The 144,179-nt window shown below is 31.5% G+C and overlaps 12 protein-coding genes and 1 long non-coding RNA gene across 20 annotated transcripts; 8 read left to right on the forward strand and 5 right to left on the reverse strand.

Moving 5' to 3' along the window:
- Positions 1–5,429: 5,429 nt before the first annotated feature.
- LOC103832693 lies at positions 5,430–7,942 on the reverse strand. The gene has a single exon (XM_009108753.3). The coding sequence runs from the start codon at positions 7,690–7,692 to the stop codon at positions 6,595–6,597; it is 1,098 nt and encodes a 365-aa protein (XP_009107001.1). The 5' UTR covers positions 7,693–7,942; the 3' UTR covers positions 5,430–6,594.
- Positions 7,943–9,945: 2,003 nt separating this feature from the next.
- LOC103832694 lies at positions 9,946–18,874 on the forward strand. Its single transcript, XM_033276513.1, has 2 exons — positions 9,946–10,564; positions 17,982–18,874. Exons 1-2 carry the CDS (start codon positions 10,188–10,190, stop codon positions 18,742–18,744), a joined length of 1,140 nt encoding a protein of 379 aa, XP_033132404.1. The 5' UTR covers positions 9,946–10,187; the 3' UTR covers positions 18,745–18,874.
- Positions 18,875–20,862: 1,988 nt separating this feature from the next.
- LOC103832695 lies at positions 20,863–34,291 on the forward strand. Its single transcript, XM_033276521.1, has one exon. It carries the CDS (start codon positions 22,861–22,863, stop codon positions 23,965–23,967), a length of 1,107 nt encoding a protein of 368 aa, XP_033132412.1. The 5' UTR covers positions 20,863–22,860; the 3' UTR covers positions 23,968–34,291.
- A 1,415-nt stretch (positions 34,292–35,706) lies between these two features.
- On the forward strand, positions 35,707–38,518 carry LOC103840990. The gene is made up of 4 exons (XM_033276492.1): positions 35,707–36,885; positions 36,956–37,499; positions 37,575–37,674; positions 37,741–38,518. Exons 1-4 carry the CDS (start codon positions 35,841–35,843, stop codon positions 38,419–38,421), a joined length of 2,370 nt encoding a protein of 789 aa, XP_033132383.1. The 5' UTR covers positions 35,707–35,840; the 3' UTR covers positions 38,422–38,518.
- Positions 38,519–42,381: 3,863 nt separating this feature from the next.
- On the forward strand, positions 42,382–53,576 carry LOC103832697 (beta-glucuronosyltransferase GlcAT14A-like). Of its 2 annotated transcripts, XM_009108759.3 has the most exons (5): positions 42,382–43,402; positions 43,477–43,552; positions 43,651–43,766; positions 52,943–53,024; positions 53,142–53,576. In XM_009108759.3, the coding sequence occupies exons 1-5, from the start codon at positions 42,856–42,858 to the stop codon at positions 53,476–53,478; spliced, it is 1,158 nt and encodes a 385-aa protein (XP_009107007.1). In that variant the 5' UTR covers positions 42,382–42,855; the 3' UTR covers positions 53,479–53,576. The 2 variants fall into 2 exon arrangements, with proteins under 2 accessions (XP_009107007.1, XP_009107006.1); XM_009108758.3 differs by having other exon boundaries at positions 42,384–43,402; positions 52,943–53,576.
- Positions 53,577–55,643: 2,067 nt separating this feature from the next.
- Positions 55,644–58,993, reverse strand: LOC103832698 (probable serine/threonine-protein kinase At1g54610). Its single transcript, XM_009108760.3, has 6 exons — positions 58,191–58,993; positions 57,507–58,109; positions 56,893–57,120; positions 56,720–56,820; positions 56,173–56,644; positions 55,644–56,103 (listed from the first exon to the last, which is right to left on the reverse strand). Exons 1-6 carry the CDS (start codon positions 58,545–58,547, stop codon positions 55,885–55,887), a joined length of 1,980 nt encoding a protein of 659 aa, XP_009107008.2. The 5' UTR covers positions 58,548–58,993; the 3' UTR covers positions 55,644–55,884.
- An 11,532-nt stretch (positions 58,994–70,525) lies between these two features.
- LOC103832699 lies at positions 70,526–73,471 on the forward strand. 3 transcript variants are annotated; one of them, XM_033276501.1, is made up of 11 exons: positions 70,526–70,715; positions 70,794–70,839; positions 70,890–71,149; positions 71,218–71,457; positions 71,533–71,752; positions 71,827–71,936; positions 72,008–72,210; positions 72,430–72,533; positions 72,607–72,794; positions 72,873–73,072; positions 73,148–73,471. In XM_033276501.1, the coding sequence occupies exons 3-11, from the start codon at positions 71,005–71,007 to the stop codon at positions 73,337–73,339; spliced, it is 1,602 nt and encodes a 533-aa protein (XP_033132392.1). In that variant the 5' UTR covers positions 70,526–70,715; positions 70,794–70,839; positions 70,890–71,004; the 3' UTR covers positions 73,340–73,471. The 3 variants fall into 3 exon arrangements, with proteins under 3 accessions (XP_033132392.1, XP_009107009.1, XP_033132393.1); XM_033276502.1 differs by having other exon boundaries at positions 70,589–70,715; positions 70,794–70,832; positions 70,884–71,149; XM_009108761.3 differs by lacking the exon at positions 70,794–70,839 and having other exon boundaries at positions 70,545–70,715.
- A 7,187-nt stretch (positions 73,472–80,658) lies between these two features.
- Positions 80,659–82,094, forward strand: LOC103832700 (carbonyl reductase [NADPH] 2). 2 transcript variants are annotated; one of them, XR_004449930.1, is made up of 4 exons: positions 80,659–80,911; positions 80,981–81,410; positions 81,664–82,023; positions 82,067–82,094. XR_004449930.1 is itself a non-coding variant. In XM_009108763.3 (3 exons), exons 1-3 carry the CDS (start codon positions 80,829–80,831, stop codon positions 81,940–81,942), a joined length of 792 nt encoding a protein of 263 aa, XP_009107011.1. In that variant the 5' UTR covers positions 80,659–80,828; the 3' UTR covers positions 81,943–82,031. The 2 variants fall into 2 exon arrangements, 1 of the variants encoding a protein (XP_009107011.1); XM_009108763.3 differs by lacking the exon at positions 82,067–82,094 and having other exon boundaries at positions 81,664–82,031.
- Positions 82,095–87,951: 5,857 nt separating this feature from the next.
- Positions 87,952–95,438, forward strand: LOC103832701 (putative ubiquitin-conjugating enzyme E2 38). Its single transcript, XM_009108764.3, has 7 exons — positions 87,952–92,443; positions 92,939–93,445; positions 93,534–93,597; positions 93,676–93,815; positions 93,888–94,199; positions 94,415–94,722; positions 95,158–95,438. The coding sequence occupies exons 1-7, from the start codon at positions 92,366–92,368 to the stop codon at positions 95,201–95,203; spliced, it is 1,455 nt and encodes a 484-aa protein (XP_009107012.1). The 5' UTR covers positions 87,952–92,365; the 3' UTR covers positions 95,204–95,438.
- A 3,669-nt stretch (positions 95,439–99,107) lies between these two features.
- Positions 99,108–100,555, reverse strand: LOC117127132. The gene is made up of 3 exons (XM_033276511.1): positions 100,088–100,555; positions 99,913–100,012; positions 99,108–99,846 (listed from the first exon to the last, which is right to left on the reverse strand). The coding sequence occupies exons 1-3, from the start codon at positions 100,498–100,500 to the stop codon at positions 99,166–99,168; spliced, it is 1,194 nt and encodes a 397-aa protein (XP_033132402.1). The 5' UTR covers positions 100,501–100,555; the 3' UTR covers positions 99,108–99,165.
- Positions 100,556–106,230: 5,675 nt separating this feature from the next.
- LOC103832703 (3-deoxy-manno-octulosonate cytidylyltransferase, mitochondrial) lies at positions 106,231–113,972 on the forward strand. The gene is made up of 8 exons (XM_009108766.3): positions 106,231–106,503; positions 106,572–106,617; positions 107,430–107,516; positions 107,599–107,723; positions 107,801–107,940; positions 108,016–108,067; positions 108,162–108,272; positions 108,338–113,972. Exons 1-8 carry the CDS (start codon positions 106,288–106,290, stop codon positions 108,428–108,430), a joined length of 870 nt encoding a protein of 289 aa, XP_009107014.1. The 5' UTR covers positions 106,231–106,287; the 3' UTR covers positions 108,431–113,972.
- An 11,586-nt stretch (positions 113,973–125,558) lies between these two features.
- Positions 125,559–128,924, reverse strand: LOC103832705. Its single transcript, XM_009108769.3, has 3 exons — positions 126,515–128,924; positions 126,062–126,267; positions 125,559–125,914 (listed from the first exon to the last, which is right to left on the reverse strand). The coding sequence occupies exons 1-3, from the start codon at positions 126,602–126,604 to the stop codon at positions 125,683–125,685; spliced, it is 528 nt and encodes a 175-aa protein (XP_009107017.1). The 5' UTR covers positions 126,605–128,924; the 3' UTR covers positions 125,559–125,682.
- A 4,945-nt stretch (positions 128,925–133,869) lies between these two features.
- On the reverse strand, positions 133,870–136,088 carry LOC103832706. Of its 4 annotated transcripts, none has more exons than XR_004449935.1 (6): positions 135,882–136,087; positions 135,070–135,705; positions 134,810–134,991; positions 134,452–134,733; positions 134,279–134,370; positions 133,870–134,186 (listed from the first exon to the last, which is right to left on the reverse strand). It is a non-coding gene; the product is annotated as an uncharacterized LOC103832706 (long non-coding RNA). The 4 variants fall into 4 exon arrangements; XR_004449934.1 differs by having other exon boundaries at positions 134,810–134,996; XR_004449936.1 differs by having other exon boundaries at positions 134,452–134,729; positions 134,810–135,705; positions 135,882–136,088.
- Between the last annotated feature and the right edge of the window lie 8,091 nt (positions 136,089–144,179).

The following is a 144,179-nucleotide window of genomic DNA, read 5'->3' on the forward strand; positions in this document are numbered from 1 at the left end:
TTGAGACTCAATGTTAGAGATGTATACTGCTGGTAGACTAAGACAGAGCTGGAATCAGACATACTCGTTGTTTGAACAGCAAGACAGGGACCAAGGCAGAGCATACAGATTTGCTTTTAATAAGAAAATAGGGAGAAAGAGTTTCCAATAGCCCAGAGCTTTGATCACGAAATATATAACATAACTAAATATATATTTTTAATTTAAAATAAAATTATAAGTATCTGAAAATAGTTGAGGATAACTAAATTATTATAAAGTATCTGAACTACCCGAAAGTATCCGAAATTATCCAGTTATTTTTATCCGAAATATCCATAGTAATCCAAAATATCCAAAATTTTATCTAAATCATCCTAATTATTTGATATTTTTCTAAATAATCGATATTTTATCCAAATTACCCGAACTATCCGAACCCGAACCATATCCAAATGAGAACCGGATTTTTTCTGGGTATTTTCGGGTTCGTACATTTACTATCCAAACCAAACCGAACCCAAACTATCCAAACCGAACCGAACTGAAAATAGGTCAAGTAGTAAATGGATCCTCTAGCCCTGTAATAACCCTCACGAGCCAATAAATTTTTGGTAGAGAAAAATCCCGCTCAACCAGTTTTTAGTTGGTTCGACCATGATTAATAAAAATAAAAATCGACCCGGTAGATTAATTTCTCGACGGGACTGTCTTGTGGTCGAAAGACCTTCACTTGATAGTTTGGCCGAGTCTTAAATATTTTGGTCGGATTTTTATTAAGCTGGACGAGACTTTCTGGGAACAAGACGAGAGACAAAGACAAGGAATATTTGGTTGAAAAATTATTTAAATGATCGACCAGCTGCCTAATTAATTTTGGACCAGACTCATGTCTTCCACCAGCTTGTTTGCTCAGTATTTAATCACATGACTTGCACCTGTCTGCTTACCTAGCTTCTTCAGTATCTGGCACATGACAATCACAAGCTGCCTGTGTGCTTGTTTCCTTACTCTTTGATTAATTTTGATTGGCTGGAGACTGCTTCATGGGAAGGAAAGGACAGTGTGCTGCAGATGATGAAGCAGGTTGCCAACTGTCTTCTCTTAGCCATGCTTTGTTATGAGCTAAACCCTCAGGTGAAGCAACCACAGCTTGTATTTAACCCTCCTCCAGCTGCTTCCCACGTTCTGAAACCTACAGAAAAACCTAGAGAATTTCAGAGAGAAAGAGAGAAAGAAGAACAGAAAAATCAGTAAGAAAATTAGGAAAATAAATCAAGAAACAATTCTTGGTGATCTAATCTTCAACCCTAGACCAGTCTGTTGCTTTGAGAAAGATCAGAAGGTGAGATTTTTAAATAAAAACCTAGACCTAGTTCAGTTCAGATCATGATCAGGCCTTGATCTTTCTCTTTGATCAGTTCAGCTGCAAGCTTACCATGGAGAAGAGGATCAGCTGAGGCCATCTAGTCCTTTAGTTCGTCTTGGTAAGCTTTGGTCTCCTAGCCTCAGTCAGTATCTGATCAGAACAGTTCATGGCTACCTTAGATCTTGGTCGGATCAGTTGTATAAGTTATGATACAGTTCAGTTCTTGTTTAGTTTCGGTTTGAATCCATCTCCTAAAACAGTTTGCTAAGCTGTTATGGATTGATTGGAGAAACGAAACTAAACTCAGTCTGATCTTATCTTGAACTGTTGTTAACTGAATAGAACTGAACTGATCTGATCTGGTATGAAAGGAACCGAGCTTGAACTGATTTGATTTAAGTTGTTTAGCTTGAACCGAACTGTCGGATTGTTGATGTTCTGAACCCAACCTTACCCTGTTTTGATCAGCTAAGGTGTGGAGCTTTGCTAGTCCCATCCTATCCATTCAGTCTCTTGGTAAGCCACAATCAAGTGAGTCAGATGAGTTGTTGAGTTAACCATAGTAACCGATCAGAACCTTGTCCATTCTCAGGTCCATTCAGCTTTGTTCAAGAGGAACTCAAGTATTGTCCAAGCCAGTTTCAAGACTGTTCTTTAGGTGAGTCTAGACAGATGTTGAGATAGATCATGAATGAGTCCTTGATTAAGTTAGTAAAGTGTCTGAATATTTAAGAATGGTGTTGTGTTTACTCATGGTAAACACTTACACTTAATGGATAATTTTAAAGTGAGGTTAATCCTAATTTTAGTACTTGTTCTCAAGTACTAATCTTAACTATGAAATAATCATGGTTTTGATTAAGGACTAATCTTAGTTTAACTAAGGATTAATCTTGGTTTAATTAAGGACTAATCTTGGTTTTGATTATGGATTAATCTTGGTTTAATTAAGAATTAATCTGAAATTAATTAAAGAGTAATCATGATTAATTAAGTACTAATCTTGGATTAATTAAAGATTAATATGAGATTAATTAAGGATTAATATAGGATTAATTAAAAGTTAATTATGATTAATTAAGGATTAATTTTGGAATAATTATGGAAGTAAAAGCATGTGAAATCTTGTTATATTCACTATCCCTAAAGCCCCCGCATTACCGTGACTTGGTCCTGCGAACGGAACAAGGTCATGAAGACACGATGATGGGGTAGCTCCCTGGAGACCGTGTACTGCATGACGATGCAGTGTCGGATTGTTCATACCGGACATTCGACAATGATGGTGATGCTAACTCACTAGTCTCGGTTAGCCTTAGTGGTTTCTCGGGTCTAGTATATATATTGTATTATATGAGTATGGTAACGGGCGGGTGTTGTGGAAGTGATGTTTAAAATAAGAATTCACAATGATGATCGATATTAAAGTATAGTACTAGTACTTGCATGATCATGTATATCCATTTGATAATTGTTTGGTTTATTATTGATTGTGTTTTGATTCTAGATTCACTGAGTAAACTAGTTGCTCATGACTCATTCGTGTGTGCAGGTAACCCTTAGGCGGGAGACACTTTACTCTTTTGGACGGAAGGAGCGGCCAACCAGCGGTAGTATTTTGTTGTCCTTGCAACGTACCTTTTGATGTATATTTATTTAAAACGTTGTTGGGCGATAGGCCGTAGGGTAAACTATAACACTTTGTAAGATGTTTAAAGTAAATAAATAATGTATAAAAGATGTTTATAAATCACGAGTTCTCATATGATATTAGTCCTTGTCCGGGACGAACTAACTATCGAATATTGCTTTATCGGGTTGAAAAGCCTAGAGTAATATCCGATAGGAGTGTCTCTGTTCTTTGGTTGTTGGTCTAAGGTGATCGGATTTATTTAAAGAACCTCGGGTCGATCATCAGGGAACATTGACCGTGTCATTTCCGGTTATCTACGATCGGGGGTGTCACAAGCCCCCTATCCGAACTACCTGAAACCTGAAATATCCGAACCGAACCAAACTGATACCCGAAATGCCCATGCCTACTGGCGATTGCGCTGGGACTTCCAAAAATAGGAAAAAAAATAGTATTGATTGTATGTTTAACTCATTGTATGTTTCTAAACAAAAATAATAATTCATCTACATTAAAATTGTAATAGTATTGATTATTGCAAAACTTAGAATTTGAAATGCATAACATAAATACAATGTGTTTAGTTTATATAAAAAATCAAATATTTTATTCTTTTATTTACTACTATAATGTATATGAGAAGTTTAATTCATTTTTAAAAAGTATTATAAGATTTTCTGGGTTTTTTCCGGATGAGACGGTGTTGGTTCACAGGTTAATAACGGGGTTTTGGGTCTTATTGGATTTTTAATTAATAGGTTTTCAGTAATCCAAAATTTTATGGAAACATATTAGTTGGTAGAATCTCTCATAGAATACTACATGAAGAGAATAAGTCAGTTGTAATTATATACGACAACTAGGTTTTGCGGTTTGATTGCTAGTCCGGATTGAATATAAAAATATTGCTGATATCTTATCTCATTTATAAACCGTATATGTACATTATACTAAAAGGAGTTAAATAATTTGTAAAAATAAAATGCCTTCTTTGCACCATTTAAATGTATATACCTTATTATTACTCATCATTCCATTTCAGTTTGGTATTTTAGTTTTTGTTCAATTTTGGTTCGGTATTTTGGTTCTAGAAATTTAGAAACTGTTCAATTATTTACAAAATTTGGTTTGGTTTCAGTTGGGTTATTTTGGTTTGATTCAGTAGCAAAGTTGAGAACTGGAAAATATGCAAAAAAAAAAAAGGTTGGTTAAATTTAGTTTCAGTGGTTAGATTCTGGTTTTTCCGGTAATTACAGATTTATAGATAAAATATCAGATAATTTAGGTCTTTCAGTTTAAATATCGGATAATTCAGATTTTTGGATAAAAATATAAAAATAACTCAAATATTTTTTAATATTTTGAATAAAAGTATACTCAGTAATTTGTTTTTAGGTAATTAGGTTTTTAAATAGTATTTTCGGATATTCAGTTATTTGGAAATTGAATATGTTTAATATTTGTAATTATATAATTTATATTTTCAAATTCAGTTATCCATTAGCCTCTCAGTTTGGTATCAATATTTCTTTTCCAGAGATATATAACATGTTTGGTTATTTATCAAATTCTTTTCCATTTAGATTTTTTTTTTTTTTACGGTTTGGTAGTTCAATTTTGATTTAGGTCTTTCAGTTTAAATATCAGATATTTCAGACTTTTTGGATAAAAATATAAGATAGTTCAAATATTTTTTTAATATTTTGAATAAAAATATACTCAGTAATTTTTTTAGGTAATTAGGTTTTTCAAATAGTATTTTTAGGATATTCAGTTATTGAAAAATTGAATATGTTTAATATTTGTAATTGTATAATTTATATTTTCAAATTCAGGTATCCATTAGGCTCTCAGTTTGGTTCCAATATTTTGGTTCGAGAGATATATAATATGTTCGGTTATTTATGAAATTATTTTCAATTACTCATCATTCCATTTCAGTTTGGTATTTTGGTTTTTGTTCAGTTTTGGTTCGGTATTTTGGTTTTGGTGTTTTGGTTCTAGAAATTTAGAAACTGTTCAACTGTTTACAAAATTTGGTTTGGTTTCAGTTGGGTTATTTTGGTTTGATTCAGTAGCAAAGTTGAGAACTGGAAAATATGCAAAAAAAAAGGTTGGTCAAATTTAGTTTCGGTGGTTAGATTCTTGTTTTTCCGGTAATTACAGATTTATAGATAAAATATCAGATAATTTAGGTCTTTCAGTTTAAATATCGGATAATTCAGATTTTTGGACAAAAATATAAAAATAATTAAAATTTTATTTAATATTTTGAATAAAAATATACCCAGTAATTTGTTTTTAAGTAATTAGGTTTTTAAATAGTATTTTCGGATTTCAGTTATTTGGAAATTGAATATGTTTAATATTTGTAATTATATAATTTATATTTCCAAATTCAGGTATCCATTAGCCTCTCAGTTTGGTATCAATATTTCTTTTCCAGAGATATATAACATGTTCGGTTATTTATGAAATTCTTTTCCATTTTGATTTTTTTTTTACAGTTTGGTAGTTCAATTTTGATTTAGATCTTTCAGTTTAAATATCGGATATTTCAGAATTTTTGGATAAAAATATAAGATAGTTCAAATATTTTTTTAATATTTTGAATAAAAATATACTCAGTAATTGTTTTTAGGTAATTAGGTTTTCAAATAGTATTTTTAGGATATTCAGTTATTGAGAAATTGAATATGTTTAATATTTGTAATTGTATAATTTATATTTTCAAATTCAGGTATCCATTAGACTCTCAGTTTGATTCCAATATTTTAGTTCGAGAGATATATAATATGTTCAGAAATTCTTTTCAATTACTCATCATTCCATTTCAGTTTGGTATTTTGGTTTTTGTTCAGTTTTGGTTCAGTATTTTAAAATTTCAAACCTTTGTTTGGAAGATAAAGGCAACATTGAAACTAAGAAAATAAAGTATATGAATATAAGTTACATATATTTTTTTATAAAAATTAAGTAACCAAAAATTATACTATTATAAGACATTATTTACCAACATGAAAGTTTCAAATAATAAATGATTATTTTGTAATATTGATTTTAATTTTAACAAGTGAATAATAAAAAAATAAAAAAATAGTAATTTATAAATAGTTTAAAATTTTACTTTTGCCCGTGACCCAGAAAACCACCTAATAGAAAAATATAAACTTAAACTCCTACCATTCAGTACAGAAGCTTGACATGTTTGAGTTGCATCAGTTTTCTCTTGTCCGAGAAAAAAAAGACTGATCAAAGATCAAACTGGACTCTCCTCAAATTACCGCAAACTCATCGCTGCCAAACATTCAAACATTTTCTATAAATCAAGATCATCATCACCCAATTCTCCTGCAGCAGGTAATAACAGAGGGTTGTAACTTGTTATTGTTGCAAAAACTTTAAGAAACCCCACAACCTTATGATGATGATCATCATCATCATCTTCTTCTTCTTCTTCTTCTAGAGTTTTATTTCAAGAATCTACTCACACAAGCGTACGTTGTAAGTTATTGAGATAGTAATTAATTTTGTCTTAACATAGAGTAAACTAAAACAGATTATATTTTGATGGCTGAAAGCTTTTAAAGAGAAGACAGACTCAAGACTCAACTCAATCCCAAACTTGATATTCTATATTTTGAGGTGGAATAAAGTAAGGGGCCACGACTCTTTTCGTATGACCTGAGATGTCAGAATCAGCAAGCCTGAAAAATGCAATCTCGGTGTCCTCCAAGATATAGACTTCGTTAGGTCTCACATCAGGAAAAGAGCTTGCACGGACACAGAATGCTTCAGACTTTGAGATGAAAATGGTGAGATCTCCAATGTCTTGAGTGTACAATGCATTTCCCAAGGGAAGTACCCTGAACACCATTACAGCTTTTGTTTCCCAACTGGTACCACCGTTCACGCTCTGTCTGAAACACTTGACCAAAAAGGTTTCACCTGTGGATTGTGATTCCACCAAGTGTTCGGTGGTGAAACAGGTATCCATAACCTCACGTTCTGCTTCGCTCAGCTCGGGAAGGTAACGATATCGCAACACCAGAATCTTGGGCGTGTGCTGGTCTTTGCAGAGATCCCATGACCCAATGATTTGGCCTCCAGCTCCAGGTATGCGAAACATGTTAAGTTTCTCGGAAAACATGACACGGGAGGAGAAGAAGCTAGGGTTTGCGATCCTGATGTTGAACCACTTGGACTTGCTGCCTAGAGCAGAGGAGGGTCTGCAGTAGCTGAGTTGGGGTCCCAAGAACTTGACAGCCACGACACAATCTTCGTCCTCTGGAGATGGTGAGGACAAGGACACGTTGGTGACGATTTGGGTTTGGCAATGAGGCACAGTTACAAGAGGAGGCAGCAAGATGCGTTTTGGATTTGCATCAGATGCAACCGGGTTCAGATCATCATGGAGACGCAGAGTGCCAACGCCATGCATCAAAGAGGCTACCCAGCCATGAGAGGACCCGATTGTTGTTACCTCTGCATCGTTATACACTAGCTGCTCAGGCGCCTTTTTTCTCAATCTAGGATGATTTTTCATAGAATATGCATATTCGAGTAATACATGATCTGCCCCACAAGGATCCGCGCCAAGGATGAAACAAGGAGGGGTTTGCACCAGGGAAGATGAGCCGCCACCAGAGGCTCTTACCAACACAGGTTTCCGAATGAAGAGCTTCGGGGAGTAGCCAAGAAGGAGAGACATGAATTTTAAACAATAATAAAATGAAACAAAACAAAGAAGAAGAAGAAGAAAGAACCGTAACTCGAGAGATGTTCACATTATCCCCACCTAAATCGTTCTATAAATACAGAGCAAGGAACTTGGCCACCAAGTTTTCCATTAAAAATAATAAATAAATAAAATTTCTATTTAGAGTTTAGACAGAATCTCAATTGGATGTCGCTTTAATGATTGTCAGACTCTCCATTAATTTAGGAAAATTAGACTTTTATATAAGTAAATTAACATCAATTTTGGGTATTTAAAATTACCCGCACACACACATCATATTAACATCATATAGTTTTCGAACTAAGAATCATCTTTAATAATAACTGACTAGGTGATTTTCCCGTGCTCATGCACGAATATAAATATTTAAAAATGAATTTATTATAAAAATTTATTAATATTTTATTGTTGCATTTTAAATAATTTTAAATTATATTGTAGTTGATATGTATGATTTATTTTAAATAATATGATGTTATTTAATTATATATGTGATTTATTTAAAATGATATTATGTTCTTTAAATATACGTATGATTTTTAGTATATAATAAATCATTTATTTGGTTATTATTCGAATGTATAACATCTACTTCTCTAATTCTATTGTAGTATTTTTGTTCTACATTTTACAATTTTGATTATTTTGTTATTTAATTTATTTAATTCTTTTTTAGATTTGTAGATATATTTATTAAGATTATCAATAATTTAATACATGTTATTTTGAAAATAAAATAGTAAAAATTAACGATTAATTGATTATGTAAATAAATATAGCAACAATAGTCTTTTCAAACATCATGCATATATATAAAGTATACAAAAACTTAATTGAAATAATTGGTTAATATATGTATAATATTATTAAGAATTTCACATTGATTTATCTATGTTCAGTCATTCTATAATTTATATGTATAAAAATAAAATAGAAATATTACTATAAATAATAATATCTTATTTTTTGTTAAATTTTGATTTTATATTTTTTTAAAAAAAAAATTGGATTGGTCAATTAATTATTTTTGTTGATATATTGTGTTACATATATTTTTCAAATTAAAGTACAACTATTTTAATTGAATTTAACCAAATCGAACTAATTGTATTCATTGTATTAGTGTGAGTATTCATCTTAAATGTGTAAGTACACTTTTTATTTTAAAAACAATTTGGTATATGTTAATTTGCAAAACTAAAATTAGAAAAAAAAGATGATCGGTACAATGAAGTCTTTTGGCACAACCCGCCTAAATTTTAATAGAATTTAGGGTTTCTGTCTAAAAATTTTAGAATAATTTAGGTTTCTTGCCTAAATTAAAGTCTTCCAAAAGTCTTCGAGAGGAAGTCATGGATTAGATCTTAAAAGTAATTAATAATTTTGTAAAAAATATTTTCAAAGGGAAAAAAAATTGAAATCATGTATCAATAAACATTTATAAAAGATGGAAATAGTTTTACTGAAATTGAATTATTGTTAACATAGGTGGGTGAATGTAGATTGAGTCATGATAATCTTTGGTTTAGGGTATGATAACATATGTTGTAGTATTGTTGGTATCTTTAGGGTTAGATTTTGAAATCTTATTTTTTAATTTTTTTTAATCTGACCTATATATTTTTTTTAGTGACTATCTAATAACTTGATTTAAACACTTTTGAAGTTCTTTCTTTCTAAGTTTAAGAAAGTGTTTTTTTTTTTTGCATTATTTGATTTTAGGGTCTATAAGACTTACAAAGACTTAAAAAGAAGTTCTCTGGTACATCCCGCCTAAATTTTAATAGAATTTAGGGTTCCTGCCTAAAAAGTTTAAAAGAATTTAGATTTTCCGCCTAAATTAGTCTTTCAAAAGTCTTCCACGAGAAGTCTTCTCATGTATTAGATTTTAAAATTAATTTATAAGATTTATAAAATATATTTTGGTAGGCAAAAATCCAAATCATGTAAATATCAACATTTCTAAATGATGTAAATTTACTAAAATTAAATTATTTTTAACATAGATGAGTGAATGTAGATTGAATCATGATAGTCATTGGTTTTTATGATTCGGTAACATATGTTATAGTATTGTTGGTATTTTAGGGCTAGATTTTTAAATATTAACTTAGAAAAAACAATTAAATTTGATATTTACTTGTTCAGTTTTGTGTATATTAAACACTTTAAAAGTTTATTTTAGATTTAATGAAGTTTTTTTTTCTTATTTAGTTAGTTATTTAATTTTAGGGTGTAGAAGATTTCTTGGGAAACGAATTTTACCATAATTAAAATCGACATCCAATTAAGATGCTGTCTAAATGGAAAGTTTTTATTTTTATTTTTAATGGAAAACTTGGTGGCCAAGTTTCTTGCTCTGTAGTTATAGAAGGATTTAGGTGGGGATAATGTGAACATCTCTCGAGTTACGGTTCTCTCTTCTTCGTCTTTGTTTTGTTTCATTTTATTGTTTAAAATTGACCATGTCTCTCATTCTCAGCCACTCTCCGAAGATCTTCATTCGGAAACCGGTGTTGATAAGAGCCTCTGCTGGCGGCTCATCTTCCCCGCTGCAGACCCCTCCTTGTTACATCAATGGCGCAAAATATGCACCGGATAATGTAGAGCTCCGTTTTGCATATCCTTCTACAGATTATCCTAAACTGAAAAAAAAGGCGCCTGTCGAGTTGGTGTATAACGATATTAATGATCCGATCACCCCATGGCTGGCTGAGAAATTTGAAGAAGGCAATAAGGTTAGTGATGCAGCAGTAGCAATCGGGTCCTCTCATGGCTGGGTAGCCTCTTTGTTGCATGGCGTTGGCATTTTGCGTCTCCATGATGATCTAAACCCGGCTGCATCTTGTAACATCCCGGGCCCGGCCCAAAAGGGGACTCAAATGCAGGAGGCCCAAGAAGAAGAAACCCTAGACATAACCCCTCCCACTGCTTATAAAAGGAGAAGTTCCCCTAGGGTTCAGCCACAAGAGAGACAGCAAGCGAAGCCCTGCCCGAGCAGAACCTCGCCGCCGCCTCCGCCTCAAGCCGCCGCCGCCCCACCACCGGCGAAGCCAGCCGCCAGCCGCCCGCGAAGCCCTAGCCGCCGCGACCGAGCCCCTAGCCGTCGCCTCCTTGATTCAGTTTCGTGCAAGCAACTGAGATCTGAACCCTAAAGATCTCGAGAAGTGACTGTTTCCCAAACCTAGATCTAGACCTACTTCTGCAAAAAGCTAAGGTGAGGACTTGCTGTGAACTTGTCTCATGTTGAGTAATCAATGGGACTTAGTCCTTTGTTAATCAGATCTAGATCTTGTGTGTATGTGTGAAATGTTATGTGATTGATCTTGTTTAGACGGTAGTACATGTTGAAGTGATAAGAACATAGGCATGTTAGGGTGGTCAAGAAATGATGATAAGATGATGAGACGTGTTGTGAATGATAAGTGAAAGATGTAAGAATAAGTACGAATAAGGGATCATATAGAGAGTCTAAGGTTTGTAGGTGGGGTAAGTAGTCCACGCTAGGTATCCATAGGAGATGTGGCGAATCCACATGAATATGGAAGCACCCATAGGAGATGTGGCGAATCCACATGAATATGGGGTAGAAGCCTAGTGGGGGGCTACCCACTGAGGAAAAGAGGAAAAGAGGAAAAGAGGAAAAGAGGAAAAGAGGAAAAGATGAAAAGGATATGCATTGTAGGGTCTTTAGTTCATGTCGGGTAGTATGGGATTCTGTGTGATAGATCTTATTAGCTCATGACTTGTGATTGTTTGCTCTTCCTGAGCTGAGTTCGTGGGTTCCTAGAACCTGCCCTCACTGAGTATTGTGTACTCACCCCTCTTTTTACAGGTATGGCCGAGAGGGAGCGGGAGTAGATGTCCGTATGGTGCAAGTGTTTTCTCGAGTCTTTCATTTGGATTCTTTTCTTTCCGCCATTTCTTCCTAAGTTTTATTCGACATTCAGTTTTTAGTTGAGTTCGGTTTTTATGTAAGACAGTTTGGGTTTTAATAAGAGCTTTTTGAACGAAAAGGTTTGAGTTAAAGTATTTGATAGGGTTCATCGGGCCAAGGCCTTTACAATTGGTATCAGAGGCAGGTTAAACCCACCCGGTGCTGTCCCGGGTGGGTAGGGAAGGGTCGGGTAGAAGTAGGAAAACCCGGGTTTCAAAGGAACTTCTTCCGAACGTCTTTCTAAGTATTTCAAAAAGGGTTTCAAAAAAAAAAAAAAAAAAAAATGCACCACTCGGACGGAACTCCTAGCTCACTCGGTGGACAATAGAATTTGAGTAGAACCGTGGCTAATACTCCTTCACTTGTCAACAGGATGCCTCCCAAGAATGCCAGAGTTGCAAGGCCAGCTGCGGCCAACCTGAGAGCGACGCGACGGGTCACCAGGTCCGCGTCTCAAGCCTCCAGCGAGGCAGAAAGCCGAAGAGGGGGCGCACCTGAGAATGAGAACCCAGTGGAAATGCCGAACGTGGCGAATGCAGCGCTCCTGGCAGAACTGCAAAGATACCGCGACGCCTATGGGGGTCATCTGCCCAATGGTGAAGCCGCCGCAGATGCGGGGGACAACCCCATACCACCCGGGGCGGCCCAGAATCCGCCACCGCCGCCTCCACCCCCGGCAGCGCCTGCGGTGGTGCACGCCCCCGGACCCAACTACTGGGACATGCTGAGACACATGAAGAGTATGCAGACGGAGTTTTTCAATGGAAAGGCCGACGCGATTGTCGCGGATAATTGGAGACGTCAACTCGAGAGGAACTTCGCTTCTGCAAGGTGCCCACCGGAGTTCCGTAGGGACCTGGCTGCTCACTACCTTAAAGACGACGCACTAGTGTGGTGGGACAAGTGGTCGAAAGGTCACACGGGATACGACTGACCTGGGATGATTTCCTGGAGGCATTCAATGGGAAGTACTTTCCCTTAGAAGCCATGGACGCGATGGAAAGCAAGTTTCAGGACATCCGTCAAGGGTCGAGGAATGTACGAGACTACGGGGACGAGTTCAACCGACTTCGGAGATTTGCGGGTCACTACCTGAGTGATCACGACTTAATCCGCCGTTTCCTCAAAGGTATGAGAGTGGAACTGAGGAATAGCTGCAACGTGAGGGACTATCGTGATGTCCATGAGCTGATTGAGAAAGCCGCAGAACAAGAATCAGGGCTCGAGGAAGAGCGAAAACAGAACCAGAACTCCCAGAACCGGGGTACCAAACGGCCCCGGGATGCACAACCCGCGGCTGAGCCTGCTCCGTTAAGGCCCGCATGTGAGAGGTGTGGACGATTCCATGCAGGGGAGTGCAGGATGGGAGCATGCTTCACCTGCGGCGAGCGCGGACATATAGCGAGGGATTGCCCGAAGGAGAGACAAGGCCAACGCAGGCGCTGTTACCGCTGCGGCCAGGAGGGACATCTGGCGTGGGAGTGCCCAACACTCCAAAGAGGAAACGCGGAAGGGGCACAACCCCAACAGCAGAGGGGGCAAGCCGCAGGGGCAAGAGCGTACGCCGTCGAGGGTCGCGAAGGAGCCGAACCGATCGCGGGTACGTTTGATTTAACAATACGATTATGTTATATGAAAAGAACTGTAGTAGTCGTGTAGCTTAGCGTTAGTGTTGTGTAGGGTCTGTCGCGGTCGGAGGAGTGACAGCGTTCACTCTCTTCGACACCGGGGCAACTCACAGTTTTGTAAGCCCTAGACTTACGCGTGAGTGGGACTTTAAGGGGAACTTCAACACCATGGTGACGGGAGTCGAGACGGCAGGAACAGAGAAAATGGCCACGAGGGGTAGATATGAAGAAGTACCGGTGATCCTCGCAGGTGTGAACTTACCCGGAGACCTGCTGGAGTTAGAACTGGGGCGTTACGAGGTGATCTTGGGAATGGATTGGCTAGCACAACACAGAGCCGTGGTTGAGTGTGCCAAGGCATGCGTTAGGATCCCGCTTGATGGGAGGCAAATCGTGTACAGAGGAATGAGAACTAGGACCGGAATAACTGTGGTGTCGATGGCCCATGCTGAAGAAGCAATCCGGAAAGGAGGAGAAGCCTTTTTAGCCACTATTGAAATGGTGGGTGAGACCGAAGCGCCAGATCTGGAGAGTATCCCTGTAGCAGCAGAGTATGCCGATGTGTTCAAACCACTACGCGGACCCCCACCTCAACGAAATAACGCTTTTACGATTGAGCTAGAACCCGGAACCGCACCGGTTTCCAGGGCCCCCTACCGTTTGGCGCCTGCAGAGATGGCTGAACTGAAGAAACAACTGGAAGAACTAGTGGAAAAGGGATTCATACGTCCGAGTAGCTCGCCTTGGGGGGCGCCGGTACTCTTTGTAAAGAAGAAGGATGGGAGCCTCCGACTGTGCATCGACTACCGGGGATTGAACAAAGTTACCGTTAAAAATAAGTATCCCCTACCCCGTATAGACGAACTTATGGACCAGCTGGAGGGAGCCACTTGGTTCTCGAAGATAGACCTCGCTTCAGGTTATCACCAAATCCCTATTCACGAAGAAGATGTTAGGAAGACAGCTTTTCGTACCCGGTACGGACACTACGAATTCGTAGTAATGCCCTTTGGACTGACGAACGCGCCGGCAGCTTTCATGGGGCTAATGAATGATATTTTCAGAGATTATCTGGACCAGTGTGTGATTGTCTTCATCGACGATATCTTAATTTACTCCAAGAGCCGGGAGGACCACAGACGCCATTTGGGTATCGTACTGGACAAGTTAAGGGAGCATGGGTTATATGCTAAGCTTAGCAAGTGTAGTTTCTGGCAACGTAAGATTGGGTTTCTGGGTCATGTGATCTCCGAAGCAGGGATAGCGGTGGACCCCGAGAAGATCACCGCGATCACGAAATGGCCAACACCAAGTAACGCAACAGAAGTACGAAGTTTCCTCGGGTTGGCGGGATACTACCGCAAGTATGTTTTAGGGTTCGCCACAATAGCCAGGCCACTCACCCGCCTTACAGGCAAGGAGGTTAGGTTCGAATGGACAGAGGCGTGCGAGGAGGGATTCAAACAACTAAAGGACATGCTGACTAGAGCCCCAGTACTGGTCCTACCTAGACCAGGGGTGCCATTTGTGGTCTACACCGACGCCTCCGGGGTCGGAGTGGGGTGCGTACTCATGCAGGAAGGAAAAGTGATCGCCTACGCGTCCAGACAACTGCGGAAACATGAGTCTAATTACCCGACACATGATTTAGAGCTAGCGGCAGTGGTATTTGCATTAAAAATCTGGAGATCGTACTTATATGGGGAGAAGGTACAAATTTTCACGGACCACCAGAGTTTGAAATATGTGTTCACTCAAGGAGATCTGAACCTACGGCAGCGCAGGTGGATGGAACTACTAGCAGATTACGATCTGGTCATCGATTATCACCCCGGGAAGGCAAACCTGGTGGCAGATGCCTTAAGCCGAAGGAAATCAGACATCTCCGGAGCAAGGGAAACTCAGGAACTTGCCACAGCCTTATCAAAACTGCACCTCTGTGCGACGACCGTGAACGAAGAGGGCGCCGGGTTAGAGGTTGTGGAACAAGCCGACCTGCTGAGTCGAATCAGTAAGGCCCAGGAAACGGACTCCACACTCCAAAAGATGGTCGACAAGGAGGTGAGCGGGTACCGTACGGCTGGGAATGGTACCATCCTGTTTAAAGGCCGAGTGTGCGTACCACAGGGAGGGAACTTGAGGGACGAACTACTGGCACAAGCTCATCAATCACGATTCGCAATTCACCCGGGACGGACAAAAATGTACCAAGATCTGAAGCGGTACTACCACTGGGAAGGAATGAAGAGAGATGTCGCTTTGTGGATAGCCCGGTGTCAGACCTGTCAGCTGGTTAAGGCGGAGCGCGGAGTTCCAGGCGGACTGTTGCAGGAGTTACCCTTACCACAATGGAAATGGGATATGGTGACAATGGATTTCGTCACAGGGCTACCACGGACCACGAAAAACAAGGACGCTATATGGGTGATAGTAGACCGCCTGACAAAGACGGCTCATTTTCTACCTATACGAACCACCGATAAGACGGAGGACTTAGCACGCGAGTATCTGAACGTCATAGTGAAGTTACATGGGGTACCGGTGAGCATAGTATCTGACCGGGATCCGAAGTTTACTTCAACTTTCTGGCAGGCATTTCAAAGAGCATTGGGAACCAAGGTTCGCCTTAGCACCGCGTATCATCCACAGACGGATGGACAGTCCGAGAGGACCATCCAGACACTCGAGGATATGTTGAGGGCGAGTGTTTTGGAATGGGGGGGTAAATGGAGCGAATATCTACCGTTGGTGGAGTTCTCTTATAACAACAGCTACCATGCGAGCATCGAAATGTCCCCGTACGAAGCATTGTATGGGCGACCCTGTAGGACCCCCTTATGTTGGACCGAAGTGGGGGAGAAACGAGATATGACCCCCGAACTAGTTGGAGAAACGATCAAGCAAGTAGAACTCCTCAGAGACAGATTGAAAACGGCTCACGACCGCCAGAAGAGTTACGCCGACAAACACCGGAAGAGACTAGAGTTTGCGGTAGGGGATGAGGTGTACTTGAAAATGAGAACTTTTCGAGGGAATGACCCAAACCGAAAGTTGAAAAAGCTGAGACCCAGGTACATGGGTCCATACGTGATAAAGGAGAGGATCGGTGCAGTCGCGTATCGTCTGGTACTACCGCCGGAACTATCAGATTTCCATGACGTGTTTCACATCTCCGTGCTACGGAAGGTCATAAGAGAGCCTGAGCTGATCTTGCCGCACCCGCCTAAGGATGCGCAACGTAACTTGACCTTGGTTAGCAAACCCATAAAGATTATGGAGGAAAAGGAAGTAAATAACCAGGGACGAAAGGAAAAGATGGTTCTCGTACGATGGGAGAGGGATGGAATCCACGAGGATGTGTGGGAACATGAGTCGCACTTGAGGGCTAACTACCCCGAGATCCTTGGAAACGCGGAGCGGGACCAGGAGGAGGTCCAGAATTCGGGGACGAATCCTTTTCTAGTGGGGGAGAATTGTAACATCCCGGGCCCGGCCCAAAAGGGGACTCAAATGCAGGAGGCCCAAGAAGAAGAAACCCTAGACATAACCCCTCCCACTGCTTATAAAAGGAGAAGTTCCCCTAGGGTTCAGCCACAAGAGAGACAGCAAGCGAAGCCCTGCCCGAGCAGAACCCCGCCGCCGCCTCCGCCTCAAGCCGCCGCCGCCCCACCACCGGCGAAGCCAGCCGCCAGCCGCCCGCGAAGCCCTAGCCGCCGCGACCGAGCCCCTAGCCGTCGCCTCCTTGATTCAGTTTCGTGCAAGCAACTGAGATCTGAACCCTAAAGATCTCGAGAAGTGACTGTTTCCCAAACCTAGATCTAGACCTACTTCTGCAAAAAGCTAAGGTGAGGACTTGCTGTGAACTTGTCTCATGTTGAGTAATCAATGGGACTTAGTCCTTTGTTAATCAGATCTAGATCTTGTGTGTATGTGTGATATGTTATGTGATTGATCTTGTTTAGACGGTAGTACATGTTGAAGTGATAAGAACATAGGCATGTTAGGGTGGTCAAGAAATGATGATAAGATGATGAGACGTGTTGTGAATGATAAGTGAAAGATGTAAGAATAAGTACGAATAAGGGATCATATAGAGAGTCTAAGGTTTGTAGGTGGGGTAAGTAGTCCACGCTAGGTATCCATAGGAGATGTGGCGAATCCACATGAATATGGAAGCACCCATAGGAGATGTGGCGAATCCACATGAATATGGGGTAGAAGCCTAGTGGGGGGCTACCCACTGAGGAAAAGAGGAAAAGAGGAAAAGAGGAAAAGAGGAAAAGAGGAAAAGATGAAAAGGATATGCATTGTAGGGTCTTTAGTTCATGTCGGGTAGTATGGGATTCTGTGTGATAGATCTTATTAGCTCATGACTTGTGATTGTTTGCTCTTCCTGAGCTGAGTTCGTGGGTTCCTAGAACCTGCCCTCACTGAGTATTGTGTACTCACCCCTCTTTTTACAGGTATGGCCGAGAGGGAGCGGGAGTAGATGTCCGTATGGTGCAAGTGTTTTCTCGAGTCTTTCATTTGGATTCTTTTCTTTCCGCCATTTCTTCCTAAGTTTTATTCGACATTCAGTTTTTAGTTGAGTTCGGTTTTTATGTAAGACAGTTTGGGTTTTAATAAGAGCTTTTTGAACGAAAAGGTTTGAGTTAAAGTATTTGATAGGGTTCATCGGGCCAAGGCCTTTACACATCTGATGCAAATCCAAAACGCATCTCCCTGCCTCCTCTTGTAACTTTGCCTCATTGCCAAACCCAAATCATCACCAACGTGTCCTTGTCCTCACTATCTCCCGAAGAAGAAGATTGTGTCGTGGCTGTTAAGTTCATGGGACCCCAACTCAGCTTCTGCCGACCCTCTGCTCAAGGCGACTCCAAGTGGTTCAACATCAGGATCGCAAACCCTAGCTTCTACTCCTCGCGTGTCATGTTTTCCAAGAAACATAACATGTTTCGCATACCTGGATCTGGAGGCCAACTCATTGCATCATGGGATCTCTGCAAAGACATCAAGCACACACCCAAGTTTCAGGAGTTGCGATATCATTTCCTTCCAGAGCCGACCGAAGCAGAACGTGAGGTTATGGATACATGTCTCACGACCGAACACTTGGTGGAATCACAATCCACAGGTGAAACCTTTTTGGTCAGGTGTTTCAGACAGACTGTGTACGGTAAAGCCCTATTGGAAACAAAAGGTGTAATGGTGTTCAGAGTATCCCCCAAGGGAAATGCAGTGTACACTCAAGACATTGGAGATCTCACCATTTTCATCTCAAAGGCTGAACCATTCTGTGTCCGTGCTAGCTCTTTTCCTGGCGTGAGACCTAACCATGTCTATATGTTGGATGTCATGGAGATTGCATTTTTCAAGCTTGCTGATTCTTTCATCACAACTCTTACTGAAAGAATGATGGCCCCTTACTTTTTTCCACCTCAAAATATAGAATATTAAGTTTGGGATTGAGTTGAGTCTAGAGTCTTGTCTTTTCTTTAAAAGCTTTCTACCATCAAAATAAAGTATGTTTTAGTTTATGCTCTGTGAGAATAATAGAGTTCCAGTTAAAACAAAATTAATTCGTATCTCAATAACTTACAACACTTGTGTTCTGTTCTTCAAGAAACTCTTTACAAGAGAGTTTCAAAAAAAATAAAAATCTTTACAAGAACTCAAAACCGAACACTCAATTCTCAAATCCATGCATCTGTTCACATGTTCTACTATTCTCAAAACTGATTCTTTCTCCAAACCGGTACATGTCCTTGGACCACCTAGCCAATGAGAAGAAGATCATCAGGTTTTGGTGGTTTCTGAAAAATGTTGCCACACTGTGGCTCTGTTATTACCACAAAGTTTGAATGTTTGCGGCTTCTTTTCTCATGTGATGATGAGTCTTATTTTGTATGTAATTTGAGGAGAGTCCGGATTGGTCTTGGATCAGTTTTTTTCTTCCTCAGATAATAGAAAACTGATGCAACTCAAACATGTTCAAGCTTCGGTAATGATTAAGAGCTTGAGTTTATATTATTCTATAGGTCAATATTTGTAGCTTCAGTTCCAAACTCATGGAAAAATGTAATGAAAATTTTCTACAATCAATGGATGCATTTTATACCTTTCACTGTCGTGTTTTGAGACTAATATGTTTTTAGTAAAGTTTTGAGACTAGTATTTTATTGTATATAGAAAAAAAATCTCATAGTCCACTCCAGTTACAAACTGTTTCTCATCTTTTATGATCTCTCCCGCATCTTTAGTTACAAGAAACTCGAACTTGTTGACCAGTTCAAACATAGGCCAACAAGTTCAGTTGTTCATTTGATGATATACTAGATCTTGATCTGTGCGTCTGCATGAGTATTTACTTTAATATGTAAGAACATTATAAATATGTCAATTTTCAAAATAAATAAAGAAACTGATAATACTAAACCTAATCTTCTTATTAACACTATTCTCTCTATTAAAAGAGAAGTACAATTTTTATCTACTACAAAATAGTTATACTAGAAGTATATGTACATATATTCAAATAATTTTTTTATTGTTTACATTAGTTTATTTAATGTATAACATTTCTAAATAATTATAAGGATATTAATAACAAATCCATTTTAACTATAAATTTAAATTTCACTTTTAGGAATAACAAAATCTGTTGAGAAAAAATCTAACAAAATCTTTTTCAAAATTTAAATATACTTTTTTTTAATTTCCCAATTAGTAGTATAATATTATTATAAATTAATTTTAATTAAATTTTTATTATAAACAAAAAAAAATGAATTTTTCGCTAATTTTATAAATTTTATTTGTATATTATACATTATATTAACTAACTAAACACTTCATAAAATCAAATTAAATTTCAAAAGTGTTTACTATACACAAAAATAAACATGTATAGGTAAAAAATTAATTTTTCAAAAGAACATTCAAGCTTTCCAAAATCTAACCCTAAGAATACATACAATACTACAACATATGTTGCAAACCCTAGACCAAAGAATACCATGATTCACTACCTACACTCATCTATATTGAAAACAATTCAATTTTTTTATCTTTTAATTTATATCACTTAAAACTGTTTATAATTACATGATTTTATTTTTCGCTTATCAAAATATTTTTTTAAAAATTTATAGATTATTTTTAAGATCAGCTATACCAGAAGACTTATTTTGAAGTCGTCCAGACGACTTCCAACATCTCAGATGACTCAGACGACTTACTAGGGCTATATTCGTAAAAATAGCTTCTGTTTTTTGTTTGATCACAAGGGGCTGGGATGTAATTTTACAAAACTTTTAGGTTAGTTTTGCATTTTATGCAAGTTTGGGTATAGGTTTGGGGTTAAAATCAAGTTTTGGCTTAGTTTTGGCAAATTCCCCTTATATTAAAATAGAAGTAATTAAAGAATTAAATATTAAAATTATGTTTTTTTTTTGCAAACATATTAAAATTATGTTGAATTGGTAAACCAACATATTTTGAAATAATACTTTCATTAAGATAAATAAATAAAATATCATTCACTGTTTTAAGTGACTAAAATATCATTCACCTTTTAAAATGATTAATATTCATAAATTATGTAATAAATTTTACAAAAAATAAAATTGTTAACATATGATAAATTTTAATATTTAGAACTATATATCATCTATTTAGTTATTTTTAAAATGACAGTAATATATTATCATAAATTATTATATACAAAATAATATAAAATTTTATATTTATAAATGAAATGTTACCCGCACGGGTGTGCTCAGGACGCTCAAAGACCACCACTTCATCATCACCGCTTCTTCCAACGGAGATCATCAATCGATCGAGATCTCATCCTTAACACAAACGAAGCCACCACACTCAGAACCATCTTCCGTCCACCGGAGAGCATCATCAAACGAATCGAGATCTCATCCGACCATTAACACACAGAAAAAATAAATAAAACCAGAAGCCCTAGAAACACTGCCTCCTTCTCATGGGACATCCCGAGCCGAATACAACGACTCCCGCAGAGCCAAAACCACCAAACGCCTTCATAGACAAAGACCACGGATGCCGACGATACAGAGCTAAGAGAGCCTCCGCCCCCCGGGAACAAGAGCCGGCGACAGCGGAGCTAAATAAGCTTCCACCACCCGGAAACCAAGTTAAAAGGAAAAAACGCTTTCTACCTCTCCAAAATAGGCACATCAAATCGAGAAAAGGATCCAAAAACAGACAGGGGAACTCAACGCCGGACCGATGGTGGCTGTGGAAGCCCCTCCATCGGCCGGAAACCAGATCTCACTTTGTATATATGAAAAATGTATAACAAAACATGCTATTTTCTAATTTGTTGGATAATTTTTGTAATTAATTGGAAAAGTTAGGGGCATAATCCTAAGAATAATTCTGCTTTAATAGTATAGACTATTGAAAGATGATATTAAATATATTTCGGCAACTTCATATAAAAAAATTTTAAATAAGACATAGGCATTATAATGAACTCCAATATATTTGGTATAGTTTTTTTGGTAACAGGTTTTTGATGGTGTTAATAGGGTTTGAATTGAGTTAGAGTTTGAATAGAGTTTTAGGGTATAGGGTTAGAACACTAAAAAATTTCAATCGGTTAGTAAACATACGCGAAATGGGCTTAAATTTTTGATGGATACATTATTTAAATTATTGATGGATAAATTATTTAAATTATTGTGCTGTTTTGTTTAGTTGGACAAAAACATACTATTTTCTAATTTGTTGAGCAATTTTTGAAAAACTTAGGGGCATAATCCTAAGAATGATTATGTTTTAATAGTATAGATTTCGGCAACTTCGTATAAGAAAATTTTAAATAAAACATAGACATTATAATGAACTCCAATATATTTGGTATAGTTTTTTGGACAACAGGTTTTTGATGGTGTTAATATGGTTTAAATTGAGTTAGGGTTTGGATAGAGTTTTAGGGTATAGGGTTAGAACACAAATGAATTTCGATGGGTTAGTAAACATACACGAAATGGGCTTAAATTTTTTGTGGATAAATTATTTAAATTTCTGGGCTATTTTGTTTAGATGGACAAAAACATGCTACCCCTATCGACTCTCATGGTGGGAAACTATTAAGGCTCCGAATGGTGACTGCGGTTTGAGCGGTGCGGAATAAGCGGTTCAACTGCGGTGCAGTTTTAACAGTTATAAAAATGTATAGATATATAGTATATGTAGAAATTTTTGTTACTGTTAACTGCGGGGCGGAGCGAGACGATGGCCACCATTCGAAGCCTAAGTATAGAAGTTTAGCACAAAAAGACTATTAAAAATGGAAAGCAATTTAATGGAGAGTTTGACCATCGTTAAAAGCGACATCCAATTAAGATTCTGTCTAAATGGAAGTTTTTATTTATTCTTATTTTAATTGGAAAACTTGGTGGCCAAGTTCCTTGCTCTGTATGTCTAGGGGATTTAGGTGGAGATAATGTGAACATCTCGAGTTACGGTTCTTTCTTCTTCTTTGTTTTCTTTGTTTAGTTAAAATTTATTGCTTATCTTTAGCTAAGAACATTCATGTCTCTCCTTCTCAGCCACTCTCCGAAGATCTTCATTCGAAAACCGGTGTTGGTAAGAGCCTCTGCTGGCCGCTCATCTTCCCCGCTGCAAACCCCTCCTTGTTTCGTCCGTGGCGAGGATCCTTGTGGGCCGGATCATGTAGAACTCCGTATTGCATATGCTACTAGATTTTTTCCTAAACTGACAAAAAAGGCGCCTGTCGAGTTGGTGTATAACGATGCTAGTGATGCAGCGGTAACAACAATCGGGTCCTCTCACGGCTGGGTAGCCTCTTTGATGCATGACGTAGGCACTCTGCGTCTCCATGATGATCTAAACCCCGTTGCTTCGAACTCAGATCCAAAACGCATCTCCCTGCCTCCTCTTGTAACTTTGCCTCATTGCCAAACCCAAATCATCACCAACGTTTCCTTGTCCTCACTATCTCCAGAGGAAGAAGATTGTGTCGTGGCTGTCAAGTTCTTGGGACACCAACTCAGCTTTTGCAGACCCGCTTCTCAAAGCAACTCCAAGTGGTTCAACATCAAAATCGACAACCCATGTTTCTTCTCCTCCCGTGTCATGTTCTCCAAGAGACATAACATGTTTCGCTTACCTGGAGCGGGAGGCCAACTCATTGGATCATGGGATCTCTGCGAAGACAAGCACACACCCAAGTTTCAGGAGTTGCGATATCACAACCTTCCCGAGCTGAGCAAAGCTGAACGTGAGACTATGCACTCCTGTTTCACGAGCGAACACTTGGTGGAATCTCGATCCACTGGTGAAACTTTTTTGGTCAAGTTGTTCAGACAGACCGTGGACGGTACCAGTTTGAAAGTAAAAGGTACCAAATTGAAAACAAAAGGTGTAATGGTGTTCAAGGTAGACGACCATGGAAATGCAGTGTACACTCAAGACATTGGAGATCTCGCCATCTTCCTCTCAAAGTCTGAACCTTTTTGTGTCGGTGCTAGCTCTATTCCTGGAGTGCTTCCTAACTATGTCAATATCTTGGATGTCAGGGAGCTGGCATATTTCAAGCTTACTGATTCTTCCCTAATAAGTTATACTCACAGATTCAAGGCCCCTTACTTTTGTCCACCTCAAAATATAGAATATTAAGTTTGGGATTTGAGTCGAGTCTGGTAGAGTCTCTGTGTTTTCTTTAAAATTTTCAACCATCAAAATAAAATATGTCTTAGTATATTCTCTGTGAGAATAGAGTTCCAATTAAACAAAATTAATTAATATCTCAATAACTTACAACACGTGTTTTGTTCTTCAAGAAACTCTTTAGTACAAGAACTCAAAAACGAAGAAAAAAATCTCATTGCCACGCATCTGTTCACATGTTCCACTATCCTCAAAACTGATTCTTTCTCCACACCGGCACGTACATGGCCTTTGACCACCATGCTATTGAAAATGCTCGTACCTCGATGTAGTAATGAGGTTATATGTTATCTTAGGTCTTCTGCTCTCAAGATTGGTTCTTTCCCCTGGCAAGAACAGAGTTGGTACTTCTGATAGATGTGCTTTCATCTGAAAATATGAAAAAACTCATGGAAGCATCTTTTCTGGTATTCTCTTATCATTCATACAACACTACCAATAGGAGCTGATCCACTATGTTTTGAGACTGAGTGTTGATATTAATTGAAAACAAGCAGAATCTTTGTGGAATAAACATTATCCTGTTCTAGGCTTCCAGCCTTGTTCTAGGAAATCTGAGTGGCATTCATTTTCTCTCTTTTCGAATTAAGAACTGACTAGAAAAGTGTGTCTTGCTTATTCTTATGTTGAGCTGATGCCTCTGCTTATCAGGTTTGAGACGGACCTTAGCAAAGAAGCCTGTACATGCCATTAAAGTTATTGATCTGGAAGAACCGTAAGTATTTTGTGTTTCTATATGTTTTTCAATATGTAGTCATCACTTCGCTTTTGGATATTATTATGTTTTGCTATCTAATAAATTTGAATATTTGTGTCAACAATCTTGTATAAGCTACTTTTTGCGATTCTCAAAGGTATTAATTTGTCTGTAAACCACAATGATCAACTAGACCTTTTACTTCATATGACAGAGAAGACGAGATTGAAGATATACAGAAGCTATTTCTTGGATTAAGGTAATTGTTTTGGTAATTATTAGCAAATATTGTCAATTATTAGCTATGATTGTGGTGTTCACTTTGTCTTATTAACCCCACGAAGTTTCTGCGACATTTCCCATACATTACTGAATACTATGGTTCTTACCTCCATCAGACCAAGCTATGGATCGTCATGGCTGGTGGCTCAGTTGCTGACATTCCATTTCTTCCCTGAGTTTAGAAATATAATTGTTTATACGGTGCAGCCCCGTCTTAAACTATTTGATAGCCTTGGTCGAAACTCCGAAAATGGACCCTTTTATAAAAGTTTCTTCAAGTTTTCTTCATTCCATTGCCTTGACCGTGATCAATTCTTCGACGAGTATTGTGTCCACTCTTTTTTCATGACCTGAAACAATTAGAAAAAGAGGTATCAATTCTTTAAAAACAAAAAGACAATCACATAAAACTTTTTTTCTAGCTTCAGTTGATGCAAAATCATTAATAATCGATTCAAAATTCATACTCTCTAAGACTTATTTTTCTATGCATAAAATTACTAAACCATTCAGTCTTTCTTGAGATATTGATGATCTCAAATAATTATTCAACAATTTTAGCTTAGAAATATTTATTTCAGCTGATGCAACTGTCACATGTGTGGTTAGTAAAATTCATAGTTTTTACCAACTCAAGAACCTGAATAGATGTTATTGATTCATCGGACAAACTCACCTGCAACATTAAAAAATCATCTGACTAATCGTCATGAGGGAATGTTTTATAAAAATTGGTGCAATCTTCTCTTAATTCAACAACATCATTTCGTCAAAAAAAAAATTCAACAACATCAAGTGATTTTAGCTTCATTGAATTATATAAAAAACCAAAAACATTTCAAATGTTCTCATTTGTTCAAATCTATCATTCAACGAAATAATTACCATATCCACAAAAATAAGAAAATAATTGTTTTTAAAATCATCTTCGACTGTTTGAATTACTTCATTATAATTAGTTTCATCAAATTTTTTTTTTCTTTCTAAAACAGACGCTTTTGGGAAATATAGCATCAATATCCATATTTCATGAGCAAGATCTTAGCCATGTTCATACTAGACCTAAATCCATCATTTCTATATTTCTCATCATGAGATTCCACATTTGTTTTTGCTCTAGAACTCTCAGTATTTATATTTTTTCGTAACAAACTTATCAAAAGCTCCCCTCTGAAGTTCTACAAATTGTTCATGAAGTTTTTTTTCTTTTTCTCTTATCATTTCCACACAACACCATATATTTTAAATTTAAAAGAACAATATCACCTGGAATTGATATGTCCATAATAGGCCTAGTCCAAAATACTCAACAGACCCAACAAAAATTATGTAACTGCAACAAAAGTATCAGAAAGAGTTATAATATAAAAATCTGAAACAATAAACTAAAAAAATAAAAGATATTGATATAATCAATTAAACAAACCTCTACTTTGAAAAAGGATCTCACTAACTGATCAGTGAATAGAATATACATTTTGGTTTATGATTTGTGTTTTTCGCTGGATTCAAGACTCAAGAGCTTCTCTTTTACAGTCATCAGTAAGAGCATGAACATCAATGAACCCCCATTTAGGGTTCAAGTTTTCAATTTTTTATTACTAAAAACTTTTTTTCTGTTTGATTTAAAAAAAAAAAAGAATCAGACCAATTATGGGCCACCACGTGTCGTGGGGCCCACAAAACAGTGATGAACTTACCACAGAAAAGTTCACCGCAGAGAGTTCAGGAGGACCAGGTTCATGAGAGAGGGGTTATTTTAATATATTTTTTTCCTGGCAAACGTGTGAACTTACCCCATGAACCCCTCATGTACCTTTGATGTACATGCTCTAAAATTAGAAAAAAGAAAGCATATAGATCTTTTTCTAGTTTATTATTTTTGTAGATTAATTAGGTTTAGGTGAGTATGGGCTTTTTATTATAGGTTTACTAAACTATTTGATCTTTTAATAAATTGATGTGATCCTTTTACAATTAGTAAAGTTAAGCTAAAAACTTTTTTTTAACCCAAGAGCCCAGGGCCATTGCCCCACTTGCCATACTCCAAAGCCGGGACTGATATGGTGATGCACACATCTGTGGAGTTCTTATTAAGACATATATATATTAGCTAATAATAAGTCACTAGGTAGTAACCCGCGCCCTGCGCGGAGTGATGGACTAAAAGAGATTATAACTTTAAAAATATATAAATTAATTTATTGGTGTATTTTAATTATATTTTTTAGAAATACATATAAAAGAGTTAGTAAAGACTTATATAAATTTATTATGAAATTAAGATATAACAAAAAAGCAAGAGCATTATTATTTTTTTGAACACAAAGCATTATTGTTTTCATAATATAAATTATGAATATAAAATAAAACGAAACATATGCAACAGAATAATAAAATACGAAAGAAACAAATAAAAAATTGATAAACCACAACTACTATTAGAAGTGTCTTCAAAACTCTTGGTATGCAATTCTATAGAAAGCATAACAAAGTATCAACTTACCAAACTAAACACATATATTTACCAAATTCAGTAAACGAAATGATATACCTCTTTCTGAAAACATTGATTTCTAGAATATCATTAGGTTCAAAAATAATTTTTGAAACCCATCAATGTTAATCACATTCTTCAATCGACCTTATCATGATAAAGAAACAATGTAAGCAAAATCAGAGACGAAATTAATGATTTTTGTTTATGTAGAAAAATAGTAGGTTTTGATGTGGATGAATTTCAGTCTAATGTTATATATAGGGATCATTTATAGGGTTTTGCTTATGAAAGATTATAGAGAAAAGAGTATTAACTCGCCTAAATCAAATCGAATTAATCCCTAACTTTTAGCTGCCAATTTTAAAATTATGGAAAGTAATATAATTAAGAAATCAACATATAGGAAACAAAATTAACTTTGTAAATTAACTTGATCGAATATAACCAGATTGACATGTTGTGATGGGTTGAGTCCTTAATTTTAGAATCTTGGTGCTTAATCTAATTTCCATAAGAATACTAGTCTGAGTCAAAAATTTCCTATAATAATTTTTCGAATACTAATTTGTGCATATATAACGGAAAGTAATGCCATATATATTGTTATACATTCAATTATTTGGAATATTGGGCAAATATTATTAAATTGCATTGAAAAATTTCTATATATATAGTCACTAAAGTTGTTTGGGCACCACCTAGTCGTGGGGATGAAGATACATAAAGTTTCAATTTTAATTTTAATAGTTGATATCTTACAATTATATAAAACTCAAGTATTGTATATTATATATAATATTTAAACTATACGCATACATAGTACATACAAGATTAAAAAAGGATTAGATTATGCATTATATTATATATTATATTTAAATTATACGCTTACATAGTACATATACCATTAAAAAAGAAGTTAGATTATACATTATTATGTAGTAAACTATAGTTTATTAGAAATATAGCAATTTTCTACAACGTTGATCAATATATGGTCCTATTTTTTTCAAACTACGAAATGTATTATCACTCCATATAAAAACTCATATTATTCCATATAAAACTCATACACCAATACTATATTTGTAGAATGTTAATCATCCAATAAGAAATAAAAACTTGTTTACAATGCGATATTGATTACAATACAGTTGACTATTATTGTTAGGTTGCAAAAAAAAAATACAGCCAAGAAAGAATGAGAAAATATAAGCATAAAAGCAATAAATACATTTTTAAAATTCGTATAAAAATAAGAGATATATGTATAATCTATCAAAACCAATTATATTATTCATAAATATGAAACTTAAATGTCCAATGGCACTATATGTAATTAGTCTATGCAAGCAAGGGTTATTCACTAAATGCTATGAAAAGAGATCTCATGATGACACATAAGTAATAGCAATCTTGATAATAACACATGAGGCAAAGATTTATTATTTAGAATGCTCTTCAAATAATAGTAAAGGGATAACTGACAATTAATATATTTTTAAATGTCATGGTGAATATTTCAACAGTTAGACTACTATAGTTTACTTTCTTGTAATTCAATTACAACAGTCAATTTTTTTACTAAAATACAATTCAAACATAATATCTACATAATATGATACACCAATGTGTAAAATATATTCAGATGGATTACTCACAGGATATAATCAATTTATTTCATAATTTTATTATAGTAACAATATTTATGTTGTATTCAATAGTATTCATTATTCATTAAATATCAAATATAAAATAGACAATTTTACAAGTACAAATCAGAATTAACATAACCTTACCATCATAACCGCAAATATCATAATCATAAAGTAATCATTTTGGTCATAGTGATATCATTATCATCATAGTATTTTCAGCATTGCCAACATTCTTATATGATCATCATAACCATCATCATCCTACCATGTTCAACACATCTATACTATTAAAGCAGAATTATTCTTATGATTATGCCCCTGACTTTTTCAATTAATTACAAAACTTTCCATTAACTTTTTCAATTGTTTTTAATGGTTTTCGAAAATTAAAAGCCCAACAAATTAGAAAATAGCATGTTTATGTCCAACTAAACAAAATAGCCCAAAAATTTAAACAATATATCCATCATTTTTTAAGCCCATTTAGTGTATGTTTACTAACCCATCCATATTCATTTGTGTTCTAACCCTATACCTTAAAACTCCATTCAAACCCTAACTCTATTCAAACCCTATTAACATCATCAAAAACCCATTGTCCAAAAAACTATACCAAATATATTGGAGTTTATTATAATGCCTATGTCTTATTTAAAATTTTCTTATATGAAGTTCCCGAAATATATTAAATATTATCTTTCAGTAATATTAATTATACTATTATAGTATAGGGTTAGCATATTTCGAAATCATTGGTTTTCAATGTTATTGACCTTTGAAACAGCCAATAATATGTAAATATTTATATTTACCAAATTTGGTATACAAATATAAATATAAAACGTAATAAACAGAAACTCATTGATTTTCGGATTCAAATAAAATAAATTCCAAGAATATTCTCTATAACATCCATTTTCGTAATTGCTACATACAATGAATTCAAAAGATAATATATATAAACAAGATTTTCCGATTTAACTAAATTAACTTGATGAACACGGAGAGAATATATTCTGTTTGACATGAAAACTGAATTTTCCGAATACTAATCTTAAAAGATAGAGATATTCGATAATAAAGAGAAGATCCCCCAACTTTCTCTTCAAGTTTCTCCTAAAACCTAAGCATTCTGTTTTGTCGGTTTTAGGATACTTAAACATGTTTTGGGTTGGGTTATAGAAAACAAATTTTGGTCGTTGATTTGTAAGCCCAATTTACCAGTAACCCTTCATGTAATTTTTGATCCTATAGGCTTTATAAGCGCAGTTTTAGGAAGGAAACGTCTTTTGTAGTTCACATGGATCAATATCTCCCAATGTGGTTCACAGAGTCAATATGAGTCTGTAAAATTGATGACAAAAAAAAAATATTCGTTAACATAAACATGGATAACTTTGATTTTATTAAAAATGGTTATTTTTATGAATTAATTTTAAAATGGTTCTTATCTTGTATTATAAATGTTAATTTTAAAATAAAAAATGTTGATAGTTTTCGGGAAGTTATTATATATTGTAAGAGTTTTAAATATAATTTATTTTTATTATTAAAATCAACTTAAATATAAATAGATTTATAAAAGATAAGAAAGATTACTATGTAAGATACGGATTTCTCAATACAATGAAATCACAAGAATATTATATGTTAAATATTTAAATTTACACGATTTTTTTCTAAAAATACAAAAAATGTGATTTTTAACCGTATTATCCAAAAACAGGTACCAAACCAGTACCAAATTAAACTCCAAAATATCGAGTTTTTAATATTTTTATCCCAATCAAACTAAGAGCTAAACTAATTAATCCGAAACCAAACCTAAATTCACAAATAATCGAACGGTCCCTATATTTTTTAATTCGAAAAAAACAAAATCACAACCAAAACCGAAAACCAAAAAAAAATACAAATTACAGTCAAACTGAAAATTGAACGCACATGCCTAAACATATTAGTGAACAAATAGATGGATTAATAAATTTCAACAAAAAATATCCCGCGCTTTCAAAACGCGGGTCAAAATCTAGTTTTTCTTCATAACATGATTTTATTGATGCTTATTATGAATAACTAGCGAATGTAGAACGAACTATGTCAACTAAACATTCAACATGAACCAATCAGATAATGTCTATTCAAATACACCAATCAAAACACTTGTGATCATATCAAACTATCAATAACTATTATGCAAACTATATTTTAATGCATTTTGCAAATGTAAAAACATGATTCGATAAATTTTACAAATCAGAAGTTAGATTAATCGTCGGTAAGATCTCTTGATAGATTAGTTGAATTTTGGTCTAGACATCTTGGGTTAACAAATAAAAAAATCATCGTAATTTCACATTTATCCATTATAAATAAATTATACATTGTCCTGCAAAAAAATGTGACACTGTTGTTTTCTACCGAAAAAATTATCTCAGTTCTCGGGAAAATAAGAATATAATATTGTTCATAAAGATACATGTCCACAGCGATAATTCATTAATTTCATGAAACTATTTCCAAAACATGTATGTATATACATACGCATTTCGAATATGAGAACAACAGTGCACTAAACTCGACCAAAATTTCAAGACAAAGATCTCGCTAGGCATTAGCTAGAGACCACGAAATCTTATCATTGAAAACTCATGCGGGATAATCGTTTATACTTCTCTTTAGTTTATAGTCTTTGTTTAGCATTTGATGAAGCTCATATGAATTAAAAACTCGGCAATTAGGAGAAAATAACGTTGTGTATTTTATATTTAAGCTAAATTTAAAATTAAAAAAGAGTTGTAAAATAAAATTTTGAAATCATTTTCATTGTTTTATTTTATTTTGAATGAGATATGCCCATCATAGTAATAGGATTTTGATTGAATCTGTGAAATGTGTTCGATTTAAATAGTTTGTGCATTTAGTTGACCAATTATATATATTAGGGGTGGGCAAAGAAGCCGAACTGAACCAAACCAACCGAACCGAAACCGATTCGAACCAAACCAAAGTCCATTTTAAATCATTCGGTTGAAGATTTTCCCAACCAGAACAGTTCGGTTCGGTTTTAAACCGAACCAATAAACCGAAGTGTTTTATAATTATTTAAATTAAAAATATTAAAAATATCAAGATATTAAAATCCTAATATTAAGCCGACGTAATTTCTTTTTTTCAATAGCATATAATTTTAAACCCTAAAGGCTAAAACTAAAACCTAAACCAAGTCTAATTAAAAACAGACTTATTATTGGGTTCACCCCTAGGGTGAACCTCTAAGTGAACCTCTAAGTTCACCAACTAATAGGATTATGTTATTTCATATTAGATATCTTTTATATAAAGAAACAAAATATTATCAAGTTATATTATGTTTTTAAAATAAAAAGGTAAAAAGAAATAAATAAAAAATTGTAGTAATTACAAAAAAAAAATTAACCAGAAAAAAAACTAAACCCTAAATCCTAATTTTTAAACCATAAATCCAAAATCATATACCCTTGGGTAAACTTTAAACCCTTGAAATATCCTAAACAAATCAAAAAATACTAAACACTAATTAAAACACTCAAGGGGTTAGGGTTTTAGTGTTGAGTGTTTTTGATTTCGAATTTATGATTTATCCAAGAGTTTAGAGTTTAGAGTTTACCCAAGGATTTAGGGTTTATGATTTAGGGATTAGGATATAGGGTTTAGTGTTTTGCTGACGACATTAAAAATATATATTTTTAATTCTTTTTTCTGTAACTACTATTTTTTTATTTTTTTTTTATTTTTTTATTTTAAAAACATAATATAACTTGATAATATTCTGTTTTTTTTTCTAAAAGATATTAAATTTGAAATAATAAAATTTTATTGGTTGTTGAATCTAAAGGTTGAGGTGAACCCAAGAATAACTCTTAAAAACAAACTTCTTCACAGCGTCTCTTTTCTGCGTCTCCTACTCTCCTTCCTGCATATTTTCCTTTTGTTGGTGTCAATTCTACTAACTTCAGGTGAGATTTTTAATATCAAGTTCTAAGAATTTGTTACATATATTTATACAACTGAAAAGTGAAAACATCAAATTATTCTTTTAGCTTACTAACGATTTTTCATATGTCTGTAGATGGATAAAGGAAAAACGATCAACAAGAAAAGAAAAGAGTCTGATTCTCCGACACAGTCTATAAAGTTTAAAAGAAAACTGCCTACAAGATCGCTTGCATGGAATGTTTTTACTATGCTTGAAGATGATGACTCGAGGTGTTCCTGCAACTACTGTGGTAAAACATATTCATGCAATCCTGCTACAAGTAGAACTACTAACTTGAATGTACACAAAAATAAACTAAGAGAAATCCGATTAAACCGAACCGAAACGCAAATCGAATCGAATACAAACCAAACCGAATATAAACTGAACCAAAAATAAACCGAACCGAATATAACCGAACCGAAACCGATCCAAACCAAACTAACTATGGTTTACTTCAGTTGTAAAAATTCTAGAACCGAACTAACCAAACCGAACCAAACTCGAATCGAACCGATAAAATAACCAAAGTGCCCACCCCTAATCACTACAAGAAAACGTAGCAGTAACAACGGTATTTTACGAGGAAATTATTTCCTCGTAAATTTACATAAGCTTTACAACGCAATTACGACGCGACATGACTTCGTCGTAAACTCGATGGTAATTTACGACGAAATGTATTCGTCGTAAAGTTAATGTAAGTTTACGACGAAAGTACGTGGAATGCAAAATAGTTGTAAACGTTACATCGACATTACAACGAATCATGTTACCGTTACATAAAGGTGAAAACGTGTATTGAAAGTGCTTTAACTTACCTAAGTTCGTTGTAAACGCGTTGTAAATTTTCCATGTAAAATCCATGTAAAACTTACCATATTTCTCTATATATATGTCATTTCCCACAACTCTCTTCCTCACAACACACAACTCTCTTCCTCACAACACACAACTCTCTTCTTCTCGAACCACCAATTACTATTTCGAAGATAACGATAACGAACATGAGTCATTCGTCTGTCTGCCAATTCAGTAGAGCGATAAGGAGAAAATGGAGGGAAGTGAAGTTGGTTTATACTTGAGTGAAACCTCCGACCATCGTCAAAGGTTCCTCTCAAGTACAAACCAGCTGCACTTCCGTCCACTTTCTCCTTGTCGTTCCACTGAATTGGCAGACAGACGAACGACACAGGTTCCTTATCGTTGTTTTAGAAATAGTAATTGGTGGGGTAACAACGCAATTACGACGAAACCAAATTTCGTCGTAAACGCCATGTAATATTACGACGTAAGTACGTCGAAAATGAAATTTTACATCGATATTACAACGAATCATGTTACCGTTATATTTAGGTGAAAAACTTATCGAGTTTCGTTGTAAAGTCGTTGTAAAAAAACTATGTAAAATCCATGTAAACTTTCCCTTGTAAAATCGTTGTTATATTTCAACTACCCAACTCGAAAATTTCTCTATATATATGTCATTTCCCACAACTCTCTTCCTCACAACACACAACTCTCTTCCTCACAAGACACAAACGGAAAAAAAAAAAAATTTTAAAAAAAATAGTAGAAAAAATGGTCGGTGGCGGTAGTATTTACGAGTTACGAAGTTGGATGTATTTGCACAAAGATTCCGACGGGAGAGTGACGAATGCATTTCTGAACGGGCTAGAGACATTCATGCACCAGGCGGGCTGTACACCGATCACGCAGGAAAGCGGTAAGATGTTCTGCCCCTGTTCAAAATGCAAAAATTCGAAATTTGCACGTAGTGAAACTGTATGGAATCATTTAGTAAACAGAGGATTTACACCACAGTATTACATTTGGTATCAACATGGAGAGGGTTATGGGGGAAATGAAGCTAGTAGTAGTAATGCTAATTTTGAGGATGCTCATCATAATGAAGAACCGAATCATGTGCATAATGAATATAATTATCATCAAGAGGAGCAGATGGTAGATCATGATAGGGTTCAAGATATGATTAGTGATGCATTTTTAGAAACAACTACAACAATAGCAGATGGAACTGGAAATGTAGAAGAACCTAATTTGGATGCAAAAAGATTTTATGAAATGCTAGATGCTGCAAATCAACCAATCTACACTGGTTGTAGAGAAGGTCTCTCTAAATTGTCTCTAGCAGCTAGGATGATGAATATTAAAACGGATCATAATTTACCTGAGAATTGCATGGATGCATGGGCGGAGTTGTTTAAAGAGTATTTGCCAGAAGACAACGTGTCTGCTGAATCTTATTATGAGATTCAGAAATTGGTTTATAGTCTTGGGTTACCCTCGGAGATGATTGATGTTTGCATCGACAACTGCATGATCTACTGGAAGGAAGATGACAAGTTAGAAGAGTGTCGATTCTGCAAAAAACCACGATTCAAACCGCAAGGCCGTGGGAGGAATAGGGTACCGTACCAAAGGATGTGGTACCTACCAATTACAGACAGATTGAAAAGATTATATCAATCTGAGAGGACTGCTGCGTCGATGAGGTGGCATGCCGAACATGTCCAGAGAGATGGTGAGGTTGCACATCCATCAGACGCAAGAGCGTGGAAACATTTCAACAAGGTACACGGAGATTTTGCTACAAATATTCGGAATGTCTATCTTGGGTTATGCACCGATGGATTTAGTCCATTTGGAATGTCTGGTAGACAATATTCTTTGTGGCCAGTCATTCTTACGCCGTATAATTTACCGCCGGATATGTGCATGGAACAAGAATTTCTATTTTTGACCATATTAATCCCAGGGCCGAAGCATCCAAAACGGTCTCTTGATGTTTTTCTTCAACCGTTGATAGAAGAGCTAAAGCAATTGTGGTCAGAAGGGGTGAGGACGTACGATTGTTCCTTGAAAACCAATTTTACGATGCGAGCAGTTCTGATGTGGACGATAAGTGATTTCCCTGCTTATGGGATGTTGTCTGGCTGGACAACACATGGAAGATTATCTTGTCCGTATTGTCTTGGATCCACGGATGCTTTTCAACTGAAGAATGGTAGGAAGAGTTGTTGGTTTGATTGTCATCGTCGGTTTCTTCCACTTGCCCATCCGTACAGAAGAAACAAGACATTGTTTCGACACAAAAAAATTGTCAGAGACAGTCCTCCTCCATATCTCACCGGCCAGCAGATCGAAGCGGACATTGATTATTACGGAGCTCAGGAAACAGTTAAGGTTGGAGGAAATTGGCATGTTCCTGGAAATATGCCTGATGGGTATGGTGTATCTCACAATTGGCATAAGAAGAGTATATTTTGGGAGCTACCGTATTGGAAGGATCTTCTCTTACGCCACAATCTGGATGTCATGCATATCGAGAAGAACTTTTTTGAGAACATCATGAATACATTACTTAACGTCCCTGGGAAGACAAAAGATAACAAAAAGTCAAGGATGGACTTACCTGATATTTGCTCAAGAAGTGAGTTACATATCAAGAGCAATGGAAACGTTCCTGTTCCCATCTTCCGGTTGTCATCAGCAGCGAAAACAACCTTGTTTGACTGGGTTGCATCGGAAGTTAAGTTTCCTGATGGTTATGTTTCAAATATGTCAAGATGTATTGAACGAGGTCAAAAGTTCTCCGGAATGAAAAGTCATGATTGTCATGTGTTTATGCAACGACTGCTTCCATTTGCTTTTGCCGAGCTCCTTCCAGCAAATGTCCACGAAGCACTTGCAGGTAATTATAAATTTATATATATACCTATGTTACGAAATGTTATTAATTTGATTCCTTTTAAAATATACAGCCATCGGAGCATTTTTCAGAGATCTTAGCACACGTACGTTCAAAGAAGAAGTCATCGAACAACTTCATCAGAACATTCCGATCATATTGTGCAACCTGGAGAAGATATTTCCTCCTTCATTTTTTGACGTCATGGAGCATCTAGTTGTCCACCTACCGTATGAAGCATTGCTTCGTGGACCTGTTCACAACGGATGGATGTATCCGTATGAGCGACAGATGAAACATTTGAAGGGGAAAGCAAGAAATCTTGCAAAGGTAGAAGGTTCAATAGTTGCAGGGAGTTTGACAGCCGAAACATCTAACTTCACATCATACTACTTTGCTCCAACTGTTCGTACGAGAAAAAGAGTTCCTAGAAGATATGATGATGGTGGAGTACCGACATCATATCCAATTGATGGTGTTCCTGACATTTTCTGCGAAATTGGACGGTTTGGTGGTAAAACGAAAGAAGTATGGTGGTCATGTGAAGAAGATAAACATAGTGCCCACACTTATATTCTGCTCAACTGCGAGGATGCAATGACCCGTTACTTTGAAAGGTAAATTTTTTTGTGAATGTTAATTATATGAATTGAAGTTAATTATGTATGATTTGATTATTGTTCAATTTGCAGGATGTTTGTATCTCAAGTTGAAGAAGCAATACCAGGAATATCTGCAACTGATGTGGATACACGTAAAGATAAGCACTTTGTCAAGTGGTTAAAATCACAGGTAATATATCTCATACTATTATATTAATTAAGTAAGTGTTTAAGAATATATATATGTTTTTTGCAGGTTGATTATGACGATCCTTATTATCCCGTATGGTTTCATGAATTGGTTCAAGGTCCAGTTGCAAAGGTCACCACATCACCTATGTATTTCACACGAGGATTTACCTTTCACACATACGAGTATGGGAGACATCGGGCAACGAGTAACTACGGAATATGTGTGAAAGGTGAAACAGACTTTTACGGGATATTGCAGGAGATTATTGAAGTGGAATTTCCGGGGTTATTGAAGCTAAAATGCGTCCTCTTCAAATGTGAATGGTTCGATCCTGTTGTGAACCGAGGGATTCGGTATAACAAATTTGGTGTTGTGGATGTCAATTTTGGGAGAAGATACAACAAATTTGAGCCTTTCATTTTAGCTTCACAAGCCGAGCAAGTTAGCTTCCTTCCTTATCCTCGGCTTCGAACTTCCGGGATAAACTGGGTAACTGCTATCAAAGTTACACCTCGTGGACGCATTGTCGTTGGAGAAGAACCGCCCTTGCAAGAAGAAGACGCTATCACTGAAGTTGAGGTACCAGAACAACCAACTGATGAAATCCTTTTGATCGACCCGCAAAACTTTCAATATGAAGATATTCCCGAAGATGCGACAGATGAAGCACGTGAAGACGAGTTCGAGAGAAGCGACGATGATGATTGTAATGATAGTGATGAGAACGAAAACGATTTAGAGTGATGTAATATATGTATCAAATGTTGGATTTCTCTATTGTAATATTTTCTAAAAGAAAGAGTAAGAAGTAGTATGATATAAGATATGATGTTAGATGATATGTCACTTTGGGGTTTAGGGATTTCATTCTCGGTGTTTAGGGTTAAGCGTCGTAATTTCGTCGTAAATGGAAAAACGCGGGCCTGGTAATTTCGTCGTAACTCGAAAAACACGGGCCTGGTAATTTCGTCGTAAATTAAAAAACACGGGCCTGGTAAATTCGTCGTAAATGGAAAAACGCGGGCCTGGTAATTTCGTCGTAAATTTACGTCGATTTTACGACGAATCCTAATCTATATAAGGGGACGCCGAGAGCGAGGCTGCCTCGCTCATTCCTCCCAAATTCCTTTGCTCTCTCTAAGGTAAACTCTCTCTTCTCTCTCTCTTTTTTTTTTTTTTTTAGTTTAGGTGATTAGTTAGGTAACGGAATTAGTTTAGGTGATTAGTTAGGTAATTAGTTTAGGTGATTAGTTAGGTAACGGAATAATATTTTTATTATGTCGTAACTGATAAAATTTATTTTAATTTTTTTTAGATGGCTCCTAGAAGAAAATCCAGAGCACCTAGTTATAGAGATTTGTTTGGCGACGATGGTTCCGGTACATCTTCTTCCGGTCCATCGTCTTCTGGTCCATCATCCTCCACCGCAGTTCCAGACTCTCAGCCTTCTCAGAGAGTTGCTTGGAGTCCTCCTCCACCGCAGATGCCTCCACCGCAAATGCCTCCACCGCATATGCCTCCACCTCCTCCTCCAGCGGCTGCACCTGAGCCTGTCCCAGAAGGTGCAGTTCATCCGGATTTGCGTGTGCCTTCATATGCCCCATTCGCGAGATATACGGTAGAGGATTTGCTTGCCCAGCCCGGACGAGAGGGTTTGGATGTTCTAGACCCCGATAGACCCCGAGGAACTTATTGGTAAGTTATTAATTTTTATTACATAAAAATTTAAAATATTTTTATTTTCTAACGGTTAAATTGTTTTCCTTTCAGGTTTGGGGCTAATAACCGTGTTGGCCGGAGCGTTTCGAAAACGATTAAGGGTTACTACGACGGGGCATATCCGAACTGGAGCAAGACTCCAAATCACGTTAAGATCACGTGGTTTAAAATGTTTGCGGTAAGATTTTTAAATTTAATTAAATTTTAACTTTTAAATATGTATATATTTTTTAAATATTATTATTAATTGTAATTTTTTCAAATTTTTTGTGTTTCAGCAAAAGTGGCATTGGTCTTTGGGAATCACCGAGATGGTGAAGGCGGAATTCGTTGCAAAAGCAAAGATCCGCCTCTGCAACACAGTCTCCGATTGGAAGGACAAGTGGGAGCTCGACGGGTATGAGGGAAAGCCCACTGAGCTCACGACGGATGTGTGGGATGGCCTCATCGCCTATTGGAAGCACCCGTCTTCGATCAAAAAGGCCAATTCGTGCTCGGCTTCTCGAAGAACGAAGGATAAAGATGGTAATTTGCCCATGCTTCACAGAACCGGCCAAAAACCACATGCAGGCATCCGTCTAGACGTTGTAAGTTTTGTTTTTAAATATTTATTTTAAAATATTCAATTAATATAACTTTTAATATTTTTTTTTTGTAGTTGGAGAAGACGGGAGTCTTACCATCTCTGTCTGACCTATTCAAGATGACTCACGCCACATCCGACGGAGTTTTTGTGGATCCTGCATCAGAGAAACTCGCTCAAGCAGTGGCTACTCGGATTGAAGAACGGGAGACGCAACTAACTCAGGAGTCTCCCGATGGATTACCCGTCACATTGTCCACCGAAGAAGCCGACCGAATCTTCGAAGAGGTAGTACAACTAAAATTTTTTTTTCATTATTTTTAATAACTATATTAATATATGTTTTAATTTTATAGCTGGCTCCTAGAAAGAAGGGCCGAATAGTCGGTATAGGCTCCGTTAACCAAGTTGCAAGGGCAACTTCGTCATACACTTCGAGACGGGATGAAGAGACTTCTCAGATGAAAGCTCGAATGGATAGCCAGCAGGTTCGTTTAGACTCTCTTGAGGATTTGCTAGACGTGATGGCCGTGGGAAACCCGGTTATGCAGAGAATGTTGAGTCAGAGACGAGCCGCTCTTGGGTTGCCAGTACGAGATCCCCAAGAGTCCGATCCAACCCGTCAACAGCCGAGCAACCCCACCGACTACTTCGATGATATGTAGTTTTTTTAATATTTTCGGTTTGTATTATGAATTTAAATATTATGACTTTTAAATGCTTTTTTATAATGTTTTTTATTTTCATATTTCGTTTTAAAATTAAAATTATTTAAAATTCAGAATTTTAAATAAATTCAAATTTATATATATATATATTTGAGGTTAAAAATAATATTCAAAATATATTATAAAACGAAACGTCGATGTAGGCTCGACGTAAACATTTACAACTGATTACCGTCGAAAATAATTACGAGTCTTTTACATCGAAGATTTTACGTGGTCTTTACATCGAAATGTTACGTGGAGTTTACATCGAAATATTTACGAGGGTGTTACAACGAAAATGTTTACGTGTGCTTTACATCGAATCCATTACGTGGAGTTTACCACGAAATTTTACGTGTCGTTTACGACGAATCTCTGCCCTGCGCTTTACGAGGAATATATTTCGTCGTAAACTTAACAAGTCATTTACGACGAAACGTCGGTTACGACGGGCGTTTTACGACGAAACGTGTTTCGCGGTTCATTCGTCGTAACACCCCGTTTACGACGAAGTTACAACGTATATTGCCCTCGTAAAAAATATGTTTTCTTGTAGTGAATATATATTCAGGTTGTTTTGTGAAAACATAACAATTCAAAGAGATACATATAATTGAGGACTAAAGAATCATCTCTATAATAAATCATAATCTATTTTTAAGTCATGAATAGATGATATCCTAATATCTATATGTATATATAAAGTGGACAATATTTTTCTTTTCTCATAAAGCCACATAAGCAAGTATTGCACTAAAAACTGACACATCATCATTTATTTCAGAATTTTATATAAAAATTCATATTTTTTTAATTTTTTTATTATTTGACCTAATATCATCTCTTAATTGTATCTCTTTTTGTGATAATAAATCATCATCCACAAATAAACCATATCATTTAATATTAAATCATAAATCTAAATCTACATATAAATATTTTAAAAAAAAAAATATGAGATGTCATTTTTCTAATAGTTTAGATATATAAACACAATACTGTTTCTAACTTATTTTACTAAACATTTTAATTTGGTATAATAATATAGTATACATATATAACAAAAAATCATGATGGTTCATAATTTCTAGTAAACATTTATTTTTATACATATGTTATGGATGAAGATGTTTTTACTATACCCCTGACCCTAGTATTTGTGCTAGTAGGTCCTTCAGAGCTAGTTCTATGTTAATCTTGGTTAATCAAAACTAATCGGTCTTAGGAATATTTTTTAGAAAATTATAAGCACGAACAATATTAAATGTTTATCACTCCTTACGTATGATGTTTCAAAAAATTAATGTTTAAGATTTTAGTTAATGAATTTTTAAACTAAAACATAAATTAAAATCTAAAAATATGAGTGGTATAATTTTATTGGAAACTACACAAAAAAAAACAAAAAATTCAATAGATAACAGTGTATTTATTTTTTAATAATACGTGTAAAAAAATTTAAACATCAATTTTTCAAATATAGAAAAATATTACTTTCAGGAATAAACTTGGTCGATAAATACATTCATTACCATTTATGGCTCTATTTTTCTGATCCAGTTATTGCAACTTAACCAAAAGAGCAAATTGTTGTCCAAAAAAAAAAAAAACCAAAAGAGCAAACAAAAATAGTTTTTCTATACGCAATTTATTACAAGTTACAACAAAAGTTCTTTATTTTATTTATTTATCAAATAAGTTAACCGCTAACTTAATTGGTTATGAGAATTGAATGTTAGATTTACAACTCAAATTAAATACGTAATTAATAAAATTTCATATATAGAAAACTTTCTTAGTTAAAGCAAAGTATTAAGTTTTTAAAAAGCGAATGGTATTGGTAACTTGGTAGTGTTTGTAGTTGAAGTGTTGTTATTACATTTGCTTGTGCGTATCAATTGCATTAATCCAATGATTATGCCCTGCATATGTGAATCTCTATACTCACATCTAGACACTAGCTCTTTAATCTATATCATTTTTTGGAGTATACGTTATACTAAATTTTCAACCGTTCTTTATCTTTTTCATTTTCAGCTTTGTGATGCAAGAGAGTGACGGTTATCTTCCCCCAAAAGAAAACAAAATGAGACTAGTATTTAAATGCACCAAGATAGTTTATTCATGTAAAATTTGCTAAAGTAAGTTTTATGATTCAAGCATAACATGGAGAAGTCTATGTCTCATGGTCACAAGTTCTCTTCATCAATGGGGTATGCAAACATGGAGAAGAAATGGGTATTCTCACTACTGATAGCATCTCTTGTTTGCGGTTTCCTCATCGTAACTTACTTCAACATGAGTCTATTATTGTCTTCACTTCGACCACCAATTATTGAAACTTCCTCACATTCCAAAGTTGACAATCTCCCACGTTTCGCTTACCTTGTGTCGGGATCTAAAGGAGATCTTGAAAGCCTTTGGAGAACTCTTAGAGCATTGTACCATCCAAGAAACCAATACATTGTTCACATGGATCTTGAATCACCCTTTGAAGAGAGACTAGAGCTGGCTTCTCGAGTTAGTAACGACTCTATGTATTCAAAGATTGGTAATGTTTATATGATAACTAAAGCTAATCTTGTGAGCTATACCGGACCAACAATGGTGGCGAATACTCTTCATGCTTGTGCCATTCTTCTTAAGAGAAGCCCTGACTGGGACTGGTTTATCAATCTCAGTGCTTCGGATTATCCACTTGTGACTCAAGATGGTAAAAAAGCTTGATCTTTCTTTCCTTATCTTCTTGATCTTGGGTTTCACCTAACAATGTTACATGTTTTGAAGATTTGTTGTATACGTTTTCAACTTTGGACCGTAACCTCAACTTTATCGAGCTCACAGCTGACTTAGGTTGGAAAAAGTGAGCTTCTCTCTCTCTATATATATACATGAGTCTCTCAAATTCTATTTTAGTTTGCATTGGCTGAATCTAATGATTCTTGGTGTCTCATGGTGAAGCAAATACCGAGCAATGCCATTAATCATTGATCCTGCACTCTACATGCTAAACAAATCAAACATTATTTGGGTCAGGCCTGATAGAAGTTTACCAAATGCGTTTAAGTTACATACCGGTCAGTATTGTTCTTCTAGTCCTCAAGTTAAAAAAAATTATTACTATGTTCTTGTTGCAATCCTTACTAATAAAAGGGACCTTTTGAGGCTCCATAGAGCGTCCACATCAGCGAAAAAAAATTCTCCCGAAAGATGACACGTGGCATAAAATATAGTTTTACATTTTAATATTACTAATTTTCAAAAATTATAAATAATATGAAACATACAACATAAAAAATAGAAAAACTACATTGAACATATGTAAAATTACCATTTTTCACTTTAAAAAAAAAGACGGCTTAATTCCATAATGTAATATTACCGTTTTATAAAAAAACAAAAAACATTATATATAATTTCGAAAATAATAAATATATGTAAACATACAACATAAAAAAATAGAAATACTACATTAAATATAGAGTAATTGGCGTAGATACACCCATAAACTCATGTAATTTGCTATATAACCTTGAGGCTCCATAGAGCGTCCACATAAGCAAAAAAACTTCTTCCGAAAGATGACACGTGGCATAAAATATAGTTTTACATTTTAATATTACTAATTTTCGAAAATTATAAATAATATTTAAACATACAGCATAAAAATGAAAAAACTACATTAAACATATGTAAGATTACCATTTTTCACTTGAAAAAAGACGGCTTTTCTCCATAATGTAACATTACAGTTTTATAAAAAAAGTCAAAAAACATTATATATAATTTCGAAAATAATAAATATATGTAAACATACAACATAAAAATGGAAATACTACATTAAACATATGTAAGATTACTATTTTACATTTTTATTTTAAAAAATAATATGTAAACATACAACATAAAAAATGGAAAAACAACATTAAACATATGTAAGATTACCATTTTTCACTAAAAAAAGACGGCTTATCTCCATAATGTAACATTACTATTTTGTAAAAAAAACATTATATATAATTTCGAAAACAATAAATAATATGTAAACATACAACATAAAAAATGGAAATACTACATTAAATATAGAGTAATTGGCGTAGATACACTCATAAACTCATGTAATTTGCTATATAACCTTGAGGCTCCATAGAGCGTCCACATAAGCAAAAAAAACTTCTTCCGAAAGATGACACGTGACATAAAATATAGTTTTACATTTTAATATTACTAATATTCGAAAATTATAAATAATATTTAAACATACAGCATAAAAAATAAAAAAACTACATTAAACATATGTAAGATTACCATTTTTCACTTGAAAAAAAGACGGCTTATCTCCATAATGTAACATTACCGTTTTATAAAAAAAGTCAAAAAACATTATATATAATTTCGAAAATAATAAATATATGTAAACATACAACATAAAAATGGAAAGACTACATTAAACATATGTAAAATTACTATTTTACATTTTTATTTTAAAAAATAATATGTAAACATACAACATAAAAAATGGAAAAACAACATTAAACATATGTAAGATTACCATTTTTCACTAAAAAAAGACGGCTTATCTCCATAATGTAACATTACTATTTTGTAAAAAAAAACATTATATATAATTTCGAAAACAATAAATAATATGTAAACATACAACATAAAAAATGGAAATACTACATTAAATATAGAGTAATTGGCGTAGATACACTCATAAACTCATGTAATTTGCTATATAACCTTGAGGCTCCATAGAGCGTCCACATAAGCAAAAAAAACTTCTTCCGAAAGATGACACGTGGCATAAAATATAGTTTTACATTTTAATATTACTAATTTTCGAAAATTATAAATAATATTTAAACATACAGCATAAAAAATAAAAAAACTACATTAAACATATGTAAGATTACCATTTTTCACTTGAAAAAAAGATGGCTTATCTCCATAATGTAACATTACCGTTTTATAAAAGAAGTCAAAAAACATTATATATAATTTCGAAAATAATAAATATATGTAAACATACAACATAAAAATGGAAATACTACATTAAACATATGTAAGATTACTATTTTACATTTTTATTTTAAAAAATAATATGTAAACATACAACATAAAAAATGGAAAAACAACATTAAACATATGTAAGATTACCATTTTTCACTAAAAAAAAGACAGCTTATCTCCATAATGTAACATTACTATTTTGTAAAAAAAACATTATATATAATTTCGAAAATAATAAATAATATGTAAACATACAACATAAAAAATGGAAATACTACATTAAACATATGTAAGATTACCATTTTACATTTAAAAATAACAATAATATGTAAACATACAACATAAAAAATGGAAAAACTACATTAAACATATGTAAGATTACCATTTTTCACTAAAAAAACGGTTTATCTCCATAATGTAACATTACCATTTTATAAAAAAAGAAAAAAACATAAATATAACTATTTGACTATTTGTCCAGTTCTTCTATTAAACATTGCCGTTTTACATTAAAAATGGAAAAATACATTAAAATTTAAACATATATCTTAAAATATAAAATATAGATATTAACAAAATATAAAGTATAAGAAATAGAAATACAAAATATATAGAAAAATAAATAATAAGTAAATATTATAAATATATAAATATATGAATTATATATACAATAATAAGTAAATGCACAGTTTTCAAAAAAATGGAAAGAGTACATTAAATAAAATGGACATCTATCTTAAAATGGTAGTAAATTATGTAAAAATGAAAATACCACATTAAACAAAAAAAAATATAGTTTTACATCAAGAAAGTCTCTATAAAACTCATTATTCTATCAACATCAACCTCACACTATCAAGAAAAACTTCATAGTACTCGAGCAAAAAAATGGTTCCACCATCAAATCTTGCCGTCCCAAAAACCTTTAATGACCTTGAATGAGATTTTTGATAACAACAAACTTTTTGTTAGGTGGATTCATTGTTGGGAAACCCGCAACTTCCAAAAGCCAAACTTATTCATGGGAATTGAATTGTTTTTCTTAGACTCAAAGATATTCTTACAAATTTAAATTAATCTAATCCATAATTTTATTGTTAATATTCATACTAACTCTTTCATGATCAAACCATTACAGTTAATAACCATTCAAGCGTTTATCCCGAAACACTTCCTTCCTCGCCGAATCAGGTATTGGTTCATGTTGGTTTAGTATTGTTTTTGGTTTATTAACCGGTTTAGGATGGTCCTATTGTAAATATAATTTAAGTTGGTTTAGCATATATTATGCTTAAAATAACTTAAATTAAATAATAGTAATATTATGATTAAAATATAATTTTAGAGAGTTTTTAAATATAATTTACAGAACATTATAGGGGATGAATTTAATTTATTAAATTCATTTATTACTTAAAACTAAGTTTTTTAAAAAACGTACTGAGTTATAAATATCAATTATGGATTGGTGAGTATAACATGAAGACAAAACTATAAATATTTTATTTTCAAGATAAGAAATTCAGCTTTTATTCAGTTACTCAATATATAATATCTTAAATTATTTTTTTAAAAAATATACATAATTTATATATATAGATTAATCTTCCAAACTTAAACTATTATATTATATATGAATGATGTTTTTAAATAAAAATAATTTCTGATTAAAAAAATAAATAAAAACAACAAATGGTTATTTTCAAATAATGGAAGTAATTTACATTATACTATCATTTAACAAGTATTAGATATGTTTTGATATATCATTATTTTCTATATCCAGAAAACAATAAATTGTTAAACATCAATATCATCTAGGTTAAGTATACGAACAACACAAATTCAAACATCAAAAAATATTTACATAAATATTATAATACAATAATTTAATCAAAAAATACAATTCAAAAAAAACAATATTCAAAAGAATAGTTATATACTTAATATTTGAAAATCAAAGATATTTTTGCTAAAATTGTACTTACCTGGCCAAGGAGATCGACCATCTTTTTACGGATGGATCGATTGTTGAGCATGTGGTCGATCCGAAAATACTCTACAGTTTAATTAAATATCTAAAACATTTATTTCAACACTCAAGAGATAGTTTTGCTAAATATGATAACTAGATAGCCAACAAAATTACAAAAAGATATTTAAATAGTAAAAAATATGTTACTTTAACGTGTTAAAATTTAAAAATAAATTTTAATTATGACATGCATCTTAACATTTATATAAATATATATCATACCTTAAATATAAATAATTTAACAACTTAAAGTAGAAAAATAATAAAAATCCCGGGCGTATGTTTAATGTGGTATCTCTACTAATAAAAGGGATCTTTTGAGGCTCCATAGGGCGTCCACATCAGCGGAAAAAATTTCTCCCGAAAGATGACACGTGGCATAAAATATAGTTTTACATTTTAATATTACTTATTTTCGAAAATTGTAAAAAATATGTAAACATACAGCATAAAAAATGGAAAAACTACATAAAACATATGTAAGATTACTATTTTCACATAAAAAAAAAAGACGGCTTATCTCCAAAATGTAACATTACCGTTTTATAAAAAAAAAACAAAAAACATTATATATAATTTCGAAAATAATAAATATATGTAAAACATACAACATAAAAATGGAAATACTACATTGAACATATGTAAGATTACTATTTTACATTTAAAAATAACAATAATATGTAAACATACAACATAAAAAAATGGAAAATTTACATTAAACATATGTAAGATTACCATTGTTCACTAAAAAACGGTTTATCTTCATAATGTAACATTACCACTTTATAAAAAAAAAGAAAAAAAAAACATAAATATAACTATTTGACTATTTGTCCAAGTTCTTCTATTAAACATAGCCGTTTTACATTAAAAATGGAAAAATACGTAAATATTTAAACATCTATCTTAAAATATAAAATATAGACATTAACTAAATATAAAGTATAAGAAAGAGAAATACTCAATATGTAAAAAAATAAATAATAAGTAAATATTATAAATATACGAATTATATATACAATAATAAGTAAATGCACAATTTTTAAGAAAATGGAAAGAGTACATTAAATATTAAAGATTTAAACATCTATCTGAAAATATAAAATATATACATTAACTAAATATAAAGTATAAAAAAAGAGAAATACTCAATATATAAAAAATAAATAATAAGTAAATATTATAAATATATAAATATACGAATTATATATACAATAATAAGTAAATGCACAATTTTTTAAAAATGGAAAGAGTATATTAAATATTAAACATCTATCTTAAAATGTAAAATATAGATATTAAGTAAATAGAAAATATAAGAAAAAGAAATACTCAACTTAAAAACAATGGAAAAAGTATATTAAGATTTAAACATCTATCTTAAAATGTAAAATATATATATTACGCAAATAGAAAGTATAAGAAAAGGAAATACACAATTTAAAAAAATGGAAAAAGTACATTAGTATTTAAACATCTATCTTAAAATGTAAATCAATCTTAAAATATAAAATTATTAGTAAATAGAAAGTATAAGAAATAAAAATACACAATATAAAGAAAAATAAATAATAAGTAAATATATAATATAATCTCGAAAGATGACACATGGCATTAAAATATAGTTTTATATTTTAATATTATTTATTTTCGAAAATTATAAAAAATATGTAAACATACAGGATAAAAAAATGTAAAAACTACATTAAACATATGTAAGATTACTATTTTTCACTTAAAAAAAAGACGGTTTATCTCCATAAGGTAACATTACCGTTTTATAAAAAAAACAAAAAACATTATATATAATTTTGAAAATAATAAATATATGTAAAACATACAACATAAAAATGGAAATACTACATTAAACATATGTAAGATTACCATTTTATATTTTATTTTAAGAAAATAATATGTAAACATACATCATAAAAAATGAAAAACTACATTAAACATATGTAAGATTACCATTTTTCACTAAAAAAAAGACGGCTTATCTCAATAATGTAACATTTCTATTTTGTAAAAACAAATTTATATAATTTCGAAAATAATAAATAATATGTAAACATACAACATAAAAATGGAAATACTACATTAAACATATGTAAAATTACCATTTTACATTTAAAAATAACAATAATATGTAAACATACAACATAAAAAAATGGAAAAACTACATTAAACATATGTAAGATTACCATTGTTCACTAAAAAAACGGGTTATCTTCATAATATAACATTACCATTTTATTAAAAAAAAACATAAATATAACTATTTAACTATTTGTCTAAGTTCTTTTATTAAACATTGTCGTTTTACATTAAAAATAGAAAAATACGTAAAGATTTAAACATCTATCTTAAAATATAAAATATAGACATTAACTAAATATAAAGTATAAGAAAGAGAAATACTCAATCTATAGAAAAATAAATAATAAGTAAATATTATAAATATATAAATATACGAATTATATATACAATAATAAGTAAATGCACAATTTTAAAAAAATGGAAAGAGTACATTAAATATTAAACATCTATCTTAAAATGTAAAATATAGATATTAAGTAAATAGAAAGTATAAGAAAAGGAAATACACAATTTAAAAAAATGGAAAAATACATTAGTATTTAAACATCTATCTTAAAATGTAAATCAATCTTAAAATATAAAATTATTAGTAAATAAAAAGTATAAGAAATAGAAATACACAATATAAAGAAAAATAAATAATAAGTAAATATATAATATAAGTGAATACCAAATTAAAAAAAATGGGAAATTACACTAAGATTTAAAAATATATATTAAAATTTAAAATATAGATATTACGTAAATAGAAAGTATAACAAATGGAAATATACAATTTAAAAAAATGGAAAACATACATTAAGATTTAAACATCTATCTTAAAATGTAAAATAGAGATATTAAGTAAATTAAAAGTACAAGAAATGGAAATACATATACATGAAAATAAATAATAAGTAAATAATGTAAATATATAATATATGAATTATATATGTAATAATAAGTAAATACACAATTTTTTTAAAATGGAAAAAGTTCATCAAGCATTAAAATATATTAATAAATATATAAAAAATAAAAAGTACATTAATATAGATATTACGTAAATAAAAATATAAGAAATGGAAATAAACATTTTAAAACATGGAAAAAGTACATTAAGATTTAAGCATCTATCTTAAAATGTACTTCTATCTTAAAATGGTAGTAAATTATATAAAAATGGAAATACCACATTAAACAAAAAAAAATAAAAAAGTATAGTTTTACATCAAGAAAGTCTCTATAAAACTCATTATTCCATCCACATCAACCTCACACTATTAAGGAAAATTTCAAAACACTCGAGCAAAAAAATGGTTTCACTATCAACTCTTGCCGTCCCAGAAACCTTTAATGACCTTGAATGAAATTTTTATAACAACAAACTTTTGTTAGGTGGATTCATTGTTGGAAAACCCGCAACTTCCAAAAGCCAAACTTATTCGTGGGAATTGAATTGCTTTTCATAGACTCTAAGGTATTCTTACAAATTCAAATTAATCTAATCTATAATTTTATTGTTAATATTCATACTAACTCTTTCATGATCAAACCATTTCAGTTAATAACCATTCAAGATTTCAAGCGTTTATCCCGAAACACTTCCTTCCTCGCCGAATCAGGTATTGGTTCATGTTAGTTTAGTATTGTTTTTGGTTTACTAACCGGTTTAGGATGGTCCTATTGTAAATATAATTTAAGTTGTTTAGAATATATTATGTTTAAAATAACTTAAATTAAATAATAATAATATTATGCTTAAAATATAATTTTAGAGAGTTTTCAAATATAGTTTACAAAACATTATAGGTGATGAATTTAATTTATTAAATTCGTTTATTACTTAAAACTAAGTTTTTAAAAAACATACTGAGTTATAAATATCAATGATGGATTGGTGAGTATAACATGAAGACAAAATATAAATATCTGATTTTCAAGATAAGAAATTCAGCTTTTATTTAGATACTCAATATATAATATCTTAAATTATGTTTTAAAAAATATACATAATTTATATATATAGATTAATTTTCCAAACTTAAACTATTATATTATATATGAATAATATTTTTAAATAAAATAATTTCTGATTTAAAATAAAAATAAAAACAACAAATGTTTATTTTCAAATAATGGATGTAATTTACATTATACTATCATTTAACAAGTATTAGATACGTTTTGATATATCATTATTTTCTATTTCCAGAAAATAATAAATTGTTAAACATCAATATCATCTAGGTTAAGTATACGAACAACAAAAATTCAAACATCACAAAAAATATTTACATAACCATTATAATACAATAATTTAATCAAAAATACAATTAAAAAAATATTAAAAAGAATAGTTATATACTTAATATTTTAAAATAAAAGATATTTTTGCTAAAATTGTACTTACCTGGCTAAGGAGATCGACCATCTTTTTACGCATCGATCGAATGTTGAGCATGTGGTCGATCCAAAAATACTCTGCAGTTTAATAAAATCTCTAAAACATTTATTCCAACACTCAAAAGATAGTTTTGCTAAATATGATAACTAGATAGCCAATAAAATTACAAAAAGATATTTAAATAGTAAAAAATATGTTAATTTAACGTGTTAAAATTTAAAAATAAATGTTAATTATGACATGCAGTTTAACATTTATATAAATATAAATCATAGCCTAAATATAAATAATTTAACAACTTAAATTAGAAAAAAATAAAAATCCCGGGCGTAGCCCGGGTTAATCCCTAGTAATCAATTATAGTTAACTATGTGTTCTTGTCATGTAGTTAAAACCACATATATTACCATTCTTGTTGCAATACGCAATAACTAAGTTCTTGTCATGTGGTTACATATTACAATGTTCTTGTTGCGATAAACAATAACTCTTTTCTTGTCCTGCGCATGTAGTTAAAAACATATATTACTATCTTCTTGATGCAATTAGCAATATCTCATGTAGTTAAAAACATATTACGATGTTCTTGTTGCAATAAGAAGTAACTATGTTCTTGTCATGTAGTTAAAACATATTTACTATGTTCCTGTTGCAATAAACAATAATTATGCTCTTCTTGTAGCTATAGTGAAGTTTAAAACTTCTTGTCGGGTTTCTCGCAGGATCAGCTTGGATGGTTCTCTCGCGCCCATTCGTGGAGTATATCATTTGGGGTTGGGACAACTTACCAAGAACTTTACTCATGTATTACACAAACTTTGTTTCTTCTCCTGAATTTTACTTCCACACAATCATATGTAACGTGCCTGAGTTCTCCAAAACCGCGTTGAACCATGATCTTCACTACATTGCGTGGCACAGACCGCCGAGGCAGCATCCTCGCTTGTTGTCCTTAACAAACATGAGACCGATGATTGCGAGCGGTGCTGCATTTGCTCGAAAATTCAGTAGAAACGACAGTGCTTTGGATAGGATTGATAAGGAACTGCTTATGCGTACGAACCAAGAGGGTTTCACTCCTGGTGGGTGGTGCGGTGGGAAACCTGAGTGCTCGGTTGTGGAAGACGTGGCTAGGATTAATCCTGGATCAGGAGCAGAGAGGCTCAAGGGGCTTGTAGATAGGTTAGTTTCAGAAGCTAAATCTGGAAAAAGTTGTGGGAACGTTAATTTACTACAATGGGACAAAGGATATTTGTAAAAATAATAAGAAAATAAATTTAAATTACCATACTGAAATAAATTGATAAAGATGAATTACAGAGTCGAGATAATAAATCTTTAAATCTTTAAACGTTTTATAGTGTGACGGTTTTATAGTGCACAAATTCTCAGGATACAACTGCAGTGTTTCTATTTTGGTGAACAAAAGATATAATCATTTGTTACCTTTTTATGTGTTGTATTCTCATACACAAAAAAAAACTAGAAAAAAATAATAGCATGTGAAGGATTTAGTATGAGTTGATTACTTGCCTTCTTTCAAATGAAAGGAGGATGGCTCTTTATAACTCATATGGTCAACAAGAACCATAAACTGAAAATTTGAGAATTGACTTACATTAATCATTTTGACAAATATTAAGGCTTATGCTACAAAAAAAAAATCAGAATTGATTTTCGTGTATGCTTAATTGTCCATAATAGTAATATTAATATCATAAATTAAAATAAATATATTTTTTACTTTGTCAACAAAATTCAAAGTAGAATTTGTAAAAAAAAAAATCTTTTGACCCGTAGGCGCATTTACCAAATCGCAAAACCCGAAACTCGTGTCCGCTTCAAATATCTCTTTTCATATTACAATATGGAACCTGAGATATTTCACAAATGTCATTATAAGCTTTACAAGCAATCCATTTTGAATTTTCATTTCTCATTCAAACTAATTCCGGTTTTAACATATGGTTCACTACTTCATTGTGTCCAACATTAGGTTATTCAGATGAACTTTTTCGCCCGAACACTTACCGAAAATAGTATGAAACCATTTTGTCAAAATGAATTCCAACAAATCGGTGTTAATAGAGTCAAGAAATCAAGCTTGGAGAGAATCTTGCAGTTAAGGCTAAATCTACAACACAGATTTTATTCTATTAGCATAAACTGAAGTACAGTGAAACCTCTATAAATTAATAATGTTGTGACTACACCAAAACTATAATTTTTTTATTAATTTATAGAGATATTAATTTATCGATATACTAATTGAACCAAAAATTCAATTTGAGACTATAAAATTATATTATTTTATAGAGATTTTTAGTGTATATTAATTTATAGAGTATTAATTTAATGAAGTTATACTGTACGTCAAGTAACCTAGTGGTTTTATCAAGGCTTGCAAATATTACTATACAAATACAAAGATCACATGTACGTTCTATAATCAATTCTATAGTAGCAACAAAGTTTCCATTTTTGCATGATTGATACTCCATAGCATAGCAGAACCATCATCACTACCACTTGCTAATAATAAAGGATCTGCTGTTGGTATATTGATGGACCATACACACGTTTCTCATGCTCCTTCATCTCTAACCAACTGACTTCTTTCAACATCTCATACCTAACAAACAATAAAAAAATTAAAGGTTTTTCTAAATAATTGTATTAACTAAATTGAGAGTTTGCTCCTTGTATAATGGGCAACTAAGCTGAACTATGCATTAAAAGTTACTTGATGCTACTTTGGCTCTTAATGTAGCTGTTCAACATATAACACTTAGTTTGGACCGGCTAGCTAGTTCCACCACCGGGTAATGAATTTCTCGCCCATCGTTTATCATCAACTCCAGCAGTACTAACTCGTATTGAATGTCATTTGAAGTCAAGAAGTTTAACTAAAGAAAATATGGCACCGGAAGCTAGACATATGGAGAACATATTTTATACTAATGTTGTTGGAAACCTTATGTGCACAATGGTAGATTCCAAACCTGAACTAGGCTATATTGTAGGCCTAATCTGCATATAATATATCAACACTAAAAAGAGATCATTGGTCAGCAATGAAATGGGTATATGAAGACAAGACTAAACATTCATAAAGGATTCAGAGTTTAGCATTAAAATTCACTATTCTGATAATGCAGTACACTTAAGCAATTACTAATTTTGTATTTAAGGTCTTGCGAAATGCATATACAAGCAGTTGTGGCTCTTTGAACAACCGAACCAGAGTATATGTCACTTAGTAAAGTTGTGAAAAAAGCTCTTTAACTAAACGTTTTATGCACATAAAGAAGCAACAACTCATAATGCCAGAGCAGTCAGATGGTGATTATGTGCATTGTTCTTGCTAAGATGTTTAGATTCACAAGTAAAAAGTTCATAATATTTTTAAATAATTCAAATAAATAAGGTAATTTTAATGGATTTTCTGATTTCTAAAATTATAATACATAACCTATCTACACACCTCTTATAATAATGTAATACATGGAACCAAGAGATGTGACAAGATTTGAATATTTGATTCTATGATATATAATCTTGAATAAATAAAAGTACATTATTTTCACTCAAAATAGGACGTGTTAAAAAGTTTTAGGCAGGTAAGTTTTTGGTTTGATCATAAGCTCTCTTGCCTCTGAGATAGTCAACGGCTAGAAACAGACGAAGGATGATTGGTCGATACTTGTTGGCTCGATTCTTCTTCAGCTTGATGTTTCCTAACTCTAGCCTTATCGATTCTTGCTCTTCTCACAGCTTCTTGGATATGCCGGTCATGGTCTTTCAACACCTGATCCATGTTTCCTGATGGAACCACCAAAGGTCCTGAATAATGAATCTTATGCCCTTTTGATCCATAACCCAACTGCAACCACAAGAAAAGTTGGTTTGGTAGTTACTAAAAATAGAAAGGATGACATTTTGGAGGACTTACAAGAATTGGGTCTTTCTTGTTGCTTCTACCATTCTCTTCTTGGTTTGCTTCTTCAGAGACTTCCTTGAAGGAGCCTGGAAGCCTAGTCATTCCTCTGCAAGTCTCTTGTTGTAATGAGACTTTCTGAGGATCTTGGTAAGTCCTTCTACCCTTTGCAGAAGCAGATCTACGCGTCAGAGGACCAGAATGTGAAGCTCTCTTGTGAGGAGGAAGAACAATGTTTCCCTGAGATTCTCTGTTTGGTTCAAACGCTTGTGATGATGGCCGTGGTTGATCGATTGGGAAACCAGATGCAACTTCTTCAGGATGTGGATTAAACTTCTCGCTTCTGCTTCTATTAGTACTAGACTGGCTCTGCCTTTTCTGCATTGATGTAACCAGCTCTGCGTTTGCTTCAGGGGCAGGGATGGCTCGAGATTCCTTAGTTCCTCTCCTTTCTTGGTGTCTTTGCTCCCTGTTTCCTCCACCTTGTCTGAACACACACAGATCAAGAAAGATTCAAGAATGAACTAGCATAATAGCTTGCAGAGTAAAGATGATGACAGACCTTCTACTTTCTTCATCACGCATCCTCGCATCAAGCTCTTTGCTGGGAGGATATTTAGGTAAGCTTGAAGGATCACACGGAAGAGGTCTAGTGGAAAAGAACTGAACAAAAGCATTGACCAGGAGTTATGTAATAGAAGCATAAGAACAAAGAGTTTGAGGGATGCCAATTACCTCACTGTGGAGGGCTGAAGTGGCGGTTCCACGGTCGTCGGGATTGACTGAAAGAAGAGTCTCAAGAAGGGCTAAAGCTGGCTGAGGAAACTCCTTGAATGTTTCATCAACAACGCGTTTATAAGGCTGTGTAGGCTTGAAAATGGTTGCATGAGGCAACCTTGATTTAACCCAATACTCCTCGGAAGGTGAGCCACATAACTTAAAAATCTTGTGCAACTGTTCAACCTGTAAAACACCATAACCATTACCAAGATTCATTTCAAAAAGAATCAAACTAGACTCACCATATAAGAGAAAATTAGAAATCGCTAGGCGGCGGTTAGGCGCTTTATAGAGAACTATTGTTTAGAACTACGTCTTCACTGATTTAAAAAATATATATTTAGAAAAATCATTTCATTTAGACCGATTTCTAGAACACTGGAGATTCAGACAAGAACCGATATTTAGAACCCGACTATTGTTTTAGACCGATTTTTTGAACATCTAGACCGATTTCTTTAAAGAAAAAATCGATATAGAAAAATCATTTTGTTAAATCGGATTTGCTGCCTAAACCAATTTTTTAGAGGAAACACTTAAAAGATTCAGACAAAAAACTGCAAAACTACCTCGGTTCTACCAGGCATGATAGGCTTGCCTGCATACAGCTCAGCAAGAATGCAACCAGTACTCCACAAATCAACAGCTGCTCCATACCGAGTAGCTCCGAGCAAAAGCTCAGGCGGGCGGTACCAAAGAGTCACAACACGGCTAGTCAAAGGCTGTGTCTGCCGAGGATCAAAGAAGCTAGCCAAGCCAAAGTCAGCAATCTTCAAAACTCCACTGTTATCTATCAGAAGGTTCGATCCTTTTATATCCCTGTGAAGCACGCCGCGGCTGTGACAATGGTCTAGTCCACTTAACAGTTGCTGCAGGTAGCATTTCACCTGCGGTTCGGAAAATTTAACTGTGGGATGCGAGGCTAGTCCGGCTAGATCATGTTCCATGTACTCGAAGACTAGGTATAAGCTGCAGGACATTCTTGATGTCACTAAGCCTTCTAGCTTTATGATGTTGGGATGATCAAGACGGCGCAGTATCTGGATCTCTCTTGCCATGAAACGAACACTTTCAGGCTCTAAGTTATCAAACCTTACTTTCTTCAATGCCACAATCTTCTTCTGATTCAGGTCTCTAGCTCTATACACATTACTATAAGTACCCTGACCTATCTGCAAAAGCCAAGTCAAAACCATTACATCAGAGATATGTTTCTATATTTGGAAACATGTCAATAGAAGAAAGAAGATTACTTTGTCCAGCTTCTCGAAGGAATCAGCACGGCGCGGAACCCATCCTTTGATGGCTTCTCCAGCTACAGAAGCCAACCATGGAGGCCAGCCTGCAGCTACATACTCTCCTTCAGCTGCTTTTGCTATTGGAAAGTGTGGAGTTGCAACATTCTCTAACTTCTTCTCTCTTCTACTACTGTTACTCAACACTGGTCTTACTACACTAACAACATCAGACCGTTCCTTTGTCCTAACAGACTCCTCCCTTCTAGAAGAACCAACTGGTCTTGTAACTCTATACTCAGAAGAGGGTTTGCTTGAAAGTCTCTCCTTTGGACTGTCTTCTATAGCAGAAGGCTTACACCAAACACAACCCATCTCTCAATTTTAAATCAAAAATTGAATACTATAACCAAAAGTTGCCTCCTTTAAAGATTCATCACTCCTAAAGGAACCCTAGAACTATAAGAACACTGCAACCCAGAAAGAAAGAAATGATTTTTCTTCCTCAATTTGCAACATGTGCCCAGATCAAGAAGAGGGTTTCAGGCATTTATCATTAGAGTGGAGAACATAGAGCCCAGGAATCTCAAGACCCAAGAACTTGTCTGCATAAAGCAACTACCTTTATCAAGAGATTGTAGAGAGAGAGAGAGAGAAAGGACTCATGTAAAGTTGAAAACTTTATAAACAAGGAGAGAGAGAAATCAAAAGGGTTTAAGCTGGTTGATTGAGAGAGGAATGGATCTAGGGAGGCGGAGAGATTTCTTAGAGACAGCATGTGTGTTGAAGCAGAAGGTGAATTCAGAGAAACTTTTAAAATAAATAAAATTAATAATTCGGTAAAGATTTTCACTTTATATTTATTAGTGGGTGCAGTTAATAGTAAAGTAAAAATATCACTATAAAGTCTACAAGATGCTGAAAACAGTAAATATGAAAATATGTCATAAACTATACAAAAATAGTTTGGAAATCGAAGCTGGACATGCGAAAGACATTCTTGATCCGTCAAAAACACACGCTCTTAGACACTTAAATAATCATAATCAGAAAATTAATCAAATTTTCTTCTGATAATTAAACAAAAATTTACCTTTTTTTCTTACGGAACTGTATATTTAATAGATGAACTAGATTTTGAGCCGCGCTTTAAAACGCTGGTTTTGTTTCTTATTAAAATCTAACTAAAAATATATACAGACTGACAATGCATTAATACTGGTTCGGATCCAAGCGCCAGGTAAAGTACTTATTAAGTATATTTTTAGATATGCAGATCTCTGTTCGAGTCTAGATTTTGCTCGAGACCCAATCGGGTAACCAAAGTACATGAAATGTTTTGTATATTAGATATATTTGGATATTTCGGATATGTTTTTGTACTTCAAATAATTTTTTAAGTTCTGAATTTTGGATTTCACTTATATTTTCAGGCTTCAGGTAAAATTTCAAAATTTAAAATATATTTGGGTATTTATATGAAGTTTTAGGTTTTTCGGGTCAAATTCTAGTCATTTTGAGTATTTAAATATTTTTGGGTATTTTTTTGTGTTTCATATATTTTTAAAAAAATTGGATACTTTGAATCTTTTTCAGATTCTAAATATCTGAATTAATCCGGATCCATTAGATATCCAAAACTTACATGTAGTTTACATGTATCTTAATTATTGATCAAAATCCGAAAGGAACCGACACGGACCCAAACAAAAACAGTTTCAAATACCAACTTAGGTGTAAATGTCTAGGATCTGAAAGACCTATGATCAAAAGAAACCGATTCGCACACCTAACCCGAAAACCGAATGCCTAAACCTACTCTCTCTTCTTATATTTTGTGTGCATTTTATGTTTGGTTAGATTTAAGATTTTTTGACAGTGTTTTGCCTAAATTAATAGTATATATTTATAAGATTTTTAATAGTATCTAAACTTATATTAAATAACAATTTTTAGTATAAATATAAAATAATTAAAATATGTACATACTTGAATTAAATACATATTTCTAAATCTAATTTTTGGGGTAGAAATTTTATGGTTTTATAAAAATTGAGAAACTTAGAATATTTATATATCATTACATATATATTTGATACAGTTTATGAAATCTGATTTCATTATGTAAAAAATGGTAATTATATAAGATTTTGTTGGTCAAATGGTAATTATATAAGATATTTATATAAATTGATAGTCAAAATTTAAATGTATAATTTTAATATCTGTTTATTTTGATATATAAATTAGGGAAAATTGTTTTTTTAGAGCAAAAAAATGGTAACTATGTCCCTTTATACTAATCTATACTACTTTATGTCCCATTAGACTAATTTTTTTTCAAAATGGCAGTAATGCCTTTAAAATTGTAATTTTTTATTCCTTTTTCGTTTTTTTTATTTTTTTGTTCCTTTTTCGTCTTTTTATTTTTTATAAAAAAAATCGATTTGTTTTTTCAAAATATAAAAGTGAATATTCCCAAATATTTTGTTTCCATATTTTTAGGAACTGATTTCTTATCCGTAGAATACAACTAATATGTAGAAATCGGTTTCTACAGTTTTTTAGAATTATAGTAATGTTTAGATTTTGATTTCTACATGTTTTAGATTTATAGTAAATCTGTAGAAGTCGGTTTCTACGTGTTTTAGATTTATATTAATGTGTAGATTTTGATTTTTAAAGATTTTAGAACGATAAGTTAAGCGCGGAATGTGTATTCTAAATATTTTTAGAATACTCCTATTTACGTAGATCATGTATTCTAAACATTGTAGATTCAATGAAAAAAGTGGATTTCGTTTTCTACTTCGTAGAATGTCATTTCTACTTTATTTAGAACATAACATGAAATTTATAATTTTAACTTTTTATAACTGGAAAAAATATCACTAAGTTCATATAGGTATTTTATCAAAAGTTACTATTTTTCCAAATTTTTTTTGTTTGTAAAACTATTTATTAAATTTATTTTCAAAAATATTAAAGGGTGTTATAGGAAAATATGATACAAAATATAGATTAGTCTAAAGGGACACAGTTACCATTTTTTTGCTCTAAAAAAACAGTTTTCCCTATAAATTATTATTTTATTAGAACTGGAAAAATCTAGGATAGTTTACTAAAAATCTAAACAATCAAATATTAGTTTAAAACTTAAAGTTTTTTTATTGGCTAATATTCATATATTTTAAATTACCTAATCAACATTTTAAAGAAGCGAAACAGTGAAAATTAATTAATAGCACAGTTTGAAAATGAGTACTATATTACCACATGGGATAAGTAAATATATATCTAATATACTAATGTGTGATATAAGAAAATATAGTAAAATATTGTGCAATTATATTATTATGGAGTCTAGAAAACTATACGATCTGGACTAATTCATTTGAAAACCACGAAAGTAACCTATATTTTTTTTTTTTTTGGTAACAAAGTAACCTATATATTTGAATGCAATGTTACATATAACAAATATCTAACAGTTAGAAAATTAATACATTACCTAAAAAACTAGAGAAAGATCTTGATAAGATTCCTATGACACTAATTCGTAGGATCTTATCTGGCTATTATAATAAAGGCTATTATAATATTTGGTCATATGTTCTAATATTTATAGGATCTTATTTGGTTGTTATAGTAAAAGCTTTTATAATATTTGATTATATGTTATAGGTTAGACTAAAAATAAAAAGGTGCAATAATTTTTATATAAGTAGATTTTTTAGAACTACTTCTATTTTAGTAGTATAGATGCAAACACACACCATATATTGATTGACACATAAAACTTTAGTAGTTTGTATTTTTCTTAAATGCGTGTTCATATACTTTAGTTGTTAGATCCTCTTTTAACAACATCAACTATTGATTCTCTACCAACCACACTGTTTTAGGAACAATTTCTGTACAAAAGCAAATATAGCAGAACAAACCAAAACTATTAACTTCTAACATCAAAATCAAAGCATTTTAGGAAACTTCAAACAAATAATTAAATTTTACTATATTAAAGAGAACGCTTACATAAAGAGAACCAAACGAAAACTTTGTTATTTAGCGTTTATAAAATCTCCATATATATTAAAAGAAAAGTCACTTTATTGAGGTCTGGTGACGTGTCGCTCATAGGTGAAGTTTCAAAAAAATTATTATAATTTGATTGGTCGATTGTTTTTAATTTTTATTTATTTAAATTAGATCTAAAAATTTAAGGTAAGTCTAAAAACATTTAACATCACTTGCCATATAATCTAAAGAATATTACAAATAACAATTTATGGCAACTAAATCTCAAAATTATAGAAAGATTAATAATGTTATATTTATTACTTTTAATATTTATAAACTACAAAATATAATGAACGGATTTTTATATAAGATAATTATAATAGTTTTATACTTTATTTGAAGAATTGTATTCGAATATAATTATATAATAACTAAATATTACAAAATCCAAACATGTTTATAATATGATTTTAAATTATTTATCGTTGTTTACATAATATATCAGAATTTTAAAATTATTTATATAATGTTATAAATTATTTATAAAAATATAAATCCTACTATATATTGATTGAGAAGTCACATAAGTGATTTTTTATTATGTGTTGATCATAAATGAACTCTTCAAATTGTTATAATTTGATTGACCGATGATTTTTAATTTTATTTATTATAATTATATCTAAAAGGAAAGAATAAGTCAATTACCACTTTCCAAATAATCTACATAATATTAGAAATAATTATTTATAGTAACTAATTGTTGAAACTATGAAATAGTAATAATGCGATCAATTTTTTTATATTTATAAATTACGTAAAATAATAAACAAAAGTGTTTATTTGAATTGATATAATAATTTTATATTCGTATAGAAAGAATTATATTTGTATATAAAGTATCATAATAACTATTAATGTCTAATAATTCAATGCATGCTTTATAAATCAGTTATAAAATTATAAATACTTTTATAAAAATTAGACGTTTTAAATTATTATAAGAGGTTCTAAGTCATTTATAGAAGCTTATACATTAATTTATAAAATGTATTTTGAAAAGTTATCCTACTATTACAATATTTTGAATTTTTTTCATTTTAATGGTAAAATTCCTCAACTATGTTTACTAAGTGTAGAAATCCCTAAACTAAAAATTTACAGGTAGTAATAGTAATTATGACCTATCAGAGTTTAATTCATTAAATAAAGTTAGTTTAGTGATTTTTTCGTTAAATACTTAGTTTGGGGGTTTTTTACCCAAAACAAACTTAGTTGGAGGGTTTTAACGTTAAAATTCCTTATTCTTTCCTTTTATAGTGGAATTTATTTTATCAAAAACCAGTTGTAATCAACTAACGAGATATCTTCTTTCCTAATATCATGCATTTAATATTTAAATATATATATATAGCAAGATTTGAGTTACCAAAATTATGTATATATTATAACCACAAAATCTTAAAAATTTATTAGAAGATATTCTATCTCATAGCTGAATTAAAATTTATTAGAGGATATTCTATCTCATATCTTCTCTTGAAAACTAGGTCATTTAGAAACTTAAACTAATTTGCTATATAAATATCACGCCACCCCCATTAGTTTCACGCATCTATCTTTTAAGTTTTCATATGTTTTTGATCGTTATAATTTAAATTATACTTTTGTGATCTTGCGCAAGTATATGATAATCAATAAGTAACTCATAGACGGAAACACAATTACTGGTAATTTTATGGAGAATTCTTCTTCTCCGTTTATTTTTGTTCTCTTCCTCTCCATGTTGTATCTGTAGCTATATTTTTGCATCATTAATGATTCAACTAACAAAAAGAGACGATTCTGTTTATCCAGGAACTGATCATCCCTTTCGAAAAAGGTAATTCTTTTTTTTTATAAAGTTAAATCACTTATCAAGAATATAATATAAGATATGTATGCTAAGCAAGTGCAATTTATTTATTGTGTGTGATCTTCTTCGGTACGTCTGAGAGCCAAAAGTAATCTCAAAGCTTTTTAAAAACTTTGAAACTTATTGACGTTGTCCTATCAATTATATAATTTGTTATCTTTTGGGGATTGTTTACATTTTTAAATATTTTTGTTAGAATTACCTCTTTTCTGACTCAAGGCTTAGAGAAGGAAACCGTAAATCATCTCTGCTATTACAATGAAACCAATGATAATAAATCTCAGGTAATTCAAATCTCTCTTTTATATTTCATGGCTGATTTTTTTATTGGGATTATGCGTGAAATATTTACTTTTTCTCAATTATATTTTTTTGATGTTTTAAGATTAGTGTTAAATGTGATTGTTTTCTAAACGTTCTAATTTATTCTTTGTTCATATGAACATAGTATAAATATCAATATGTAACATCAAATCTTTAATATTAACCATATACATGTAGCATAAATATTATATAATTATAAATATAACATTAATTTAATATTTGTGCGGACGGACGGTCCACCTAGTATTCACTAAATTGAGTAGCTTTATTGCTTAAAGTAAATATATAGTTTGATATTTACAAGGGAGAATGCTTCACGTGTGAGAGAGTGTTGAAAATTATGTGTCGTCAGGAAGTAAAAGCGGGGTCGTCTTGGGACGAAATACGTTAGTCTTTTTTGTATTCGTCTCCAATATCATTACTAGATTTTGACCCGCGCAGGCGCGCGGATATATATTTTGAAAAATATGTTGATATTTGTTTTTCATGTAAATATTAGAGTTTTACAAAATGAATCCAAGGAACAGAACCGATACCGATCCAAAAATATAGTACCAAACCCGAACATAAATTGATTAAATATTCGAATTATTCAAAAATTTGTTATTTAGAGAACCAAATCTGATCCGAACCGAAGTATTTGAGTACCCGAATTTATCTAAAAAATAGATTTATATACTTATATATATATATAATTATTTTTAGATTTAACGTATATAAAACATTAAAAATGATATTTTTAAATTAGTTTAAAACTTGAAAATATATATATATATATATATATATATATATAGTCAAAAGTAAATATCTGCAATAGTTAAAGTATACTCAAATCACCAAAAATACTTAAAATAATTATTGATTCCGTATCCCAAATTTTAAATCAAGCCAATTGATATGTTAAGCTAAGGTATTCTGACATATGTTATTCAAATTTATAGGTAATATATTATTTTATTTATAGATTTTGAGAAATTTAAAATAGATAATGATTTAAAACTTTAAAAATAATTTAAATGGGTTATCCAAACGCGAACCAAACCCGCAAAGATCCGAATCAAACTCAAACCAAAATTTAGAAACATCCTAACAGGGCTTAAATCTTTGATCCCGAAAACCCGAAACATAAACCGATCAGAACCAAACCCGTATGGGTGCCTGAAATCCCATCCCTATTCATTATTATATATCGTATACTGTTATCATATAATTAATCGTATTTTATACGTACCATCATATAAGTAATCATATAACTAATAGTATTTTATACGTACCATCATATAAATAATTACATATATTATATTTTTAAAACTTAATATGAAATATAAAAACCATAATTTGAGTTGGTATTTCAAATTGGGCTTTGTATTGTATTTTTATTATATATATTGACAACATTTTTTATAATAGTTATTGAAAAATAGTTTAGTAAAAATTCATTTTTGAATATATGTATTATTTTTTAATCAATTTTTGATATAAATCAACTTTAAATTATTATTTTGATTTGAAATATGTGTATAAAGTTTAAATTTTTTTTTATGGTTAATTTAGAAAAGAAAAAGTTTTAGGCAATTAGAGTGACCCGTTTTCGTATATTTTAAATCTGGCCCCAGATAGATAGTTTCTTATAATATGATGGACTTTTAATTTTTCTTAATTACATAAGCCCATTACTTTTTTTTAATACTACTATCGTTGTTTCCAAACAAAATTAATTTTTTTAAAAGACTACAATTCATGTTTCCAAACACTCCAAATTTTTTTAATAATCCTATTCAAGTCTTCAAACACTCCAATTTTGTACTTGAGTTTTAATAAGATAGATATAACCTCTATTGACAAACAATTGAAGGTTTGCCCAAAAAAAAAAAAAACCTCTATTATTTCTTTCTTTTGACCAAAATACCAAACTAATAAAACAAAATTGATATAAAAAAAAAATAAATCTTCTTATTCCCACAATCCATGGACTTAATGAACTTAAGAGACGTTCTTATACAATTGTTTGTCAAGAAGTGATTTCTACCTTTCTATCCTTCTTGACCTTTTAGAAACAGTGTTCTAAATTCTAATATAAACAATAATTGCAATCGATGGTCAACTAATCTTATGTTTACACCATTATGTGCATCAATGTTCCAACTACTCATAATTACAAATTAGTGCTATCACTCTTTTTGTATATCATAGGATTACGAAAATTTTATTTGAAATAAAACTAATGGTATATGACAAAGTGATTAATGAAAAATGTTGAAAAGATTTAGAAACATCAATCATCATCAGCGTCTGTTCGTTTGTCTATAATTGGATTGGAGTTTATCCACACAATACACTTACCACCGTGGTTAATGGGCTTGTCTTCTTCATCTGAGACAATACAACTTATTTGGGCCCATCCTTTCACAGAACGATCACATGTATCAGTTCAGAGAACCGCTAACTGGTAGTTAAATGTACCAGTACCACATCCAATCAATTCATACATCAACCATACAAATGATACAACTGCAATCAAATTATTTTATTTGACAGAATTTGTCATGTTTGTATTTTCTACTAACATCCAGATGTAGAATTGTATGATTGATTGACCCCCTTTTGCATGGGCGGCTGTAGGTAGCTTCCACAACTGATTTTTAGTTAATTTTAAAAAATTATCAAAGAGATCATTTGACCAAAATAAAAAATAAAAGAGATCATTTATAATGCAAACCTTGCTGAACCTCGTTATGATCAGTGTTTTTTATCGACCGACCCGATGGTTGAACTGGATTCGACCATAAACCGATTATATTTTCCATGAAAATTTATGAATTCATAATGAATAGCATTCATAAGTTCTTCCGTTAAATTCATAAATATTGTTAAGTACTTTATATGTTGCATATAATACTAAAAACTAGATTTCGATCCGCGCTTCAAAAGCGCGGGTTATTTTGGATGATACACAAATTTTGAATGAAATAGTATTTAGTGGTGTTGTACATTGTTATGTTAGAAAGTCGTATTATATCGAAGAGAAATTTTAAGATTTGTATAATTTATGAATTAGTTTACAGGTTCCACATTTGTATGGATCCAGGACAAAGTACATATTGGGTAGCTTTTGGACCCGCAAGTTTTTATTGAGTCCAGGTCTTATTCGAAATCCAATCGAGTATCCAAAGTATCCAAAATAGTTTTTATTTATTAGGTATATTTTAATATTTTGAATATATTTTTGAAATTACGGATAATTTTTAATTTTTAAGTTTAGATTTTTGTTATAGTTTCGGGTTTTAGGTAAAATTTTATTTTTAAAAAAAATCGCATTTGGTTAAAAATTTTACATATTTTTTTGGTTTTCGGATCAGATTTTGAGGTAAAATTTTAGGTCTTTTTAGATATTTTAATATTTTGGATATTCGTTTGAGTTTTCGGGTATGTTTTCGTGTCAAGTATCTTTTGGGTTTTCGTGTACTTTTTAGATTTTTTTTGGATATTTCAAATCTTTTCAGGTTTAAAATATTAGAACTGATCGGACCTGTTATGTACCCAAAAGTTTGAGTTATTTACATGTATTTGAATTATGGATTCGGACCTGAAAGAAACCAACCTAAACCCCAAACCAAATGTTTTTAAATACCTAAGTAGGTCCAAATGTCTAGGACTTTAAGGATCTATACCTAAAATGAACCGATCTGTTCCAAATCCGAATATTCGATGCCTATATTTCTTATATTTTATGTGCATTTTATAATAGTTACATTTGTTAAGTTTGTGAGAACCGAGATTAATTAGCAGATTTTTGGCTAATTTAAAAGTATAGATTTATAGGGTTTTAAATAGTTTCTAAACTTATATTAAATAACAAAATTTTATTATAAATATTTTTTGTTTTAGTTAATTTCCATATCTATTCCCCCAAAATTGTTAGATTAATGATTTTACTATTATGATTTTGTTTTCATATCATATTATGTGCTTTGTTATCGTGCTTCTTTCTTTAAACTTTAAGAAATAATGTAATATCATAAGTACATATGTTATAACATAAATCAATTAGTTTCGTGAGCTGCTAGTGTTTGGCCGTAGTGTTTGTTTTAATTCGATTAGTAACAACAATTAACATAATTAACTTAGTGTGTTCCTTATAAATAGGAGTAGAGATATTTTGATTGATTAAGGCACATATTAAATAAAACATATTATTAATGAATGGGTCCAACAATCTTGTATAAGTAGATTTTTAAAAAAATCTTCCCTTTTAATAGTATAGACTAGATTAAACCCGCACAACCGTGCGGGTATATATTTTCACATTTATATATATAGATGTTTGTTTTACATAATTATTACATATTTTTAATGTTACTCACATATTTAAATGTTTGTATAATTATGCTAAATATAATAATTTTATAGTTTTCATGCAGAAAATTAAAATCATCACATATATATATATTGCTTATTATATATTTGTCTTATTGAATTTGCGTTTGATTACTAAACTAAATTTTTTAATGCATGAAAGAACATATATGAAAACAATTTTGTATTTAATTTATTATAATCATGATCCGTAATTCAAATCGCTAGATTATTTTAGTAATTTTTTAATGTTTATTAATTTTATATAATAAATTACTGTATATTAAAATGTTTAAGATAAGTTAATTTTTTATACATGTATTATATAGTTTACTAATATTAACCCGTTCTACCAACATATTATATTTTTAGCATAAATATTTTATATTTATGAAAATAAAATATGTTAACTTATCAATTTAAAATAGTTTTATCATATTTTCTTCAATATAACATTTTTATTTTAAAATGATAGATATTATTGTAAAATTGATGAAATAGGATATAATTTTATTCTTTTAGTAACATTTCATTACTAATTACAAAATTAGTTGAAAATATTTATATTCAATTTATCACAATTAAGATCTTATTATAATATTTTCAAGAGATTTGTTAGAATTTTAATTTTTTTTTAAAAAAAAATTAAAAGATATAAAAGATATTATGATTAAAGTAGTTAAAAATATTATGTATATTAGCATTAGTGAGTAACATTTAATATAAAATTTAAATGAGGGTCCAAATAAAAATATCACTCATCAAAAAATCATTATTTTTATTTTATTAGAAAACAAATTTGAAAAAAATAAAATAAAAATAAATATTTATTTCTAACAAAATCTTTAAAAATTATTAGTAAATGTATTTTTGAAATTGATTAATTTCATTTTATTTAAATTTTCGTTTATAAACCAAAACTATATTCAATTTTAATTTCTAATTATATTTTATGATAATTTAAATTAAAACTAACTAATTTTTGAAAGTAAATTTAAAAAGATTCTAAGAAGATTTTAAAAAGATTTTGTTAGAACATTTTAAATATATTCATTTGTATTTCAAATAAAATGATAAAGATATTAAAAGATATAATAATGAACTTATGTAAAATATGATATTTTTTAGGAATGGTCCAAACTAAAAAAATCACACATGAAAAGAAGTCATGACTTCTGTTTTAATATATAAGATATCTATTATAGAGAGTGACAATAAAAATTTATGATGAATTCAGTCATATAGCCAAGTCTTTGGATTGATGCATTATATACTGATGCTTTTTCAATCTTTTTAAAAAAATTTGAAAATGAAAAACTTTACCAAATCCATTGGAAGTGTCTAGTTTATTGAAAGAGAAACATTATTTTGAATTAACCTTTAGCCACTATGGTATATACTAAAAATATCATTCACTTACTCTATATGTTGAACCAACCAAAAATATGTATAATTTGTAAACACTTACCCATTTTCGAAATTAATGCAATTCCTTTAGGTATGTGACTAGAAACAGACCTACACTACACTCTTTGAAATTAAAATCATATTAAGGATTGGCTACTATTAAACTAAAACAAGCCAAATTATTAAGCTTTTAAAACTATTTTTTTCTTAATAATTTGGTTTGTTAAGTTAAGGAAATCAGTTTATCATTTATCTTCTCTTTTTTTGAACACCCAGTTATTATTTATCTTTTTAATATATATTTGATGAACATTTGTATTGTCAACTACAAATTATATAATTACTCTAAAACAAATAAATATATTATGAAAAACATACTTACACGTTAAAAATATGTTAATTTAATCCCTCAAATAGAAATACACTGAATCCTTGACAAATCCAAATACACACACACACTGAATGATTTTGTGCAGATCGAAGGAAGAGATCAGTGTAGTCTGACATTGATATTGTAAAAGGTAATCTCATCTCTTTCCCTGCGTGTTAAACTTTTGATTGTGATTTAAAAGTTTGTTCCTTTTCGTTTGCAAATGCAGGTCTCTTTGTACGATCTGATTCGAATCAAAATCGATTCTTTCGTTAATGGGTTACCTTCTTTTGGAACTGAATCTTGGTTTTGTCTTATGTTTCAGTTTGTGAGAAAAAAAAGTTTGGATTTTTCGAGATCAATGATTGGAATGTCATGGCTCATTGGACTAACACAAGCCTTGAGCTTTCTTTGAGTCTCTATCTACCTCTGCCTCCACAATGCTCACTTCAAATTCTAAAGACAAGGAGAGATCTCTCTCCTTCTTATGTTGCTGGTACTTAGGTCGGAGACGTGTGGCAATGCTGCTCCTTCTCAGCCTTGCCTTTGTTGTCTTTGTCTTGGGTTCCTACACTATCAACAAAGGTTAGTAAGTTTACATGTCTTTTTATTCTTCAATGGGTTGTGATTAGACATGTGACTTGTGTCTGCAGAGAGTAGTAATAGTCCAAACATTCATCAGAGTATTGAGACTATTGAATTTGGAATCAACCAAACACCACTTAGTAGAGAACTGAGTTCTTTCTATACTGGAGACTCTAATAATGATCAAACTAGAGGAAGTGATGTAGACATCATTCATCCTCCTCCTTCACTCCCTTCCCACCATCCATGTGATAGCTTTTCGTTTCCTCCTCCTCCTCCACCTGGACTTAGAAGGCCTGGACCGCGCCGTAAGCTCTCTATCTCTCTGTTACTCTGTTAAAGGAACTCAGTGTTTACCCTTTTTGGCTTGTGATTGTGTGCAGCGTGTCCTGTATGCTATCTATCTCCGGAGGAGGCCTTAGCTCATATGCCAAAGCATCCATTTGAATCTCCTGTGCTTAAGAATTTGACTTATATACGTGAAGAGAGTCCTTTAAAACGAGAAGAAGAAGGTCAAGGAGGCTCTGAGTTTGGAGGTTATCCTTCTCTTGAAGATAGGACTAACTCCTTTGACATTAAAGAGTCCATGACAGTGCACTGCGGGTAAGTAAGCTTCTCTCAGCTTAACTTAACTCCGTAGTTTCTTCTTTTGTGATTCTTGTTTCTTGTTTCTGCAGCTTTGTCAAAGGAACTAAACCGGGTCATCAAACCGGTTTCGACATTGATGAGGATATCCTTCATGAGATGGACCAGTTCCATGAAGTGATTGTGGCTTCAGCAATATTTGGTAAAAGAAAACATACATTCTTTTATCTAGTCAAGAACAAAGCTTCAATCCTTTGTTTCCTTTTTTCTCAGGAAAGTATGATCTAATTCAAGAACCGGTGAACATCAGTGAAATGGCGAGGAAGAACATCCCTTTCTACATGTTTGTTGATGAAGAAACACATTCATATCTCAAGAACACTTCAAGTTACACAGAGGATAGTAAGAGAGTAGGACTGTGGAGGATCATTGTTGCCCACAATGTCCCTTACACTGATGCAAGGCGTAATGGAAAGGTCAGAAACAGTGTTCTAAAAATCATTCTAGGCGCCCGTTGGCAAATCGAACTTAAGCTAAACAATTTTTGTAGGTGTTCAAAAAATAGATTTATGCGCCGTATAGTCAGTAATCTCGTTTAACTACCGCCTAACGATTTCTTGAACATTAGTTAGAAAATATTTGAGAATAGAGACTTGAATGTTTCCTTATGTAACAAGTATTAGCATTTCTTACAGATTCCGAAGCTTCTATTGCATAGATTGTTCCCAAATGTCAAGTACTCTATATGGGTTGATGCAAAGCTGCAGCTTGTTGTAGATCCATACCAAATACTTGAAAGGTAAATTAGTCTCTCTCGTTTGAAAAGTGTTTTGTGTCAAGCCAAAGCTTCATATGTCTTGTCAAATGTTCAGGTTCTTGTGGAGAACGAACTCTAGTTTAGCAATCTCGAAACATTACAGACGTTTTGATGTGTTTGTGGAGGCTGAAGCGAACAAGGCCGCAAGAAAATACGACAATGCCTCGATTGATTACCAAGTAGAGTTCTACAAGAAGGAAGGGTTAACACCTTACACTGATGCTAAGCTTCCAATAACAAGTGGTAATTGTTTTAATAAAGCATATGATTATTGTGTGTTGTTTTGAGCTTAGTTGAGTGTTTTTTTGAATTGTTTTGTAGATGTTCCTGAAGGTTGTACAATCATAAGAGAACACATACCGATCACAAACCTCTTCACGTGTGTCTGGTTCAACGAAGTAGATCGGTTTACTTCAAGAGATCAATTAAGCTTTGCAGTTGCAAGAGACAGGATAAGAGAGAAAGTGGATTGGAGCATCAATATGTTCTTGGATTGTGAAAGACGAAACTTTGTAAAACAGGTAAAAGCAGAAGAGAAATTTTGGTTTGTTTTGTCTGAAAAAATGTGAGACTTAGCGTGTTCTTGATGATGGCAGGTTTATCATAGAGACGTTTTGATGAACATGAAACCTCCTCGAGCTTCCTCTTCTAAGGTGCTTCCCGAGCCACTGCCATTGCCACGTGGAAAATCAGTCGGTGGTAGAGCCAACACTGGGAAGAAGAGTCCGGGGCAACGTGGAAAGAGGCGTCACCGGAAAGTTTCAGCCGGTGGCAGAAACATGAGATAACAGAGATTTTTCCACTTTTCTTATATTTTTAAAAACCATTAATATTGTTTCTGTGTTAGTATTTGAAGCAATTTTGTTCCCCCTTTGGTTTAAAGAAAGCAATTCAATTCAATTCTATATCGGTTATTGGTATAGTAAGCAGACCGGTTGAACCGAAATTGAAACGGTAAAAAGTTAAACCGAAATTGGAACAGGTGGATATGTTTGGTAAGTCATAGATATTCACGTCCAAGTGGCGACATTGTATTACTGATGCTGTCTTTTCCACATGACATTAAAAACTCGTGGTGAAATATGTTTTTTTTGTGGTGGAGGTCACCCATCTCAGTACTTCTCTCGTCCAAGCACGTTTCACTGTGGAGTTCTGATGGGATTTAGTACATTAATGCTAGTACAATCACACCTGTGAGAATATATGTTTATAGCCAATTCTCTCGAATAGATTATGGGGCTGTTAGTTTTACCATTCAAATAAATCATCTGGATAGAAATGAAAATTTTGTTTGTTTAGAATTTAAATTAGAAGTCATCTAAATGGTTTATCTGTATAAATTTTATAAATTAAGGCTTAATTTTTAAAATCAGCCAGCTAAACCAAACTGAACCATTTGGAATGAAATTTTTTGTCAAAATAGTATAATGTCTCTTATAATCTTGATATAATTAACAGATTACAAACTTAAACCTATATCATTTTGTCACCGCTAAAAATGACAATCAAAAACGCATTTTCCACCAAAACCATAAAAAGTATTTTCCACCAAAATCATAAAAACGCATTTTTCTACTAAAATCGTAAAAAATAATGTTTCCGCAAAAAAAACACATTTTCGCCAAAACACATTTTCTCGTCAAAACCATTTTTCGCCAAAACCGCAAAAATACATTTTCCGCCAAAACCACAAAACCGCAAATTTCATGTTCTCAACAAAACCATAAAATTATTTTTCTTGTTAAAATTGCAAAAAAAAAATTTCGCCAAAATTGTGAATATTTATATTCTGCTAAAACCACAAAATTTTATTTCCTCCCAAAACCATATTTTAAAATATTTATCTTTTAGATAATTAATAAAAATTAATATAATGAAACAAAAATAATTCATATTTTGTTTATCAAATTCATCTGGATGGAAATGAAAAAAAAAATGAACATAAGTCTATTTAGATGATTTGTCTAGATGATTCATCTAGATGATCCATCTAGATGGACAAACAAACAATCTCAATCATATTTGGATGGATCATTTGGATGAATCATGTAAATAGATCATCTCGATGGAGATGACAAATGATGAAACGAATATTTTTAAGTTTTTGTCACAAAAAAGTCTTTAAGAATCAAAATGACAAAAATACTTTATTAAAAAAGCAAAATTTCTTATATCCTAGATTTATAAATACAAATACATAAAAAAAAATTTATAGTTTCAAATTATATATTTTAAAATTCGAACTTTTTGTAAAAACATTTTTCATTTGAAACCTTTTTCTTCAATTTTATTATTCTCTTTTTTTTTCAAATTTTATTTTTGAAATTCGAAAATATTTTTTGAAACTATTTTAACATATTTTATTTTTTATTTTTTTTCAAATTTTATTTTTGAAATTCGGAAATATTTTTTGAAACTATTTTAACATATTTTATTCTTAAAATTTTAAATTGTATTTTTTTGAAAAAAATATTTACACATCACTCCCCAAATTCCACTCCTTAACTCTAAATCATGAGTGTATATTAGTTAACATTAGAAGTATAAGTGTATATTTACCTTTTTAATGAAATATTTTGGTCATTTTGATTCTTAAAAAATATATTTGCGACAAAAAAATATTTTTGGACTATTCGAACGAATTTCTATATTTTTATTTTTGTATATGGATCAATATTTGATTTATATGATAAAACTATTAAATATTGAGGTTATATATTTTTAACTTTAAGTTTTTTTATGTGACAATGTGACATATTCTCCAATATTGGTATAGTTTTCATGAATTTATTTTACACTCATTGTTAAGTATTTGAAAATTAGTTTAACACGAAGTTATAATGCAAACATTTGATTAAATAATAATGTTGAACTCAGTTAGTTGTTAACCCACTTAAGGAATCTTTAAAAAAATGGTATCAAATTATTTTATGATTCTTTTTATTGTTTCAATATATTCAATGATTATAATTAGGAAACTTACACTATCATGAGTTTGGTTCGCTATCAAGAGTTAGGCTATGTTGTATTCTTTAGACCGGTGATCCACACTAGATGTCTAAAGTATGAAAATTGCAATTCAATTGTAAAGATTGTTGACACTTGACGGTATCTAAGTTGACAAATATGGGTTTATATGATATTATTGTTAGGATAACTAGATTTTGATCCGCGCTTCGAAAGCGCGGGTTTTTCTTTGGATTTTAAATAAATATTATGAATTAGTATTTTAAAAGTGTTATGCATTATTATGTTACAAAAGTTATATTATATCGAAGAAGAAATTTATTTAAAATTGTATAATTTATGAATTAGTTTATTTATGATTTTATATATATACTCTTATGTAATTATCTCTATTAGATATGAACATTTTACCAGATCCGTGAAACCAAACTGAAATCGATCTGGAAATATTGGTGCTGTTTTGGGTTTGGATCTAGGGCAAAGTTCATATTCAAATTTTTTTTTGGACCCGCAAGTTTTCTTTGAGTCAATATCCTTACCGAGACCCTACCTAATACCCAAGTACCTGAATTTTTTTGTGTATATTAGGTATATTCGAGTATTATAGATATGTTTTTGGTATTGCGAATACTTTTAAAGTTTTGCGTTCAGCTTTTCAATTTTAGTTTCAGGTTTTGAGTAAAATTGTAATAAAAAATATATAGGGTATTCGGAAAAGTTTTTGGATATTTTTCGGTTCCTTGGATCAGATTTCAGGTAAAATTTTGGGTCTTTTCGGTATTTCAATATTTTGGGTACTTGTTTGTGTTTCAGTATTTGTTTTTTGGGTTTTCAGGTACTTCGAGTTTTTTTTGGTTCCTCGATACCCAAACTAATTCGGACCTGTTACGTACCTAAAAATTACAGGTATTTTACAGGTATTTGAATTATAGATTCGAACCGATCCGGACCTGAAAAGAACCAATCCAAACCTAAACCAAAAAGTTAAATAAATTTTTTTATGATAAATACTTTGTATAAAAAATAATTTAAAGTAAAATATATAATTTCTAACAGATTGTTTACTTTATTAAAATTTGATTTTGTATATTTGGAAATATATAATGTATGATGACATGACATAGTATGATGTATGATATATGTCAATTTTTAAATGAGTTATGAAATATGTTAAAGTTGATAAAGTTACTGAATTTAAATAGCATATCTGCGGTATATTATTTTTTGTTTAAAATATTTTGTAACAATGTTGCTATATCTTGGTTTTTAAAATAGGATAAAAGTATAAGAATATTTAATTTTTGATTTGTTTCAAATTTAAATACTTTTCGAAGTAAGATATATTCTTAGTAAATATATAAATTAGCTTTTTTCATCATTTAAAACAGAAGTATAGAAAGGATGGCTTGTATTGTTACATAGTTGGTGGATCAAACGATTTATATAATTTATTTATATTGGGTGAAATGAATCATTTATTAATTATGAGACTAATGAGACATGTTTAGAAAATAATATAATAAAGTATATGTGGTACATTATTTTTGTGTAGCAAACGGTACAGTCATCTAATAAAGGAAAGTATATATGTTGTATAACTTTGTTCTTGTACAAAATAATGTGGTCTAATAAATAAATGTATTATTAAATATTTGTTAGAGAAATTTTTGGTTACTTATTGTTAATTAAATATTATGGTAAGGTCAAAAATATTGTTAGTTAAGGAAATTGTCCAAACAACTTTTTTAAGTAGATTTAGTAAAACTCCTTCCCTTTTAATAGTATTGATATTGATGTATAAATCTTTGGTGTATTATAGTAAGTTGAGTATTAAATAAGAGCATTGGTTATTTTATAGTTAGAGAAATATAAGGTAATTGATTAGTGTATAGTTAGAGAAATATAGGGTGAGACCAAAAAAAATAGTTAAGTCTAGTGAATAGGTCCAACAACCTTTTATAAGTAGATTTTTCTAGACTCCTTTCCTTTTAATAGTATAGATATTAGGGACAATATTAGGTAGATAAAAACATATATTTAATATATTTTAATAAATAATTTAATTTATAAATCACACATCAAAAGAATTGTGATTATTCTAGTAAAAGGTAGATGAGCATCGGAATTCGAAGAATTATTCTTTCTCTTCTATACATAATTTTATTATACAAAAAGTAATTTTAAAATTTCATGGTAATTCATATTTATTCAAACAATATTAGTGAAATAGATTTAAATCATTACGTATTTCAATTATTTTTAATTTGAATGAAAATGTCAAAATAACACTCTTAAACATAGGGAATATGCTGTACTAGGTGGTTGCGGTGATTTCGCGAGTATATTTTTTATGAAACTTATATATTATGTTTATAATTTTATAATTTTGAATAATAATCATAATTATTAAAAATAATATTTTATTTTAAATAGTTTTAAAATAAAAATCTTGATATTGTATAATCTTAGAAGATTATTGGAGATATAGTGTTAATTCTATAAATTTTATTATAAGTTTCCAAAAGTTTTTTTATGACATAATTTTTATTAATAAAAAAACAAAGATTAATGAACAATAAGTTATTTTATAACACATTCTATTTTTGCATTATTTTTTCTATCACTTTATTTTATTTAGAAGTAAAATAGTTACAAATAATTATTAACAGTTGCACTACTACGTAAAACACATGTATTTCGGTAAACATATAAAACATTAAATACGTAAAAGTATAAAATAACAAAGAATACAACCAAGAATACAAAAAAAAAAAATAAGTTTTATTATTCTTCACTGATGTTTTATATATGTATCTTTTCGTTTTTTCTATTACAAAATAAGCATGTCAATTTTATTATAATCAAAACAATATCAATAGAGTCTTAACTCTAATCTCGTATTAATATATTATTTTTGATTTTCAATTTATATATTATAATAAAACATTTCATTGATTAATATTATTTTAAAGAATTTACCATATAATTTTATTATAATCAAAGCTATAAGAATTATATTAATAGAGTATATTAACTTTAGTCTCTTATTAGTATAATGTTCTAATATTTCAGTTTTATATTATAATAAATATTTTCATTTACTAATATTATTTCAAAATACTTACCATATATTTTCTATTTTTAAATATACAAATACTTTAATCATTTCTTACAGTAATAACTCAATTATACAATCCACATTTGTCATTTAAAAATGATTGAATGTTTTTAAAATTGTATTTGTGACTGTTCTACATTCATTGGAGACATTTTAGAAAAACAATTTATATATAATGAGTATAAAAAAATGTTGGTTTAAGTTAATTAGTTTTTTTTTGTAATCTATAATTTATTGTATCCACTATTAATATAAAAATGTTAAAATCGTTTATATAATTATTTCTATCATTCCATATGTATTTATATGTATATTTTAAATTTTTATAATGTAATCTATGATATATAATTGTTTCTATAAACAAATTATGGTAATTCTTCTAACTTTAAAATGTTTAATTGTTTGTATGGTAGTATATATTAGATTAAGTAGTTCTAGGATTAGTTTTCTTTTTAAAACTTTAATTAAATAAATAAAAATTCAAATATCAACAACCAATCAAATTAAGAGAATTAATTCTAAATTTTACCTATGAATGACACATAAACAAAAGTCACTTAAGTGACTTCTCTGATGTATATTACTCTCTCCATTCCTTAAAGTTACATATTATAGAGAAAAAAATTGTTTCAAAAAGATTTATTTTTTACTTTTTCAATGCATTTTTATTAACTAATTGCAAACTTTAAAAAACTTAATTGCACTAATTTTTTTTATTAGTTTAAAATTATTGGAAGAAAATAAATACAAAAAATTATACAAATTTAATGTATTTTATTAAAATGCGTGAAAAATATAGAATATGAATCTTTTAGGAACATAGAGAGTAATCTTTTCTATTAAAAGAGAATTATCATTTTTATCTACCATAAAAAAGTCATACTAGCTTTATTAGGTCCATTTCATTAATTACATTTATTTAATTATTTACATTAATCTATTAAATAAATAAAGAAATTAATAATAAATCAATTTTAACTGTAAATTTAAATTTTACTTTTAGTTATAACAAAATGTTGAAAAAAAATCTAACAAAATCTTTCTAAAAATTTAAAATATTTTATTTAAATTAATACCATTGATTAATTTCGTAATTAATAATATATACTATTATACATTAATTTAAATAAGATTTTATTATAAAATAAAACAAAATAAAAGTGTATGATATTTTTCAAATTTTATAATTATATTCTATATCTTCTTTATTAAAAGAAATACCATAAAAATTTATACTAGGTCTATTTTATCAATTACATCTATTTGACTATTTAAGTTAATCTTTTAATATATAACATTTCTGAAATTTTTTACAAATTATATAGATATTAATAAATATTTTTAACTGTAAATTTAAATTTTACTTTTAATTATAACAAAATATGTTGGAAAAAATCTAACAAAATCTTAATAAAATTTTAAAATATTTTTAAATTAATGCATCGATTGATTTCATAATTAATAATATAGTATTATTATAATATATTTGCTTATAAAATCTCACAATATACTAAAATAAATAACATAGAAAATATATGAATTTGTTTATTTTATACTATGAATTTATTTTACCAAACTCAAAAATATATTAATATATAATAACAATTAATAATAAAGTTAAGTGTATAAAATAAATCATTTTACATTAATAACATCGAATAAGAAGCATAACCAATAACATTATAGATTTACACAATATATAACACTAAAATGTAAATTATATTTTTAAAAGTTTTGCGATGGTATCTGTTATATATTTATAAAATGAAAATCCATGCGGGTAAAAAATCTAGGGGTCTGACTGGTGACCACTCGGGAAACAAGAAGAATGGATTAAAAATGAATGTTCGGGAATAAAATAGCAGGAATGAAAAAGAATGGTTGTTCCTTATCACTTTTAACAAAGAATACTTTTATTCTTTAATTCTCTACAAAAAAAAGGAATGAAAAGGAATGAGAGGGAATTATTATTCCTTGTGAATGGTGCTTTTTTTCAGGAACTCTAGAGAATGCATTATTCCTAGCCGTTCCCTGATCACCATTCATACTCTAGTAGAAATTATTAGGCGAGTTTCACGAGGCACATCGAATATATATAATTAATATTTTTCTTGTATTTAATTAAATGTTATATTAATAAAGCCAGTCCATACCCTGTTCCTCCATCGATCAGAAGTAATACTCTGAATCTAATGGCGAAGAAGGTGTTGATGACAGCCAACGGCGACGAGGTTTCCCGGAACATCGCTATCCAACTAGCCAAACACGGTTGTCGGTGAGTTTCTAATGCCCTTGCTCATCCTCGTAGTTTAGTTACGAGATTAATTAACCAATGAGATATCAGGTTGGTGTTGATGGGAAACGAGGCTTCTCTAAGGAGCACTGTGGACTACATACGAGTCTCTGTTGATGGAGCCTTCCCAGTGGAGCTCATTGGAGCCGACATGGAAGCTGATAGTGAGGAAGCTTTCTATGTTGCTGTCCAAAAGGCATGGACTCGTCTAGGATCTTTGGATGCTTTTGTCAACTGCTGTACCTACCAAGGGAAGATGCAGGACATTCTCCGAGTGTCTGAAGATGAGTTCAAGAAAATCACAAAGATCAATCTCACGGCTCCATGGTTTATCTTGAAGGCTGTGGCAAGCATGATGAAGGAGAATGGAACAGGAGGCTCCATTGTCTTTTTGGCTACAATAGCTAGTGGTGAGAGAGGGCTTTACCCTGGAGCTGATGCCTATGCTACAGCCGCTGCTGCAATTCACCAGCTGGTTCGGGTATACATCTTTTTACATCTCCTAGTCTACACCTAGTTCTGAGATTTTGGAGGCTATAGACAATTTAGTATTTAGTAAACGTTCTAATAAAAGTTATTTTTAAAAAATATTTAGAGATCTATATTTATGTAAATTATTTCTTAAATTTAGAGGTCTTTGGCCAATGTTCACTTGTTTATGTCCAAGACTGGCCCTGTAATCCCCGGATTAAACTTGACATACATGTTTTATTTATTTATTTGTGGAGTTTCAGGCATCAGCCATGAGTCTAGGGAAGCACAAGATAAGGGTGAACATGATCTCGAGAGGTCTGCATCTTGGCGATGAATATCCAGTTTCAGTGGGGATAGATCGAGCGCAGAAGCTGGTGAAGGACGCTGCTCCTCTTGGCCAGTGGCTGAACCCGGAGAAAGATATCTACTCGACTGTAATTTACTTGATCAGCGATGGTTCATGTTTCATGACAGGTACCACTGTGATGGTGGATGGAGCACAGTCTCTTACGAGACCACGTCTCAAATCCTACATGTGATTTGGTTTTTATAAAGCTGCTTATGATTGTATTATTACTTTCTTGAAAATTTAATGGATCAAAGCTTGAATAAGTACAATGGTTTTAATTTTGTTCAAAAAAAAAAAAAAAAAAAAGTACAATGGTTTTAATAAAAAGATGCGTTTGACTAATATGGAACAAGCTAGGAAAGTCAACGATCTCAACATCATTTGAGATCCCTCATTTTTTTTAAAGTTTTTGAATGAATACTTGTTGTTTGATCTAAAAAAAAAGAATGAATACTTTTTAAATAGAATCAACTTCGGTGGATACACGTGATAGACATCATTTTGTTACTATATAAACAACACATGCTGATGTAGTGTTGTCTGTTCAGAGATATAAATAATAATGATATTCTTAGAGTTCTTCTAGATGCTACCTTGCTATTGTTTTACCATTATTTCAGAATTCCCAGTCATTGGTTTTCTTGTCTTTGCAATTGGTTTGGAACTATTGAAAGCGTCATTCGTAAAAGAAAAGGAGTTTCATAGCTTCTTCCTGGAGGCTCTAAGAGCATCATTATTGCTGGGACAAAATTTTGAGTTTTTAGCTTTTTTTATTACTATTTTTAGAGTAAGAGACATTGTTAAGAGACAATAGGAAATATGCACATTATTACTAGGACTTTGTAGTTACAGTAACTTTATCTCCACTTCCACTCATCTTCCTTTCTTTTTCTGAGCTATGATCCTTTACACAACTGCACACAAATTCCGAGATCTTAAATCAAACTAACACTGGAACTGGAGAAGATTTGTCCACTGTTTCGTAATCACAGCAACAGTCCTCAACCAAAGCTTTGTATTTTACCATTTCCCTCTGTATATATCAACAATTTCATCAAAAAGATTCAGTTTTTATATTATCTTCAATCCAAAAACCAAAGCTTTGACCTTTTAACTCTTGTCAACACAAAACAAAGTTCATCAAATTCAGACACGAACATGTAACTGAGATCCTTTGTGTCCACATTCCGTTATATCAGATTGAAGCAAAAAGATGGAGAGTAAATAATCACGAACCTGAAGTGAGAAACAGAGGAGTCGCCACAGAGAGAGATGTGGAGAGAAGAAGGGGAAACTCCCTCGATGAGAGACACGTGTCTCAAGAAACGTTTGTTTTTGTCCTTAATTAAGGAACGTTTTTCTGATAATAACTAATTTTGATTTATTTTTAATCTTAATTATACTAAAAACTTTAGCTAAGAAACGGCGATAATGTTGGTCTAAGATTTTTTTATCTGTTAATGGCTCATGGCGAGTTTTGTTCCAGTGGAAAATTGAAGTCTTGGTTAGGAATGGTCTAAACAAGCTCTTGGACACATAGCTTTTGGGGTCTCTTGGTGTTTCTTTCTGTCTAAACATGGAAAAACAAGTATGATTGTTGGTTGATCATGGTTTTGGACCAGATGGTAGAGGAAACTGAAAGCATCTTATTACAATTCAGACCATATCACCATATTAAACAATAAATAGTTTTGATTAACATATTAGGAAAATCAAGGATTAAGACGAGCTTTTTGTGTCTATAACTTTTTGCTATGTAGATCCTCTATATTTGTTGAATCCATCCAAACTCATTGTGAATGTACAATCTCGTATTCTTATTTTTGGTTACGGGCTTCTTGTAGCCCATTTTTGACCCATAATAATAAATAATCCAGTTAGGAGGATTACCATCTCGCTATATCACACCCATCTCGTCGTATGACGAGCATGTCTTCGCACACCCAACAGGTCGATACAAACCGATACAATTGGCGAGCGGACGATACAGATCCGGCGCGCCATATGGCGAGTTGGACAACCTCTCTCCACATTTTGAAATAGAATTATGTGGGATGAATCATTTACGAAGATTCTCGAAGATGTTAGAGTTTTCTTTTGTTATTATGTTAATACATTATTTTATAATTTGTTTTTTTGAATATTTGATAATATTTTCTAAAATAGAAAAAAACTAAAATAGCACCAAACCAAAATTTTGTTCTCAAACTAGCACTCAAGACTCAAAGTCATAACAATAAGTTTCATTAAAGAGGTAAATATACACTTATACCCATTGGTTTAATTAATCCAAACCTTAGGGTAGAGTTAAGGGGTGGAGTTTTGGAATTATGATTTAAAATTTTATGAAATAAAAAAATAAATACTAAATAATTAAAAATAAAAATTAAAAACAGTTTCAAAAAGTATTTTTGAATTATAAAAAGAAAATTAGAAAAAAAATTTTCAAAAAGAAAATTATAAAAAATATCGAATCTGAAAACATATAATCTGAAACTATAAAAAAAATTTCTTTTTTTCATTTTTTATTTTTATTTTATTTGTTTTTATATATTTTTGTTTGTTTATTTAATTTTAAACCAAGGGTATTAGGGATATTTTACCCTTTAATGAATGTCATTTTTGTGACTTTCTCCTTCTAATGCCATTTTTGAGACAAAAACTCAAAAAGTGCTATTATTGACAATTGCCCTTTCTAAAAAGTTTTAATATATTTTGTTATAATTAAAATAAAAAAATTAATTTATGATTAAATTTTGATTTTTTATTAATATTTTAAATGAATTATTAAAATTTCATAGTATTTAATTCTGTTTTTAACTGTATATGAACTCAAGGTTATTATATACTATTATATTCTTCTATATAAATATTTTTAAACAATATATTGTTGAGAGTTTCAAAATAAATAAAAAGATAATATATAGTTGTAGATATAAAAATTTAATTTATATTAATAAATTTATTTTTGTATAAACATATTATATAGGTTACAACTTTTAACCCATTTTGACGATGAGTGATAATTTATTTAACTGAAACAATTTTAAAAGATAAAATTTGTCAATTTTCCAATTTAGTACAATTTTATCATATTTAATACATAAATCACTTATGTTTTTATATAATACAGAAAATAATTCTAAAATTTATAAAAATAGTATAAAATTTTATTTTCTTGTTTTAGAATAAAATTTTAATTAATATTTACTTATAATAATACTATATTACTAATTATAAAATTAATTAATGTGTTATTTTATAAAATATTCAAATTTTTAGAGTTAGATTTTTGGGGAATTTACCAAATATGACTCAGAACTTGATTTGAAATGCAAAGCTATACCCAAACTTGAATCAAATGCAAAACTAACATAAAATGCTTGGAAAATACACTCAATCCCTTGTGACCAAACAAAAAACCAGAACTCATTTTTACGAATATAACCCCGGTAAGTCGTCTGAGTCTTTCGAGATACTAGAAGTCGTTTGGACGACTTCCAGGTAAGTCGTCTGGTGTTGTTGATTTTAAAAATAATTTATAAATTGTTTTAAAAATATTTAGACAAGTGAAAAATTAAGATCATGTAATTATAAACAGTTTTAAGTGATGTAAATTATGATATAATAAAATTGAATAGTTTTCAACATAGATGAGTGAAAATAGTTAATCATGATATTATTTGATTTAGGGTTTGGCAACATATGTTTTAGTATTGTATGTATTCTTATGGTTAGATTTTGGAAAGCTTAAATGTTTTTTTTGAAAAATTGAATTTTTACGTATATGTGTTTTGTAAAGGTAGATCTATCTAATCTTTCACTTATTTTCTTTGTTTTTAAATCATTTGAACGTTTTTGGATATGCAGGTTTTTCAAATCTTGATTTGGATATGTATGTTTTTCAGATCTGAAAGACTTCTGGGGTAGAAGACTTCCCATGTCCCCATTTCATAACAGATCTGAGCGTTTTGGTAAGTTTTTATGTTTGATTTTTCTTCATTTGGTAACCTTCTGTTGCATAAAGTTTATACATTTTTTCAAAACTAAAACTCTCCAAACCCACTCTAATCTCTTTGACACTAAATTTATAAAAAAATTTCATTTTTGTCTCGAGTCTTTCTCACTAATCTATCTTTTTATTACATGTTTTTAATCATATAGTTCTCATCTTCAACTTGGATATATGTACTTTGTGTGTTCTATAAAAGTATATCTATCTAATTTTCCACTCATTTTCTATGTTTTAAAGCCTTTTGAACGTTTTTTATATGATATGCAGGTTTTTCAGATCTGGGTTTGATATACATGTTTTTTAGATCTGGGTTTGATATACATGTTTTTCAGATCCGGGTTTGATATACATGTCTTCTCGGAAGTCTTCTAAAGTATAATGCGCTAGAAGACTTCCAAGAAGTCTGTCTTCCAGATTACTTCAAAGAAGTCTTACAATCGACTTCTAGGAAGTCTTTCAGAAGAAGTCTTCCAGAAGAAGTCTTCTGACGGAGTCTTCTTCCATATCAAGTGCAGTGTAAGCCTGTCTTTGTAAAATAATAATCTATAATAGTTTTGTTTGTGGTCTATTTTGTGATTTGCATGTGTACTCCTTTAGTTGTGATTTTTTTTTTTTTTGTAAATTTGAAGAGATATTAATGAAAATATTTGGTAAATATGTTCATTTTTCACAATATTATCGTATCACAATTACTTGACATAATTGAAATTATTGATACAATTTCAATAGCAAAACACAATAACAGAAAAAATTAATCAAATTTATTATAACTAAGGGAGAAGAATCCCCAAGAAAACTTAGTCAAATTCATAAAAGATAAAACATTACATAAGTTCAAAGATTGAACACTTTCATTAGATACATAAGTAAAAAGTATATCTTATGATCTAAGAAAACACATTAAACCATGTTACTTGATATTCTTGAAGCTAACACTTTTGAAAATTAAATAAACATATCTTAAAGTTACTTAACAAATTTACAAAAACTAACATAGAAGATTTCGTGGAAGTCTTCTCAATTAGCTAGAAACTTTACCAAGCATGAATGTTGGTAACCTCATAAATATCACCAAAGAAGTTATAATTTCATTCATTAGCCCCAACACTAACTAATATACATGAATTAACAAAACGTATATTAAAAAGTCTTTATAGTTTTAGAAAAATAAAAGTTTATTAAACATTGACGCAAACGACTTCCACGGAGGTTGTCTGGTAGACTTCTAGGAAGTCGTCTGGTAGACTTTTAGGAAGTCGTCTATTTAGGTTAATTTTGCAATTAATTTTTAACCTAGACGACTTACATGGAAGTCATCCATCTTTGTTTGTTAAAAAAAATCCGAGACGACTTCCATGTACGTCTTCTAGGGAAAATGGGTTAGTTTTGCATTTGATCGGATTGTATCAGAAATTTGAATTTTCCTAGACGACTTACACATAAATCGTCCATTAGAAAATTAAAAAATCAATTTTTTGTTATACCTAGACGACTTTCGTCTTATGTTAGTTTTGCAATTGAAAAATAAAAAAAATACATTTTTTCTAGACGACTTACACGGAAGTCGTCCGTCCGACAACTTACATAGAAGTCGTCCAAGATAATCAAGGTTTGAGCAAAATCTCGGAATAAAATCTTGGACGACTTTCGTGTAACTCGTCTGATGGACGACTTCCGTGTAAGTCGTCTAGACAAAAATAATTTTTTTGTTTTACTTTTCAATTGCAAAACTAATCTAAGACTACTTACATGGAATTTTTCTAGGTATAACAAAATATTGATTTTTTTAACTTTCTACTGGGCGACTTACATGTAACTCGTCTAGGAAAAGTCAAATTTCTGATACAATCCGATCAAATACAAAATTAACCTGTTTACCTTAGACGACTTACATGGAATCGTCTCTAATATTTTTTTTAACAAACAAAGATGGACGACTTCCATGTAAGTCTGAATAAATTTTGAAATTTTTAATGTGAAAATTTTCAATACAAATTTTAAAATTAAAATATTAAAATTTGAATAAATTTTTCACTGTAAATTTTGAAATTAACATATATTTATATTTTTATATAGTATCTAATTTATTTTAAATGATATTAATATATATATATAATATGATATCTATTAATGATAGTTCTTATTCATACGATTTATGATCATTAGTATCTTGCTTGAACAAAAAAAAAGTTAAACCATTGATCACAAATTTTCAATATAGAACGTTTACCAGTTTTAGTAATTTATGGCCGTTCTAAGAAATTCAAAATATAACATATAAAAAAATCTAATTTTTTAGTTTCTTTTAATAATATAAAATTCAAAATATTATTAATTTATTTTAATAATATAAAATTAAAAAAAAAAGATGATTCAAAATTGTTATCAAGTATGTAATATTCATAATAATTAATTGCCATAAATATGTTATTCATATTATGTAAAATCCGTAGCTTTTTGTTTATGGAAATAAAAAATATTATTTTGTACATTATTAATAAATTTGATAATTAGTTTAATAAAAAGTATAATATATATTTATATGTACCAACTTATTTTTTTAAAGATTCTAAGAATCATCTTTATGATGACACGTGGCTACGAAAACATGTTGTAATACTCCAATATTAATATATAGGGGATCACGAATTCCTTAAACATCTTTTTTTAAAGAATTTCTCAACATCTTTCTTTTTCTTAAACTTCTACTGGATTTTTAAGCGTCCACAAGATTTACATTAACCAATCACCAAAACTGTTACACACTACTAACTAAGTTTACTTGATCAATTTTGTATACATTTCTCCGGGACATTACTTTCTTCTTCCAATTTCCTAATAGTCAAATGCTTTTTATAGTTTCATATAGAATTCACCACGTTTTCACTGTCACTCTATCGGTAAGCGATAAAATAAAGTGCAGAAATTAAAGACACATTAAAATTGTTAACTGGGTTTGTTTTTTTACATCATCGTGATCTTGTCCAGATTTCATTGATCACTAGAACAAAAACGCAAATTAAATTACACCAATCTACTTACGCATACATTAGGCACAACCCTCGTGAAGTATCCCTCTTTTCTAAATAGACATCTATGATGATAGAGATCAAGCACACATGTATAAATCATCATCTATTTTCACCAGAGCTTACTGTCTTCAAACAGTTGTAATCTTCACATACCACTACAATAAAACTGCTTGTGCTGGACTCTTGAGTCACTTTAATCTTCCATTTCTCATAAGTACTTCACTAAGTATGTTGGCACCCAATGCACACCATTGACACCAAAGAGTACGTAATCCAGACTTCAATTACTTTGACGAATGATTTAAAATTTTTATATTTAAATAATATTTAGTTTTTGATGTTTTCTGTTTTTTTTTTCTGAAATATTTTAACTTTTTATTAATAAAATACTCAATATTATTTTCTAATTTAGATCTCAAATGCACTCAAATAACATCTGCCGCTTCTCATGTGAATTTTTATTCTAAAAAGAAATGAAGTAATAAAAGATTAATATAAAATAAAAATTAAAAAGCAATAAATATCAGATGACCACGAAGAAGTTAAAAGCAAAATTATTATAAGTTTTCCTTAAAACAAAACTGGAAATATTTTCTCAATCAATTATTTTTTGTATTTTAAAACTTTCAAATCCATCAAAAATGGCATCATCATCTTCTTCTTCAAGAAAGGTATAGTATACCACATGTAATTTAAAAATTGTCAGATGATAAATATTAAAATATATGTTTTATCATGTGAAACAAATCCTCGTTGGTTTGATATTATTTTTATTTTCTATGTTTGAATAAATTTTTAATATTTTCCCTCATAAATATAGAATATGACATTGCTATGAAAAAATTTAAAATGAACATGGTTATTATTTTTTACTCAAACCAGAAGAAACGGATCAAGATAAAAGAGTCATGAGGCCTTAATGTTCAGATAAAGACCTTGGATGACAGTTTCTTCATGATATGATCAATTTTCATCCAACACAGTGCAACAACATGTTAAGGATGTTGCTGGAGGTATTTACTAAATTATGTAGTGATATGTAATAATGTACATTTTGTGTGATACATATAATATGTCTGCAAAAAAAGTGTGGCTTATTTTTACATATGTGGACATAATATAACACAACGGATCACTATGCATACATTTGCTCATTGAGTAGAAATAATTTCTAGAAATTTTCATGAGGTACTTGTTACACTTGTACCAATGGCCATTGATATGTTTGCCACAGATCTGACATCTCTTATGAAAGTTCATCCTAAATTGGAATCAAATAAGTATTACTGACCATATTTCAAAATATTTATTGTTGTAATCGGTGGAACTCGTATTTCTGTTATGATGTTTAGAAGAGATCAACGAATATATTGGGAATATGTACGGGGATATACGTATATGTACATATATTATTTACATATGTTTATGTTGTAATTCCAAGTTCTGTTCATGATGCCAAAGTTCTTCTACTTCTATTGCAGATAATAGTAATTGTTTCATCCACCTGATGGTAAATATTATTTAGGTGATTCGTGATATGTATTACGTCATGGATTTCTTTTTATATAGAGGCTCCCAATGGTAACAGCGGATTGAGCGGTGCGGGACAAGCGGTTTGACTGCGGTGCGGTTCTAACAGTTATAAAAACGTATAGATATATGGTATATGTAGAGATTTTTGTTACTATTGACTGCGGTGCGGAACGAGATGAATGTTACCATTCGGAGCCAGAATACAGAGATATCACTAAAATCGGCTCCAAAATCAAGAAGGATAAAAAAACTATAGAGAAGAGAAGTGTTTAATTGTTGCCATTCATTATTTCAATCAATGATTGAAAAACTTTTGGAATCTAGAAAAAGTTGGCTTACTATGAAAGACGAAGCTATGTATAATATATCTACAATGCGTCAAATTGTGGTGACAATCATGGTTCTCCGTAATTTTATTTGCAAGTCAAATTTAATGGATACTGACTTTTCTTTTGACATCAAACATCTACAGATTCATATTGACTCTGTAAATCAAACCAGTAACTACACATCTATGTGAACGACGAAAGACAGTTTTTTTCTAGCACTGCGTGCTAAGCTATCCGCCTTTTGATTCGCCGTCCGAGATACATGAATGATCTCTGAGTTTAAGAAGCTTTTTTTCAAAAGCTTAATGTCTTCGAGGTAACTATCAAACGCTGGTTATTCTTCTGGTTCTGAAACCATTTTTACCAATTGAGAACAATCCGTCGCAAGGGTGATATGAAATTGCCTTAAATTTCTCATACATTCCATTGCCCAGATTAGCGCTTTCACTTCTGAATGAAGAGGTGAAAGGCTTGTCCTTACATTCTTTGCCCCTAACAATCCATCAAAAATTCGCTAAAGTATTGTACTAACCTTGTTCTGAAAATTGTTCTTTATCTTTTCAGAAACCATCTATGAAACACTATCTTCTTGAAATTGATGGTACTGTCATGTTCTGCACTTGATGTGCAAACCTCTGGCCACTTACTACTTGTGCCTCCGCCCAAAATGTGGATTCTAATTCCGCTAATTTAAGCGTATCTCTTGGATCAATATCCAGATTACTAAATATTTTGTTGTTCAGATTTTTCCAAATGTACCATAGTAAATGGATACTGACTTTCAATTAGCAAATGATGAAAAACTTCCAAATACGATGGAATAATATTTTAGTTCAAGACAATACATGAAAGGTTTTCGAGATGAAGTTGCAAACAACATATAGGCTAGGACTTGTTAGATTTTTAATATTTTCTTGTTTTATTTAATAAATATAGTATTATTTAAAATTGAATAACCAATAAAATTGTTGGTTACACTTTTCATTATTCTTTTTGAAAATAAAATAAAAATAATTTACTGATAACTTTTGACTGACTTTTTGTTTTAAATTACCCAATCTAATTTATGTATTTGCATAAGTAAAAAGGTAAAAATAATTTTGTCAACTAGTAAAAAGGTAGATTGAAAAAAATTTAGCACGTTTTGGAAATGATTCATAAATATAAAAATATATTTTTATAATAGCCACAACTTATAAAGCTTTTGATAACATCAAGCTTTTAAAAATATTTAAGTAACATCTACAACTTTTAAATTCAAAAACTCCACAACTATAATTCTAAATCTAAGGCATAAATTGATAGCATTAACTATCTGAATCTAAAACGGGATTTGTTTTGCATGAAGAATAAGAATTGTTGTGAAAATTATTTATTATAATAATTTTATAGAGATAATATTTAAATGATTGACAAAAAAAGATAATATTTAAAGTATTTCATTATATTATTTAGTGTTATTTTAAATATTAAAAACATCATTATTAAGATATATTTATTTTAGACATAGATAATAATAATTATATGCAAAAACCAGAAACTAATGGAAACTAATGGAAATAATCTAAAATTCTACGGCGCGAATGTGAAGATACCTAAAAATCATATCTTTAATCTTCCCCTATAATACCGACGATAAAATATCTTTTCTTTTCTTTTTAGTTGTGAAACAGAAAGAACCAATCTTCCTCTGAAATTTCCTTGATGGATCCCGACGTGATGGAGATCGATCCTCCTCCTTTAGCTTCAGCTTCAGCTTCTAGAACTCGTAAACCTAGAAAGGTTTAATCTTTCGTGCTCTTAATCCTCCACTGTTAATGGGTTTTCCAGAAGAGAAAAAGGGTTTTTTAACTGTGCTCAATTTTACTGATTTACCTGAGAAAAAAGTGAACTCTTTTTTTTTACTCTTATGGCTTCATTGATGCATGATGATCATCTGGGTGTTTAGGGTTTATGTGGGTTTATGTGGGTTTAGGTCAATTTTGAATTTTGTCACTTGTTTCTCTGTTTTATTTTTTCTGTGAAGATAAAAGTTTGCTGTTTTGTCTTGTTGTAGACTGAAGCTCCTGAAGTAATGATCATCTGGGTTATCTCTGAGTGTTTAGGCTTTGTGTGGGTTGTTTAGGTTAATCTTGTTTTGTTTGCTAGCGTTTTACTATGCTTCTACTGTTTCTTTTCGCCGTTGGTTGCATTGTGTTCTTACAGTTTCCTGTTTGTAGTATATTTTCTTGTTAGTTTATCTTGCGTCACTTGTTTCTCTGTTTTATGTGGGTTTAGGTTAATCTTGAAGTGATCGATGTGGAGCAATATCATGTAGATAAGATGAACAAAGGGAAGGCTATACAAGATGGGAACAACCCATCTAGTCATGTGTCTAATGGAGTCATGCCTATAGATGTTGATAGCTACACAGTCGTTCTAAATGATATCCCAACCGGTGTAAAAGTGGTGATGTCTACTACTCAGCCCTGTGGGTTTCAGAATTATAGCAGCAAAGGAACTTCTAAATCAAGTAGAAACAGTTCAAACCCGTTTCTGGCAACTCCATCTTCTGTTCCTCAGTCATTGGATTTTGCCTCCCTGTCAGCCTCCTTTGCTCAGAACAATCAAACGGTTTCCTCCTCTGCGGTTCAACCTGTTGATTCTGATGCTTCTGCTAGCTCTTCTTCCGCTGAGCCTGTTCCTTCATCTCAGGCTAATTTTCTGAGGGACTTTAAAAGGTTTGACACTGTTGAGGATTTCTCAGATCATCACTATCTTTCCAAGGGGAAAGCTTCAAAACAGGTGATGATGGTTACAATCTTATCATCTCAGAGATTGTTTATTTACTTTGATAATTCAGCTTTTATCTGACTCTCTTGTATCTTATCAGCACTCAAAGACTTGGTTGAAAAAGGTTCAAGCAGACTGGAAGATTCTTGAGAATGATTTGCCAGGTTGGTTTATATACTAATAATGCAGATCAATGCTTGTTCTCTATTTGTTCATTAAAACTTGATTATTTTTGCAAAAAGAGACAATATTTGTCAGAGCCTGTGAGTCAAGAATGGATCTACTAAGAGCTGTAATCATTGGTGCTGAGGGAACTCCTTACCATGACGGTCTTTTCTTTTTCGATATTCAGTTCCCAGATTCCTATCCTTCAGCGCCACCGGTATGTCCTCAAAAACTTTATTTTATTTTTAGAACCCTTAGATGCTGATTAGTTTCGTTTTATTGTTGACAGAAAGTTCATTACCATTCCGGTGGGCTTAGAATCAACCCCAACCTATACAACTGTGGTAAAGTATGCTTGAGTCTTCTCGGTACATGGACCGGCAACAAGAGGGAGAAATGGCTCCCACAGGAGTCCACAATGTTGCAGCTTCTCGTCTCAATCCAAGCACTCATCTTGAATCAAAAACCGTACTTCAACGAACCTGGCTACGAGCCCACCAAGGGGACTGTATCAGGCGAGGCTCACTCCAAAGTTTACAGCGAGAACGTCTTCATATTGTCCTTGAAAACAATGGTTTACAGCATGAGGAAACCACCCAAGGTAAATAATTGGACAACGAGTTTTTTTTTTAATGGTTCTTTGAATATAAATATCATAATAAATAAATTAAAAATCTAAAGGTGTACAAATGCTAAAAACACACTAAAAACACACAAATATTAAAAGAGCATTTTTCGTAAAACGTAGTATTTAATAAATAAATTAAGCGTTTATTGGTTTTTTGAAGAGTTTTAATAGTTCTGATGAATGTGCAGCACTTTGAAGAGTTTGTTCATAGCCATTACTTTGTGAGGGCACTTGACATAGTGAAAGCGTGTAATGCTTATAAAGATGGAGCTCCTGTTGGTTCCATTTTGAAAGGTGGTGTCCAAGGTATTGAGGAAACTAGCCAGAGTGGCTCTAAGAAGTTTAGGACCGATGTGGCTGCCTTTATGAAGACAGTTGTTGGTGAGTTCGTTAAGTTAGGAATCAAGGAGCTTGAAGAAAAACCTAAACCACCGCCTGTGGTTAATGCTAATACTGAGAGTAATACAGCTAACCGTAAGAGAAGCAGATCATCGAGGTAAAGCCAAATCCTCCATTTTTTTTTTAATTCTTTTTTCCCAAATTTATAATATGTTTGGTTTTAGAAATATTTTTTGCTTCAAAAAATATTTTTTTAAAAAAATTTTGCTGTTTTATATTTATTAGAAATTTTGTAACCAATTATTTAAAGTGTTTTTATGATTGGTTGAGTTATATTTAATTTATATAGTAAATAAATTTTCTAAAAAGTAAATTAGTAGTTTTACTTTTAACTAAAAAAATTATGTTATGAAGAGTATATTTTTATGAGTACTATATGGGATTTGAGAAAATACAAAAATAATTCTCATATGTACATCTTTAGGAATGAAATTTGATGGCATTCTCTCTCAGTTTCGAGTGTATTATTGATTGATTACTTTTGATATTTATTTATTTATGTAATTATTATTTTTTTCCTTTTTGGTGATAGCATCAAAGAATTTCTCGCGAATATCGGACGCTGCGTTTTTCAGTAAGAGTGAGGCGTGCAACAAACAAGTATAAAGTTTGAAGAAACACAGAGGGATGAAAGATTTGGTGAGTAGGAGGAATCTAACAAGGCGCAGAAGTCTGATCTATTATTATTAGATTTTCTTTAATCGTTTAGTATGTGGACAAGAAGTTTTAGTTTTTAGTGTTTATAGTTCTGATTTACAAATTTAAGAGATTTCAAATTAGGCCTATTTCAAATCAAACAAACAAAATCGATTAGAGATCTCTTGGAGAAGAGGTGACTTATCTATGGACAGCTAAGGACAATACAAGGGGCTTGTCATTGTCATGAACCTCTTGTATTCTCTTGATCTCTCTTCGTCTTCGTGGTTTTGCCTTGTCCAACAAAGCAACTTTGGTAGTAGGGCTTTGGTGCGATTTCTTTTTCCATCTATCTGGGAATATTGTAATCATAGATCCGTCGGGATGATTGTTTGGTGCATCACGATCCTAGGACGTTGTTGTCTTCTTTGGTCGAGGCATGTTCCTAAGAGTGGTTGGAAAATGCAATTAATCTTTGATGATGTAAATTACACGTATGATCGATGGCTGAGGTTGCTATAAGAATAGCGAGCAAGATGCAGAGGCCAAGCACGGTGATGAAACTAAGCATATCTTCTTCTGAGCTCATCATTTTCTTGCGAGAAACGAGTTCAAGCTCCTTTGTTCAAAAACCCAAAAGATTTAAACGGCTTGATTTTTAGTCATGAAACATGAAATTCAATAGTTTAGGATAAGCCAGGGGGTGATTTGTGTTGATATTTCTAAGGTTAAGGTTTGATTCAAATTAATTTCTTATGCTTTGTGACATTTTTGTTTTTCTAATTTGTCTATTATATTAAAATAGAGTCGAACCATTTAATTGATCATTTAATGTCATATTTGATAATTTACATTAATCAATCAAATATAATACAATTCTAGAAATCTTAATAATGATAAGCCCTTTCTCAAAAAAAGAAAGAAATCTTAATAATGATATTAGCAATAAATTAATTTCAATTATAAATTTAAATTTTATTTTTTGGTTCTAACAAAATCAGTTGAGAAAACACTACAAGAAAACATATTTTTTACGAGGGCAATATACGTTGTAACTTCGTCGTAAACGGGGTGTTACGACGAATGAACCTCGAAACACGTTTAGTCGTAAAACGCCTGTCGTAACCGACGTTTCGTCGTAAATGACTTGTTAAGTTTACGACGAAATATATTCCTCGTAAAGCACAGGGCAGAGATTCGTTGTAAACGACACGTAAAATTTCGTGGTAAACTCCACGTAATGGATTCGATGTAAAGCACACGTAAACATTTTCGTTGTAACACCCTCGTAAATGTTTCGATGTAAACTCCACGTAACATTTCGATGTAAAGACCACGTAAAATCTTCGATGTAAAAGACTCGTAATTATTTTCGACGGTAATCAGTTGTAAATGTTTACGTCGAGCCTACATCGACGTTTCGTTTTATAATATATTTTGAATATTGTTTTTAACCTCAAATATATATATATATAAATTTGAATTTATTTAAAATTCAGAATTTTAAATAATTTTAATTTTAAAACGAAATATGAAAATAAAAAACATTTATAAAAAAGCATTTAAAAGTCATAATATTTAAATTCATAATACAAACCGAAATATTAAAAAAACTACATATCATCGAAGTAGTCGGTGGGGTTGCTCGGCTGTTGACGGGTTGGATCGGACTCTTGGGGATCTCGTACTGGCAACCCAAGAGCGGCTCGTCTCTGACTCAACATTCTCTGCATAACCGGGTTTCCCACGGCCATCACGTCTAGCAAATCCTCAAGAGAGTCTAAACGAACCTGCTGGCTATCCATTCGAGCTTTCATCTGAGAAGTCTCTTCATCCCGTCTCGAAGTGTATGACGAAGTTGCCCTTGCAACTTGGTTAACAGAGCCTATACCGACTATTCGTCCCTTCTTTCTAGGAGCCAGCTATAAAATTAAAACATATATTAATATAGTTATTAAAAATAATGTAAACAAAAATTTTTAGTTGTACTACCTCTTCGAAGATTCTGTCGGCTTCTTCGGTGGACAATGTGACGGGTAATCCATCGGGAGACTCCTGAGTTAGTTGCGTCTCCCGTTCTTCAATCCGAGTAGCCACTGCTTGAGCGAGTTTCTCAGATGCAGGATCCACAAAAACTCCGTCGGATGTGGCGTGAGTCATCTTGAATAGGTCAGACAGAGATGGTAAGACTCCCGTCTTCTCCAACTACAAAAAAAAAATATTAAAAATTATATTAATTGAATATTTTAAAATAAATATTTAAAAAAAAAACTTACAACTTCTAGACGGATGCCTGCATGTGGTTTTTGGCCGGTTCTGTGAAGCATGGGCAAATTACCATCTTTATCCTTCGTTCTTCGAGAAGCCGAGCACGAATTGGCCTTTTTGATCGAAGAGGGGTGCTTCCAGTAGGCGATGAGGCCATCCCACACATCCTTCGTGAGTTCAGTGGGCTTTCCCTCATACCCGTCGAGCTCCCACTTGTCCTTCCAATCGGAGACTGTGTTGCAGAGGCGGATCTTTGCTTTTGCAACGAATTCCGCCTTCACCATCTCGGTGATTCCCAAAGACCAACGCCACTTTTGCTGAAACACAAAAAATTTGAAAAAATTACAATTAATAATAATATTTAAAAAATATATACATATTTAAAAGTGAAAATTTAATTAAATTTAAAAATCTTACCGCAAACATTTTAAACCAAGTGATCTTAACGTGATTTGGAGTCTTGCTCCAGTTCGGATATGCCCCGTCGTAGTAACCCTTAATCGTTTTCGAAACTCTCCGGCCAACACGGTTGTTAGCCCCAAACCTGAAAGGAAAACAATTTAACCGTTAAAAAATAAAAATAATTTAAATTTTAATGTAATAAAAATTAATAACTTACCAATAAGTTCCTCGGGGTCTATCGGGGTCTAGAACATCCAAACCCTCCCGTCCAGGCTGGGCAAGCAAATCCTCTACCGTATATCTCGCGAATGGGGCATATGAAGGCACACGCAAATCCGGATGAACTGCACCTTCTGGGACAGGCTCAGGTGCAGCCGCTGGAGGAGGAGGTGGAGGCATATGCGGTGGAGGCATTTGCGGTGGAGGCATCTGCGGTGGAGGAGGACTCCAAGCAACTCTCTGAGAAGGCTGAGAGTCTGGAACTGCGGTGGAGGATGATGGACCGGAAGACGATGGACCGGAAGAAGATGTACCGGAACCATCGTCGCCAAACAAATCTCTATAGCTAGGTGCTCTGGATTTTCTTCTAGGAGCCATCTAAAAAAACTAAAATAAATTTAATCAATTACGACATAATAAAAATATTATTCCGTTACCTAACTAATCACCTAAACTAATTACCTAACTAATCACCTAAACTAATTCCGTTACCTAACTAATCACCTAAACTAATTTAAAAAAAAAAAAGAGAGAAGATAGAGTTTACCTTAGAGAGAGCAAAGGAATTTGGGAGGAATGAGCGAGGCAGCCTCGCTCTCGGCGTCTCCTTATATAGATTAGGATTCGTCGTAAAAGCGACGTAATTTTACGACGAATTTACCAGGCCCGCGTTTTTCCATTTACGACGGATTTACCAGGCCCGCGTTTTTTCATTTACGACGAAATTACCAGGCCCGTGTTTTTCGTTTTACGACGAAATTACCAGGCCCGTGTTTTTCGTTTTACGACGAAATTACAAGGCCCGCGTTTTTCCATTTACGACGAAATTACGACGCTTAACCCTAAACACCGAGAATGAAATCCCTAAACCCCAAAGTCACATATCATTTAACATCATATCTTATTTCATACTACTTCTTACTCTTTCTTTTAGAAAATGTTACAATAGAGAAATCCAACATTTGATACATATATTACATCACTCTAAATCGTTTTCGTTCTCATCACTATTACATCACTCTAAATCGTTTTCGTTCTCATCACTATCATTACAATCATCATCGTCGCTTCTCTCGAACTCGTCTTCACGTGCTTCATCTGTCGCATCTTCGGGAATATCTTCATATTGAAAGTTTTGCGGGTCGATCAAAAGGATTTCATCAGTTGGTTGTTCTGGTACCTCAACTTCAGTGATAGCGTCTTCTTCTTGCAAGGGCGGTTCTTCTCCAACGACAATGCGTCCACGAGGTGTAACTTTGATAGCAGTTACCCAGTTTATCCCGGAAGTTCGAAGCCGAGGATAAGGAAGGAAGCTAACTTGCTCGGCTTGTGAAGCTAAAATGAAAGGCTCAAATTTGTTGTATCTTCTCCCAAAATTGACATCCACAACACCAAATTTGTTATACCGAATCCCTCGGTTCACAACAGGATCGAACCATTCACATTTGAAGAGGACGCATTTTAGCTTCAATAACCCCGAAAATTCCACTTCAATAATCTCCTGCAATATCCCGTAAAAGTCTGTTTCACCTTTCACACATATTCCGTAGTTACTCGTTGCCCGATGTCTCCCATACTCGTATGTGTGAAAGGTAAATCCTCGTGTGAAATACATAGGTGATGTGGTGACCTTTGCAACTGGACCTTGAACCAATTCGTGAAACCATACGGGATAATAAGGATCGTCATAATCAACCTGCAAAAAACATATATATATTCTTAAACACTTACTTAATTAATATAATAGTATGAGATATATTACCTGTGATTTTAACCACTTGACAAAGTGCTTATCTTTACGTGTATCCACATCAGTTGCAGATATTCCTGGTATTGCTTCTTCAACTTGAGATACAAACATCCTGCAAATTGAACAAATAATCAAATCATACATAATCATTTTAATTCATATAATTAACATTCACAAAAATATTTACCTTTCAAAGTAACGGGTCATTGCATCCTCGCAGTTGAGCAGAATATAAGTGTGGGCACTATGTTTATCTTCTTCACATGACCACCATACTTCTTTCGTTTTACCACCAAACCGTCCAATTTCGCAGAAAATGTCAGGAACACCATCAATTGGATATGATGTCGGTACTCCACCATCATCATATCTCTTAGGAACTCTTTTTCTCGTACGAACAGTTGGAGCAAAGTAGTATGATGTGAAGTTAGATGTTTCGGCTGTCAAACTCCCTGCAACTATTGAACCTTCTACCTTTGCAAGATTTCTTGCTTTCCCCTTCAAATGTTTCATCTGTCGCTCATACGGATACATCCATCCGTTGTGAACAGGTCCACGAAGCAATGCTTCATACGGTAGGTGGACAACTAGATGCTCCATGACGTCAAAAAATGAAGGAGAAATATCTTCTCCAGGTTGCACAATATGATCGGAATGTTCTGATGAAGTTGTTCGATGACTTCTTCTTTGAACGTACGTGTGCTAAGATCTCTGAAAAATGCTCCGATGGCTGTATATTTTAAAAGGAATCAAATTAATAACATTTCGTAACATATGTATATATATAAATTTATAATTACCTGCAAGTGCTTCGTGGACATTTGCTGGAAGGAGCTCGGCAAAAGCAAATGGAAGCAGTCGTTGCATAAACACATGACAATCATGACTTTTCATTCCGGAGAACTTTTGACCTCGTTCAATACATCTTGACATATTTGAAACATAACCATCAGGAAACTTAACTTCCGATGCAACCCAGTCAAACAAGGTTGTTTTGGCTGCTGATGACAACCGGAAGATGGGAACAGGAACGTTTCCATTGCTCTTGATATGTAACTCACTTCTTGAGCAAATATCAGGTAAGTCCATCCTTGACTTTTTGTTATCTTTTGTCTTCCCAGGGACGTTAAGTAATGTATTCATGATGTTCTCAAAAAAGTTTTTCTCGATATGCATGACATCCAGATTGTGGCGTAAGAGAAGATCCTTCCAATAGGGTAGCTCCCAAAATATACTCTTCTTATGCCAATTGTGAGATACACCATACCCATCAGGCATATTTCCAGGAACATGCCAATTTCCTCCAACCTTAACTGTTTCCTGAGCTCCGTAATAATCAATGTCCGCTTCGATCTGCTGGCCGGTGAGATATGGAGGAGGACTGTCTCTGACAATTTTTTTGTGTCGAAACAATGTCTTATTTCTTCTGTACGGATGGGCAAGTGGAAGAAACCGACGATGACAATCAAACCAACAACTCTTCCTACCATTCTTCAGTTGAAAAGCATCCGTGGATCCAAGACAATACGGACAAGATAATCTTCCATGTGTTGTCCAGCCAGACAACATCCCATAAGCAGGGAAATCACTTATCGTCCACATCAGAACTGCTCGCATCGTAAAATTGTTTTTCAAGGAACAATCGTACGTCCTCACCCCTTCTGACCACAATTGCTTTAGCTCTTCTATCAACGGTTGAAGAAAAACATCAAGAGACCGTTTTGGATGCTTCGGCCCTGGGATTAATATGGTCAAAAATAGAAATTCTTGTTCCATGCACATATCCGGCGGTAAATTATACGGCGTAAGAATGACTGGCCACAAAGAATATTGTCTACCAGACATTCCAAATGGACTAAATCCATCGGTGCATAACCCAAGATAGACATTCCGAATATTTGTAGCAAAATCTCCGTGTACCTTGTTGAAATGTTTCCACGCTCTTGCGTCTGATGGATGTGCAACCTCACCATCTCTCTGGACATGTTCGGCATGCCACCTCATCGACGCAGCAGTCCTCTCAGATTGATATAATCTTTTCAATCTGTCTGTAATTGGTAGGTACCACATCCTTTGGTACGGTACCCTATTCCTCCCACGGCCTTGCGGTTTGAATCGTGGTTTTTTGCAGAATCGACACTCTTCTAACTTGTCATCTTCCTTCCAGTAGATCATGCAGTTGTCGATGCAAACATCAATCATCTCCGAGGGTAACCCAAGACTATAAACCAATTTCTGAATCTCATAATAAGATTCAGCAGACACGTTGTCTTCTGGCAAATACTCTTTAAACAACTCCGCCCATGCATCCATGCAATTCTCAGGTAAATTATGATCCGTTTTAATATTCATCATCCTAGCTGCTAGAGACAATTTAGAGAGACCTTCTCTACAACCAGTGTAGATTGGTTGATTTGCAGCATCTAGCATTTCATAAAACCTTTTTGCATCCAAATTAGGTTCTTCTACATTTCCAGTTCCATCTGCTATTGTTGTAGTTGTTTCTAAAAATGCATCACTAATCATATCTTGAACCCTATCATGATCTACCATCTGCTCCTCTTGATGATAATTATGTTCATTATGCACATGATTCAGTTCTTCATTATGATGAGCATCCTCAAAATTAGCATTACTACTACTAGCTTCATTTCCCCCATAACCCTCTCCATGTTGATACCAAATGTAGTACTGTGGTGTAAATCCTCTGTTTACTAAATGATTCCATACAGTTTCACTACATGCAAATTTTGAATTCTTGCATTTTGAACAGGGGCAGAACATCTTACCGCTTTCCTGCGTGATCGGTGTACAGCCCGCATGGTGCATGAATGTCTCTAGCCCGTTCAGAAATGCATTCGTCACTCTCCCGTCGAAATCTTTGTGCAAATACATCCAACTTCGTAACTCGTAAATACTACCGCCACCGACCATTTTTTCTTCTATTTTTTTTTTAAATTTTTTTTTTCCGTTTGGGTCTTGTGAGGAAGAGAGTTGTGTGTTGTGAGGAAGAGAGTTGTGGGAAATGACATATATATAGAGAAATTTTCGAGTTGGGTAGTTGAAATATAACAACGATTTTACAAGGAAACTTTTACATGGATTTTACATAGTTTTTTTACAACGACTTTACAACGAACTTCGATAAGTTTTTCACCTAAATATAACGGTAACATGATTCGTTGTAATATCGATGTAAAGTTTTCTTTTCGACGTACTTACGTCGTAATATTACATGGCGTTTACGACGAAATTTGGTTTCGTTGGGTTCGTCGTAATTGCGTTGTTAACCCACCATTTACTATTTCTTAGACAACGATAAGGAACCTGTGTCGTTCGTCTGTCTGCCAATTCAGTGGAACGACAAGGAGAAAGTGGACGGAAGTGCAGCTGGTTTGTACTTGAGAGGAACCTTTGACGATGGTCGGAGGTTCCACTCAAGTATAAACCAACTGCACTTCCCTCCAATTTCTCCTTGTCGCTCCACTGAATTGGCAGACAAACGAATGACTCATGTTCGTTATCGTTATCTTCGAAATAGTAATTGGTGGCTGAATGAGGAGTTGTGTGTTGTGAGGAAGAGAGTTGTGTGTTGTGAGGAAGAGAGTTGTGGGAAATGACATATATATAGAGAAATATGGTAAGTTTTACATGGATTTTACATAGAAAATTTACAACGCGTTTACAACGAATTTAGGTAAGTTAAAGCACATTGAATACACGTTTTCACCTTTATATAACGGTAACACGATTCGTTGTAATGTCGATGTAACGTTTACAACTATTTCGCATTCCACGTACTTTCGTCGTAAACTTACGTTGACTTTACGACGAAAACGTTTCGTCGTAAATTACCATGGAGTTTACGACGAAGTTATGTCTCGTCGTAATTGCGTTGTAAAGCGTATGTAAATTTACGAGGAAATTATTTCCTCGTAAAACGCCGTTGTTACTGCTACGTTTTCTTGTAGTGAAAAATCTAACAAAAATTTACCAAAAATTATATATATATATATATATATCATAAATTAATTCATTTTAATTAGCAATAATATTCTTATAAATTAATAATAATGCAACTTTTATTATAAAAAAAATCTATGCTGTTTTAATAAATTTATAATTATAATCTGTATTATATTAAAATAGAATGCTATATGAATTAAATATAATAAAATTAGATTTAATTGGTAAATACCTTTTTTAAAATGTTTTCATTTGAATAAAATATCATTCATTGTTAAAACGGGTTTACATTCGTAAACTATGAAATATTTTAAATAAAGTATGTATTATTTTATACCAAAAATAGAATTATGAACATATTTATTTTTTATATCTACAACTATATATATTTTTTCATATATTTTGAAGGGCATAAAATATGTTATCAAAAAATGATTATATACAAAATATAATAGTATATAACTAACTTTTATAGTTCATGGCTTATTAAAAACACAAGATTCATTTATTATATGGAGGGATGGATCATGTCATTCATTAAAACATACACAGGTTCATCATGTTAATTTTTTTTCTTCTCAAACCCGGTGTTGAATTGTAATAGATTGTATTAGCTTTCATGGTCACAAAGATTCAAATATAAATTACTATTGTTGTCACTTGGAAACTGCACTTTGTTCAAAAATATATTTTCCCTTTCATGTGTAATCCAAAATATTGAGTTAATGATTATGTTAGGAGACTTCCGATTTCAGATGTGCTTAGCACTTTGTTTCTTATCCTTTGGAGACATCTTTTAGGGTTTCTGGAAAAAGTTACGAGCTTATACATACATATCAAACGATAAAGATAAAACTAGGGTTTGGTGTCACTCCGCCCTAGCAAAAATGTATATTTGTTTTTTTGGGTAAAAAAGTCTTATTTCTACTTGTTTCCGAAAAGGACACCAGTCAGACCCAGACCCTTAGTTAGCTAAGGTATTTGCTATTGCATATGATAAACTTATTGAAGCTGCTACAATAATATAAAATACCAAACTTCATTGATCATAAATAAATTCATAGAGAACATGAAAACAAACCGATATGACCCGAACCAAATCTTCGTAGACATATCTATCAGTTCAATGAACCGAACATTACCTAAAAAGTAATGCTAATTAGACTGAAACTACATTTTTTTATCAAAAAATAAAAATCATAATTTTCCGCCAAAATCACAAAATGTGTGTTTTCTACTAAACCAAAAACATATATGTTCCCACCAAAACTTCCACACATTTTTATGCCAGAATCGTAAAATTACATTTTTACGCTATAAAACCACAAATCACATAAAACTGCAAAAACATATTTTAACCAAAATTGCAAATTACAGAAAATCTTACCAAAAGTGCAAAACACACATTTTCTGTCAAATCCGCAAAAACCATTTTTCTGCCAAAATCACAGAAATATATTTTTTCTTCAAAACTGCTAAATTATATTTCCCAGAAAACTATATTTAAACTAACTATATTTTAGATAAATAATAAAATTAATATAGTTAAACATAAAATAAAAAATATGAATGGATCGAATATATGAATCATTTGTTTAGTACACTTTTCTAGATGAACTATAAATGAGTAAACATATATAAGTTTGTTTAGATGGTGCATTTAAATAAACCAATTGAATAGACAAATGAACAATCATGAACAATATCTAAATGGATTATTTGGATAGATCATCTAAATGGATTATCTCGATGGAGATGATAAATAGACAAAACAGCTACTAAACAACATAAGAGATCTAAATTGCTTCATGTATCCTCTTGCGGTGATAATATTTCTGACTTCCTTGCCAACAAGTCTGGCTCGAGTACCTGTGGGCAAAGAAAATAGGTTGTGAAGCACATAATTCCTCTGTTTCCAGAGGTGGTAAACTATGGGTTGAGCAACTAGTTACCTGGGAATGGCAGGAGCATCACTAAAGGAAACTTTAATCCAAAAAAAGAAGCTCACTCCAATCGTTAAAAGGCCTAGCTAGTATTATTAGGACGAATTCTTCTCATTGTTAAAGGACCAATCATCTTTCGTGTCTCCTCTCCCAACAAACAGAAGCATCACAATGGACTTACTGGAATTCCCCATGAGAGTAATCTCGTCCTTGTGGGCAATCTGTTTAAGTTAGCATATCAATCCCATTAACAATCCATCCATAGTTGTCTGAACTATATATTCCATATTTTATTTAGTAAAGTTTGTTTTCTGATTCCATATTAAAGTGATTTAACAAATCGAGTTTAATCAAGTAAATTTAATTAAACCGGAACAGACCGGTCCTTCGCTGGCACGTCCACCGGTTTTATTAAAGGAACAAACTCTCCACTGAACACACTCTCACCGGATCAAACTGAAAGACCGCTGCTTGATTAATGGCACTGTCTTCCTCTTCATCTTCTCAGAAGACATGGATTGTTCACGGTATCTTAGCCGGAACAGCGATCGCAGCGGCGATTGGCGCACGTGCGTATCTGGGTCGATCCAGGAAATTCCGGAGCCGGGTCGTGGGAATCATCCCCGCCCGTTACGCTTCCTCTCGATTCGAGGGCAAGCCTCTCGTGCAAATCCTCGGCAAACCCATGATCCAGGTTCCTCCTTAGTCTAATTTATATACACATATATGTATATAACTCTCAGCTTCTTCGTGTTGGATCAGAGAACTTGGGAGAGGTCGAAGTTAGCTTCTACGCTTGATCACGTTGGTAATGTGGCTCAGATCTCTACTCTCTATGGGTCTATACATTATAAATTTGATCTTAGGTCTCTTCTATGATGTTAACCTGCTTGAGTTTCATTAATTGTCATGTCTTTGGTTGGAATATATCTTTAAAGTTTTGTCGGTAACCTGTGACCTGTTGAGATTACAAGATGTCTGGTTTCTTGTTTTTTCATAGTTAGCTTCTACGCTTGGTAATGTGGCTCAGATCTCTAGTCTTACTGGTTCTATGATAGAAAAAAAAAAGTGTGCTTTATGGATCTAAGATCTCTTCTGTTACCTCCTTGCTTGACTGCATTGTTGGAACTTGGTAGCCCTGCGGATTCGGTTTTTTCGGGTCGGGTTTTCGGTTTTGGGTAGTTTGGTTCGGTCACAATCCTACAGAAGTAAACAGAAAAAAATGTTTCAGTTCGATTTTCGGTTAATTTCAGGTTTTAATTTTATTTCCAAGACAACCGATTTTTTTTGGTTTCGGTTAAATTTCGGTATCATTTTCTAAAAACTCACATTTTTGGTTAAATTCGGTCAGTTCGGTTTAATTCGGTTATCTTCTCTTAGTTTGGTTATTTCAGTTTGGTTAATTTCGGATAATTCAGTTATTTATTTTTGAAAATAAAAAACCGTATTGATTAAACCAAAACCGAATCATTTTCAAAATTCCACCGAACTCAAAACCGAAGGTTCGGTTCCGTACGGACAAAATCCGCAGGCCTAGAACTTGGAAGTCCTTTCCTTTTCGTTAAGTTGTGACTGCTGAGATTAAAAGGTGTCTGTTTTGTTGTATGTTTGACTCATCAGTTGTAGCAACGGATGATGAAAGGATTGCGGATTGCTGTCGTGGGTTTGGTGCAGATGTCATCATGACTTCAGAGTCTTGCAGAAATGGTATGTATGCCATTTTCTTCTGTCCCCTAATTTGATTTGTTGTATTGTCTTAAACCCTCTGTATTATTTGGTGGATACGTAGGTACTGAGCGGTGCAATGAAGCACTAGAAAAGCTGGAGAAGAAGTATGATGTGGTTGTTAACATTCAAGGAGATGAACCACTCATTGAGCCTGAGATTATAGACGGTGTTGTCAAAGCACTTCAGGTCTATATCTTAGTATACTATTGGGATGCCCTCAAACTTTAGAAGCTGTTGAATAGTGTAGTTATTATGGTTTTTAGGTAGCACCTGATGCGGTGTTCAGCACAGCGGTGACGTCATTGAAACCAGAAGATGGACTTGACCCTAACCGAGTCAAATGTGTAGTGGATAACCGTGGCTACGCTATCTATTTCTCCAGGGGTTTGATTCCTTATAACAAGTAATATTCCTTTGTCTTCTTATATACTTTGCCTATATGCACAAATTGTAATCAATTATGTTTTGTGCGGTTTAGGAGTGGTAAAGTCAATCCAGATTTTCCTTACATGCTTCATCTTGGAATACAGGTGCCTCATGCTTCTCTTCTTATTATATAAGTGATTTCACTTATCTATTATAGTCTATTTAGTCTCGGGTATGGTTGCTTTCCTTGTTTCTCAGAGCTTTGATTCAAAGTTTCTCAAAGTATATTCGGAGCTTCAGCCAACACCATTGCAGCTAGAAGAGGATCTAGAGCAGCTCAAAGTCCTTGAAAATGGCTACAAAATGAAGGTAACAGAACCCTTTCCCACACTATTTTGATAAATTCTTTTCACCTAAAATGTTGATTTTCGCAGGTTATAAAGGTGGATCATGAAGCTCATGGAGTTGATACACCTGATGATGTCGAAAAAATCGAATCTTTAATGCGCGAAAGAAACCTCCTCTAGTCCACATAATACAGAGATCTTATGCATAATGTCTCCACTGTTACTTGTTTGTAAACATTATGCAAGTATGGCGACTAAGTTTAAAAGCGCAATCAGAAACGAACAATACAAAGATTGAGTTTCAAAATTATATGTAACTAGAAAAACTGTAGAATCACAACCATACAATATTAATTAATGAAATTTCAAAAAGGATGTATGTTATTGGTTTGTATAATTTAGTGGATTTGAAAATTCATGTTAAATTTAGTGTTATTGGTTCTATAATTTTAAAATCTATATTCAAATCTAGTGTTATTGGTTTTGTAATTCTAAAATAGATTTTGAAATCAAGTGTTATTCAATAACAAAAATTTGTATAAGTATTTGATTTGGAATAAGATTTCCGTGGATTTGTAAGTGCTTATAAGATCAAAATACAAAAGAACAAATACCAGTTATTTCGTTAGATTTGTAATATTGTTTTTGTTTTAATTCTATATATAATCCACACATTTCGTTCATGAGAACAGACATGAACCATACCATCAAAAACTACAACCTCATCATGATATACCGTGAACGTTTTTTTCCAGTTAACTTCGATCAGAACTTCCACCAACAAGGATCACTAGTCAGTATCAATGAAGCTGAACTTTGCATCTTTCAAGGAATTATCAACGATAATCTTACACATATGATGGGCACATGCTACATGTTTTCATCTTAGAAGATGCAAGTAAAATTACATGTCAAGTTACACCAAAAAAATTACATGTCAAGTAAATCTGAACACAGTTTTTTTTTTTTTTGGGTCAAAAAACACAGTTTTTCAAGTGTAGATTTTTCCAATGCCTTTGTCAACTTTTGAAGTGAGCTAATCAACAACTAGCCTTGTCAAAGTCATCTATTTGAAGTGGAAAACACTTCAAGCACACAATTGCCAACCTCAAACCATTGCATTATTATATAAGAGAACACAAGAGAATTTAGCTAACAAATGATTAGCTACACTAACACAACCACAAATACAATTAACTCTCAATCAGATATTCGAGAATGGCAAGGGACAAAGGATAAAATACAAGACAGAGTGCAATTATGGCGTGTGAAACTGAAAAATTAATTTAACCGTATCACCCTGATAAATCCTCTAATTCAGAGAATCAGAGTACCATCCAAAGTATTGCAGATGATACATGTAGTACGAACTTGAATATCTAAGCTGTCTCAGCGGTAAATTGTTTTGCGTATAGTAGAACACTCAAGCTGTTCCCGTTCACATTTTTGACAACTCTAAATGAAACATGCTTATACTTCTACCAATAAATTTCTTCACTAAAAGCCCTTTTTTCAAAAAAAATAAAATAAATTTCTTCACATAGGAGAAAGTGTTCTCCCACTTGCATCTTCAAAAGTCGGTCCCAGTTCTTGTTAATTGACTTGGTTGATTAATATAAATCTACTAATTTGATTCTAAATTCCATATGAATGCTTCTGAAATCTACTTATTCTGTTTTAAAATCAATAGATTTATCAAAGGTTTTCAAATCCAAGAAAGATTTATAAATATACTAAAATATCAGAACCAATAACCCTCACTTAGTATTTCTGGTGCAAGCGTTTCTCTAACTCACCTTTATATATTTTTCTCAAATATAATAACTTTAAAACATAGGTAAGTTTTACTTGACTATATTTTTCTAAAGTAAAGTAAAACTATATTTTCTCAAAAATATATGAAAACAATATAGCATTTTCTATATTTAGATATCTAAATACTAGTATTTCACTAATATAGATAAATACATTAGAGTACAATTCAACTCTATATTTGTAGAAATATATAAAAGCGTCTTAGAAATGATCTAACAATCTTGATATTAAACAAAGAAATTAAGAATTTAATATTATAATATTCCACAACTTTTATTGCATAAATTCTAAAATCAGATGGTTTCAGTATTTGAGGCTTTTCTTATCTTTTTTTTTTATCTATCTAATGTTATTTCACAATAGTGATAAAATGGATAGATTGTATTATCTGTGATAGTATCCTATTTTTAATATGCCACAAATTTCTTTGAAGTATGCAAATTATATATATATATATATATAACTTTCATTGGAGGCATAACTAATTAGTTTATACTGAGATTATTAATTAATTTTTAATTACTTAAAATATTTGAAAACTATACATAATTCATAACTCATTCTAAGAAGTATTAACTCAATAGAAAATCGAGGAAAATCATAGTAAGAAAAAAGTAAAACATAGTAGTGCTATTACTCCCACTCTATAATACTAACCCAACATAATTTTTTTAACTCAATAGAAAAACTATTAACTCACTTTTGACAAAAAAAAAAAAAAACTAACTCAACAAAAATTTGAGGAAAAAATTAGTTAAAACCAGGAAAAAAACAGACAAAATATAGTAAAGAAAATAATATAAATTAATGCATATATGCACTTATATCATGCATCCATCAGAAAGAAGAAAATGGGACAACAACCACTTAACCCTAATTTTATATATATATATATATATATATATAACATTTTTTGTAACTGTATATATATAACATTTTCTATAACTCAGTATATAAGAAAACAATATATAATTCACTGTATAAAACATACAATGCTAAATATGTCGAGTCTCCAAAAAGCGTATGTAAACCAACTTGCGCCATTAAGGAATGTCGCCATGCATCTGCGCTGTTAAGAAATATATCCAATGAAATCAGAAGGGCATGTTTTCACGCTTTTGATCTTAATAACTTAAATCTGTTTTAATCATAACAAAATTAAAAGTTCGTCAAAAATAAAAATAAATTGCTGAAATAGTTAATGAACAGTCATTAAGCACTTCACACTTCATACTTTTATAGATCACATATTCAAGGAAATCAAAGAAATAGTGAGATAAAAAAATTCACTTATATCAAGTTTTTTTTCAGCTAATCTTGATTTTATTAATCATTGTCAACAATTACAGAGTTTAGTAAGAAGGATGGACATATATGACACACCCCCATAGATTATTACAAATAAGGGAAAACTTAGCTAATATGTCAGCTTATATTAAGTTGCTGCTCTAAATTTAGTAGAATATTATTACAAGAATATTAAATTAAACAGCTTTTTGTTGACACATATATATTATGCTCACCGGACTATGAGTACTGTCAAAAGATTCAGCTTGCACTGGATTCAATTCAAATTCATCACGATAGATCGATCTTCGATTATATTGTGGATTTGCAATCGAAATTTCGCGTAGACTAGTTTAATCCGGTCTTACACTCTGATTTTATATTAATTTTTTTTTATTTGGTTAGAATGTGTAAATACAATGTACCTATACTTCAATAAAATGAGAAACCAGAAACAGCTTGACAAAATATCTTGATTCTGTTTTACTAGTTACATATATAAAACTAGTTATTTTTCTGCACCATGTGTAGTAATAAAGTTTTTAAATTTAAATATATTTAAAAATAAAATTTTATTAATATTGTAGATTTTATTATTTTCTTACCAATATTTAAATATAAATCTGATTTTAGTAAAATGAAATTAAGATAAATAATAATTTTACCTCAATTAAATTATGTTTAAGAATTTATATATAAAATTATAATCTTCGATAGATTTTTTTCATCTATTCCTTTTGGTTAAATTTATTAATTCAACTTGTATAAAACTTGATACATAATTGTATAATTATAAAAAAATTAAAACTAAACAGTATTTATAAAATTGTAGATATATAAAAGAAACTAATGATATTTACGATAAAACTTTATAATTTTTTTACTTAAATTAAGAATTTTTTTTTTAAATGTAATATAAAAGTATAATTAAATAATATTTCAAAATTTGTTATGTCATATTTGATTATATTTATTTTAATGATGATGCATGAGTTATTACCATATTTTAATAGTTTACTAAAAATATAATTCAACATTGAATGTAATGTATGAGTTATTATCATATTTTGAAAAGTTTACCAAAAATATAAATCAACATTAAATATAATTATTCATGTCATATTTAGCGATGAGTCATATCATCAATTTAGTAGTTATGTCACATTTTTGTGAAAATGATTATATAGAAAACATGTGGTAAATAATATCTAGAGGATGATAAATGTAAATTAAAAAAACACTTAAACTAAAAGAAAGGAGATGGCTTTGTCACCTAAAAAAACAAAATTATAGGAAAATATGAAGTATTATAATGAATCAGACAGGGCTTCGAACCATTTGGTAGTTTCGTAACAAAGTTAAGGTGCTTTTTATTTATTTTATATCTATAAATCTTTTATATTTTTGGAATCTTTTTTAATATGTATATCTATAAATTTACTTAATCAAAAATACATTTATTCAGTATAAAATATCTGATCTGTTTAAACCCTTACAATAACAAATTTATATTTGTTTGAAATAAAATTTAATGTTTGAAATTTTAAATATATTTTAATAATAACTAAAATTTTATTTTAATTTTAAGAAGATTTAAACTATTATATGATTTCATTATAATAAAATAATAGCAACTGTTAGTTTCATAAATTGTTTCTGTTTAAAAAAAAAATATATATACATATATAAATTTTGATAGTTTAAAGGAATTAATAAATAAAGTAATCACCAATTTAAAAATTAGTATTTTGAAATCTGTCTTAGATTTTAATATACAAATAAAAATATTCTTATAACATTTATAAAATACATCTCGTTTGTTAACATCCCTTGACTTTAAAGTATACAAATAATATTATTCTTATAACATTCGCCCCAGCCCCTCCGACGCCGACTTGCCACTGCCTCCTCAATCTGCCTAGTAAATTATAGTCCTGTCTTGATTTAATAACGTCACTTTATATGTATTATTATAGTTTACTGCTTCCACTTTAATTTATTAGGTTAATACAATTGGCGAAATATGTATTTATATATACAGTATGTGTGTGTGTTCATAATTATATTTGGTGTGTTAAAATCATGCATTAATATGTTAGTCATTAAAAAGTATACCACTCGTAAAAATACGCTTATAGCCACGATTGGTTTTCGTTGGTATAACTCTTTTTCGTGGCTATACAATTGTAGCCTATTTTTGGTTCGTAGCAAACCATATCAACTTGCTACGATTTTTGCAACGAAATTAAACAATAAATGTTGTATCAAATTTGCTACGAAATGTCCGATTACTTTCATGCCAGTTTACCACAGAATCTAATACGACAATTTTTGTGGAAAAGTTGGCAACTTGCCATGAATTTGCTACGAAATGTTTCGGCGCAAAATGCTACAAAAACAGTCACAAATTGTTTCTTTTGTTTCTTTTTTTTTCTACGATTCAAACGTTGCAGCTATGTATTTTAACTATTTAAAAAAAATGTTAATTAGGTTTTTGTCAACCAGAACCAAATTTTAATTAGTTTTTTTTTTTTGCAAACAGAAACCAAATAAATATTACATTCAACATTCAAACATAGTTTCAAAAGGTTCAAAACACATATTACATAAACTTGTTTTTGGGCAAGTAACAACAACCACATATAAATCCTACAAACCAAAATCTGCACTGCACCTCTTATCTAGGTCAGATTGGTTGTTGGTTATGAGATGTTGACATTGTGATTGACCTTGAGTTTGAGACATGAGCTGGAGATGGAGCTTGAGCTTGACGGTCAGGATGAGGCTGAGTTGCTTGTGTAGTTGAGGCAGGAGGAACAGAAGCTTGAGGCTGGAGAACTTGGAGAATCATGTTGAGAGTTGATCTTTTTGCAGCCATCTCTTCTTTGAAGTCACTCTTGAAAGCATTGAGATCAGCCTTAACTTCATCGGTGGTAGTCTCTATGCCACACATGCGCATCTCCATGTCCAGGCTTCGCTTGGGCAAGGCAGGCACAAACTGAGAAGTAGTGGTGGTCTTGAACTGGACACTTCCAAGTCCATAAAATATTTCTCCCTTGCGTGTCTGTCCACGCTGAAAAATGACAGAAACACAATCCTTTGCGTGTCTGTCCACGCTGAAAAATGACAGAAACACAAGAGAGCATAATCATAGAGAACAGTCAGTCATACCAAAGCAGTCTATTTCAATATGCAAGTTCAATAGAAGAATAAGAAACATAATCATATACTATCACAAGTTTTATAGATTAAAAACTAAATAAGATAATAATAAGAAGAAATGAAGATAATGAACGAGATTATTACCTTGATGTATTCTTGGTTTAGGAGAAGGCACTTTGAAGTTATAGTGCCAGAAGTTGAGCACGGTTGGCTTTCACCAACTGGAGATCCATCTTGTGTCATCATCTCTTCAACCACATGCTCAGTCTCCATAACCAGAGCCTCTGCTGATTTGTCTATGAAGGAACCATCTGCATGTGTGTGAGTCTTCCTAACGAGGTCTGGACATGAAGGTGGTTCCTCCAAACCTTCATCAATTATCTACAAAAAAGGGAACAACCGGAAGTTAGACAGTTAGCAGTAACATAAAAGACAAAAAAAAATGTAAGTAAAAAGAGATAAAAAAAACTTACCATACGATACTCAATATTGGCAAAAAGTCCATGGTCCTGCCCATGCTTGTGCATCTCTTCCCTTCAGGAGCAGAAGTGCGGGAACTAGCTGCTGATTGGCTCTTTGATTTAGCCTCATATGTTGACTAATTTACAAGGATTGTTTCCCAGTCTTTAGGATTGATATACCTAGGTTGCTTGCGATGTCTCTTTCTCAAGCAATCTCTCCTTTTTTGGCTGATGCGGCCACATATTTCACTTGAGTCTGTAACTTCCATTTGAGAAAGATCTTATCGTGGAACTGATATTCCCAGTAGTAGTTTTGCTACAAAAGAAGAGAAGTCATTAGAAGTTTACTTGTAGGTAGCAAAATCATTGACGTAAGAAAGGGAAATGAACACTTATGATGAATGATTGCCAGCAGCTATTCTTCTTCTCTTGTATTTCCAGGTGGACCAAGGCCCACCCATTAATTTCCCTGCCATGTTGCTTGGATAAAAGCATGGACTTCAGGATCAATGCTGAACCTGAAAAGACAATGTTAAACATGAGGCAAATTTATATCAGTTTGGAGCATTAAGAACAATACAAGACTACAAGACTTAAACAATGTATCAGACTTATAACAAGACTAAAACACTTAAACAATGTATCAGACTTATAACAAGACTAAAACACTTAACAAATATCAGACTTCTAACTTACTACAAAACTTTACACTTTTATAAAACCAAAGTAAAAGTTAATTCGAGACATTACCAGCATTGTCTTAAACATTCACAGACGGTCCACTCAGAGGGTTGACCATACATAGGTAAAAAGTCTTTATGATGTTGGAAAAAGAAAATAAGCACAAATAAACCAATCAATTCTAAGTACCATATGCAGCAAATTTACTTCTAAAATGAACGTTTTGAATTGAATTTGCAACAATTCAACATGCGCAATATTTTAGTACCCAAATAAACTCAAAGTATCAAACAATCCTTTAATGATCGAAAGCTAGTCTCACCAAACATTCAGTCATAAAATTCTCATTCAACCAAATGTTCTTTTTTTTTCTCCATCACCAGAAGAAGAAAAAAAAAACTGGAGAAAGCAATTTTCATAACTTCCTTGGAGCCACATGCATTAATAATATTAATAATATTAATAATATTAATAATATACAATCATATTATGTCTAGTAAAAACTGAAGTATTGAAAAACTTCAACTTCAATGGTCGTATCATAACTTCTTGGGTTACTACCACCAAAAGTAAGTAATAGCACGTATATGGTGCAATGTTACATTATTTTTTTGTCATCCAAAAAATTTTGTAATTTTTGAACCATCACATAATTTTCTTTGGTTTTATTTCTGATCTAGATTTTGCCTAATTATTTTTTCCATAGTTTTCTTTTTGTTAGCAAAGATGTCTACTCTTGCTTTCATTGGAACTAAATTTTAAAATATTTCAAGTCAAATGTTTACATTTACTTTTTGATAAATTCATGATGAAATATAATCGAACAAAAAGAGAGTGACGCATTACTAAAATCACTATATAAGAGTGTATTTATATGTAAGAAATGAAGTTTGAACTTTGTTCTAAAAAAGAAGTTTGCTTGAAAGAGATGTAGGCTTCTAAAGTTGGATGTTTGAATAGCACAACTTTATCATAAGAGAATTTCTCTCATAGAAAAATCAAAGTAAAGGAGTGAATTTCATTTTTCTGGAGAAAAGTAAATCTATAAAATCATGTTGGTGGAGCAAAGCCCATATTGACAGATTAAAAGTTGGTTTAGGAAAATGAACATATAGTCCAACAATTTAATTATTGTTTATGAATTTGAATTCAAAAGTTAATATGAAGTTGTAACTTATTCTCCATAACTACTATAACATAAGCAATTTTTAATGCCATAAAATGTCATTGTGGATCTTTTCTGGTATTATAAAGCCCATGCTAAGAAAAAAAAACTAGATAGCTTTTTCGCATTTAATAAATAATTAAACAATTTTATAGATTTTCTTCTTCTCTTTCTTTGGTTCTTTTCTATGAAAGTACAACACACACAAAATTCTAAAGCTTATTGTGAGAATCAGAACTCGATTATAACCTCACTGAACTTATATCCTTTGTCGATTGCTTGAACTTGAATTCATCACAAGAACACCAAGAATTGTTGACCCGGTGTTCACCGCACTCCACCAAACTAGGAGAAGCCACTATAGCTCACCGGAGCTGGGATCAAACCAGCAACATTAACGGTTCATAAGCAAGCTCCGATTACAACCTAATGACACAGTCTCTCGATCTCGCCACTGATACTGTAACAAGATGACCCTAATTAGCTCAAGAGAGTAAAGCTAATAGCTTTATACTTCAGCTATTTACACATGTGATACTTCATGCCTAGCCCTGAGATGAGGACACGTGCCTAAGCTTAATCCTAGTGTTACAAACCTTTAGACTCAACCCGAGTCTTTACAATACTTAGCTAATGCTTTCACCTAGAGCCTTCATATTCTGACCCTTCTCAACACACTATCTGATGACTATACAACTAATCTTCACTATGCTTCTCCGTGATGCAACCCATATGTATTTTGAGATTCAGAACGTCATGCAACCTTAACACTACGGAGCATTCACAGATTCAAAGAAAAATGTTCATGTGAATGTTTTACAAATGTTCAGTTAATCTTATTGTAAATTGAGCGGGTAATAACCGATGGTTATCCGGATCTTTAAGATAGAAATTTTATGGACTCATAGATCAGGTTCGGTTTCAAATCGTTTTCTTTAATTATTAAAAAACTCATAAATTTTCCTACCATGTTATGTCTTATACACAAACTATCATTCAAGAAAACAATATGAAGATTGAAAGAGATTTATGGGGAAATACATCTGAAACTTTTATTTCGGGGACATATAGCACATGGCAATAATTTGGGAGACATCTGCTGTTATGCGATACTTCTCGTGGGAAAATAGCTCGTTGACCCATAAAACAATATGAAGATTGAGAGAGATTTATAAGACGGATTGATGAACTTGTTTTCCCTGCGTATGAGTTTGGAGATTTTCTAAGGAGATTTTCTAAAGAGATCCTTCCTAAAGTAGGGATAAACTTCAAATTTTGGCCCAACCGAAAGTTTTTTTTTGTTTGAACACTTAGCTGGGAAAGATTAAAAAATAAAAGATAGCTAATAATAATGATAGGGAGTGAGATGTGGTGATTTTCATATATGTAGATGTGTAATTCATTTGACTATTAAGAAACTTCGAAGAAGTGATAGATCTCTTAGAACTCATGTATACATTCACGTTTAGATGTATTTGACGTAAAGGTATACCTATATGTGAATTTTAAGAGATGATGTTCATTGGTTAATGTAAATTATGAACGCTTATGTAAAACGAAAGGAAGGGTATATATAAAAAATGAAGTATTACGATGGAGCAAATTATGGTTTTGTATCGTTTGGAACTCTGGTAGTAACGTCAAGGTGCTTCGTGTATTGAGGGATTAGTCAAAGGTAAACTCATGGGGAGGCTTTTACAGATTTAACATTGGTGCATGCTAAATTGCTAATGTTTAACTTCCTAGACCGTAGTACAACATCTAAAATATTAAAACAGAAGTACAAAAAAGAAATAACCCTTATTTTTCCTAAAAAATTACCATCTTATGCCACTGGATTTAAATACCATTGTTTAAAAAAATATTAAACCATCCTAATTAAATTGATATACTTAACCATATTACTAAAACCAATGATATTCCATAACAGCTCCTAACTAATATTAAAATATCAATCTTTACTTAACATCTCCTATTTTCAGCTATTAAATTTCCTAATGCTACGTCAATTTTTTTTATTAATTCTAATTTCCTTTAAAACCAATATATTCCAAATATTTAATGAACAAATTGTATATGGAATTATCTGTTATAGGAATATTCCTTCTATTCTACCACAACCCAACTTAAGTCTTTTTAATGTTACAAATCTAAAATATAATCGCAACTAACCAAATCAGTTTTTTCGTAATAAATGTGTAAAATTTTATAATAAAAAAATCACAATACCTATTCATCTATCTTATTAAGAACTAAAAAAATTGCTATTAATAAATAATGAAATATTATAAAACAATAGTATATAAACAAACAAATTGTTTGTTTTAGTTAATTCACCTTTAGTGTTATATATCTATGTTTCATTGCTAACTCATCATGACATATATATATATATACATATCTATATATTTGTATACATAACTGAGTAAAACAATTTGACAGTTTAAAACAATTAATAAAATTGATGAAAATAGGTCTGTGTTGGTTAGTCGTAAAAATATATGCAATCAAGCATATAAGAAAAATTATGAACGATATAAAAATTAAAAAAAAAATATCCGCACATGCGTGCGGGTCAGAATCTAGTATTATTTAAAAAGTCAAACAGAAATTTACATTGTGTTTGTGTTTTTACACCGTAAAGAAAGCCAAAGCAAAATTTTCAAAAAAAACAAATAAAATTACAAGATTCTTTGGACCTTCCGGAATTGTTGTATGCACCACCTTCAATTCAATAACTTTTAAAATATGTATATATAATTTTAGTAATTTAAGGGAATCAATTAATAAAATTCACCAGATATAAAAAATAGTATTTGAAATCGGTGTCTGGATTTTGTTATACAAATAAAATATTCTTATAATATTTATAAAATACATTTCATTTGTTAACATCCATTGACTTTTTATTAAAGCATATCATGAAATGCACGTTAGGAGTATAAATTAATTAAAGACAGGCAGACAGCTAAGTAAGGAATGAAAAAGAGAGATGGTGTTGATTGGTTATTGGTTATTGGTTATTGGTTAATTACTATTTACCTTTGAAGCTTATAAAACTAGAGACAACCGAGGCTTTATAATCAGGCAGATTACACATCATAAAACAAAACAAGAGAAAGAGAGGCAGAGAGAAAAGTTGATCAATATGGAGAAAAGGGTTTTGTACGGTTTGGTAGTAATGCTAATGTACCTGGTGGGTGGTGGCTATAGTCAAGGTAAAATTAAACAACCATCGCACATAGATTAGTTATATGTTTGTTTGATCATCCATTGATTCGATGCATGTACGTAGGGGTAGTGGAATGGATACGTGACAAAGCTGAATGGGAAGAAATTCCGGTCAAGACGGAAATTCACATAGGGGTTATGGTAACGTCCCCATTGTGCGGTGCTCCATGTGATATAGTGAACGACCAAGTGGCTCGATTTGTTGAAACCTACGGCGACCGGATTAAGTTCTACAAAGTCAACATTTTGGAGACTTTGTTCTTTGCACTAGATTACAAAATACTCACTGTTCCAACTGTCATAATTTTCAAAGAGGGAACCATAAATATTCGTTTCGAAAGCCTTTCCGATTGGAGTATGTTTTATGAACTATTAGTCAACTCAAGTATAATCGACTTTCCCCCTGACCTGTCCCCGGCTCCAGCCCCAGCCCCCTCCGACTCTGATCCAGATGCCGACTTGCCACCGCCTCTTCAATCCGGCGAGTAAACTATAGTCCCGTCTTGAATTAATAACGTCATTTTATATGTATTATTGTGTGTAACGTGTGTGTTTGCTGCTTCCACTTTAGTTTACTGCGTTAATAAAAGTTGCAGCATATATATATATATATATATATATATATGTATGTTCACATTATGTTTGATGTGTTAATAATATCATATGTTAATATGATAAGTCATTGAAGAAGTCTATGCTTGATATCAAGTGTTTAGATCAAAAGATTGTTAGATAGGTCTTTTATAATCCAACTAATATTATATGAGCTACGCATAAAGGTAAATATGATAACAAAATTGATCAAATCAGCACATCTTTGTCAAAATCAGATGAGAATTTTTTTTTTTTTAAATGGCCGTAACCCTTCAAGATGATTTCAGTGAGTTTCAACTCTTCCAACGTGGCACACATTATAGTTCGAAAAACAGAACTCAGTAATGGAAAAAGATAGCCAACGATGTGACTAGATCTATTGGCCCTTGTCACTTCTATAAAGTAAAGTTTGGAAAGTTAAGAAGAGGAAAAAAAAACAATTCACATAACGCTTCTCGTAGTTACATCAATAGCTTATGATCAAGCTCTCGCTCGATCACTTCATCTCCACGGCTAACGCAAGGTGCAGTTTACGACCATGTACTCGTGCACCACATGACGACACAACGCATCCGATTTCTCCAAGATTGTACGGAGAAACTAAGCTTCAAATGGGGGATCAAGATGACAGACGGGTTGATCAACGACAAGACCATGACGGAGGGATGTTGTAAGAACATTTTGATGATTGGAAGAGAATGTCATCATGAATGATTGATGAATCTCATTTTCTCCACTTATGAGCTAAAGAATATTGGATATGAGGTGATTTCAAGGAGCAAGGTGACTTGGGACAAATGTGTTCAGACCACTGCTTCTCGGATTTGGCTCCTCTGGCTTTTGAGGCTTGATTCTTTATAGTGAATGATACAACATTTCTTATTTTATTAGGCACCAACTTTACGTACCAAAATTTATCTAAATTTTAAAGACATCAATTTTTTTTGTATTGTAGTGGTTTATGGAAAAAAAAAACATTTTTTCGTGGTATAAATGTCTAAATACATAGGACCGGGCAAGTCTACAAGTATTCATATATGCATAGTGCTGAACCTTTCTGATTAATTCGCCATGCTTGTGGTGGTGGAGATCATTTCTTTTGTTTTGTTTTGTCTAGTAAAACTGAAATATGGTAAACTACAATATTCCCCCCAATCAATGGTCACTGTACAACTTCGAGTATATTCCCACAAAAAGAAACTAATAGCACCCATATATGGTGGAATGATATAATTATTGTAAAATTCTGTAAATTTTAAGCCCATAAAAGAAGTTTGTTTTAGTTTTTTTTTTCTTTTTAAGTTTTGCCTGATTCTTTGCTTGATTTTGTTGCTAGCAAAGATGTTTAGTCTTACTTATATTGGAACACGATTTTAGAATATGTTGCACTGGTATACGTACAACTTTCTGATTTATAGCGGAATATCTGGGCTAAGAGAGTCAATGCATTGATTGGATCACAGTAAAAAAAAAATTACTTATTTAGCAAAAAAAAAAAATTACTTTACAGTGATCACTGTAATTTGCTTGGAAGATAAATAAACGTCTAAAGTTTGATACCTGAAAAGCATAAACTTAGACATAATAAAATTTGTCCAACATTAAAAATCTAAAAGTAAACTTACCAAGGAGTGAGTTTTTTTTATAATAGAAAGATGAGCTAATCTATGTTAAACCATACATGACAACTAAAATTTTAATTTTATAACAAATGATCTCTTCATCATTATCATGTTAATAGAAAATTTATATCACACCGTGGTGATTACTCAAGAGGGTCGCTTGTTAGGCTATGAAGATCACATAAATTCACAAGTAGGTCATCCCTCCTTTCAAGCATGTACTTGATCAATGTAAATAATCAGCGTTACATGATATTGATCTATCTGAAATCTTTATGCTTGGTTATATTTTGCTTATGTTTTTCAAACATGGCTAGAGCCTACTGAAATCGTTCTCAAATAAAACTAACTGACATAAATAAGCAAAATATAAGAAAAATATAAACAATATCATATGAAATTGGTTATATTTTTCTTATTTATGTCAAATAGTTTATTTTTGTTATTTCAAGTAATTTGGATTTGATTTGTATGATTGGTTTATGTATATGTCATGATGCTTTTAACAACGGGAGTGAATGTCACAATGTAAAATCATCAACTCGAAGTAATGCTCTTGGTTTACATGAGTTTAGAGCTCTTGCTCAGGGGATGGAAATAAGATAATTCATAGGATTAAGGCATACAATTTTTTATTCTCGGCTCAAGTGATTCAAGTATCATGTTGTCGCGAATACAATGTTGTTTTTATAATTCAGTCTGGAGAGGTTTGTTTATTCTAATTTTGTAGTTTTTTTACAATCCACAAAATTTATCCAGTTTGTACTTTGTGCTTTTCACACGTGGGGAGAATTACATCTTTGGTTGTGGTCACTTAGATACAAACTTTTTGATACACAGAACCAAGCTAGCTTTGAATAGTAATTTTTGTAAGCATGTAACCTCTTTAAAATTTTTGAGTTTAGTTTACTGTATAGTTGAAGTTTTTATTCTCATATGATTCATTCTTAAATTACCTAGTTTAGTGATTAATGTCATGAAGATTAAGTTCCTATGGAGTACATATAGTATTATGTGGTCAATCTATATGTTTTGTTGATATAACTTTGGATTTTGTAGAATTTGTGACACTAACATTATTATTACTATGTGGCCACTGGTGACTACCGTGCTAACAAAAACTCCAGCCTCTTGCTATTCTGTCTCTTAAAACCTGCAGAGGTGTACATCGTGTATGTGCTGGAAATGGACATGCTGTTCCTATCGACGCTCTGATGGTTATCAGAGGAGCCAACGGTACTACAAATCATAAGCATAAATTATTGATGGATTTGTTAGAAGATTTTTAAAATTACTAGATTGATTTGAATTTATTTTATAGTTATTAGGGTAACAATTATTTATATAAATATTTTATTTTATACGTGTAAATAATAACTTACAAAATAAATTATAATTTTTATAATTCTTAATGATTAATCAATAAAAACTATTATATTTAAAAAAAATCAAATTTTATCAAAACATTTACGCTATATCCGAACTTGCGAAGTAGCAGTGTAGTCAATTAAAACAAACACTTGTTAGGATAGGGAGAAAATAAAACTTCTCAACTAGGCCCATTAATCTATTCATCTATATTATTAAAAGAGAAGTACCTATTAAAAAATACCTCTAAGTTTTCTAAATTATTTACACTTTCATACACTGAGAATTAAATTAAATTACAAATTTTAATGCATATCTTATCCCAGTTAAATTAATGAGTTTTTTTTAATTAAATTTAAACTTAATGTCATTAAATGAACTTACTTATTTTAATGCTTGTCTTTTTCAGTTAAATTAAAGAGTTTTTCTTAATCAAATTTAAACTTAATGTCATTAAATAAACTTAAAAATATATCATATTTAATGTAGCTTATTACGGACGAGTACAGTCCAATAATGAACTTGAATTTTATTTTTACGAAAACGTGAATCACTTGACATATGTAATATTTAAAATATATTAACTACAATATAACAAATGCATATAACCTAACTATACTTTAGTTTGAAATGATCATGCTCAAGTTTTATATAGTCAACTTACATCATGCATCTATCGATGTACAATATTCAAACCACCTATAATTTTCGTTTTCTTTATAGGATGTATCAACCAACCAATCATCCTATTGATTTTCTAAGTTTTATAAAAAATAAATCAATAAATATAAACTCAAAATCCAATATTTTTTATTAATCAAAACATAATATTTTCAATGTCGTATCTTTAATGTATCTATTAAATATAGAAACTGTAACCATAATTACACTAATTATAAGAATATATTTGATTCCAACCAATTGATCTATTACTTTGGTAATTGATTTGCTTACAGAAGAGAAAACAATAAATTTAAAATTTGTAAGAATATAAGGATATAGATATTCCAACCAATTGTCTATATTTGCGTATGATTTTCGCATAATAAGCTTCAAATTGAACATTGAAAAAGATAGAGAGATTTTTTTTTTAATTTTTTACCGATACAGAACTTAAACAAAATGAAGAGTTAAAGGTAATTTTTTTTTGTTACACTTCCCGGAAAAAAATGGTTACAACATGGGCTTTCATAATATGACATTTTAACATATTAATGTTATGGACATTTAATAATTATCTTGACGAAAAACAAAGACTATAAATAATTTATTATTAATAAAATTATGAAATTAATTACAATTTGATGACTAATTCATCGCCCTTTTTATATGTTAAATTTTTCATAGAAGTTTAAAAAATCATTGTATTTCCTTTAATCATGTATAACTAATTTATAATCTTTTATGCCATACTAAGTCGTAATATAATGTTTCTTCTTATTTTACATTAATAACCATTGTTTTTATATATCGTCTACAATTCTCTAATTACGTCTATTTGTTCAATTTTTTATATGATATCGAATATTCATCATAAATAGATGGTTTAAGATACCGAAAAAATATTTAGTTGGTGAATATAATGCATCAAATATTACAAATACATCATTTAGTTAAATAAATAACCAAAAATCGAAAATTTATTGTTAAAAGTTAAAACCTACTGAAATCTTTTTCAAATCTTTGATCAGTCTTAATAACAGTACGGTTTATATCATTATATGGAAAAGATCCTCAAAGGAAGCATTGTTTGTGTTTCAAAAAAAAAAGGAAGCATTGTTTGGGAGTTAAAGGTAATTTTTTTGGTCGTGGACACTTATCGAACATTTCTTGGTCGTGGTCCTTATCCAGCTCAATTTCTTTGTTTTCGCAGCTCTGGCATCGACTAGGGCTAATGGGCCGATATTCAGGCCCGCTAACAATTCGGAAAATGTTATGGTAATTTCAATGTGGGCTTAAACGAATACAAGCAATAAGCAAATCAGTAACAACCATTAGATCTTTGATACCGTATATAATCAGTGAGAAATGAAACAAACTGTTCCACTAGTAAGGTGGGTTCTTGTAATCATCTCTGGCACGAGAATAGCAGACGTAGTAGAACTGAGAGACTATAGCAGTGAAGAGTGCGAATGAAGCACCAGCTGCAAACACTCCTTTACGTATCACTTCACAGCTAGGAGGCTCATCCACGTTCCACATCTTCCTGTACTTAGTGTGGTACGCGTTTCTGATTGATGCCGCGAGCAAACATATCTCAGCAATCAAGAAAAACACCCTGTCACAAATAAAGAAAAAAAGAATAATGGGTCACCGTCAGATTCATGAAACATATAACGTTATGATTTAAGTATATATTAGTTAGCAAAAAAAAAATACATACATATATATATATATATATATATATATATATATATATAATTACCAGCAAATGAGGAAGAGGATGATGGCACAAGCTCTTGAACCACCAGGGCTAAGAGCCTTGCCGCAGCAGAAGCACTTGCTAGCCAACATAATAATGACTTGAGTTGTCAAGAGAAGCACAAAAGCACCAGCACCATAACTTGTAGCTATGTCTGAGCCATACTCACAGTACTCATATACTTTCTCCTTGTCAGGTACAACCTTACCCTACAAAACAAACATTACAATCAGATCTAGCCCTACAAAGCTACAGTTACCTACACAGATCTTAACTCTCTATAATATAAATCTTGAGAGAGTTTCGGTTACAGGTTTTGAATCAAACTCATAAACAAGGATCCTTGTTAAGTTCATCACATATTTTTAACGAATCTTGATTCTTGAATCAGATCTGAACACGAAATAGAGCAACGAACATTAATGAAAGTTTGAGAGAGAGAGTAATGATTCTTACGACGCTTCTTCTTTGCTCGGCGGCAATGGCTAGTCCAACAGCGATGAGATCAAGAATGAACACAATGATAATCACGAGCTTTGAAGCCATGGCAGCAGATTTTCTCGTGATGTTCTCTTTCCCTCGAAGCTGTTTCGTTTCTTTATATATTAGCTAATACATGGATGACGAAACTGTCAAGAGAGTGTGACCGAATAAAGAAAATGAAAAGACTGTAATCTTACAAAATTATTATTTTTGTTTTACTTATAAAATATTTAAATTTGAGAAAAGGACAACGCTGCTGATTTGGTTTTTTATTTTTATTTTTTTGGTAAAAAAGTAAAGATATTATTTTAAAACTTTTTCATTTTTGACAGAATTACAAAGGTTAACAAGAAGCACTGAAAAGAAAATAAAACTTTAAACACAAACTCAATTTAGTTACAAGGGGGCACACACAACCGCTATAACCAATATCCCGAGACTCGGCCAAGTCTGCACCAACAGCTTGCCGCAAAACTCATTTTTTAGTTTAATAACAACTTTAACATCTGAGTAAGTAGTATACAACTATGGTGCTAACTAAAGGCAGTTCGTTTTTGCATTTAGTTGCATCATCTGAATACAATATTTAGATTTTACATTCAAATGTATTAACTTTTATAGTTTATATTACATCTAGATACAACATTTAGATATTAAATTGTTCGTTTTTATTTTATTTTATAGTAGCATTTTAATGCTATTACTTCAAAAGAAAACTATATATGACATTATTTATATAATTAATTGTTAATTAACTGTTGTATTTGAATAATTATGTTTGAATTACATTTGTAACAAAATAATAATTATATTTATTTTAGAATATCTGATTTTAAGGTTTTGGCACGAAATCCAATTTTACGGTTTTCATAGGAAATTTGATTTAATGATTTTTTGGTTTTGGCAAAAAAAAAAAAATTTGCGGTTAGGGAAAAATATGATTTACGGTTATGACGGAGAATTCAATTTAATGTTTTGGCAAAAAATGTGACTTTGCAATTTTGGCAAAAATAAACTAAATATTATGTTTTAGCAGAAATACTTCATTTTACTGTATGATATTAAAATTTAATTTACAGTTTTACGGGAAATAATCTTATGTTTTAATATATATAATATTGTTATTATTATTATTCTTATTAATATAAACTAGTTTTTTTTGTAATGAATCTTATTTAAGCCTTTTGGATTTTGAAATGCAAATTTTACATCTAAACTCTATAATTTTCATCTCAAATATTCAGTTAGGGAAATTTGCGGTTAGGGAAAAATATGATTTACGGTTATGACGGAGAATTCAATTTAATGTTTTGGCAAAAAATGTGACTTTGCAATTTTGGCAAAAATAAACTAAATATTATGTTTTAGCAGAAAAACTTCATTTTACTGTATGATATTAAAATTTAATTTACAGTTTTACGGGAAATAATCTTATGTTTTAATATATATAATATTGTTATTATTATTATTCTTATTAATATAAACTAGTTTTTTTTGTAATGAATCTTATTTAAGCCTTTTGGATTTTGAAATGCAAATTTTACATCTAAACTCTATAATTTTCATCTCAAATATTCAGATTCTATAGATGTTATAGTTTTGAAAATAATATTTGCATCGAAGTGTAGCATCCAACATAAAAAACGAATAATGCCTAAATAGAAAATTAGGGCCTCTGCACATTGTGCAGATGAGGTTTTCTTTGCCTTATCTACGGGTTAATTAAAGTGACCATACCTTGTTTAATAATTAAAGTCGTTGGAGTAATTCCAAAACAAAAATGTAACTTTATATTCTTTATGTTTCTCAAAAAGTTTATTTTGACACATTTCATGTGAAATAAGAAAATTACAAAATATATTAACATAATCTTACTTAATGTACAGTTTAATAAAATAAAATGATTTAAATATAAATTTATTAATTGTTTAAAAGGGTAGGAAATGATTATATATATGAAAATCACATTGAAAATATAGAACTAACTCTTTGAAAGATAAATAAAAAATTATTTTTGTGAAACCGATGAGTATTATGAAATTGAATGCGTTTGACAGCATTGACCTTCTTGATGACGTCAAATTGAGGTTGCGAATCGTCAAATAAAAGCGGTGCGTGGAATGAAAACTGAAAAAGTCACCAATCACGAAAACAGTAAAAAAAACGGGACAGAATTCCTAAATTAACGCACTTAGCAAATCCAAATTATTTTTGGGAAAACTATTTTTTTTAAAGCAAAAAAATGGTAACTATGTGCATTTAGACTAATCTATATTTTGTGTCATATTTTCTTATAACACTCTTTAATATTTTTGAAAATAAATTTAATAAATAGTTTTACAAACAAAAAAAATTTGGAAAAATAGTAACTTTTGATAAAATACCTATATGAACTTAGTGATATTTTTTCCAGTCATAAAAAAGTTAAAATTATAAATTTCATATTATGTTCTAAATAAAGTAGAAATGACATTCTACGAAGTAGAAAACGAAATCCATTTTTTTCATTGAATCTACAATGTTTAAAATACGTGATCTACGTAAATATGAGTATTCTAAAAATATTTAGAATACACATTCCGCGCTTAACGTATCGTTCTAAAATCTTTAGAAATCAAAATCTACACATTAATATAAATCTAAAATACGTAGAAACCGACTTCTACATATTTACTATAAATCTAAAACATGTAGAAATCAAAATCTAAACATTACTATAATTCTAAAAAACTGTAGAATCCGATTTCTACATATTAGTTATATTCTACGAATAAGAAATCAGTTCCTAAAAATATGAAAACAAAATATTTGAGAATACTCACTTTTATATTTTGAAAAAAAAAATTAATTTTAAAAAAATAAAAATAAAAAAACGAAAAAGGAACAAAAAACAAAAAAAGAATAAAAATTTACAATTTTAAGGGCATTACTGCCATTTTGAAAAAAATTAGTCTAATAGGACATAAAGTAATATAGATTAGTATAAAGGGATATAGTTACCATTTTTTTGCTCTAAAAAAACAATTTTCCCATTATTTTTTTTGTTTGTTTACTTTTTTACAATAATATCTCACCTAGCGTAGTTTACGCCCCAATTATACTGTGGTGTTATGTTTTTTTTTTGACAACAATAACTATGATAAGAAACTTACCGGCTCGAAAAACCAAACCGGTGGAATATAATCAACATAAAACCCAGCTGAAGAGAAACTCCGAGCACCTCGTACAATCTTGTCCGCCACTAGATTAGTAGCTCTTGGTATATGTCAAATTTTGAAGGAAGGGAAGAAGCATTTACTACGTCGAAACTCCTCCATGTGTGTAGCAAAAGCTGGCTATTCGTCTGGTGAAGACACCATCTTCACCAATTAAGAACAGTCAAAAACTACGTCTGAAAGATCAAGGGTCTTCATGCACTTCATAGCCCATATCAAAGCTTCAAATTCTACATGTAGAGCTGATAAGCTTCTTCAGAGATTCATCGCCCCCATCATCTTCTCTTCTGATCCTACTTCTCTGAAGAACCATCCCTGCCCCGTGAATTTGTCATTCTTTTTCCACGCACCATCTATAAAACAGACTCTTGACTGTCCTGATGCTTGCCATTCAAAGTTTTGTGGGCCCAAAACTTGTCTTTCTGGAATTGTAGTCTGAGCTTCCGCCCATACCTTGCTCTCGACTTCCACATATCTAAGTATTTCTTGAGGATTTCCATCTCTATTATTGAAAACTTTATTATTTCTATTTTTCCAAATGTACCATATAATCCATGGAAAGTTACTAAAATCATGCTCTTTTGGCAATCTCCAGAAGAGATAATCCATATTGGTAAATACCAAATTCGTTGGGAAAATACCAGGGGCCGAAGGATTTTTTTGATAAAGCCCAAGTTTGCAGAGCTGGAGGACATGCAAATAAAGCATGATTAACTGACTCTTCCTCTGTGCCACAAATACTACATCGGGTATCACAATTAATCTCCCGTGACCTTAAATTTTTTGCAACCGATATAGTACATCAGAGAACTTGCCAAACAAATGTCTCAATTTCAGGGGACATTTAAGTTTCCAGCAAAAACCCAAAAGTGGTTTGATAATTGGACCATAAGGAACTAAATCATGTGCCTTATCTAGAAATAATGATTCAACCCTAATACTATGGTGTTTTGTAAATGTGTGTTTTTCATAGTTACATTATTTTTACATTTTTTCATTATAATTAAGGTTCATGCATTTTCATAATATTTCAATTGATCGGAAAAATGTGCAATTGAATATTTAGGAAAAAAAGTATTTATTTTAAATATTAACTATCTTAAGGCAATGAATAACATAAATAAGTGTGTATGACTGCATTTGGAAGAGAAACTTACGTCAATTTCAGGTTTCTTTTGCAACGGATTGTTCTCAAGATGGTTTCAGAATCAGAAGAATGACCAGCATTTGCAAGTTATTAGAAAGATATTAAGATCATGAAAGAGCATTTCATACGATCAGAGATTATCTATGTACCAAGGACACAAAATTCAAAGGCGGATAACCTAGCATTCAGTGTCAGGAAGCAACCATCTTTCGTCGTTCACATGGATCAAGATCTCTCGGTGTGGTTCGCAGAGTCAGTATGAGCTTGTATAAGTTGATGACAAAAAAAAAGTGTGTATGACTGCAATATATATATATGTGTGTGTTTTGTTTTCTTATTAACCAACTATTGTTAAATTTAAATACTTAAACTTTTGTTAAAATCATACATGATAAAATTTCAGTTATATAGTTATTAAAATATATAATTAAAAGATAAAAATCAAAATAATAATCAAACCAAATTTATGAAATATAGAAATAGGTAGGCATGTGCACATTTATCTAGAACCGAAGATTCAAACCGAACCGAACCAAACATATTTCTTTGGTTCTGTTTGGATCTTACCAACAGAGGCGTGTCTACAGTGTATTGAAAAAGGCATTCGCCTTAGGCCCCCGAATAATATTACGTTTTCTAGGGCCCCAAAATTTAAAATAATTTTTAGTTTATTTGCTTAAATTTATTTCTAAAAAAAACTTTCCACGAGAATCGAATAACTCAATTTCTAAATCCATATATATATTTTTTTATAGGACATAACATAGCATATTTACGTAATAAATTTATTCTTGTTAGTGTTAAACTTATGTATTTCGCGAAGGTGATATATCGTATTAGAAAATTGTTTTTTTATAGTTGTATATAAATTTATTTTTAAAACTTGCCTTAGGCCCCTAAAACCTTTCGCACGGCACTGCTTACCAATTACCCAAAAAAATCTTATATCTCTAGAACCCAAGAATCATAACCAAATTTTATATTCTACATTATTTTATATTAATGTAGCAAAATCGTAAAATATGTTTTCACCAATCAAACACTATTTTATATTGCTTTTTTTATCAAAACTTCACTTATCAAATGCATTTCACTAAATGACATTTTTGTTTAAAATATATTTATTATATGAATATATTATTATATTATTTTAATATATATTCGCTACCATTATTATTTTATTTATTAAATAATCTTTCAATACTGCAAATAAGTATTGTAACCAATTAAACACTATTTGCACTGTTTCTTACTTAAAATCGTAGTTGTCTTGTACCATACTCAAATTCTGCATGAATACAGTCATGCACTTTAATTTTCCACCGTTTTTATTATTAAATCCACTGTCACCGTTCAGAACCAGCGGTTATAAATCAAACGGTTGATCTGTTCATGTGGATCTGGTTGTCCAATGTAAATAAGTAAATCTGCATTGTTGTCAAAAACGGTTTAAACCGTTTAGTCTGCAGCTTTCTTAGTTTTGTAGCGTCAGTGGCATAAGGTAGGTCCACGTCTCGATGATCGTTAGACTATTACAGGTCAAAGTTGAAGATCAGGACAAAGTGGTGTCAGACGAATCGCTAAGACATCACATTGTCTCAACTTTTTAATCATTTCTTATAGTTGTGAATAAATATATAACGTCCACTAGGGTCGGCCCGCCCTACGGGCGGGATATATTTTAGTTGTGATCTATGTTCTTAAGTTTCAACGATTTATTATGTTAAAAAAATGTTTCGAACGATTTTATGGTTTGTGTCTCAGGTTTATATTTGTAAGAGATGTATACGATAATGAATTTTGTCTTTTAGAAAATTTTATGTGAGGATGAATTATATGTGATAAGATATATTTTGCTTGTTTACAATAGTTTGTTTATATGATATTTCAGTTTTCTATATACTGTATATTATTTATATCATGTTTTTTTTATTACTTTTCTTATAGGGTAATTTTCCCAAATAATCATTTTTAAGGTTTTGTCACAAAATAGTTTTTAATAAGAAAAATGATCGAAATAGCCCATTTTTATTTGAAAATTTTAATTTTTTTAATTTATTTTTAAAAAATTGAAACACTATCCTCAAATCTCCACCACTTAACTCTAATATTAAGTATAGATTAGTTAACCTTAGAGTATAAATATATTGTTGCCTTTTAATAAAATTCTTTTTGGTCATTTTCTTTATTGAGGGTTATTTTTGTGACAAAAACCTAAAAATAACTATCCTAGGGATTTTTTTTTCTTATATGTTATTTAATGTTTATAAAATATTTTATTAAAATTATAATAGGTAAAGCTAATATTAAATATTCACTGTTTTAAGTAAAATTAAATTATCTCTTATTAAAAAAAAAATTCATACCAAATAAAAAACTTTTTAAAACACTGTATAGGAGCTTTTTTATTTTATTTTTTTGACAATGAACGTTGTATAGGAGTTAAGCACACTAAAACTTCTATAAGGAATATCACTATATACTATGTTATTTGTTAAACTATACACAGAAAATAATATATTATAAATCTTACTATAGTTAAAAATATAATTCTGGATTACAACTCAGTGTAAATTTATAATCAAAATATTTTCAATTAATATGCACAATTTATTAATTTTTATTATTAAATATTATTTTGTCACTATTTGTAAACAATTGTGGAAAAAACAGTCTCAACCGTTTGGGGGATTCATAGTGGATCACTGCTTGATGATCATTGATCCTTTTTTACCTGCAGGTCCTAGGTGCAGGCGGTTTGATATACTGTGGAAAATAAGCGTTTAAGTTTGTGCCCTGCAAAGTTTCTTTTGTTCCTTTTCTGTAAGACTTTGAGCTTTATGAATTAATAAGCGTTTTAAATGAATCATCTCGTGTGTTTCTGCCTCTATGTGAATCAGTTCAATCTATTGGGTTTTGATGCTTCTTATTAATGAATGAGAAGATAGGATCTTAGTTCCAAAATAAAGCATAGAAATTGTAGTAGAGCATGTTATTACCCTTTTATTTAAGATAATAATCGTATGTGCAACAACAAAAAAAGGGTTTAAATAGTGCGAGTGGTTTGATTATTAATGCACATACACTCAGGAACAGGATACTTTGTAACATCTCTTACAGCTTTGCTAACCCTTATTTCTCGCTGTCCTAGAGATTGTCTGTGAAATTTCTTCATCATCTTCTCAGACTCTGTCTCAGTCATTGTTTTGTTCAAAAAGTATGGGAGCATTTGCCTTTTGTTTGGTGTTATAAGATTCTTATGTCCTTCATAAGCTCTGTGACCCTGTGGAAGATTAGTTTTCAACACCTTAGCCTTGAGAATATGCAAACACAGACATTTAATTGACCACCAAAAGAGTGTGTGTGTGTGTGTACCTGAATTGGGCAGCCCATGTTTCCTCCATGAGATGCCATGAACACATCACTCTCATTGCATACTATATAGTCGATTGCTGCCATTATCGAAGCTAGTTTTGCGAAAGGTTTGAGTTCATGGGGCAATGTAATATCGTATTTGTTGTAAAAAAAACAGTAGCTCACTCACTAACCTTGTTACTTCCTTGGCATTTAACGGACAGAGACCTGCAAGTTTCCTCTCATTAGGTGTCATGCTAGATTTGGCTGTTAAGAGCTCAGGCCGCTTAATCCCTTCTAGTCTTGCAATCTCATCATACTTTGAGCTCAAACCAGTAAGGCAGCTTGTTCTCCCACACGTCTTTCTCAAGTCAAAGATGAGAGGTAATGTAAGGACATTTGCTCCTTAACCTTTCTGCAAGCTTCTTCCATATCTCCATAACCCTTAGCGAGAACTTCAGTGCTTCAAACGCTGCCTAAACACACATTTTGTTAACCAAGGGGGAGAAAAAGAAACCAAACAGTTTTTGCTTTAAGAGTCAGAAAACATACCTCACATCGGAGCTTCTGGAGATCAGAGGGTAAGTCTTTAGACAATCTTGGATCTAATCTCCGTAAAAGCAGAACTCTATCCCTGTTAAACTGCATGGATCATACTTGCTTTAGATAGCTATCACGGGCGTGTGAATCAACTCGAAGAAGCTATCCTAATCACTTTGTCGCTTGGTAAGAAGCTATCCTAATCACTTTAAAGCTCAAAACGACACAGTCCTCATCCAAGCGAGTCATTAAACCAAATATGGTAGAATCACCTTTAGGATCAGAGGGAGGTGGAGGGATTTTAACCCATTGATGTGAAACTGGACTCCCCACGTAGCAGTAAGCTCACTTGGTTTATTTATGCACCATTTGACCAACATTTTTAAAAAAAGTTTCAGAAAAAAAACATAGCACGACGTGATGTTCTTTGTTACAAATTTACAATGCTCTATTGCTCTTCCTACAGATGCTCCCATTATCACATTGTTGTTAAGTCACAATAATCCTAATACTAAGAAAAAAAAGCAAAAAACACAAAAATCAAAATATGAATCTTCGATTGATGAATCAAAACCAAAATTATTATTTTCTCACTGAATCCCGCAACTGAAGCATAAAAGAGAATAAGTAGAAGAGTTATCAAACCAGTCATCATATTATGATTCCCAACCCCATTGGCAAAGATAAACAAATCGAAAAGTTGTTGAAAGGAAGATGATGGTAAACAAATCCACTACAGAGCCTCTGTTCTCCGACCTCTGTTCTTTGATTCAACCTCAGCGAAGAAACAAATTACAGAACAGAGCATGTGACCGAACCCATCGAGCTATCTCCGGAGATAAAACACATCATAATCGAGCTTCAACAACGGATCTGATCTCTCAGCCGTTCTATATTTTTCTCTCCGCCTGAAAAACATCAATAAACAAAACCTTAATAATCATTCAATCGGGAATCTATAACTTTTCAAGAAATAGATTGAAGGTCATGAGTGAATCAGGAAACAATAACTTTTCTAATTCTCAATACAAAAAAATAATAATTTTTAGATTGAAGAGCATGTCGATGTGAGTCTGAGAAATACCTCGCCAGTCCATCGTTTTCGTTTCAGAACACAGAAGAAATGTTTTGGTGTTGAAGACGGAATAAGAGACGAAACCCTAGAAACATTACCTGGTTCATGAAGAGTACGCAATGAAACGCATCACTTTGGTAAAAAGGACACGTGTTGTCTCTGTAGAGAAGGACTTTCTGACGTGTCCTCAGCAGGAGAGACTCCAACATTTTTTTATATAATTAGATACCACCGCTAATGAGCCATCCACTCCGTTCACTCCGTTTATGGGTCTATTCCGTCTAACAAGCGGTGCGTTAATTTTCTGAAAGCTCGAAATTATTGTTTACTGACCCTGCAATCACCACATGACATTTTTTCATCCTTTGACTCCACTCGCACTCTATCGCAAATCATTTCCCGATTGGTCACCTATCATTCCACTACTCCAATTCAAGCACACCTGACTCTTGAGTTAATTATAAACGGATATGTGCCAAAAAAGATAAGCACACTTTAGTGACATAGATAGCCAAATTAATTCTCTTAAGCCCTTTCATATATCACAATTTGGGATGTTACAATTCACCCTCTCAAAGAACGCATGTCCTCGTTGCGATCCACGACAGGTCTCAAGACACCTCTCGGATCAGAATCGAGATGGCTAACCAGCTCTGATACCACTTACGCCGACCGCTCACGGCTAATGTGCCACCCACGACCGCTCACTCGGCATGTGGGCCCCATCCCGTCTGACGAGCGGTGCGACAATTTTCTGAAGGCTCAAAATTATTGTTTACTGACCCTGCAATCACCACATAATCATTTTTCCGTGCTTTGGCCCCACTCGCACGCTATCGCGAATCACTTCCCGATAGGTCACCCATCCTTCCACTATTCCAGCTCAAGTACGCTTAACTCTGGAGTTATAAACGGTATATGCCGGAAAAGGTAAGCACACTTTGGTGATATAGGTAGCCAAATCAAGTCTCTTAAGCCTTTCCATTTATCACAACTCAGGATGTTACAATTCATCCCCTCTTAAAGAACGCAACGTCCTCGTTGCAATGCACGACATGTCTCAAGACACCTCTTGGGTCAGAACCGAGATGGCTAATTAGCTCTGATACAACTTATAACGCTCCAACCGCTCACGGCTAATGTGCCACCTACACCCGCTCACTGGGCCTATGGGCCTCATCCTGTGTGACGTGCAGTGCGTTAATTTTCCGAAGGCTCAAAATTATTGTTTATTGACCCTACAGTCACCACATGATCTTTCCCCGTGCTTTAGCCTCACTCTCACGGTATTGCGAAGAACTTCCCGCTAGGTCATCCATTCTTCCACTACTTCAGCTCAAGCACATTTAACTCTGGAGTTCTACACAGATAAGTGCCGAAAAATGTAAGTTCACTTTAGTGATGTAGGTAGGCAAATTAATTCTCTTAAGCTCGTCCATATATCACAACTAGGAATGTTACAAAAAATTAATAGTTATGGTCCTCTCTTCTAAAACTCCTCGCCTGGACCGATTTTTCTTCGGCGTACCCCCGCTAGACGGTAGTCATCCGGTTAGTCTTCTCTTCAGTCTGATTTTTTCAAACATGTTACTGTTTAACTTATTATATTATACTTTTCACTAAAATTAATCCATAAAATTTTATAACAATATATAATAATAATAATAATAATAATAATAATAATAATAATAATAATAATAATAATAACAAAATTGTGCAAATTAGTTAATTTGGATCTAAGAATCTAAGAATAAGTCCAAAAAAAAAAGAAATCAAAGTTATACAATAATATTATATTTATTAGATGACATTAAATATAAAAATATCTAAATAATCCAAAAAGTACTACTCTGTTTAATTATCGATTTTCTGGTAAGGCGGTAGGCTCACTCACGCTCGACTAGCACCTAACATGTTCTTAAACCTCGAGTTCCATATGTAATTACTCAATGCTTAACGGTGACTCAAATCCGTTTTATTGTATCTGAACCCTGCATACAAATGACATCCACAATAATACCGTGATAATTGTATGAAAAATCAGAAATCGGAAGTGTGGATTAAGTTTGTTTTCTTAAAGAATATATATTTAAATTAAATTTAAATAACAAAGTTTTCTTGTTAAAATTAAACAGATTACATATAAGTTCTTTCATATAATTAATTTTAAATATATCTGTTGAAGAAGATGATTTCAAAATGAAAAGGTTACATAGTTTTTCCTTACTCACATAAACGATGATTCTATACGAGCAAATGATGTATTGTTTACCTATGAGACCCAGATTTGAGGCTAGAAAAGTGTGCTTTTGTATATTTTTCATTGGTTAATATCATAGTTATTTTAAAAGTTTTTTTTATTATAAGTTTATGTATTAAAAATCAAATCTCCTATATATTATTTGTGAAACATTTTTAAGTTGTAACTTAAGTTTTAGTGCTGACGTGTCGGCACCACATCTCTTCTCATAACCCTTTTTTAAGTGGACCAACATGACTAGAGAAATATAATAAATACCATTAAAAATCATTAATGTATACATATAAGTCGACGACATCTGTAATTAATATTGGTTCATTGACGTTTTCTTACGGTTTATATTAAACTCAATGTAATTAAACCCATTGTAACTGAACATTTAAAAACAGATATATGCTGTGGTTTACACAATGTGATAATCACATTACTTCACTGAGATACAATCTGTCATACTAAATTGTATGATGGTGGGTTCGAAATATAGGTTGATTTTAATCGAATGAAGGAATCTATTATGGATCACAATTTCTTGGTGTTTAGCAGTCATCTCATCTTGATGTTTTTTTGGAGTGCATTACAGATTCAAATGAAGGGATCTATTATGGATATCATACAATTTATATGTATGTTGTTTCAGTGGATTACAATAAGCATCTATGAATGTATGATGGATCATACAATTTCGTTTGTGTAGATGCATGCCCTACAAAACAATTAAAAAATAGAAAATGTCATTTACGTTAATATTTTGTTGGTTTATCAATTGAACCGTACCATCGATTTAGTCGTCAGTATTGTTAGTACTCGAATACGAGAAGAGCAAAAATACCTAAATAGCTAATTAAAATATCTAAATCGTGAATGCAAAAAATGGAAATGAAGTGTTACTCAAGTTTGTAAATGTCTAATAAAGAATATACATATCTATCATAGTATTTATATATTCAGTATAAGGAAAATACATTTAATTTCACTTTATGTTGCATTTATAAACTTTCTTAGCATATTTATTGTATATTTAATATATGATTGGGCATATTGTCCGATTTTCCATTTCTTTTTCAGCAAGCAGTTAATTTTTCGAGTACTTCTAGTGCAAGCAATATTGTTTATCACACAAAATATATGAGAGATGTTTATTGCCATCATAGATCAAAATCCATAGATAACCATTTAATGTGCAAATATTGCAAATTCGAATTTTATTGTAAATAGATATATTCGCCAGTGTAATAAATTCTGGAGTAATTGACAACCCTAAATTTATAAGATATTTAAGGGTTTTTTTATCAAAGAAATTTAGGTTTAATATTGGTTGGGACTAATAATTTCTTCTTCATATCAAAAGAGCCAATCATTTCTTCTGCCCATTACATGTGTCACCATGCAAGGTCCATTTCGTTTAAGAGCGACAAGTTTGCATGAGAATATAATAATCTTCATCTTAACAACGTACAATATGTTAATGACTGAACATTACAAAAAAATGCTTATGATTGAACATCACCACATATTATTCATGTTTTTAGAACACGGTTTCATTAATTTGAATAGAAAGAAATTAACATAGGTAAAAACAACAAAGGAACAATCCACAAAGCTCAAACAATGAACATATTATACATGTTAGTAATGTATTTTACAAACTATGCACAACAATGTTTATTAGATAAAATCATTTACCTAAAACTCTCATTCCGCGCAAGGCGTGGGTCTCAACTTAGTTTGTTATTATTTCAAGTATCAGATCGCATCACTTTTTTTTTATATATTTACGAGGAGTTTCTCGATCCCCACATTATGGATCCAGACTAGCCACATGGCAGGCTTAGAGCTTTTGGCGATCGCTTGGTATGGATCAGGCCACGTGTTGGTCTCCTCGGACCGAAGAACCCATGTAAAATCTTCGGTGGCCAGTGCGAGCCGAACCCGAAGCCGTTTTTGTTTAAACTAAACTGACTCAGCTACAAACTGTTCTACATCAGAAGTTTACCGACACATTGACGGTTGCATATATTTAGAAGTTTTTTTTTTCTAAGTTCAAGTATTAAATTCAAATATGTCTATGTATTTACGTAGAGTTAAATAGTTCATGTGCTGACAATGCAAAAGCATGAGATCCAACTGATTTATAAATAGCTTATTTTTCTTTTGTTACATTATCATAAGATATGTATGAATCAACTCTTACAAAGATAATCGATCGAATTCAACTAATTTCAGTGTACACAGTTATGATGGATAACGATTCGACAACACCTCTTTTCAACGAAATACTAATCCACAATGGAAACTTCGACCTATCCTATATTCTGTAACATAAAAACCATAAGGGATGACTATTTGAAACATTCCAAAATCTTTAGTAAACGATGAATTGTATTTGTCTGGATTTAAATTCCATATTTGATGTAGACATGTTTAAGCTCTTGATTACTAGACCAAAAGGTTCAATATTTAAATTGACACACATGGAACACATTTTTTTTAGTTGGACACAAAGCCCAACATTGTTTGAATTGTCAATAGTTGTCATGGATAAAATTAATTTTCGAACATATTAGGAAAAATGAAATTTCCAAACTGTATGGGTTTTGTTAAGTTTAGCACAGTAATTTGTTGTGTAGCTATGTTCTGTTGTCTAGTCTCTCTGTCGTCACTTCAAAGGACAGGTCTTTTATCCTTACTTTCATCGCGCTAAGCTCTATGAAAATAACGTATGGTATACGATTGCATGCATTCAACTGTCCATGCGTGTGAATAAAAAAAGACAGTCAATATAAATAAACGTTTTCTTGTCTCCATCGTGACTTGATTCTCTCAGCGTATCTGTGAAAAGTACGTAACCTTTTTTTGACCAAATAAGTATGTAACTATATTGTAACAATATCTATACTAAAATATTTATACTAAAGACCAACGTTGAGTTGGCCTAGTGGTAAAGAGATTACAGCTGTAACTTCCATCACTTAGGTTCAAATGACAGTGTAAGAGACTATTTACAATGTTTGGATTCCCGATAAAGATGTGAAAACACTTTTTTTACACCAAAAAATATTTATACTAAAATGCATGTAACTACATTGTAACAAAAAGTATTGTTATTAGCTTAATGTAACTAGGTGGGTGATTAGTTAGACTTTAACTTAGTTATTTAATTTTAAATATTTTAAAATTATTAATATTAATCAATCATGATGCAGATTTATCTTCTAAAATTAATATTTCCTTCAAAATTCTACTATTTTTTTCATCATTTTTTAGTTTTATTTTCTAAATATACATCCAAATAAACAAAAAAATCTTTTTTCTATTTGTAATAGACAAAAATCCAATATCCATATTACTGCGTTTTAGAAATTGTACGAAAGTTCTTAATATTAAATAAATTTCAAAATTATTTTCATTTTTAAATTTATTAGTATTTAAGATAGGGATTTTATTTATATAATTTAATATTTATAGATAGATTCTTGAAATTTTAAATAATTTTATAAATAATTTAAAAATTTAACATAAAAATAATTTAATATTAATAGATAGGTTCTTGTAATTTTAAAATTATTGTGTAAATTATTTAATAATTAACATAAATAGTTTAATATTTATACATAGGTTCTTGTAATTTTAAAATAATTAAAAAATTATTGAAAATCAAAACATAAAATTTATGCACATATTAAATTAAAAATAATAAGCTTTGATAATTTACATTTTGTTTATTAATCAAGATTATCTAGCTTATTAAAACTATATCTTACATACAGTATATATTTTAAAGTCCAATCAATCATGTTTTATTTTAAAATTAAAGTAAAGACTCCCGCCCTACACAAATTGAGATATTTTATAAATATTTTTATTAAATAAATATATTTAAACAATGTATTTAAAATAATTAAATATATCTAAAATGGATTTAAATAATTTGATCAAATTAAAATGTAAAAATATTTAATTTTATCAATTCAAGTATGATGCATATTTCTAAAATTTTGAAACTAAAATATTTATTTTATTTTTATATGGTGCATTGTTTAATTTAAATGATATTAAAACAGATATATATTTTTAATCTGAATATTTATTAAATTATACTTCATACTTATATGGTTTTAGATCATTTGTTTCTTGTTTTAAAAATAATAATTAAATAATTGATCAGAAAATTATTAAAATGAGGCTTTTAATAATTTTCGTAATTTATAGTCTTTTTAATTCAAGATATAACATATAAGAAAAAAATCTAAAGTTTTTATTTTACGTTTAATGTGATTTTTTAATTTATTTTAGTAATATAAAATTAAATAAAACTGATAGAGGATCATAAATTGTTATTAAATCTTTATTATTCAAAATCATTAATTTCATATATATTTTAATCACATTAGATAATTCTATATCTTTTATTTAAGAAAAGAAACTATAATATTTTTTGTAGATTATTAGTAAATTTTACGGTTAGTTTAATAAGAAGTATAATATATGTTTAGATGAATCAAATAATCAATAACATATATTATATTTGTTCTAGTAATTTAAACATATTTTAAAAGACAAAAAACTATTTGAGTGATTGACACATGTTATAGCTCACATGTTATAATGCATATCAGTTACTATTTTTTTTTTGTGTAACACTCTTATCAATTACTATATAGAAAGGGAAATTCTAACCACTACGGCCAATATAGATATAACTAAAATATCTGCAAAGAAAAATAATTATAGCTATATCAAACATTAAATATCACAGAGTTACATGTAAAGTTTCACGTGTACAGTTCAAGCTATTATAATTAAACCAAACGTATAGTAACTAAGAAAAAAACTAAACTTTCTAAACGACATTATCTTTTATCAAAAAAAAAAAAAAAAACTTTCTAAACGACATATATTTTAGTATTTCTGATAAAGTATAACATGAGCTTTTCTTTTATAAAACATGAGTTCTATGCAGGGGCGTCTCTGAGATGAGGCCTAAAAATATTTAATGAGGGTTTTCTAAAAAAAATTTTTAATAAATTCGAGACTTTTTTCTATATATTTTTTAAAAAAAAAAATTTAGGGGTCCTATGCCAATTTTTCAATTTGTGCTCAGGAATACCTCTGGTTCTATGATTCGGTTAAGTAATATATAAAAGATTTATTTTATCAAATTTTTATATTTTCCCATTTTATGTAGAGGTCCAGACGACCGTTAATTATCAGAACATATACAATTGTTTTACCATGATTAAAAAAAAAATTTAAATTTTTTTTTTAAGAATTAACTATGGTATTATACATTATTGATACTTTTAACTAAAGATTTAGTTTATGTTGTTTGGTGGCTCGGAATAAGTATAATCAGGATCTAATCTAAATTGCATTAAATCATCGATTTCTCATCTTTTTAATTTTCATAATTTTTCATATTTTTAAATATTAAAATATATAAAGTTTTGATTAGAAATATATTATTTTGTATTTTTTAGTAATACTAAATTAATATTTTTTCAATAAACTTAATTTAATTTCTTAATTTTTACAATTTATTATCATTAACTAATATAAATTATAGAAAACATAAAATTATCTTTTTAGAATTTTTTTTTCAAAACATTTACTTTTATAAAAAAAGAAGAATATGATTGAGTTAAATATATCAGTTTTAATTGTAGCAAATAATATATCAACCCATGTTTACGAAATGCGTTAAAGTTATTTATTAATATCGTATGGAAAGAGTTGAACTCTCAGACTTGAAGTATGTCATCTAGTCTTTTTACTCGTAGAAGAGGAAATAAAATTTCAAGCACATTGGAAGCTTCTTTGACGGGAAATAGTCAAACCTTTTCTTATTTCTCATTCTTCTTATAACTTACTTAGAATCGTTGTTTGTTAAATTTTATTAATTTACACAAATGAAAATATCAAAGTAAGCGACCAAAGATACTATTTCATAAAAATTAGTACTCTACAACCTACATTTCATATACACAACACTTTTATAATTTTGAAATGTATACACTCTTTTGCAGATACTAACATTTTACATACTTTTA

The sequence above is a fragment of the Brassica rapa genome, chromosome A08 (genome assembly GCF_000309985.2).
Source record: "Brassica rapa cultivar Chiifu-401-42 chromosome A08, CAAS_Brap_v3.01, whole genome shotgun sequence".
Classification (NCBI taxonomy): Eukaryota; Viridiplantae; Streptophyta; class Magnoliopsida; order Brassicales; family Brassicaceae; genus Brassica; species Brassica rapa.

What these genes read in the sequence shown, in the direction of transcription:
- LOC103832693 (XM_009108753.3), bottom strand. Translation starts at nt 7,692, where the DNA reads ATGTCTCTCCTTCTTGGCTACTCCCCGAAGCTCTTCATTCGGAAACCT.
- LOC103832694 (XM_033276513.1), top strand. Translation starts at nt 10,188, where the DNA reads ATGTCTCTCATTCTCAGCCACTCTCCGAAGATCTTCATTCGGAAACCG. An exon ending in GATGATCTAAACCCGGCTGC is followed by an intron (nt 10,565 to 17,981) that starts ATCTTGTAACAT and finishes AGGCCTTTACAC; the next exon opens with ATCTGATGCAAATCCAAAAC.
- LOC103832695 (XM_033276521.1), top strand. Translation starts at nt 22,861, where the DNA reads ATGTCTCTCCTTCTCAGCCACTCTCCGAAGATCTTCATTCGAAAACCG.
- LOC103840990 (XM_033276492.1), top strand. Translation starts at nt 35,841, where the DNA reads ATGTCTGGTAGACAATATTCTTTGTGGCCAGTCATTCTTACGCCGTAT. An exon ending in TGTCCACGAAGCACTTGCAG is followed by an intron (nt 36,886 to 36,955) that starts GTAATTATAAAT and finishes TAAAATATACAG; the next exon opens with CCATCGGAGCATTTTTCAGA. An exon ending in ATGACCCGTTACTTTGAAAG is followed by an intron (nt 37,500 to 37,574) that starts GTAAATTTTTTT and finishes TTCAATTTGCAG; the next exon opens with GATGTTTGTATCTCAAGTTG.
- LOC103832697 (XM_009108758.3), top strand. Translation starts at nt 42,856, where the DNA reads ATGGAGAAGTCTATGTCTCATGGTCACAAGTTCTCTTCATCAATGGGG. An exon ending in GCTGACTTAGGTTGGAAAAA is followed by an intron (nt 43,553 to 43,650) that starts GTGAGCTTCTCT and finishes CTCATGGTGAAG; the next exon opens with CAAATACCGAGCAATGCCAT. An exon ending in TGCGTTTAAGTTACATACCG is followed by an intron (nt 43,767 to 52,942) that starts GTCAGTATTGTT and finishes GGTTTCTCGCAG; the next exon opens with GATCAGCTTGGATGGTTCTC.
- LOC103832698 (XM_009108760.3), bottom strand. Translation starts at nt 58,547, where the DNA reads ATGGGTTGTGTTTGGTGTAAGCCTTCTGCTATAGAAGACAGTCCAAAG. An exon ending in CCTTCGAGAAGCTGGACAAA is followed by an intron (nt 58,110 to 58,190) that starts GTAATCTTCTTT and finishes TGGCTTTTGCAG; the next exon opens with ATAGGTCAGGGTACTTATAG. An exon ending in ACAAGAAAGACCCAATTCTT is followed by an intron (nt 56,104 to 56,172) that starts GTAAGTCCTCCA and finishes TTGTGGTTGCAG; the next exon opens with TTGGGTTATGGATCAAAAGG.
- LOC103832699 (XM_033276501.1), top strand. Translation starts at nt 71,005, where the DNA reads ATGCTCACTTCAAATTCTAAAGACAAGGAGAGATCTCTCTCCTTCTTA. An exon ending in TTCCTACACTATCAACAAAG is followed by an intron (nt 71,150 to 71,217) that starts GTTAGTAAGTTT and finishes TTGTGTCTGCAG; the next exon opens with AGAGTAGTAATAGTCCAAAC. An exon ending in TGTGGCTTCAGCAATATTTG is followed by an intron (nt 71,937 to 72,007) that starts GTAAAAGAAAAC and finishes CTTTTTTCTCAG; the next exon opens with GAAAGTATGATCTAATTCAA.
- LOC103832700 (XM_009108763.3), top strand. Translation starts at nt 80,829, where the DNA reads ATGGCGAAGAAGGTGTTGATGACAGCCAACGGCGACGAGGTTTCCCGG. An exon ending in CTAGCCAAACACGGTTGTCG is followed by an intron (nt 80,912 to 80,980) that starts GTGAGTTTCTAA and finishes ATGAGATATCAG; the next exon opens with GTTGGTGTTGATGGGAAACG. An exon ending in CAATTCACCAGCTGGTTCGG is followed by an intron (nt 81,411 to 81,663) that starts GTATACATCTTT and finishes GTGGAGTTTCAG; the next exon opens with GCATCAGCCATGAGTCTAGG.
- LOC103832701 (XM_009108764.3), top strand. Translation starts at nt 92,366, where the DNA reads ATGGATCCCGACGTGATGGAGATCGATCCTCCTCCTTTAGCTTCAGCT. An exon ending in AGGGGAAAGCTTCAAAACAG is followed by an intron (nt 93,446 to 93,533) that starts GTGATGATGGTT and finishes GTATCTTATCAG; the next exon opens with CACTCAAAGACTTGGTTGAA. An exon ending in CCTATCCTTCAGCGCCACCG is followed by an intron (nt 93,816 to 93,887) that starts GTATGTCCTCAA and finishes TATTGTTGACAG; the next exon opens with AAAGTTCATTACCATTCCGG.
- LOC117127132 (XM_033276511.1), bottom strand. Translation starts at nt 100,500, where the DNA reads ATGGAGCATCTAGTTGTCCACCTACCGTATGAAGCATTGCTTCGTGGA. An exon ending in ATGACCCGTTACTTTGAAAG is followed by an intron (nt 100,013 to 100,087) that starts GTAAATATTTTT and finishes TTCAATTTGCAG; the next exon opens with GATGTTTGTATCTCAAGTTG. An exon ending in TCAAGTGGTTAAAATCACAG is followed by an intron (nt 99,847 to 99,912) that starts GTAATATATCTC and finishes TGTTTTTTGCAG; the next exon opens with GTTGATTATGACGATCCTTA.
- LOC103832703 (XM_009108766.3), top strand. Translation starts at nt 106,288, where the DNA reads ATGGCACTGTCTTCCTCTTCATCTTCTCAGAAGACATGGATTGTTCAC. An exon ending in TTCAGAGTCTTGCAGAAATG is followed by an intron (nt 107,517 to 107,598) that starts GTATGTATGCCA and finishes GTGGATACGTAG; the next exon opens with GTACTGAGCGGTGCAATGAA. An exon ending in TGCTTCATCTTGGAATACAG is followed by an intron (nt 108,068 to 108,161) that starts GTGCCTCATGCT and finishes CTTGTTTCTCAG; the next exon opens with AGCTTTGATTCAAAGTTTCT.
- LOC103832705 (XM_009108769.3), bottom strand. Translation starts at nt 126,604, where the DNA reads ATGGCTTCAAAGCTCGTGATTATCATTGTGTTCATTCTTGATCTCATC. An exon ending in CCGAGCAAAGAAGAAGCGTC is followed by an intron (nt 126,268 to 126,514) that starts GTAAGAATCATT and finishes TTTGTTTTGTAG; the next exon opens with GGTAAGGTTGTACCTGACAA. An exon ending in ATCCTCTTCCTCATTTGCTG is followed by an intron (nt 125,915 to 126,061) that starts GTAATTATATAT and finishes TATTTGTGACAG; the next exon opens with GGTGTTTTTCTTGATTGCTG.